Here is a 143,759-nt window from a genome sequence, read left to right as displayed (position 1 = left end):
CGAATGACATATGCAAGTTTTTAAGCAATTTTATGAAAACGTGGACATGAGCATGTTATGAAGCATTTGTTACCGTGGTGGAACGAAAAGGGTGCCACGGCAACGATAACGAAAATGGTTCCACGGCAACCTTCTGATGATCCGATAACTCATTGAGATACCGGTGCAAAAGAGCAAGTGTGCGGATGTGCGAAACATGCAAAAGATGGTGGGGTGATCCCGATTACCAGGTGTCCCACATGTCGATGGCATGGAAACAAGGAACGCGCAAGCAACAACTGGGACACGGTGCAAGCGCGAGCATCTCATACAACAAAGCATTCGCTCCACGGACGTCGTCTCGGGTTATACCTTCGAAGCGTGCCTTTTGAAACGGATCAAGTTCGTTGAGGGAAGTAGTGGAAGTAGTGGTTCACAAGTCGGAGAGGAAGTAGCCGTTCATGTTCCGTAGATGCTCGGGGTCACGACAAGGAACTTGACGCCCACGGGGTCTTCGCGGGTCGACGGTAGTGGTACACGTTTCGTAGTCGTTAGAGTCATCGGTAGAGGAACTTGGTGGTCCATGTACTCGAACTTGGCGCATCCGAGGGGTACTTGGTCAAATCACGTAGTCGTACATGGGTCGTAGAGGAACTTGATGCATCCGAGGTCTTCGGGTTCATAGTTGTACTTGGCGTTCGGTGCGGTAGTCGTTCGGGCGCCGTATGTCGTGGTACTTGGCGGTCTTGATGATTCCAAGGGTCTCGGTGGAGGCCATGGCACTCCCTGGTGGCACCGAGGTGGTCTAGCAGCAGCAGCAAGGGCGTCGGGGAGGTGATGGCCGTGGTGGGACTTGGCGCGTGGAGGAGGTTGGTTCCGAGCGGGACTAGCCTGTCCTGGCGGGCTGCTCGCTGGCGAGGTTCAGGTGAGGTCGCCGGCCGGTGGAGGTGCAGCAGAGGATGTCGCGGGGCCCTCGAGCAGAGGCGGGCTTCTCCTGCTGGCTTCTGGCGACGAGCGGCGCGGGAACGAGGACGAGGCAGGAGGTCGGCGAGGGAGCAGCCGATGGCGGCCGGACCAGGAGTCGAGGCGGCGGAGCTCCTGCTCGGCGACAGACGAAGCAGCAAGGAGGAGGCGCTCGGGGACGGCTCGGGCTCCAGGAGCTCGGGTGCGGGACGAGGAAGGGAGACGCAAGGAGGGCCATGGCGGCACGGGCGACGAAGCAGCAGCGGCACTGGCGCCGGGCCATGCGACGGAGAGACAAAGCAGAGGGAAACGGGATGAGGGCGCGATGACGGCTGCAGGCGCAGGGTCTCGCTCCTCTCTCTGGTGAAGCAAGGAAGAAGGAGGGGATCGGGCGCAGGGAGCTCCTAGCTCGATGCGTGTGTGTGTGTGTGGCGGCGGGCAGAGGGGACGAGAGGGAGAGGGGAGATGCTCGCTAGGGTTAAGAGTTGGGGCGAGCTGGGCCTTGGGCCATGGAGGAGCTGGGCTGCGGATGGGCCTAGATGGCCGGCTGGGGTGCGCTGGGGTTCTCTCTCTTCTCTCTCCCTAATTTTCTTTAACAGAAAAGAATTAGAGAGAAGAAAAGAAAGAGAGGGTTAGGGAAAGAAGTTGGACACGCGGGTAATTTCTCCGGACTCACAAAAATGTGCTTGTTCCGAGAAAATAGAAAAGGCCATGATTGGAAGATTTAAATTCAAACGCATTTGATTTAAATACAAATGATTTGAATAGGAAGGTGAGGGTTGGGAAAGTCCAAAAATGTTCGGATTTTTGGTGGAGCTCCGGAATATGATGAAAGAATATATGGCAATGTTGGAGACCAAGAATTAAGATAACAAAGGCATTGGGATAATTTGCAAGTGTGTTATGGTCAATTCCAAATTAATGGAATATTTACTATAGCTCCCTAATATTGGGAGGATGTGTTATAAAGAGAAGTCACCATGTGCATTTCCCTCGATTTAAATGGATCGAAGACCCATGCAATTTACTTAGTTGAATTTTAAAAATTAAATGACATGCTAGCATGATGACATGATGCAATGCAAAATAAATAGAGCAAGCAAAAGAAACACACGGCGATCACAAAAATATGAAAGTCTTCTGAAGTGTCGGTCTCGGGGCGTTACAAAACCAAAAGGCTCTAAAGGAATTTTTCCCATAAAAATCCTATCCTATGGTATTCCTATAAAATTCCTCCAAACCAAAGGAGGCCTAGCTAATATTGTTGTTGCCTTTCTTATCCTCTACTCTTACCGCCACAAGCCCCCACCTTCTCCATGTCCCGTCACTCCCTTCGTCGTTGCAGTCTCGCTTGCTCGTCGACCAACTGATCGTCTTCCTCTTCCTCCTAGGCAACAGGCCGGCAGCAATGCTAAACCGGCACCCCCTCACCCAATCCCTACATGATTGTGAGGTGATTGTCTTCTTCATCGCGAGTGTCCCCAACCCCACCTAACCCTAATCTTTCTCCATGTACCATACGCTTTTCTCTTCGTCGTCGCCAGCCACTATCGCCGCGTCACTAATGAGCTACACCTGGCATCTCCCTACCGCGGATTTGTCGCCGCCGCCACACCACCTGCGAGCTCCGGCTGTCACATCTAGAGGGGTCAAGGGAGGCGGGGCGTATGCGTGTGGGGCGGTAAATTAAAAAGGATTGCCATTGCTTAAACATATGCGCACCCAAAACGTTTTTGAACTGTTGGTTAAAACTCTTGATTATGGACAGACTCGATCATGTTATGTTGTACTAGTACGTTTGAGAGGCGATGGTGTAGAGTTTCAACATTTGTGCACCCAACAGCAGTACCATGTGGTGTGAACATTTGGGTCAGCTGCCCATGAAGCCGAGACAAGTACTACGTACGTGTCGGTCGGTCGACAGTCCTCGTGTACGGTGCGACGGTGTCCAGCAATAGCTAGAGTCGACAGCACCGTGCTGTAGACGGACGAACGTACGGTACGGCGCTGCGGAAGGAAGGAGACATGGATGTAGTGGCGACAAAGGGCTGCGTACGTACTCCACCACTGTACATAGATACAGCTAGCGGCCGACCAGCACAGAGAGCAAAGCAGCCGCCCGTAGCAGGCAGAGATTGCATGCATGCGTGTGTGGGCTCTCGCTCGTCATCGTACTCGTACCACCATCGAGGCTACGAGGCCGTTCTTCCGACTGCAGCACGCGCGATCGTGGAATGGATCGATGCAGATAGTGGATAGATAGGTAGCATCGATCGGAGCACGCGGACGGATCGATCGAGCGATAAGGAAATAAAGAGAAAGCGAGGGATGATTCGTGAGCAAGGCTGCGCCGTCTCGTCGATGGCACCAAAGCACGAAAAGGTAGAGTGGTGCGTGTATCAGGCCATCACAGCACAGGCAGCAGCAATAGCAGAAGGAAGCAGCTAGCTATTCGATCCTACCTAGGAGTAGTAGAGTGCTGCACTGTTGTTTTTTAACCGCGAGGTAAGGCAAATTTGACAATTTTAACCTTGGGACGAAATCAAATCACAGAATGAACTGCCCGCGAAACTATTTCACGCGCTGACTTTTTGTGTGGCGCCCGGCACGCAGGCGCCACACCCTACGGTGCAGCTCCTAACTCCTGGGGCGTTGCACGTCAGTCCATCGTGGCAGCCCCTGGGCCCGCACCCATCAGTGCAGCGGCTCCGAGCTAGGTGCCACACATTTAATATGCAGCGCCTAGCGCTCGGGCGCTGCACTGTGACTTATCCAGCCGCTTGGCTGGCCCCCCTCCCCCACTCCCCCCACCCCACACACCCCAACCCGAGCTTTGCCCCCTCTCCCCCTCTCTCCCCCTCTCAAATCCTCTCCCAAATCTTGCAAATTTGAAGAATTTGTCCGTGGATTTCGAAGTCAAACCCTTCCTCAAGGTAATCTTCTCCGATCCCCTTGTTTTGATCCAAGTAATGTTATCGAATTGTTCATTTGTTGCTAGTTTGAGGAAACCCTAGTTTTGTTTGGATCTAGAGATTTGCATGGAGATGTGAGATGTTTGTTTGCCAATTTCCTATGATTAGGCTTGTTAGTATGTTAGGGTTATTCTTATGGGTGTTCTTATGTTGGTGCTAGGGTTATGGTTAGGGTTAGGGTTGTTGTTTGATATATATTTTAGGGTTTGTATTCCATGTTAATCCTTGGATTAGTACCCATGGAAGCAATGTTACGTTGTGTTGTTTGAATGCTTATAGGGATGGGAAGAACATGTGTGTTTGTTCATCATGGGCACAAAGACGCCTTCTTGAAAAGCAATATTGAACCGGACCCGAATGAGCTTGACATGGTGTTTGATAGTAGTCCTAGCTATGCGGAGCTCTTGCAACAAGTGAGGAAAGATTTGAATTGGATGGACCCTAGTGATATCGTTGAGTTGGAGGGAAGGCATAATGTTGGTTTTGGAATGCACATCCGTTGGAAGACAATGCGTGTCCTCGGAGCAACGTTGGGTTGCATACAAGGAGATGGTGGCCGAATCACTAGACAAGGCTCTTGAGTTATTTGCAACGAAGAAGGTTGATTCAAGTTTGCATTTGGACTTGAACCGGAACCCCTCCCCTTTGGTTGCTAGTAGCCCCCCACCCTTGAAGCGAGATGAAATTGTTGAACCTCTTTTGACCCAAGAAGTGAGGCCAACATTGAGCCCGTTTACAAACAACCAAGATGAAGCTTTGCAAGAGGAGAATGATGAGTATGCGGACGATGACAATGAAGTTGATCTCCATGACAACAATGTGGGTGATCTCGACAAATATCATTTGCAAGAGACAATGGACCATTCCATCCCTTATTCCCGTGGCTATGCATCGGATTCGGATGACGAAGGTCCCGATGAACAAGTTGATGAGGAGGGGTTCACGGTGAAGGAGGCCGAAGCTTTCGAGAAGGTATTCGATCGGGATCATTGGACTACATTGTTCAAGGATGTTAGTCTCGCGGATGAAGCCGTGGTAGATGGTGGCCAAGGTATATCTCTTGGGGTTAGGCCAAGCTCTCACCGTGATTTGGAAGACGACAAGAACCGAATTGCTAAAGGGTCTAAGTTCGAAACCTTCTTGGAATTGAAGATGTGGCTCGACAACTACTCGGTTACGCATTATCGTCCACACAAGGTGGTGAACTCGGACGTCAATGTGCGCTACACGGTTGCATGTGCATGTGAAGATGAAATAAGTCCGTGGATTGTGCGTGCAAGACCATGGAAAGGAGGTCCCACTTGGCACGTAATGAGTTGTGTGCCAACTCACATGTGCCGAGGCAAAAGGGTGGATGGCAAGATTGTGTCCCAAGACCACAGACAACTCACGTCCGAGTTCATCGCTTACAGGCTCTCCAACTCATTATCCACACTTCCAACAATGAGCGTCCAACATGTCATTGACCTTGTGAAAGCCATCTTTCATTACAAGGTGAAGTACGGCAAGGCATGGAAGGCGAAGCAAGCCGCATTTAAGATGTTGTATGGTACTTGGGAGGAAGCATACAACCGAATCCCTAGGTTGTTGTTAGCCATGGCTGTCACAAACCCGGGCATGGTTCATGTGGTCGAGGCTCATGGGGAAAAACAACGGTTCATGAAGGAAGGAAAGTCCGAGTATTTGGCCGTGCATTTTGGGCGTTCGAGCAATGCGTGAGGGCTTTCGAACACTGTAGGCCGGTCATCGCCATTGACGGCACGTTCTTGACCGGACAATACAAGGGCACCTTGTTGGTTGCGATAGCAAGTGATGCCAATAACCGGGTGTTGCCATTGGCATTTGCTTTGGTTGAGGTGGAGAACAATGACAACTGGGAGTGGTTTTTGCGTCTTTTGAGGGCGAAGGTGTTACCCGCTCAAAGGGAAATTTGTGTCATATCGGATCGACATCCAGGAATTCTTAACGCGGTGGAGATTGACATTCCCGGGCATGCTCCGTTGCACCATCAATGGTGCATGAGGCACTTTTGTTCGAACTTCTATAGGGCATGTGGCCTTTAGGAGTTGGCCGATGATCTTCAAGATTGTTGTCTCGCTTTCTCCGACAAGCGGTTCGCCACTTTGTACAACAAATTGCTCGCATACAAAAAAATAGATCCCGGGGGTCAAGACTTTCTCAATAGGCACATTCAATACCGGAACAAGTGGGCACGTGCTTTTGATGAAGATGGCCGGAGATACGATCAAATGACAAGCAATATGGCCGAATGCTTCAATAGGGTGCTCAAAGGTGCACGTGGATTACCCGTGACGGCAATAGTTCAATACACATTTGACAAGATGAATGCGTACTTTCTAAAGTACTCGATGGAAACGGATGCACAGATAGCGGGTGAGAACCCGCGCAAGTACAAGTACAAGTTCCCACCCAAGGTTGATGAATGGTTGGAATTTCAATCACGGAAGGCGGACTCAGAAGAAGCTATATTATATGACAACGAAGAGTGGAAGTACGAAGTGAAAGAGCCAGGAGGAACCACAAACGATGGCCGCCAACATGGAGGTCGGGCTTTCAAGGTGTCGTTAACACAATGTGATTGCTCTTGCGGGAGGCCATTGTTGCTTCATCTCCCATGCTCACACTTGTATACCGCCGGTCGCGTGAGGAATGTGGACATCAATCACCCACGCACCATGAGGGAGTCGGAGTTCTCAATCATGACGGTCAAGAAAACATGGGTTCCCCACTTTCACCCATACTTTGACCAATCACAATGGCCGGAGTACCATGGAGTTCAACTATGGCCGGATCCGGAGTTGAAGGTTGTTAAACGGGGTAGACGTAAGACAAAGCGTCTTAGAGGCGACATGGACGGATGGGGCCATGGTGGCTGCCGCGAAGCAGGCAACGACCAATTCCAAGAGCCTCGTGAGAGCTCCCGTTGTGGGGAGTGCAAAGGTCATGGCCACAACAAAAGAAAATGTACGAAACCAAGGAAAAGGTCCAAGAAAAATGATGCAAGCACAAGCCAACAAGGAGCTACACAAGGGAGCCAACCAAGTGGTAGCCAACAATTGCCAAGCCAACCAAGAGGTAGCCAACAAGTGCGAAGGCAACCACGTGGTAGCCAACAAGTGCCAAGGCAACCAAGTGGTAGCCAACCTAGTAGTAGCCAACAAGTGCCAAGGCAACCAAGTGGTAGCCAACCTAGTGGTAGCCAACAAGTGCCAAGCCAACCAAGTGTTAGCCAAAGAGGATCTACGCAACAAAGAGGTCGGCAACTAGGACTTACAAGAGGCCGTGGTGGTGGTAGAGCTCGTGGTGGTGGTCTAGGTCGTGGTGGTGGTAGAGCTCGTGGTGGTGGTGTTGGCCGTGGTGATGGTCTTGGCCGTGGTGATGGTCTTGGCCTTGGTGATGGTCTTGGCCTTGGTGGTGGACTTGGCCGTGGTGATGGACAAGGGCAAGGTCGTTATAGAGGAATGTTTGGATACCTCGATGGACCATTTCCGTATGTTGCTCACTAACTATAATGTTTCATATGTTCTTGTTTTTCATATGTTCTTGTTGTACATGTTCTTCCATTTGTTCTTATTGTCTTTACTAACCATTATGTTTCACTCATTGTAGGTATGGCGGCTTCCCAACCCAACAAACCAACAATGAAGGAGGATGGCGAAAATGAGATGGCGGGATGGTGGGAGAAGGCTGCAAAGAAGCTGAGAGAGGAGGATGTAGCCGCACTAAAGAAGAAGAAGGAAGAGGGGCTTGAAGAGAAGAGGAAGGAAAAAGTGAGAGCGTCAAAAGAGTGTCGTGCTAGGGAGCAAGCGTTGGTGAGGAAATGTGAGGAGGCACAGAAGAAGCGTCAAAAGGATTTTGAAGAAAGAACCATGAAGCTTTGGGCAATTGCAGCTGAAAAAAGAGAGAGGGAGAATCAGATATTCATGGAGAGGGTGGTTAAGGAGGCTCACCTCATAAGGAAAAGGGAGGAGGAAGAGGAAGAAGAGAGGAAGAAGAAGAAGGGAAAGGGGCCTTGCTCTACGCAATAGAGCTATGTAATCTTCAACTTGCTTGTGGACGATGACCGTGTTATCCTCTAAACTATGCTCTTCGATTTGGTTGTGAACTACTATGTGTCATGAACTACTATGTCTCCTCCTCGATTTCGTTGTAAACTACTATGTGTCGTGAAGTACTATGTATTTCCTCCTCGATTTGGTTGTATGAACTACTCCTGAAGTTGAAGTACTATGTGTTATGAACTACTATGTGTCGTGAAGTACTTTGTGCATATGTTGTCTTCACAATTGTTTGCTTGCTATGTATCAATCCTACTTCACATCATCGTAGTATGTGTGCATATGCCAAAAATTCGGTAAGTCCAAGTGCAACGCCTAGCTCACAGGCTAGGCGTTGCACAAGTCTGTAACTTGCAAAGTTTCTGTTGCTCTATGGATAGCTCTTCCCAGGCGTGCAACGCCTCAGAGCTAGGCGCTGCACTGCTGCATGATATGCCTAGCTCTGAGGCGCTGCACTGCTGCGTGTGACGCCTATCTCGGAGGTGTTGCACACCTGTGTACAACTATCCAGAGAGCAACAGAAAGTTTGCCTCCAGTTTGGGGCCAAAAATTCGCTAAGTGTTGGTGTGGCGCCTAGCAGAGAGGCGCCGCACTGTATAGTGCAACGCCTGCGAGCTAGGCGCTGCACTGTACAGTGTGGCACCTCCCGCTAGGCGCCACACAAACACTTAGTGTTTTTTTGTCCCTCAAACTGGGTTATTTTCAGGCACAGTTCAACATTTCTAGAATAAACAGTAATGATCTTTAAGTTCAACAAAGACAACATTTCCTAGAGTGACCATCGCAACAAGTTCAATATTACTAAGACATACAATCACTTCAAGTTCAACATAGAGCTACCACCACTCCAAGTTCAACGACATAACAAGTTCAACATTACTAAGAGCTACCACCACTCCAAGTTCAACATTACAAATAGAGGACGACGACTAGTTCCTTGAGCGCTTTTTGGCTCCTCCCCCCTCCTGTTGGCTATCATCTTCGCCTTCCTAGGAAGAGCAACCCGCTCCGGCTCCGGTTCCTCCACGTCATCCACATAGTCATCCAAAGCCGCCATCCGCGAGGTGCCGACCGTCCTTTTGCCTCTTTGGGTGAGGTCCTCAGGTGTGTATTTATTGATTCCCTTCCTAGGCTTTAACTCGTATGCAGACCGAACTTGGTAGGTCCCCAAGGTCATATCATCAGCAACCTATTACAAAAACAAAAGATATGGAAAGACCGTGTGTCAGGATATAGTTAGCAATGCATCAACAATTGAATATATGCTCATTCCATACCTCTTGGGTGACCACACCCACATCCTCATCCTCCAAAGGATCAGCATGGCCAGAAGTGGGATCTGATGGTGTCGCCGACCTAGACCGTTCTGGTGATACATACTCGGGGTCACGGCAACCGAATAGGTTTGATAGCCGCCTTAACCTTTGGCCCTGGCGCTGCAACATGTACAAGTGAATGAGACATCGAATGTAGCAACACATGTTAAGTGCTAGTTTGAAGGAGATGTGAACCTAATGAATGCTCTAAGTGCACCTTCCCCATCGCTTTTCCCAACCGGGGTTGTTTCCAGAATAGTCTCGGTCTCATCAGCTGCTTTCTTGATCTGGGCATGCTATGAACAGAAACGGCATTAACGTGTTAGGCAAGCGAAGATGTGAGTAGTGCGAATGGAAAAGAAAAAGGGCAAATACCACAAAGTTCAACATTGGAGCTGAAGGGACTGAGTTGCCTTTCATGACTAATGCGTTGTACTCGTGTTGGGTTAGCTCATCGAAAACGGTGGATCTTCCAAAATATCCTCAGAATACGCCGGCTTGCATACCTCCACATGGGTACTTGCAAGAAACCATGTGAGATAGTTGTTGAACGCGATCGGGCAGTGCTCACGAAGCTGGGCTCATTTTCCAGCCTTAGCTTGCTCCACACTAAGCACGAACTGTACGACATACTTCCTGTGATGCTTGGCCCAATCCTTGATCTTTCGCTGCTTTTTCCTATCCAACCTGCAAGTTAGAAACAGAATATTAGCACCATCGAAACCGCCGAGAAGCTGCTAAGTGCTCAAGGTTAATTATATGTTACGCGTGTAGCAACTTGTCCGTGTCCTCCCACTCCGGCGGGTGTAGCTGGAACAAACCAAACTGGCGGTACACCCGATGTGGCAGGTGAAGCTCAACCGCCCAGTTGCATATGAGTGGGCACCGCATATGCCAGAGATCCCTATCCCTAGTGCACATGATTCAGCCTAAACTCTATAGGGTTACCAAAACTCTCCCCTCATCCATACGGCTCCCATTCCACCTGCAAAATAGCATAGAATGCAAAATTGATATCGAGTTACGATAGAAGCATGATAATCACTTATGCAATGTCGAGTCACCTGCTCAGTCGTGATCGTGTCCAGCTCGCTCTTGTACAACTTGTACATGACCGAGGGATCATCCGTCGTCTCATTTAACACATCCCACTTGTAAGCCCAAGTGGGGAGCCGTAGTGGGTCGTCTTTGTCGTCCCAATCCTCGTACTTCACGGTCTTCGGTCGTCCAACCGGCAAACGCTCCCAGCTCCATATGGAAAGTGCGATCATGCAACCACCAATACCTCCAGATGGCCTACAACAGGCTTCGTCCAACTGCACATAAAAGAGAACATGGTTGAATTAACAGCAAGATCACATTGATAATGTAGCAATGAAGTGAAAAAGAAACAACTTCATACCTGTCTATACAAGTAAGCCAGTGTCGCCAAACCCCAACTCCATTTGCTATCGAAGACGGTCAATGCCTTCAGCCACATCCATGGAGCATTCTTGCCTGTGCCATCAGCAAACATAGTCCTGGATATCACGTACCACATGTAGACACGAGCATATGTCTTGACCTCATCCTCATTAGCTTCCTCAGGACAAGTACCAAAGTGCCATGTAATCCACGTGAAAGGAGCACCGGCTGCGACTCTTTCCTTCTTCTTGTCTTCTGCTTCTGGTTCCCGAGGCTCCGGAGGAACCATACCGATAAGGTCATGCATCTGCGCGCGCCACCCATCAGAATCGGTGTTCATACATAGAGGATTCCCCTCGATAGGAAGACCGGTGATCATAGTGAAGGAAATATGCCCTAGAGGCAATAATAAAGTTATTATTTATTTCCTTATATCATGATAAATGTTTATTATTCATGCTAGAATTGTATTAACCGGAAACATAATACTTGTGTGATACATAGACAAACAGAGTGTCACTAGTACGCCTCTATCTGACTAGCTCGTTAATCAAAGATGGTTATGTTTCCTAACCATAGACATGAGTTGTCATTTGATTAAAGGGATCACATCATTAGGAGAATAATGTGATTGACTTGACCCATTCCGTTAGCTTACCACTCGATCGTTTAGTATTCTGCTATTGCTTTCTTCATGACTTATACATGTTCCTATGACTATGAGATTATGCAACTCCCGTTTACTGGAGGAACACTTTGTGTGCTACCAAACGTCACAATGTAATTGGGTGATTATAAAGGTTCTCTACAGGTGTCTCTGAAGGTACTTGTTGGGTTGGCGTATTTCGAGATTAGGATTTGTCACTCCGATTGTCAGAGAGGTATCTCTGGGCCCACTCGGTAATGCGCATCACTATAAGCCTTGCAAGCATTGCAACTAATGAGTTAGTTGCGGAATGATGTATTACAGAACGAGTAAAGAGACTTGCCGGTAACGAGATCGAACTAGGTATTGAGATACCGACGATCAAATCTCGGGCAAGTAACATACCGATGACAAAGGGAACAACGTATGTTGTTATGCGGTTTGACCGATAAAGATCTTCGTAGAATATGTGGGAGCCAATATGAGCATCCAGGTTCCGCTATTGGTTATTGACCGGAGACGTGTCTCGGTCATGTCTACATAGTTCTCAAACCCGTAGGGTCCGTACGCTTAAAGTTTGATGACGGTTATATTATGAGTTTATGTGTTTTGATGTACCGAAGATAGTTCAGAGTCCCGGATATGATCACGGACATGACGAGGAGTCTCGAAATGGTCGAGACATAAAGATTGATATATTAGAAGCCTATATTTGGATATCGGAAGTGTTCCAGGTGAAATCGGGATTTTACCGGAGAACCGGGGGTTACCGGAACCCCCTCGGGGGTTTAATGGGCCTACATGGGCCTTAGTGGAGAAGAGGAGGGGCGGCCAGGGCAGGCCGCGCGCCCCCTCCCCCTCTAGTCCGAATTGGACAAGGAAGGGGGTGGCGCCCCCCTTTCCTGTTGGAATCGTAGCATAATTTAAAAAATTTCTACGCTCACCAAGATGCATCTATGGAGTCTACTAGCAACGAGGGGAAAGGAGTGCATCTACATACCCTTGTAGATCGCGAGCGGAAGCGTTCCAATGAACGTGGATGACGGAGTCGTACTCGCCGTGATCCAAATCACCGATGACCGAGTGCCGAACGGACGGCACCTCCGCGTTCAACACACGTACGGTGCAGCGACGTCTCCTCCTTCTTGATCCAGCAAGGGGGAAGGAGAGGTTGATGGAGATCCAGCAGCACGACGGCATGGTGGTGGATGTAGCGGGTCTCGGCAGGGCTTTGCCAAGCTTCTGCGAGAGGGAGAGAGGTGTTGCTGGGGAGGAGGGAGGCGTCCAAGGCTGTGTGTTGCTGCCCTCCCTCCCCCCTCCCTTTATATAGGCCCCCTGGGGGGCGCCGGCCCAGGGAGATGGGATCTCCAAGGGGGGGCGGCGGCCAAAGGGGGGGAAGGGGTGCCTTGCCCCCCAAGGCAAGGGGGAAGCTCCCCCCTAGGGTTCCCAACCCTAGGCGCATGGGGGGAAGCCCAAGGGGGGCGCCCCAGCCCACTAAGGGCTGGTTCCCTTCCACTTTCAGCCCACGGGGCCCTCCGGGATAGGTGGCCCCACCCGGTGGACCCCCGGGACCCTTCCGGTGGTCCCGGTACAATACCGGTAACCCCCGAAACTTTCCCGGTGGCCGAAACTTGACTTCCTATATATAATTCTTCACCTCCGGAGAATTCCGGAACCTCTCGTGACGTCCGGGATCTCATCCGGGACTCCGAACAACTTTCGGGTTTCCGCATACATATATCTCTACAACCCTAGCGTCACCGAACCTTAAGTGTGTAGACCCTACGCGTTCGGGAGACATGCAGACATGACCGAGACGCCTCTCCGGTCAATAACCAACAGCGGGATCTGGATACCCATGTTGGCTCCCACATGTTCCAGGATGATCTCATCGGATGAACCACGGTGTCGAGGATTCAATCAATCCGTATGCAATTCCCTTTGTCAATCGGTATGTTACTTGCCCGAGATTCGATCGTCGGTATCCCAATACCTTGTTCAATCTCGTTACCGGCAAGTCTCTTTACTCGTACCGCAATGCATGATCCCGTGACTAACGCCTTAGTCACATTGAGCTCATTATGATGATGCATTACCGAGTGGGCCCAGAGATACCTCTCCGTCACACGGAGTGACAAATCCCAGTCTCGATCCGTGCCAACCCAACAGACACTTTCGGAGATACCCGTAGTGCACCTTTATAGTCACCCAGTTACGTTGTGACGTTTGGCACACCCAAAGCACTCCTACGGTATCCGGGAGTTGCACGATCTCATGGTCTAAGGAAAAGATACTTGACATTGGAAAAGCTCTAGCAAACGAAACTACACGATCTTTTATGCTATGCTTAGGATTGGGTCTTGTCCATCACATCATTCTCCTAATGATGTGATCCCGTTATCAATGACATCCAATGTCCATACTTAGGAAACCATGACTATCTGTTGATCAACGAGCTAGTCAACTAGAGGCTTACTAGGGACACGTTGTGGTCTATGTATTCACACATGTATTACGATTTTCGGACAATACAATTATAGCATGAATAATAGACAATTACCATGAACAAAGATATATAATAATAACCATTTATTATTGCCTCTAGGGCATATTTCCAACAGTCTCCCACTTGCACTAGAGTCAATAATCTAGTTACATTGTGATGAATCGAACACCCATTGCGTCCTGGTGTTGATCATGTTTTGCCCTAGGGAGAGGTTTAGTCAACGGATCTGCTACATTCAGGTCCGTATGTACTTTACAAATATCTATGTCTCCATTTTGAACACTTTCACGAATGGAGTTGAAGCGACGCTTGATATGCCTTGTCTTCCTGTGAAACCTGGGCTCCTTCGCAAGGGCAATAGCTCCAGTGTTGTCACAGAAGAGAGTCATCGGGCCCGACGCATTGGGAATCACCCCTAGGTCGGTAATGAACTCCTTCATCCAGACTGCTTCCTGTGCTGCCTCCGAGGCTGCCATGTACTCCGCTTCACATGTAGATCCCGCCACGACGCTTTGCTTGCAACTGCACCAGCTTACTGCTCCTCCATTCAAAATATACACGTATCCGGTTTGTGACTTCGAGTCATCCAGATCTGTGTCGAAGCTAGCGTCGACGTAACCCTTTACGACGAGCTCTTCGTCACCTCCATAAACGAGAAACATATCCTTAGTCCTCTTCAGGTACTTCAGGATATTCTTGACCGCTGTCCAGTGTTCCATGCCGGGATTACTTTGGTACCTTCTACCAAACTTACGGCAAGTTTTACATCAGGTCTGGTACACAGCTTGGCATACATAATAGACCCTATGGCCGAGGCATAGGGGATGACACTCATCTTTTCTATATCTTCTGTCGTGGTCGGGCATTGAGCCTTGCTCAATTGCACACCTTGCAATGCAGTCAAGAACCCCTTCTTGGACTGATCCATACTGAACTTCTTCAATATCTTGTCAAGGTATGTACTCTGTGAAAGACCAATGAGGCGTCTTGATATATCTCTATAGATCTTGATGCCTAATATATAAGCAGCTTCTCCAAGGTCCTTCATTGAAAAACACTTATTCAAATAGGCCTTTATACTTTCCAAGAATTCTATATCATTTCCCATCAACAGTATGTCATCCACATATAATATGAGAAATGCTACAGAGCTCCCACTCACTTTCTTGTAAACACAGGCTTCTCCATAAGTCTGTGTGAACCCAAACGCTTTGATCATCTCATCAAAGCGAATGTTCCAACTCCGAGATGCTTGCACCAGCCCATAGATTGAGCGTTGGAGCTTGCATACTTTGTTAGCATTCTTAGGATTCACAAAACCTTCCGGTTGCATCATATACAACTCTTCCTTAAGGAAGCTGTTAAGGAATGCCGTTTTGACGTCCATCTGCCATATCTCATAGTCATAGTATGCGGCAATTGCTAACATGATTCGGACGGACTTCAGCTTCGCTACGGGTGAGAAAGTCTCATCGTAGTCAACCCCTTGAACTTGTCGATAACCCTTAGCGACAAGTCGAGCTTTGTAGCTGGTCACATTACCATCTGCGTCCGTCTTCTTCTTAAAGATCCATTTGTTTTCTATGGCTCGCCGCTCATCGGGCAAGTCTATCAAAGTCCATACTTTGTTTTCATACATGGATTCTATCTTGGATTTCATGGCTTCTAGCCATTTGTCGGAATCTGGGCCCGCCATCGCTTCTTCATAGTTCGAAGGTTCACCGTTGTCTAACAACATGATTTCCAGGACAGGGTTGCCGTACCACTCTGGTGTGGAACGTGTCCTTGTGGACCTACGAAGTTCAGTAACTTGATCCGAAGCTTCATGATCATCATCATTAACTTTCTCCTCAGTCGGTGTAGGCACCAATGGAACATTTTCCCGCGCTGCGCTACTTTCCGTTTCGGAAGGGATGACTATCACCTCATCAAGTTCCACTTTCCTCGCACTCAATTCTTCCGAGAGAAACTCCTTCTCTAGAAAGGACCCGTTCTTGGCAACGAAGATCTTGCCCTCGGATCTGAGGTAGAAGTTATACCCAATAGTTTCCTTAGGGTATCCTATGAAGACGCATTTTTCCGACTTGGGTTCGAGCTTTTCAGGTTGAAGTTTCTTGACATAAGCATCGCATCCCCAAACTTTTAGAAACGACAGCTTAGGTTTCTTCCCAAACCATAATTCATACGGTGTCGTCTCAACGGATTTCGACGGAGCCCTATTTAAAGTGAATGCGGCAGTCTCTAAAGCATAGCCCCAAAATGAGAGCGGTAAATCGGTAAGAGACATCATAGATCGCACCATATCCAATAGAGTGCGATTACGACGTTCGGACACACCGTTTCTCTGAGGTGTTCCAGGCGGCGTGAGTTGTGAAACTATTCCACATTTCCTTAAGTGTGTACCAAATTCGTGACTTAAATATTCTCCACCACGATCTGATCGTAAGAATTTTATTTTCCTGTCACGTTGATTCTCGACTTCACTCTGAAATTCCTTGAACTTTTCAAAGGTTTCAGACTTGTGTTTCATTAGGTAGACATACCCATATCTACTTAAATCATCAGTGAGAGTGAGAACATAACGATATCCTCCGCGAGCCTCAACACTCATTGGACCGCACACATCGGTATGTATGATTTCCAATAAGTTGGTTGCTCGCTCCATTGTTCCGGAGAACGGAGTCTTGGTCATCTTACCCATGAGGCATGGTTCGCACGTGTCAAATGATTCGTAATCAAGAGACTCCAAAAGTCCATCTGCATGGAGCTTCTTCATGCGCTTGACACCAATGTGACCAAGGCGGCAGTGCCACAAGTATGTGGGACTATCGTTATCAACTTAACATCTTTTGGTATTCACACTATGAACATGTGTAACATCACGTTCGAGATTCATCAAAAAATAAACCATTGACCAGCGGGGCATGACCATAAAACATATCTCTCAAATAAATAGAACAACCATTATTCTCGGATTTAAATGAGTAGCCATCTCGAATTAAACGAGATCCAGATACAATGTTCATGCTCAAAGCTGGCACTAAATAACAATTATTGAGGTTTAAAACTAATCCCGTAGGTAGATGCAGAGGTAGCGTGCCGACGGCGATCACATCGACCTTGGAACCATTCCCGACGCGCATCGTCACCTCATCCTTCGCCAGTCTCCGTTTATTCCGTAGTTCCTGTTTTGAGTTACAAATATGAGCAACCGCACCGGTATCAAATACCCAGGAGCTACTACGAGTACTGGTAAGGTACACATCAATTACATGTATATCACATATACCTTTGGTGTTGCCGGCCTTCTTCTTGTCCGCTAAGTATTTGGGGCAGTTCCGCTTCCAGTGACCACTTCCCTTGCAATAAAAGCACTCAGTCTCGGGCTTGGGTCCATTCTTTGACTTCTTCCCGGTAACTGGTTTGCCGGGCGCGGCAACTCCCTTTCCGTCCTTCTTGAAGTTCTTCTTACCCTTGCCCTTCTTGAACTTAGTGGTTTTATTCACCATCAACACTTGATGTTCTTTTCTGATCTCCCCTTCCGCTGATTTCAGCATTGAATATACCTCGGGAATGGTCTTTTCCATCCCCTGCATATTGTAGTTCATCACAAAGCTCTTATAGCTTGGTGGAAGCGACTGGAGGATTCTGTCAATGACCGCGTCATCCGGGAGATTAACTCCCAGCTGAGACAAGCGGTTGTGCAACCCAGACATTCTGAGTATGTGCTCACTAACAGAACAATTCTCCTCCATTTTACAGCTGAAGAACTTGTCGGAGACATCATATCTCTCGACCCGGGCATGAGCTTGAAAAACCAGTTTCAGCTCCTCGAACATCTCATATGCTCCATGTTTCTCAAAACGCTTTTGGAGACCCGGCTCTAAGCTGTAAAGCATGCCGCACTGAACGAGGGAGTAATCATCAGCACGCTGCTGCCAAGCGTTCATAACGTCTTGGTTCTCTGGGATTGGTGCTTCACCTAGCGGTGCTTCTAAGACATAATCTTTCTTGGCTACTATGAGGATGAGCCTCAGGTTCCGGACCCAGTCCGTATAGTTGCTGCCATCATCTTTCAGCTTGGTTTTCTCTAGGAACGCGTTGAAATTGAGGACAACGTTGGCCATTTGATCTACAATACATAGTGTAAAGATTTTAGACTAAGTTCATGATAATTGAGTTCATCTAATCAAATTATTTAATGAACTCCCACTCAGATAGACATCCCTCTAGTCATCTAAGTGATACATGATCCGACTTTAACTAGGCCGTGTCCGATCATCACGTGAGACGGACTAGTCAAGATCGGTGAACATCTCCATGTTGATCGTATCTTCTATACGACTCATGCTCGACCTTTCGGTCCTCCGTGTTCCGAGGCCATGTCTGTACATGCTAGGCTCGTCAAGTCAACCTAAGTGTATTGCGTGTGTTCCGAGGCCATGTCTGTACATGCTAGGCTCGTCAACACCCGTTGTATTCGAATGTTAGAATCTATCACACCCGATCATCACGTGGTGCTTCGAAACAACGAACCTTCGCAACGGTGCACAGTTAGGGTGAACACTTTCTTGAAATTATTATAAGGGATCATCTTACTTACTACCGTCGTTCTAAGCAAATAAGATGCAAAAACATGATAAACATCACATGCAATCAAATAGTGACATGATATGGCCAATATCATTATGCTCCTTTGATCTCCATCCTCGGGGCACCATGATCATCTTCGTCACTGGCATGACACCATGATCTCCATCATTGTGTCTTCATGAAGTCGGCACGCCAACGATTACTTCTACTTCTATGGCTAACGCGTTTAGCAACAAAGTAAAGTAATTTACATGGCGTTATTCAATGACACGCAGGTCATGCAAAATAATAAAGACAACTCCTATGGCTCCTGCCGGTTGTCATACTCATCGACATGCAAGTCGTGATTCCTATTACAAGAATATGATCAATCTCATACATCACATATATCATTCATCACATCTTCTGGCCATATCACATCACATAGCACTTGCTGCAAAAACAAGTTAGACGTCCTCTAATTGTTGTTGCAAGTTTTTACGTGGTTTGTAGGTTTCTAGCAAGAACGTTTTCTTACCTACGTATGACCACAACATGATTTGCCAATTTCTATTTACCCTTCATAAGGACCCTTTTCATCGAATCCATTCCGACTAAAGTAGGAGAGACAGACACCCGCTAGCCACCTTATGCAACTAGTGCATGTCAGTCGGTGGAACCTGTCTCACGTAAGCGTACGTGTAACGTCGGTCCGGGCCGCTTCATCCTACAATGCCGCCGAAACAAGAAACGACTAGTAGCGGCAAGAAGAATTGGCAAACTCAACGCCCACAACTGCTTTGTGTTCTACTCGTGCATAGTAACTATGCATAGGCCTGGCTCATGATGCCACTGTTGGAATCGTAGCATAATTTAAAAAAATTCTACGCTCACCAAGATGCATCTATGGAGTCTACTAGCAACGAGGGGAAGGAGTGCATCTACATACCCTTGTAGATCGCGAGCGGAAGCGTTCCAATGAACGTGGATGACGGAGTCGTACTCGCCGTGATCCAAATCACCGATGACCGAGTGCCGAACGGACGGCACCTCCGCGTTCAACACACGTACGGTGCAGCGACGTCTCCTCCTTCTTGATCCAGCAAGGGGGGAGGAGAGGTTGATGGAGATCCAGCAGCACGACGGCGTGGTGGTGGATGTAGCGGGTCTCGGCAGGGCTTTGCCAAGCTTCTGCGAGAGAGAGAGAGGTGTTGCTGGGGAGGAGGGAGGCGCCCAAGGCTGTGTGTTGCTGCCCTCCCTCCCCCCCCCTTTTATATAGGCCCCCTGGGGGGGGCGCCGGCCCAGGGAGATGGGATCTCCAAGGGGGGGGGCGGCGGCCAAAGGGGGGGAAGGGATGCCTTGCCCCCCAAGGCAAGGGGGAAGCTCCCCCCCCTAGGGTTCCCAACCCTAGGCGCATGGGGGGAGGCCCAAGGGGGGCGCCCCAGCCCACTAAGGGCTGGTTCCCTTCCACTTTCAGCCCACGGGGCCCTCCGGGATAGGTGGCCCCACCCGGTGGACCCCCGGGACCCTTCCGGTGGTCCCGGTACAATACCGGTAACCCCCGAAACTTTCCCGCTGGCCGAAACTTGACTTCCTATATATAATTCTTCACCTCCGGACCATTACGGAACCTCTCGTGACGTCCGGGATCTCATCTGGGACTCCGAACAACTTTCGGGTTTCCGCATACATATATCTCTACAACCCTAGCGTCACCGAACCTTAAGTGTGTAGACCCTACTGGTTCGGGAGACATGCAGACATGACCGAGATGCCTCTCCGGTCAATAACCAACAGCGGGATCTGGATACCCATGTTGGCTCCCACATGTTCCACGATGATCTCATCGGATGAACCACGGTGTCGAGGATTCAATCAATCCGTATGCAATTCCCTTTGTCAATTTGTATGTTACTTGCCCGAGATTCGATCGTCGGTATCCCAATACCTTGTTCAATCTCGTTACCGGCAAGTCTCTTTACTCGTACCGCAATGCATGATCCCGTGACTAACGCCTTAGTCACATTGAGCTCATTATGATGATGCATTACCGAGTGGGCCTAGAGATACCTCTCCGTCACACGGAGTGACAAATCCCAGTCTCGATCCGTGCCAACCCAACAGACACTTTCGGAGATACCCGTAGTGCACCTTTATAGTCACCCAGTTACGTTGTGACGTTTGGCACACCCAAAGCACTCCTACGGTATCCGGGAGTTGCACGATCTCATGGTCTAAGGAAAAGATACTTGACATTGGAAAAGCTCTAGCAAACGAAACTACACGATCTGTTATGCTATGCTTAGGATTGGGTCTTGTCCATCACATCATTCTCCTAATGATGTGATCCCGTTATCAATGACATCCAATGTCCATAGTCAGGAAACCATGACTATCTGTTGATCAATGAGCTATTCAACTAGAGGCTTACTAGGCACACGTTGTGGTCTATGTATTCACACATGTATTACGATTTCCGGACAATACAATTATAGCATGAATAATAGACAATTACCATGAACAAAGAAATATTAGAATAACCATTTATTATTGCCTCTAGGGCATATTTCCAACATTTCCTTCCTCTCTCCCTCCTCCTTCCCCCTTCTCCTACTCCAACTAGGAAGGGAGGGAGTCCTACTCCCGGTGGGAGTAGGACTCCTCCTGGCGTGCCTCCTCCTGGCCGGCCACCTCTCCCCCCTTTGCTCCTTTATATATGGGGCAAGGGGGCACCCAAAAGACACAACAATTGATCTCTTGATCTCTTAGCCGTGCGGTGCCCCCCTCCACCATAATCCACCTCGATAATATCGTAGCGGTGCTTAGGCGAAGCCCTGCGTCGGTAGAACATCATCATCGTCACCACGCTGTCGTGCTGACGGAACTCTCCTTCAAAGCTCGGCTGGATCGGAGTTCGAGGGACGTCATCGAGCTGAACGTGTGCTGAACTCGGAGGTGACGTACGTCCGGTACTTGATCGGTCGGATCGTGAAGACGTACGACTACATCAACCGCGTTGTGCTAACGCTTCCGCTTTCGGTCAACGAGGGTACGTGGACACACTCTCCCCTCTCGTTGCTATGCATCACCATGATCTTGCGTGTGCGTAGGAAAATTTTGAAATTACTACGTTCCCCAACAGTGGTATCCGAGCCTGGTTTTATGCATTGATGTTATTTGCACGAGTAGAACACAAGTGAGTTGTGGGCGATACAAGTCATACTGCTTACCAGCATGTCATACTTTGGTTCGGCGGTATTGTTGGATGAAGCGGCCCGGACCGACATTACGCGTACGCTTACGCGAGACTGGTTCTACCGACGTGCTTGATACGTCTCCAACGTATCTATAATTTTTGATTGCTCCATGCTATATTATCTTCTGTTTTGGACATTATTGGGCTTTATTATTCACTTTTATATTATTTTTGGGACTAACCTATTAACCGGAGGCCCAGCCCAGAATTGTTGTTTTTTGCCTATTTCAGAGTTTCGCAGAAAAAGAATATCAGACGGAGTCCAAACGGAATGAAACCTTCGGGAGCGTGATTTTTGGAACGAACAAGATCCAGGAGACTTGGACCCTACGTAAGAGAAGCTTCCAGGAGGCCACGAGGTAGGGGGGCGCGCCTACCCCCCCCCCCCCCAGGGCGCGCCCTCCACCCTCCACCCTCGTGGGCCCCCCAAACGATCAGAACAGGAGCCAAAAAACCTAATTCCACCGCCGCAACCTTCTGTACCCACGAGATCCCATCTTCGGGCCTGTTCCGGAGCTCCGCCGGAGGGGGCATCCATCACGGAGGGCTTCTACATCAACACCATAGCCTCTCCGATGAAGTGTGAGTAGTTTACCTCAGACCTTCGGGTCCATAGTTAGTAGCTAGATGGCTTCTTCTCTCTTTTTGGATCTCAATACAATGTTCTCCCCCTCTCTCGTGGAGATCTATTCGATGTAATCTTGTTTTTGCGGTGTGTTTGTTGAGACCGATGAATTGTGGGTTTATGATCAAGATTATCTATGAACAATATTTGAATCTTCTCTGAATTCTTTTATGTATGATTGGTTATCTTTGCAAGTCTCTTCGAATTATCAGTTTGGTTTGGCCTACTAGATTGATCTTTCTTGCAATGGGAGAAGTACTTAGCTTTGGGTTCAATCTTGCGGTGTCCTTTCCCAGTGACAGTAGGGGCAGCAAGGCACGTATTGTATTGTTGCCATCGAGGATAACAAGATGGGGGTTTTATCATATTGCATGAATTTATCCCTCTACATCATGTCATCTTGCTTAAGGCGTTACTCTGTTTTCATGAACTTAATACTCTAGATGCATGCTGGATAGCGGTCGATGAGTGGAGTAATAGTAGTAGATGCAGGCAGGAGTCGGTCTACTTGTCTCGGACGTGATGCCTATATACATGATCATACCTAGATATTCTCATAACTATGCTCAATTCTGTCAATTGCTCAACAGTAATTCGTTCACCCACCGTAAAATACTTATGCTCTTGAGAGAAGCCACTAGTGAAACCTATGGCCCCCGGGTCTATCTTTATCATATTAATCTTCCACCACTTATTTATTTCCTTTGCTTTTTACTTTGCTCTTACTTTACTTTGCATCTTATCATAAAAATACCAAAAATATTATCATATCATATCTATCAGATCTCACTCTCGTAAGTGACCGTGAAGGGATTGACAACCCCTTATCGCGGTGGTTGCGAGGATTTATTTGTTTTGTGAAGGTACGAGGGACTTGCGCGTAGCCTCCTACTGGATTGATACCTTGGTTCTCAAAAACTAAGGGAAATACTTACGCTACTTTGCTGCATCACCCTTTCCTCTTCAAGGGAAAAAAAAAAACCAACGCAGTGCTCAAGAGGTAGCAGTGCTTTGCACACAGGTGGCTGGAGGGTGTCAGTTTATCCAACTTTAGTTGAACCGAGTGTGGCTACGCCCGGTCCTTGAGAAGGTTAAAACAGCACTAACTTGACAAACTATCGTTGTGGTTTTGATGCGTAGGTAAGAATGGTTCTTGCTCAGCCCGTAGCAGCCATGTAAAACTTGCAACAACAAAGTAGAGGACGTCTAACTTGTTTTTGCAGGGCATGTTGTGATGTGATATGGTCAAGGCATGATGCTATATTTTATTGTATGAGATTATCATGTTTTGTAACCGAGTTATCGGCAACTGGCAGGAGCCATATGGTTGTCGCTTTATTGTATGCAATGCAAACGCCCTATAATGCTTTACTTTATCACTAAGTGGTAGCGATAGTCGTAGAAGCATAAGTTGGCGAGACGACAACGATGCTACGATGGAGATCAAGGTGTCGCGCCGGTGACGATGGTGATCATCACGGTGCTTCGGAGATGGAGATCACAAGCACAAGATGATGATGGCCATATCATATCACTTATATTGATTGCATGTGATGTTTATCTTTTATGCATCTTATCTTGCTTTGATTGACGGTAGCATTATAAGATGATCTCTCACTAAATTATCAAGGTATAAGTGTTCCCCCTGAGTATGCACCATTGCGAAAGTTCTTTGTGCTGAGACACCACGTGATGATCGGGTGTGATAGGCTCTACGTTCAAATACAACGGGTGCAAAACAGTTGCACACGCGGAATACTCAGATTAAACTTGACGAGCCTAGCATATGCAGATATGGCCTCGGAACACTGAGACCGAAAGGTCAAGCGTGAATCATATAGTAGATATGATCAACATAGTGATGTTCACCATTGAAATTACTCCATCTCACGTGATGATCGGACATGGTTTAGTTGATTTGGATCACGTGATCACTTAGAGGATTAGAGGGATGTCTATCTAAGTGGGATTTCTTAAGTAATATGATTAATTGAACTTAAATTTATCATGAACTTAGTACCTGATAGTATTTTGCTTGTCTATGTTGATTGTAGATAGATGGCCCGTGCTGTTGTTCCGTTGAATTTTAATGCGTTCCTTGAGAAAGCAAAGTTGAAAGATGATGGTAGCAATTACACGGACTGGGTCCATAACTTGAGGATTATCCTCATTGCTGCACAAAAGAATTACGTCCTGGAAGCACCGCTAGGTGCCAGACCTGCTGCAGGAGCAACACCAGATGTTATGAATGTCTGGCAGAGCAAAGCTGATGACTACTCGATAGTTCAGTGTGCCATGCTTTACGGCTTAGAACCGGGACTTCAACAACGTTTTGAACGTCATGGAGCATATGAGATGTTCCAGGAGTTGAAGTTAATATTTCAAGCAAATGCCCGGATTGAGAGATATGAAGTCTTCAATAAGTTCTACAGCTGTAAGATGGAGGATAATAGTTCTGTCAGTGAGCATATACTCAGAATGTCTGGGTATAACAATCACTTGATTCAACTGGGATTTAATCTTCCGGATGATAGCGTCATTGACAGAATTCTTCAATCACTGCCAGCAAGCTACAAGAGCTTCGTGATGAACTATAACATGCAAGGGATGGATAAGACGATTCCTGAGCTCTTCGCAATGCTAAAAGCTGCGGAGGTAGAAATCAAGAAGGAGCATCAAGTGTTGATGGTCAACAAGACCACCAGTTTCAAGAAAAAGGGCAAAGGTAAGAAGAAGGGGAACTTCAAGAAGAACAGCAAACAAGTTGCTGCTCAGGAGAAGAAACCCAAGTCTGGACCTAAGCCTGAGACTGAGTGCTTCTACTGCAAACAGACTGGTCACTGGAAGCGGAACTGCCCCAAGTATTTGGCGGATAAGAAGGATGGCAAGGTGAACAAAGGTATATGTGATATACATGTTATTGATGTGTACCTTACTAATGCTCGCAGTAGCACCTGGGTATTTGATACTGGTTCTGTTGCTAATATTTGCAACTCGAAACAGGGACTACGGATTAAGCAAAGATTGGCTAAGGACGAGGTGACGATGCGCGTGGGAAATGGTTCCAAAGTCGATGTGATCGCCGTCGGCACGCTACCTCTACATCTACCTTCGGGATTAGTTTTAGACCTGAATAATTGTTATTTGGTGCCAGCATTGAGCATGAACATTATATCTGGATCTTGTTTGATGCGAGACGGTTATTCATTTAAATCAGAGAATAATGGTTGTTCTATTTATATGAGTAATATCTTTTATGGTCATGCACCCTTGAAGAGTGGTCTATTTTTGTTGAATCTCGATAGTAGTGATACACATATTCATAATATTGAAGCCAAAAGATGCAGAGTTGATAATGATAGTGCAACTTATTTGTGGCACTGCCGTTTAGGTCATTTGGTGTAAAGCGCATGAAGAAACTCCATACTGATGGACTTTTGGAACCACTTGATTATGAATCAGTTGGTACTTGCGAACCGTGCCTCATGGGCAAGATGACTAAAACGCCGTTCTCCGGAACTACGGAGCGAGCAACAGATTTGTTGGAAATCATACATACAGATGTATGTGGTCCGATGAATGTTGAGGCTCGCGGCGGGTATCGTTATTTTCTCACCTTCACAGATGATTTAAGCAGATACGGGTATATCTACTTAATGAAACATAAGTCTGAAACATTTGAAAAGTTCAAAGAATTTCAGAGTGAAGTTGAAAATCATTGTAACAAGAAAATAAAGTTTCTACGATCTGATCGTGGAGGAGAATATTTGAGTTACGAGTTTGGTCTTCATTTGAAACAATGCGGAATAGTTTCGCAACTCACGCCACCCGGAACACCACAGCGTAATGGTGTGTCCGAACGTCGTAATCGTACTTTACTAGATACGGTGCGATCTATGATGTCTCTTACTGATTTACCGCTATCATTTTGGGGTTATGCTTTAGAGACGGCTGCATTCACGTTAAATAGGGCACCATCAAAATCCGTTGAGACGACGCCTTATGAACTGTGGTTTGACAAGAAACCAAAGTTGTAGTTTCTTAAAGTTTGGGGTTGTGATGCTTATGTGAAAAAGCTTCAACCTAATAAGCTCGAACCCAAATCGGAGAAATGTGTTTTCATAGGATACCCAAAGGAAACTGTTGGGTACACCTTCTATCACAGATCTGAAGGCAAGACTTTTGTTGCTAAATTTGGATCCTTTCTAGAGAAGGAGTTTCTCTCGAAAGAAGTGAGTGGGAGGAAAGTAGAACTTGATGAGGTAACTGTACCTGCTCCCTTATTAAAAAGTAGTTCATCACAGAAACCGGTTCCTGTGACACCTACACCAATTAGTGAGGAAGTTAATGATGATGATCATGAAACTTCAGATCAAGTTGTTACTGAACCTCGTAGGTCAACCAGAGTAAGATCCACACCAGAGTGGTACGGTAATCCTGTTCTGGAGGTTATGTTACTAGACCATGACGAACCTACGAACTATGAAGAAGCGATGGTGAGCCCAGATTCCGCAAAATGGCTTGAGGCCATGAAATCTGAGATGGGATCCATGTATGAGAACAAAGTGTGGACTTTGGTTGACTTGCCCGATGATCGGCAAGCCATTGAGAATAAATGGATCTTCAAGAAGAAGACTGACGCTGACGATAATGTTACTGTCTATAAAGCTCGACTTGTTGCAAAAGGTTTTCGACAAGTTCGAGGGATTGACTACGATGAGACTTTCTCACCCGTAGCGATGCTTAAGTCTGTCCGAATCATGTTAGCAATTGCCGCATTTTATGATTATGAAATTTGGCAAATGGATGTCAAAACTGCATTCCTGAATGGATTTCTGGAAGAAGAGTTGTATATGATGCAGCCGGAAGGTTTTGTCGATCCAAAGGGAGCTAACAAAGTGTGCAAGCTCCAGCGATCCATTTATGGACTGGTGCAAGCCTCTCGGAGTTGGAATAAACGCTTTGATAGTGTGATCAAAGCATTTGGTTTTATACAGACTTTTGGAGAAGCCTGTATTTACAAGAAAGTGAGTGGGAGCTCTGTAGCATTTCTGATATTATATGTGGATGACATATTGCTGATTAGAAATGATATAGAATTTCTGGATAGCATAAAGGGATACTTGTGTTGGAAATATGCCCTAGAGGCAATAATAAATGGTTATTATTATATTTCTTTGTTCATGATAATTGTCTATTGTTCATGCTATAATTGTATTATCCGGAAATCGTAATACATGTGTGAATGCATAGACCACAACGTGTCCCTAGTAAGCCTCTAGTTGACTAGCTCGTTGATCAACAGATAGTCATGGGTTTCCTGACTATGGACATTGGATGTCATTGATAACGGGATCACATCATTAGGAGAATGATGTGATGGACAAGACCCAAACCTAAGCATAACACAAAAGATCGTGTAGTTCGTTTGCTAGAGCTTTTCCAATGTCAAGTATCTTTTCCTTAGACCATGAGATCGTGTAACTCCCGGATGCCGTAGGAGTGCTTTGGGTGTACCAAACGTCACAACGTAACTGGGTGACTATAAAGGTGCACTACGGGTATCTCCGAAAGTGTCTGTTGGGTTGGCACGGATCGAGACTGGGATTTGTCACTCCGTGTGACGGAGAGGTATCTCTGGGCCCACTCGGTAGTGCATCATCATAATGAGCTCAATGTGACTAAGGAGTTAGTCACAGGATCATGCATTACGGTACGAGTAAAGAGACTTGCCGGTCATGAGATTGAACAAGGTATTGGGATACCGACGATCGAATCTCGGGCAAGTAACATACCGATTGACAAAGGGAATTGCATACGGGATTGATTGAATCCTCGACATCGTGGTTCATCCGATGAGATCATCGTGGAACATGTGGGAGCCAACATGGGTATCCAGATCCTGCTGTTGGTTATTGACCGAAGAGGCGTCTCGGTCATGTCTGCATGTCCCCCGAACCCGTAGGGTCTACACACTTAAGGTTCGGTGACGCTAGGGTTGTAGAGATATGAGTATGCGGAAACCCGAAAGTTGTTCGGAGTCCCGGAGGAGATCCCGGACGTCACGAGGAGTTCCGGAATGGTCCGGAGGTGAAGAATTATATATAGGAAGTCCAGTTTCGGCCACCGGGAAAGTTTCGGGGGTTATCGGTATTGTACCGGGACCACCGGAAGGGTCCCGGGGGTCCACCGGGTGGGGCCACCTATCCCGGGGGGGCCCATGGGCTGAAGTGGGAAGGGCACCAGCCCTTAGTGGGCTGGGGCGCCCCCCTTGGGCCTCCCCCTGCGCCTAGGGTTGGAAACCCTAGGGGTGGGGGGCGCCCCACTTGGCTTGGGGGGGAAGCCAACCCCCCTTCCCCCTTGGCCGCCCCCCCCCCCCCCCCATAGATGGGATCCGCAGGGTCGGCGCCCCCCCCCCAAGGGGGCCTATATATAGTGGGGGGAGGGAGGGCAGCAAGAACACAGCCCCTGGCGCCTCCCTCTCCCCCTGCAACACCTCTCCCTCTCGCAGAAGCTTGGCGAAGCCCTGCCGAGATCCCGCTACATCCACCACCACGCCCTCGTGCTGCTGGATCTCCATCAACCTCTCCTTCCCCCTTGCTGGATCAAGAAGGAGGAGACGTCGCTGCTCCGTACGTGTGTTGAACACGGAGGTGCCATCCGTTCGGCACTAGGTCATCGGTGATTTGGATCACGGCGAGTACGACTCCATCAACCCCGTTCATTAGAACGCTTCCACTCGCGATCTACAAGGGTATGTAGATGCACTCCTTTCCCCTCGTTGCTAGTATACTCCATATATGGATCTTGGTGATGCGTAGGAAATTTTAAAATTCTGCTACGATCCCCAACAGTGGCATCATGAGCCAGGCCTATGCGTAGTTACTATGCACGAGTAGAACACAAAGCAGTTGTGGGCGTAGATGTTGTCAATTTTTCTTGCCACTACTAGTCTTATCTTGTTTCGGCGGTATTGTGGGATGAAGCAGCCCGGACCGACCTTACACGTACGCTTACGTGAGACAGGTTCCACCGACTGACATGCACTAGTTGCATAAGGTGGCTAGCGGGTGTCCGTCTCTCCCACTTTAGTCGGAACGGATTCGATGAAAAGGGTCCTTATGAAGGGTAAATAGAAATTGGCATATCACGTTGTGGTTTTACGTAGGTAAGAAACGTTCTTGCTAGAAACCTATAGAAGCCACGTAAAAAACTTGCAACAACAATTAGAGGACGTCTAACTTGTTTTTGCAGCATGTGCCTTGTGATGTGATATGGCCAGAAGATGTGATGAATGGTATATGTGATGTATGAGATTGATCATATTCTTGTAATAGGAATCACGACTTGCATGTCGATGAGTATGACAACCGGCAGGAGCCATAGGAGTTGTCTTTATTTTTTGTATGACCTGCGTGTCATTGAATAACGCCATGTAAATTACTTTACTTTATTGCTAAACGCGTTAGCCATAGAAGTAGAAGTAATCGTTGGCGTCACAACTTCATGAAGACACAATGATGGAGATCATGATGATGGAGATCATGGTGTCATGCCGGTGACGAAGATGATCATGGCGCCCCGAAGATGGAGATCAAAGGAGCAAAATGATATTGGCCATATCATGTCACTATTTGATTACATGTGATGTTTATCATGTTTTGCATCTTATTTGCTTAGAACGACGGTAGTAAGTAAGATGATCCCTTATAATAATTTCAAGAAAGTGTTCCCCCTAACTGTGCACCGTTGCGAAGGTTCGTTGTTTCGAAGCACCACGTGATGATCGGGTGTGATAGATTCTAACGTTCGCATACAACGGGTGTTGACGAGCCTAGCATGTACAGACATGGCCTCGGAACACACGCAATACACTTAGGTTGACTTGACGAGCCTAGCATGTACAGACATGGCCTCGGAACACGGAAGACCGAAAGGTCGAGCATGAGTCGTATAGAAGATACGATCAACATGGAGATGTTCACCGATCTTGACTAGTCTGTCTCACGTGATGATCGGACACGGCCTAGTTAACTCGGATCATGTTTCACTTAGATGACTAGAGGGATGTCTATCTGAGTGGGAGTTCATTGAATAATTTGTTTAGATGAACTTAATTATCATGAACTTAGTCTAAAATCTTTACAAATATGTCTTGTAGATCAAATGGCCCACGTTGCCCTCAACTTCAACGCGTTCCTAGAGAAAACCAAGCTGAAAGATGATGGCAGCAACTATACGGACTGGGTCCGGAACCTGAGGATCATCCTCATAGCTGCCAAGAAAGATTATGTCCTAGAAGCACCGCTAGGTGAAGCACTCATCCCAGAGAACCAAGACGTTATGAACGCTTGGCAATCACGTGCTAATGATTACTCCCTCGTTCAGTGCAGCATGCTTTACAGCTTAGAACCGGGGCTCCAAAAGCGTTTTGAGAAACATGGAGCATATGAGATGTTCGAAGAGCTGAAAATGGTTTTCCAAGCTCATGCCCGGGTCGAGAGATATGAAGTCTCCGACAAGTTCTTCAGCTGTAAAATGGAGGAAAATAGTTCTGTTAGTGAGCACATACTCAAAATGTCTGGGTTACACAACCGCTTGTCTCAGCTCGGAGTTAATCTCCCGGATGACGCGGTCATTGACAGAATCCTTCACTCGCTTCCACCGAGCTACAAGAGCTTTGTGATGAACTTCAATATGCAAGGGATGGAAAAGACCATTCCTGAGGTATATTCAATGCTGAAATCAGCGGAGGTGGAGATCAGAAAGGAACATCAAGTGTTGATGGTGAATAAAACCACTAAGTTCAAGAAAGGCAAGGGTAAGAAGAACTTCAAGAAGGACGGCAAGGGAGTTGCCACGCCCGGTAAGCCAGTTGCCGGGAGGAAGTCAAAGAATGGACCCAAGCCTGAGACTGAGTGCTTTTATTGCAAGGGAAGTGGTCACTGGAAGCGGAACTGCCCCAAATACTTAGCGGACAAGAAGGCCGGCAACACCAAAGGTATATGTGATATACATGTAATTGATGTGTACCTTACCAGTACTCGTAGTAGCTCCTGGGTATTTGATACCGGTGCGGTTGCTCATATTTGTAACTCAAAACAGGAGCTGCGGAATAAGCGGAGACTAGCGAAGGACGAGGTGACAATGCGCGTCGGGAATGGTTCCAAGGTCGATGTGATCGCCGTCGGCACGCTGCCTCTGCATTTACCTACGGGATTAGTTTTAAACCTCAATAATTGTTATTTAGTGCCAGCTTTGAGCATGAACATTGTATCTGGATCTCGTTTAATTCGAGATGGCTACTCATTTAAATCCGAGAATAATGGTTGTTCTATTTATATGAGAGATATGTTTTATGGTCATGCCCCGCTGGTCAATGGTTTATTCTTAATGAATCTCGAACGTGATGTTACACATATTCGTAGTGTGAATACCAAAAGATGTAAAGTTGATAACGATAGTCCCACATACTTGTGGCACTGCCGCCTTGGTCACATTGGTGTCAAGCGCATGAAGAAGCTCCATGCAGATGGACTTTTGGAGTCTCTTGATTACGAATCATTTGACACGTGCGAACCATGCCTCATGGGTAAGATGACCAAGACTCCGTTCTCCGGAACAATGGAGCGAGCAACCAACTTATTGGAAATCATATATACCGATGTGTGCGGTCCAATGAGTGTTGAGGCTCGCGGAGGCTATCGTTATGTTCTCACTCTCACTGATGATTTAAGTAGATATGGGTATGTCTACCTAATGAAACACAAGTCTGAGACCTTTGAAAAGTTCAAGGAATTTCAGAGTGAGGTTGAGAATCAACGTGACAGGAAAATAAAGTTCTTACGATCAGATCGTGGTGGAGAATATTTAAGTCATGAATTTGGTACGCACTTAAAGAAATGTGGAATCGTTTCACAACTCACGCCGCCTGGAACACCTCAGCGAAATGGTGTGTCCGAACGTCGTAATCGCACTCTATTGGATATGGTGCGATCTATGATGTCTCTTACCGATCTACCGCTCTCATTTTGGGGCTATGCTTTAGAGACTGCCGCATTCACTTTAAATAGGGCTCCGTCAAAATCCGTTGAGACGACACCGTATGAATTATGGTTTGGGAAGAAACCTAAGCTATCGTTTCTAAAAGTTTGGGGATGCGATGCTTATGTCAAGAAACTTCAACCTGAAAAGCTCGAACCCAAGTCGGAGAAATGCGTCTTCATAGGATACCCTAAGGAAACTATTGGGTATAACTTCTACCTCAGATCCAAAGGCAAGATCTTCGTTGCCAAGAATGGGTCCTTTCTGGAGAAAGAGTTTCTCTCGAAAGAATTAAGTGGGAGGAAAGTGGAACTTGATGAGGTGATAGTCACCCCTTCCAAACTGGAAAGTAGCGCAGCGCGGGAAGATGTTCCTGTGGTGCCTACACCGACTTGGGAGGAAGTTAATGATGATGATCATGAAGCTTCGGATCAAGTTACTGCTAAACTTCGTAGGTCCACAAGGACACGTTCCGCACCAGAGTGGTACGGCAACCCTATCCTGGAAATCATGTTGTTAGACAACGGTGAACCTACGAACTATGAAGAAGCGATGGCGGGCCCGGATTCCGACAAATGGCTAGAAGCCATGAAATCCGAGATAGGATCCATGTATGAAAACGAAGTATGGACTTTGACTGACTTGCCCGATGATCGGCGAGCCATAGAAAATAAATGGATCTTTAAGAAGAAGACAGACGCGGATGGTAATGTGACCATCTATAAGGCTCGACTTGTCGCTAAGGGTTATCGACAAGTTCAAGGGGTTGACTACGATGAGACTTTCTCACCCGTAGCGAAGCTGAAGTCCATCCGAATCATGTTAGCAATTGCCGCATTCTATGATTATGAGATATGGCAAATGGACGTCAAAACGGCATTCCTTAACGGCTTCCTTAAGGAAGAATTGTATATGATGCAGCCGGAAGGTTTTGTCGATCCTAAGAATGCTAACAAAGTATGCAAGCTCCAGCGCTCAATCTATGGGCTGGTGCAAGCATCTCGGAGTTGGAACATTCGCTTTGATGAGATGATCAAAGCGTTTGGGTTTACACAGACTTATGGAGAAGCCTGTGTTTACAAGAAAGTGAGTGGGAGCTCTGTAGCATTTCTCATATTATATGTGGATGACATACTATTGATGGGAAATGATATAGAATTCTTGGAAAGTATAAAGGCCTATTTGAATAAGTGTTTTTCAATGAAGGACCTTGGAGAAGCTGCTTATATATTAGGCATCAAGATCTATAGAGATAGATCAAGACGCCTCATTGGTCTTTCACAGAGTACGTACCTTGACAAGATATTGAAGAAGTTCAATATGGATCAGTCCAAGAAGGGGTTCTTGCCTGTATTGCAAGGTGTGCAATTGAGCACGGCTCAATGCCCGACCACGGCAGAAGATAGAGAAAAGATGAGTGTCATCCCCTATGCCTCGGCCATAGGGTCTATTATGTATGCCATGCTGTGTACCAGACCTGATGTAAACCTTGCCGTAAGTTTGGTAGGTAGGTACCAAAGTAATCTCGGCATGGAACACTGAACAGCGGTCAAGAATATCCTGAAGTACCTGAAGAGGACTAAGGATATGTTTCTCGTTTATGGAGGTGACGAAGAGCTCGTTGTAAAGGGTTACGTCGATGCTAGCTTCGACACAGATCTGGATGACTCTAAGTCACAAACCGGATACGTGTATATTTTGAATGGAGGGGCAGTAAGCTGGTGCAGTTGCAAGCAAAGCGTCGTGGCGGGATCTACATGTGAAGCGGAGTACATGGCAGCCTCAGAGGCAGCACAGGAAGCAATCTGGATAAAGGAGTTCATTACCGACCTAGGGGTGATTCCCAATGCGTCGGGCCCGATGACTCTCTTCTGTGACAACACTGGAGCTATTGCCCTTGCCAAGGAGCCCAGGTTTCACAGGAAGACCAGGCATATCAAGCGTCGCTTCAACTCCATTCGTGAAAGTGTTCAGAATGGAGACATAGATATTTGTAAAGTACATATGGACCTGAATGTAGCAGATCCGTTGGCTAAACCTCTCCCTAGAGCAAAACATGATCAACACCAGAACGCTATGGGTGTTCGATTCATCACAATGTAACTAGATTATTGACTCTAGTGCAAGTGGGAGACTGTTGGAAATATGCCCTAGAGGCAATAATAAATGGTTATTATTATATTTCTTTGTTCATGATAATTGTCTATTGTTCATGCTATAATTGTATTATCCGGAAATCGTAATACATGTGTGAATGCATAGACCACAACGTGTCCCTAGTAAGCCTCTAGTTGACTAGCTCGTTGATCAACAGATAGTCATGGGTTTCCTGACTATGGACATTGGATGTCATTGATAACGGGATCACATCATTAGGAGAATGATGTGATGGACAAGACCCAAACCTAAGCATAGCACAAAAGATCGTGTAGTTCGTTTGCTAGAGCTTTTCCAATGTCAAGTATCTTTTCCTTAGACCATGAGATCGTGTAACTCCCGGATGCCGTAGGAGTGCTTTGGGTGTACCAAACGTCACAACGTAACTGGGTGACTATAAAGGTGCACTACGGGTATCTCCGAAAGTGTCTGTTGGGTTGGCACGGATCGAGACTGGGATTTGTCACTCCGTGTGACGGAGAGGTATCTCTGGGCCCACTCGATAGTGCATCATCATAATGAGCTCAATGTGACTAAGGAGTTAGTCACGGGATCATGCATTACGGTACGAGTAAAGAGACTTGCCGGTAACGAGATTGAACAAGGTATTGGGATACCGACGATCGAATCTCGGGCAAGTAACATACCGATTGACAAAGGGAATTGCATACGGGATTGATTGAATCCTCGACATCGTGGTTCATCCGATGAGATCATCGTGGAACATGTGGGAGCCAACATGGGTATCCAGATCCCGCTGTTGGTTATTGACCGAAGAGGCGTCTCGGTCATGTCTGCATGTCCCCCGAACCCGTAGGGTCTACACACTTAAGGTTCGGTGACGCTAGGGTTGTAGAGATATGAGTATGCGGAAACCTGAAAGTTGTTCGGAGTCCCGGATGAGATCCCGGACGTCACGAGGAGTTCCGGAATGGTCCAGAGGTGAAGAATTATATATAGAAAGTCCAGTTTCGGCCACCGGGAAAGTTTCGGGGGTTATCGGTATTGTACCGGGACCACCGGAAGGGTCCCGGGGGTCCACCGGGTGGGGCCACCTATCCCGGGGGGCCCCATGGGCTGAAGTGGGAAGGGAACCAGCCCTTAGTGGGCTGGGGCGCCCCCCCTTGGGCCTCCCCCTGCGCCTAGGGTTGGAAACCCTAGGGGTGGGGGGCGCCCCACTTGGCTTGGGGGGGAAGCCAGCCCCCCTTCCCCCTTGGCCGCCCCCCCCATAGATGGGATCCCCAGGGCCAGCGCCCCCCCCCAGGGGGGCGTATATATAGTGGGGGGAGGGAGGGCAGCAAGAACACAGCCCCTGGCGCCTCCCTCTCCCCCTGCAACACCTCTCCCTCTCGCAGAAGCTTGGCGAAGCCCTGCCGAGATCCCGCTACATCCACCACCACGCCGTCGTGCTGCTGGATCTCCATCAACCTCTCCTTCCCCCTTGCTGGATCAAGAAGGAGGAGACGTCGCTGCTCCGTACGTGTGTTGAACGCGGAGGTGCCGTCCGTTCGGCACTAGGTCATCGGTGATTTGGATCACGGCGAGTACGACTCCATCAACCCCGTTCATTAGAACGCTTCCGCTCGCGATCTACAAGGGTATGTAGATGCACTCCTTTCCCCTCGTTGCTAGTATACTCCATAGATGGATCTTGGTGATGCGTAGGAAATTTTAAAATTCTGCTACGATCCCCAACAACTTGAATAAGAGTTTTTCAATGAAGGACCTCGGTGAAGCTGCTTACATATTGGCCGCCTCCCCCCCCCCCCTTTGCTCCTTTATATACGGGGGCAGGGGGCACCCCAAAGACACAACAATTGATCTCTTGATCTCTTAGCCGTGTGCGGTGCCCCCCTCCACCATAATCCACCTCGATAATATCGTAGCGGTGCTTAGGCGAAGCCCTGCGTCGGTAGAACATCATCATCGTCACCACGCCGTCGTGCTGACGGAACTCTCCCTCAAAGCTCGGCTGGATCGGAGTTCGAGGGACGTCATCGAGCTGAACGTGTGCTGAACTCGGAGGTGTCGTACGTTCGGTACTTGATCGGTCGGATCGTGAAGACGTACGACTACATCAACCGCGTTGTGCTAACGCTTCCGCTTTCGGTCTACGAGGGTATGTGGACACACTCTCCCCTCTCATTGCTATGCATCACCATGATCTTGCGTGTGCATAGGGAAAATTTGAAATTACTACGTTTCCCAACACATAGCAATATCCTGGAGCGTCACGATCATCTCCCCAGTCCAAAGATGGAAACTGTGTGTCTCCGGCCTCCAACGATCAATAAGCGCGGTGATTGTTGCAGCATTGTTGGGTGGCATCGACCGGCTGACCAACTGAATGAAAGGGAGAAGTCCTGTCTCCCTTACATACGGTGTGTATCGCTCATCATAGCGCATCCCCCCCAAGGTTGACCCCGTGAGACCGAAACTTCAGAGGTGCAAGCTCCTACAAACAAACAAATCATAAAATTACATATGGGGCATTTGTGTTTGAAATGAACATGAAATTCATAACACCGGCCACTTTCATTATTACCCGCTGCTCCACTGACATAGCGTACGACCGGTGTTGTTTATCCCAGTGATCATCGAGAAGCCAAACCATCCTAACAATTTGAAACAAAGCTTTCTTGTCAACACGATTATCTTTTGAATACAAATAAACTAAAGTATGCCTACTGTATGCAAAATTCAAAGCATATGTGTCCAAAGCATTCTTGTCAATACGAATATAATTTCAACACAAATAAACTAAACTAGGCCTACTTCATGCAAGATTCAATACAAATATCTTTTCCATAGAAATAACATGTCAACCTATGTATTCAAACCATATCTTTTCAATAAAATCAACTAAACTAGGGTTGCAAAATTAGGTATCTAATACATGCAACATTCTAATCTAATCAAATCAAACAAGGGTTCCCCAAGAACTTCAAAATAGCATACATTATATGGATAGAAAGAAGGGGATCGGAGGAGAGTACCTTCTAGGATGGATTGGTGAAGGAATCCACGGACCAAATCGTCAGATCTGAAGGATTTGGGAGAGGGGAGAGGAGAGGGCCGCCGCCGCGTGTTTCTGTAACTGGTGGTGCAATGGGGTGGGTGGGGGAGGAGAGGGCCGCCGCGGCTGGATAAGTCACAGTGCAGTGCCCGAGCGCTAGGCGCTGCACATTACATGTGTGGCGCCTAGCTCGAAGGCGCTGCACTGATGGGTGCGGGCCCAGGGGCTGCCACGGTGGACTGACGCGAGCTAGGCGCTGCACCGTAGGGTGTGGGGCCTGCGTGTCGGGCGCCACACAAAAAGGTCAGCGGCGTGAAATAGTTTCACGGGCAGTTCATTCTGTGATTTGATTTCGTCCCGACGTTAAAATTGTCAAATTTGCGGCGAGGTAACAGTCTCTGGCCTGGCCACCAGCACTATTAAAGTAGACACTGGTAGCTTAGCCGCGTCTGCTGCATTGCGCATTGCTCAGCTCAGTGGACGCTCAAAGCAGAGAGCAGAGCACGCCATCCTACCTTCTCTCCTTTCCTTGCTAGAGTAGAGTGAGCATATATAAAAGTGCAGCACTGCGCAGTAGAGTACTCCACTCCACAGCTCCATCTACTCAAGCTACAAGCGGATCCATCCATCTCAGTGAGGGAGCATATATATATATATAGCCAGCCCGCTGCGCCTGCGGTGCAGAGTGCAGAGTGGAGCGGGGTGTGGGGGTAGTATTTGAAAGTAGCGAGAAGAGGAGAGGCTGACCCAGCTGGTTGGAAGCGAAGGGAAGCCAAGAGAGGGAGGGGGAGAAGATGCTGGCCTGCATCGCGTGCGTCAACAAGGAAGAAGGCGGCGGCCGGGAGCGGGAGCGGGACGGCGCCGGCGGCGACAGAGACGGAGATACCCCGACATGCAGGGACCCCGTCAAGTCGCTCACCTCCCAGGTACGTCGTCCGTCCGTCGGCGGTCAGTTGTCGGTTTTGCTTGTTCCAGCGCCATGCCGATGCATCTAGGCATCTAGCTAGCTAGGCACGTACAGTACGTACGTACATCCTCCTTAATCTGCCGGTAAGATGCATGCATGCATTTTGGTTCAAGTTCATTGATTTCTTCAAAGGCGCAACCACTCTCTCCATCTCTCTCTTCCTTGATGTGAAGTGTTGTTGGATCCTTGCACTGCCTGTCTGTCGTCCCTAACTTGTTCAAGTAGTATACATAAGCGCAGCAGCGAGCGAGCTCCTCGATCCATCTCACAGACACTAGCAAGTTACTAGCTGCTACTACTACACTAGCACCAAACGAAGAAGTCGATCGCCGCGACACACACGTACGGTACGGTACGCACATGGAAGGGGTGCTGAAACACCCACGGCCATGGCCTATGGGAGGTGCAACCACTTCTTTTTTTACTAGTATTTCTGTATGTAATGGTTTTCGAATTTGGAACGGTGTCTGTCCTCTCCTCTCCTCTCCTCTCCACTCAAGGTCTCAAGCCAACATTCCGCAAAAAAAAAAAGGTCTCAAGCCAACATGCATGACAAGTAGTAGTAGGAGTAAACATGTAGCTAGCTTTAGTTTTTGTTAAAGTTGATAGCCACGGTTGTGGTTGATGATGATGTTGGTCTAGTGGTGCGGCGGTAGTGATTAGCTGCAATGCGCGCGTGGCGTCGCTTTCCTTTGGTTTGGCATATCATATCATATGCACAGAGAGACAGACATCCAGCAGGGACATGTCGTCGTCCTACCCCCACCCCTACGCGGCCGGCCGGCCGGCCGGTCTGTGCTTTCCGACCGTCTTGTCGTCGCGGCCCCCGATGCGGGCGGCCGCCCGGGGAGCAAGCAAGCTAGTATTCTATGCTAGTATGAGAGCTATAGCGATGAGGGGACCCCCCCACCTTGCATAGTGATGATCCAGAGGGAGGGAGAGACCGAATGAATCATGGCGTGCATGAGACTATCTTCTTCTCCGGTCCTGCCTATGCCTATGCCTATGCCTCTGCCTCTGCCTGGTTGGTCCTGCACTGGTGTGCATGAGACTGTGCGTGTAGGCCGCGATCCGATCCCGAGGCACGCACATGTCCGATCCATCCATCTGCGCACCTACACGGCTACACGGTCGGCCGCGGGCTCCATATATATGGACCATGCTTGTCCCTGTCTACAGAACTACTCCTACATGCATGCATGCAGGCATGCTGCTATGGCATTACAGTTACAGTTACATATGGATACAGCTGGGTGGGGTGGGTGCACTGCAGCCTCTCTCAAGGTAGGGCTGCAATCTATCTACCCTGTCCTGCAGGTGCTGCTGTCCGGGTTGGTTTTTCTTCAACCTTGTAGTATTCCATTTCTGCTTTCTTTAGCTTGTAATAAGCGTTACGTACCTTTAATCGGATCAGCTGCAGCTGCTCATCCACGGCTTTAATCGATCGCCACTCATCAGCGAGCGCCAAAAGGAAAAGAAAAGAAACGATCAGAATACCAGCAAGGACATGTCTTTTCTCTTTTTTCTTTGGGTAAAGCGCAAGCATATATGCCATGCACGGCATACGCCAACGCTAATGCCAATGCCAAGGAACAGCAGCGCAGCGCACTGCATGCCAAAGTTTCTGCCTCCTCCTCTGCTCCCTCAGCCTCTTTATTCTCCGCCCTTCTCTTTTTGTTAATATATGACCACTATAGTACACTACTACCGTACCATACCGCCAGACGAATATCTCTTCGTGCCTCTACATTCAAAGCCCACATTCATACGTACGTACATACTACGTACATGTATGGCGCCACTTTTCCTTTTCTAACCGGCCAACGTCCACTTCACTTCAACTTGGAGGCATTTCCAGCCGTCCATATGCTTCATTCTTCATCATCGCTGCCGGTCAAACCTTCAGTCCACGCATGTTTCTAGATACATCCATTTCCGAGACAAGTAATTCCGAACGGAGGGAGTAGTATACTTCTTAACTCTTGTCAACAGTCCACACTTTGGATTGTTGCCTTTTTCTTCTTCTGAATCCTTGACCCCAGCCAGCCAAGGTGAATCCAAGCTCTGGCTTCACTGCTTAATTAACTACTTGCTCTTTAAGCTAACTCTTTACTGAACCGCAGCAAGATGTTCGGAAAGGAATTCAAACTATACTACACAACAAGTTAATCAAAGATGGCCTGGTCAAAATAAAGTTAGGGGACAGACAGATAGAGACAGTGTAGGCCATGGCATCATGCCTGCACTGCTGCTGCAACCATACACGCATACACAGTTATATGGTTTAGATACAACCACCTTTCACTTTGTGCCATCTCCTTGTGGAGGGTTTCCTGGAACAAAGCAAAAGCCGGCACATACAAATATCATCCATTTCCATACTAGTATATATCTATGCTTCTTTCTAAAATGTGTGTGTGTTGAGATGCTTCTTTCTAAAATATATGTGTGTGTTCAGATGCATGCAGCAAAGTGTTCATTCCCCTCTTCTTTTGTGTGGCAAAGAAGCTTTGATCAACTTCAAACCGTCTCGCACACAACACCCACACGCCTTTCTTTTATGTTCTTTTTGGACCCAAAAAAAAAAGAGTTCATGTAGATGTCCCATCCCCATATGAGATGGACGGATAGATCGATGTGGAAGGATGTATCCATGGTTTCATATATAAATGTGCGCAGAGGGATTCCTGCAACAAAGCACAAGCGTAAAGCAAATACGAATGATCAACCATGCATTTATCTATTCATACACGTCTTCAGATGCTTCTTTCTAAACGATCAAAGAGTGGCCATGGACTATTCCTCCCCCTCTTCTGTTGTCACAAAGAAGCTTTGATCAACTTCAAAACTTCCTCCAATATCTGGCTCCTCCTTTGTTCTTTCCTTTTCTTTTTCTTTTAATCTCTTCTCTTTTTGAATGGAAAAAGAAAGTGGATGTAGATGACTCATCCCCATACAAGATAGTACATAGTTGGGTAGATTGATGTACAAGGATGCATGCTTTCTCAAAAGGAGAGAATGTGAAAGAGATCCCCTGGCCTGGATGGATGGATGGATGGACAGATAGACAGGGATGTGCCAAGCATATTGCTGCTGCAACCTCCAGCAGCAAGGCAAGAATCCAATCCCCAGCTCTGTGCTGTGCTGGGCTGTGTGGGGATCTTCAATTTTTAAATTTTATCTTTTGCCTGATAAAAGAGGTCAGGGAGAGAGATGCATCAAAAGATGGGTGGTATCATGAAAGGGGGGTAAATCTGACTGTAGATGAAACATGCAGGAGACTGAAAAACACCATGGGCAGACAGAGGTATATATCTGCAGTATGTTTGTGGTTAAAGAGAACAAAAAGAAAAGCAAACGGGTCAGAGAATCCATCCTTGTTTGCTTGCTTCAACTGGCCCTAGCTAGCTAGTTTGCAGATACCAAAAACATTGTACTAGTGTAGTGACCATGTAGCAGTTTACTTAATTACCTTGCTTAGGGTAAGAATTTACCACATACAGCTATGAATTGTAAAAACTAAGTGTAAAACAGCTAGCCAGCACTTAGTTTCTTGACCACTGTACCAGTGGCAAGTATAGCATTCTTGTGTGAGTGAAAGCAACAAACATGTCATTGTGCTGTCTGAACTGAATAAAGAGTGTTTACCAGTGGAGGGATTGGGCATGAGGTCAAAGCAGAGGAGTGAAACATAACCTTTGAACATGTCATTTCTCTGACCCCTAAAGGCGCAGCAGCAGGAGCCGGCATCATCTAGCATTCACATTTGACCGGAGACCCCCGCATTATATAAATAAAATGGCCATGTGGAATGCAGCTTGTCTGAACTTCACACTAGATGGCACAGTAAAAGATCAAGATTGATAGGTTGCTTGGAGACTGTTTCTGTTTGGTTGCTAATTGTAGTTTTAGAGTATTTTATAATCACCGAAAGAGAGATGCAGTCCTGCAGTTGCTACAATCTGGGAGTAAGTAGTATGCATCTCTGAATTTTTTATCTGGAGCTAGCTGTGGACTCTGTTCCATTTGATGCATGGATATCAATGGTGTTTTGTATAGTTGGTAGCAATGGATTCATATGTTTGATTCTGACCCCTTGAATTTTGCTGGACGGTGCAGCTCAAGGACATGGTGCTGAAGCTGTCGGGCACGCAGAGGCAGGGGGTGCCCAAGCGCGGGGGCTCGCCGCCGCCGAGGGGCCGGACGACGTCCCTGTACCGGAGCGGCTACTACCGGCCGGGCGTGGTGCAGGACGACATGGCGGTGCCGCCGGCCACGTACCTGGGCCACGGCGCCGGGGGCGGGGGCGGCACGGCGGCGTCGAGCGCGAACTCCACGCCGGCGTGGGAGCGGCCGCCCAACGGAGGCCAGGGCGGCGGGGGCGAGGCGGCGGTGCGGGAGTGGGTGGCGCAGGTGGAGCCCGGGGTGCAGATCACGTTCGTGTCGCTGGCGGGCGGCGCCGGCAACGACCTGAAGCGCATCCGGTTCAGCCGGGAGATGTACGACAAGTGGCAGGCGCAGCGGTGGTGGGGCGACAACAACGAGCGCATCATGGAGCTCTACAACGTCCGCCGCTTCACCCGCCAGGTGCTCCCCGACCCGCCCCGCGGCGACGACGACGGCGAGGTCAGTCTCCGTCTGTCCGGCGACGGCGCCATCGTCGTGCATCGTTGCTTAAGGCTCAAGCAGCTCTTTGTTTGCAGCAGAGGGAGTCGTTCTACTCGCAGTCGCAGGTGGGCTCGACGATGGGCAGCCCGGCGGCGACGCCGGAGAGCATCGCGTGGGGCGCGGCCTTCGCCCGCGCGCAGCCCTCCGCAGCGGCCGCCGGCCCAGGCGGCGCCGGCGCCGGCGCGGCACGGCAGCACAGCTTCCGCGGGCCGCTGTCCCCGCCGCCGCCGTCGTCGTCCAACCCGTCGGAGCGCGCCTGGCAGCAGCAGCAGCAACACCAGCAGCGCCCGAACGGCGGTCCGGAACCCGACCTCCCGGAGCCGGCGCGGACGACCACCTCGTCCATGCCGGACGACGTGTCCATCAGCAACGCCAGCGAGCTGGAGGTGACGGAGTGGGTGATCCAGGACGAGCCCGGCGTGTACATCACCGTCCGCGAGCTCGCCGACGGCGCCCGCGAGCTCCGCCGCGTCCGCTTCAGGTCCATCACCATTCTCTGAATCCAGCACATGACCAGATGATGATTCTTTGGTGTTGTTGAATCTTATTATCATCTTGTTGCATGCAGCCGTGAGAAATTTGCGGAGCTGAACGCCAAGCTGTGGTGGGAGGAGAACAAGGAGAGGATACACGCGCAGTACCTCTGATCTAGTCCGAATCTCCATTGGTAAAACTTAAAACTGGGATACTTTCACTCTGAAGCTTCAAGCTTTGTGCTTCCTCTCCTTGTGGTGCTGCTGCTGCTTAATTACAAGTAAATATAGAGTTTAATTTGTGTTTGGGGTTGGAGCTGGGAAAGAGAGAGAGAGAGGGATAGGAGGGGGAGAGGGGAAAGAGAAATGTTTATTTAGTAGGGTTTAATTAGGGCCCAGCCCAGGTGATCCTGTGACTCTCACTGCATCCATGCAGGTGTACCATGTTCACTGTCACAATGCTTGACTTGAGTATGTTTAATCCTCATTTTCTATGCATGCAAGACATCTTACTATTTTAGTACCAGTGCTCTTTTATTTATCTGTACATTTGTTTATTTATGCAGTGCTAACAGGCATACAACTAACATGGCAATATCCATCAGTAATAATCTTATAGACTAATAACAAAGGCTGGTACAATTCTGTGCATCAAAGAAATGTGCTACATACAGGCATACAGTAATATGATGAATCCACCAGAAATCATAAGCACATACCACATGTATACAACTGCTACCCAAATCAACTACGGCAAGGGACATAAACACCACGAGCCCGCAAACTGGATGCACCCTCGTCCCGCGGTGTTCTTGACACTAGTAATCTTGATAAAATGTGAAGAGAAGTGATCTAAAACATGACCGGAATCCGTGTCAAACCTTGATACTGAGAGGAGACAGAGATGGGATTGTGGAGGGTTGGATCAACATGTGAGATCTGAGGTTTGACATGGTCTTAGATCACCCCTCTTCACATTTACCAAGGGTTGATTTGCATCCCATAAAACACAGGGAGCCTGATGGCCTCACATGCTGAATCTGCATTCCGTAACTTACCTGACGACGGTGCCTCAATGTAGTGCACACATCGATGAATGAAGTCAGAAACGCTCCATAGCAGCCCGGCTCATCGAACAGCAGAAGCGTAGGGAGACAGAATGCACTCTCTTATCCGGGATGCCCCGTCCCTCGCCAGCATGCCCTCGAGGTCTCCGAGGATCCTCGCCAGCCAAATCTCCAGGCTTCGCTGGATTTCCTTGAAGTTGTTCCTGACTGAACTTAGTGCTCTTCTTGTGCTCACTTTGGCTTCTGCTGGCAGCTCATCGCCGAAGCTGCTTTTCGCGGTCTCTGCTTGCACTGTGCCGAGCTTCTGCCTTGTTTCAGCTGCTCGGTGCTGAAGGTGGAATGCCTCCAGCAAGTACTCTGTTTGCCGCTGTGTTCTGAACTCCGAGTTGAGTGTCGAATCACAAGGGTCGTTCGCTTGCTGCACAAATACATAATAGGTTAGTTTTTCTTATTGCAACCGGTTAAATAGCAATAGGAAGGAGTCAGACTATACTGCCTCAAGAGTCATGCAATAGAGCCAGGAAACAATTGCCCCAATATGAAACTATCCCCTACTACCATGAACTAGTGTAACAGTTAGCTTACAAGCTAGTATCACACTGAGGTCATTGCTGTGTTTACCTTTAGCAATGCATAAATAGTCAGGTAACAAAGATGTTAATCACATCATATGTTGGATTATGCGTTTATATAACAGGTATGCGGTACTACCAAGCTAGGCTATATAGACTGCATGTGCTACGGAGAGCAGTAAGCATATGCCATGTCAGATGATAAAAGTAAAACCTACCATTCGCTTGCAAAGATCCTCAATCTTCCCAGCAAGAGTTTGGTATCTCTTTACTTGCTTCCTCAGCACCAACGGGATCTTGGATAGATCTCCATTTCCAACCTTCTCCAGATTAATTAACTCCTGCTCAAGCTGCCGAAGCTTTGCAGGAACTCCTGACGATTCCACATCCACCTTCCATGGTGATTCTCTCCTGGCGAAAAAAAGATGATTTGTAAACAACAAAGAACAAGTAGTGTTTATTCAGCTGCTTCTTTACAAAACGACGTGCCTCAGTTAAATACTTACCGTGGTACGGCATGCTTTGTGTTGTACACTGACTCAACCGATTCGTACTTCATGTCCTGCAAGACGCAAGTTAAAATGAGTGATTAAAGGGGCAAAACAGGTCACAGTCCAACAATGCTCTATTAGCCTAACTGAGCCACCGCTTTCTCCAAATCTTAATGTTAGGCGTCGTCAATGGCACGAGCTGATACACATAATTACAAGAAAATATAAAATGGAATGTGCCTTTTGTTTTATGTATCACTGTTTATGCAAAGACATATTTTGTTCAATACGAGCAAGGAAGATTTTTTTTTTTAATATGTAGAACAGTTGAGATAAGAAACCTCACAATCAAGTTTAGTTATTGAGTGTACTTTAGCTGAGTCTGAACCAGGAAAACAAGTAGCTTGCCAGCCATAGCCCTATCTAAAATGAAGAATGAAATTGCTGAGAACCAGATACTCCTTGGCTGATGCTGTTTCAGTTCAAGTGACTATCTTGAACCAGATTGTGAATCATCCTTAACTGAGTTGATTAACTATATCCAAGAAAGTTGCTGATTTTATTCACTCTTTTTTTGCATTTTTGGCACTGCATACTTGAGAACAGAGGTAAATGTTGAGCAACGAATAGCGAGGTGACTCTTAATGTTTATTTGGGACAAGTGGAACGGAGCATAGGGAAGGAAAGGTCAAGAAAAGAGTTCGCAGTTTACACAAAGGAAAGAAAAGAATATGACAGCAAAGAACAAACACCATAGGAGCTTACAGGCTGTAAGACCTAATAAGGTTTTATGTATGGATCATTACAAAGTTAATCTAGCGAAATTTGTAACTTGGAAGTCCAACAAATAACTCTGTATCTCTATCAATACAAGCTTATGGAATACATATAAGGTCTATATATCATCATTGCTAATGAACCTACAGAGCAGAAAACCAAATTCGTCCTGTGTGAAGAAACGCAAGATTACCATTATTCTGTCACTGTAGATATATGTAATACTCCCTCCGTCCCAAAATAAGTGTCTCAACCTTAGTACAATTTTGTACTAAAGTTAGTACAAAGTTGAGACACTTATTTTGGGACAGAGGGAGTATTTTGACAAACATGAGAGAAATTGCAAACAGGGAGAGCATACATGCACATCTGTGTTGCCATACTAGATTTTATAGGAACATTGAGCAATTTGCACTTTACACAAGTACAGAACCAACAGTAGCATATTTTTTAACCTTCAGTTCTCCAAGCACCACTGGTTCTCGTAGATCACATTTGAACTATGGCATCGCAACACGTTTGGACAAATTCACAATTTGGTCGATAGCCTTAATGGCAGAAAGAGCAACCAAATGACAGTGTGGGTCCAAAACAACAGTTTCTAATGCTTTAGTTCAAATCTTTGTCTAAATATTTGGGCAGCCCGGTGCATGTAGCTCCCGCTTGCGCAGGGTCCGGGGAAGGGTCCGACGAAGAATGAACTACTGTTTATTCTTGCACACACAATCGGTGGAAGCAGAAATGTTGCGTGAACATCTAATGAGTACTCAATAAAACAACAGAATCAAATAAAAAACTTCTAGTAAAGGGCAGATCGGTTGTAGTCAGGGTCTTTTCCGCTGGATATGGGCGTGAAATTTTTTCTTTGATAAATGCATGTGCAGTCATAAAAGGCAACAACAACAAAGCCTTTAGTCCCAAACAAGGCATGAACTGCTGTGTGGCAGTGGTTTATCTATATTTCAACAAGGCACCAAAACTAGTTCGTAAGAAATAGACTGAAGGAATACATGACATGGCATTATGCTGAGAAAAGGCAGAGCAAAAAAAAATATGGGTTTTCTTCCTGTACAGTAACTAAGGTCAGCAGCCCTATGATGATCTTGGTGCAGTGCTCAACTACTCATCTTACAATACAGGGCACTGTTAACATGAGCAAACACCAGGATGCCTGTGAGTCTGTGACCACCATACAGGTCTAGAAAAGGGCCAGATGAGATTCTTTCAGGTAGCTTTGTTGGATGTAGATGCAAGGGTGCCCCCACTCCACAGAAACAGTGACAGGATCCTAATTGATCCAAGGGGCTGCTGTCAAAGTTGTCAAAACTGATAAGTTGAGATATCATGGAGCATAGGAAAAATCTGCAATTAGTTGAGTTATTTCTACAAATTTTGTCTCTATCCTCCTAGTCTGATAGGCTTATAGCCCACCACGTACTCCATACAAAGCAAAGTCAAGTTAGAGTGTCCACTCATAACTCTTATTCTTTGGATACCTCGAGATACCGCTAGTATGTGTCCACTTGATCTCCCCATGTCATCACATATTCTTAACCGCATCACTGGTTCTTGTAGATCACGTTTGAGCTATGTCACTGCAACTCGTTTGGACAAATTCACAATATGGTTGGTAGCCTTAATGGCAGCTTTGCAGGCTATGTACTATAGAAAGAGCAACTGAACGACAGTGTGGGTTCAAAACAACAGTTTTTCAAAACTATTTTCTTCCAATTATTTCGAAACAAAGAGTAAATTGCAGTGACAGCTATCACTGCTAAACATTATGTCACGCAACATCCTGGGCACAACAAATCAGTGGAAATAGAAATGATGCGCACACATCAAGTGAGTACCCAATGAAACAAAAAAATCAAATATGAAACTGCGTACGGGCATGAACTTTTTTCTTCGGTAGAAGGCATCAACTGATGTTTGGCAGTAGTTTATCTATGTTTTCAACAAGGCCCCCCAAACTTGTACATGGATTTAGGCTGAACGAATACATGACATGGTATTATACCAAGAAGAGATGGAGCTAAAAACCATGGCCAGCAGCCTATGATGATCTTGGTGCAGTACTGGACTAATCATCTTACAGGGCACTGTTACCATGGGCAGGTCAAGAAATGAGCCAGATGAGAGTCTGTGTTGGATGCAGATGCAAGGGTGCCCCCACCCCACAGAAACAGTGCCCAAGATGGATCCTAATTGATCCAAGGGGCTGCTGTCAAAGTGGTCATTTGTCTGTTGTATCATGGATACGACATGCATGTCACTTTGCTCATGGAGATTCAGGGGTATCACTATCACTATCACTATCGCTCCTGGAAAAATGTGTGTGCAGACCTACCAGTGCAGGATAGTAGTGTGTTTAGCATGGAGCATCAACCAAACATAACTGATAGGAGCAGGGCCAAAATCTGCAATTAATCCAGGTGTTTCTACTACAAATTTCTACCAGGATGATGTAGGAGGAGCAGTTTTCAAAATGATTTTATGATGTTTAAAAGCAGCACCGGATTCGATGGAGTATCCATTGGTTGACATTACTAATACGTTTGCCTTCTTCAGAGTTTAATTCTACTACTAAAGAAGACGCGCACTTCCATGGTGGAATCATGGCAGAAGAGAGGTCAATGGGGGAACTTTTTGTCGGCTTACCTGCCACCCTTTGGAGCGCGAGTCCATCCAGGGCGGCATTCCCGACGCCGCCGCCGCGGAGGACGAGGAGGAGGTGTAGAAGTCGTCGCCGCCGCCGAAGCCGTCCTGCTGCTGCCGCTGCTGGGCGTAGAGCGCGGCGGCCGCGGCCAGGGCCTCCGCGTCGGTGTCGCCGTAACCCTCGGCCGGATCCAACTGACGCTGCCGCTGCTCCCGCGCAGCGGGCTCGTCCTGCCCGGCGCCGTTGCCGGTGGCGGCGAGGAGCGCGCTGAGCAGCCCGTCGCGGTCGGCGGCGTCGCGCTCGAGGCGGTCGGCGCGGGCCCGGAGCGCGGCGGCCTGGGCCTCGGCGTCGGCGAGGCGCGCGCGGAGGTTGGCGGCCTCGTCGCTGGCGGCCGCGGCGCGGGCCAGCAGGCGGCGCTCGGCCTCGGCCCACGACGCGCGGTGGCCCGCGAAGATCTCGGCGGCGCGCGCGTTGGCCCGGGCGTCCTCGCGCCGGCGGGCCCGCAGCTGGCGCAGCTGGTCCTCGGCGGCCAGCAGGCGCGTGGCCAGGACCCGGCCCCGCGACTGCAGCGACGCGACGTGGCGCGCGCCGGCGGCGCCGCCCGGGAGCGAGGCGAGGAAGAGCGCGAAGGCCACGCCCAGGTAGGCCGCCAGGGCCTCGGCGCCGGCGGCTGTGTCCTGCGGCGGTGGAGGGGGCTTGGCCGGCGGCGCGTCGGCGGCGTCGTCGGCCGCCATTGTTTAGGGGGGGCGCGTGGACTGGTGGAGAGCGATGGGTCGGAGATGGAGAGGAGTGGCGATGGCGACTGTGTGGGTGGAAGGAGATAGATTTGGGTGACGGAAATGCCCCTGCCCGTGTGTGAGTGTGAGTGTGGGCCCGCACGTGATTCGGTGGAAAGTCGTGATGATGATTGACGATTAGGATAGCGTGGTTTGGCCGCTCCTTGTCGCCCCGCCCCGCCGGTCGTGTGCGACGCTTAACTCTTTCTTTTTCTTTGGAGAAGAATGTGCGACGGTTAACTATGGGATGCCACACAACACAAAGCATTCATACACGGGCATGCAGAAATGCACTAGCATTTGTTCGAATCTATATATAGATGATTCTGTTTAGTACCAACGGGGCCCCAGTGCCATATCTCGCCTATCGTCGTCGGCGCAGGGTTTTTTTCTGGGCGTTTTCTCTCGAAATAGGCTTTCGCCCCGCTTTATAAATAAAGCAACAAACCAGAGTACATGACCGAACGATACAGTATGGTGGGGAGGCCCCCTTACACAGCAGATCAACAGATAAAACATAAGCCTAGAACAAGCCTGACACCTCGCCGAGGCACGGACAGGGACCCCTGAGCTCAAAGACAACGCCCCCAGGAGGGTTACGGCGCGAAGCGTCGCCGTTGCCGAGTCTGAGAACAAACAACGATTTTTCCGTGAGCCATGGCACTGGTATGGGGTCCACGACGCCGTCTTCAAAAAGCAAGAGCACCCACAGGCGTCGCCGTCGTCGGTGCCAGAAGCGTGGAGCTTTCACTCGGTCACTCGCCTGCACCACCACGAGGAGACCCCGCCACTACCACAACGAGGGTCAAACTTGCCCACCCCAAATCTGGGCACTGCCAGAGCAGTCCTGGGCCTCCCGCCACTACATCCCTAGTCGCCCTCACGACCTAAAGATGGAGCCACCACCGCCACCATGAAGCCTGCCAGAAAAGCCAACCATGAGGCCCGCCGTTCGGGGCCGCCGGCCCGGCATGCATGCCCCTAGGAACCGCCGACCATCTTCGTCACGAGCACCCGACCACAGTAGTAAGAGTGAAAGGGACCATCTTTCACTCCTAGTCCGGCATCAGCCATCGGGTTTGGGTCGGCACCTCCACAGTAGGAAGCACCCACGCCTGTATCCCCATCCGGTCCCGGTTGACCAGGGGGGAGACAACCCGGTGACTACCGACGGCCACCGCGAGCACGCTCGAACAACGCCATGTCCGTGGTCAATGGTGCCGATCTGTATGACGGCACGGCGACGCCCGACGAGCAACCTTGGATCAACGCTACCACAACGCAACAAGGGAGAAGAGCACTAACGCATAAGCTTGCACTCGTGCGGACCAAGTCGGCTCCCTACACCTGCGCTCCGTCGAACGACATCCACCACCGCCTACCGGATCCGCACCGTCACGACAAGCCGGAGAGACAAACGCCAGCACCGACCTCCTGAAGCATGAACCACCACTGCCCAAGAGCAACAGGCCGCCGCTGCCGCCCGAGGGATCCCGAGCAGCCCACCTCGCCGGACCCGCGCCGCCCCTGCCAGATCCAGGCCGCCGGCATTTAAAAACATTTACACTATTTTAAAAGATATGGTAACAAAGCATTTACACTATGTTTAACATTTTTCAACTTTGTGGTGAACATTTTAAAAATTAATTAAATTGAGTTTTTTATATTCAAAATGTTTTGCGATAACTTGGCATTGGTTTTTAGCTATAAAGTATTCACGGCAAACTTTTTGATGTTTTTGCCATTGCATTTTTTATGTTTTGCGATAATCTGTAGAATGGTATATTTATTTTTTTAAATGGCATGGCAGATTTAATTTTTTAATCACAGTAACTTGTTTTGTGTGGTTTTTTGTTTTGACAACAAAAATACACAGTATGGGTATTTTAATTTTTGTTTTCATCAAAATTTTATTATTAAGAGCATGGCATTTTTATTTTTTATATTAATTGCATGGCATTTTTACTATCAGGAGCATGACATTATTAATATTAAGAGTCTATGGCAAAAATAAAGAAAAAATGTTCATGGCAATAACTCACGACTATTTGCAATTTGCTCCCCTATGGGGCGGGGGGTCGCGCTGGTTTGCTCCCCCAGCGAACCAATTTGTTCGCTCGCTTCGCCCAATCGGAGGAATGAGTCAGTTCACTGTGGAGAGGCTTCCCTGGAAATAGTTGTCAGTTATTGCTTAATATCAGGAAGTATACTATATAGGGTGGAATCAAAATTTCCTAGAGTTATTAGGTACTTTAAATCCAAAGCTAGTTTCCTAAAAATCTGCAAAAAGTAAATCAACAAGAAATTAATTATTTATAAATCCCATGTAATTAGTCTTAAGAATCAGTATAAATTTTAGAATAGTTGCTACAAGGAAGCACTCAATTAGTTATCGGACTGGCTAGAGGTAAGGTGAATGAATTTAAAATTTGAGTAAGTCACTCACTAATGGAAAAATGGCTAGCTGCAACTTTCGTTAGTGGCGTGCCATTTTCAACCAAAGCCAACAATACTTTTTCCAAATAGTGGTTGTGTTGGCTTATTTAGTACATCAACTTTATATGGTTAGTGTTGGCGTTGGATTTTGTTAACATGTCAAAAAAATGTTGGCCCAGCTGTACTCACCCGTTGGAAGATACCGGTGACATCGGGGTGGTATACACGCCGTAGTTAATTAGCAATTGCTGGCGTGCCAACTGATGTTGCGCTAGAAACATTTTTTTTTCATTTTATCAAGTGTTTTAAGTATTTAATGAACCTTTTATATTACATTTTAGTCTTTATTATTAGTAGTATTTTTATCATTTTGGGTCTTTTATTTCTTTACTACCAATTATCATTTTGTTTTTTTAATTATTTTGAGTTTTTTATTAGTATGGAATTAAAATGCTACACCTACATAGATATTGCAACAGATCATCTTTACAGTGAGACATAGCTTTCTTCCAACCACAAAACTCCTCCTATTTCCTAAGCATTCTTTCCATGCTTTCAATTGAGTTTTCTATACAAACAATTTTATAATTGAAAATTTAATCAAATAATGACAAAATTTGCACGCAATTTACACAAAAATTGCGCTTTCGGGTAAAATGCAAGAGTGAGGATATAATAGTGAAAGTTGCGCAATAAATAGGTTTACTGAGAAGGAATGAATTAGTGGCATTTGTATTACCACTAAAGAAGAAAGGAAATAAAATATAAAATATAAAATAAAACAAATCAAAGAACTAAAATTTTCTAGGAAAGAATGAATTAGTGGCTTTCGTATTACCCTTCAAGAAAAAAGAAAATGAAAAAAGAAGCAAGATCAAAATTATGAGGTAATCTAAGAAAGAATCAATTTGTGGCACTAATATTACCATTAAATAAAAACTAAAACATAATCAAAATAATGAAGATTTACTAAGAAAGAATGAAAAAAACAATTCAAAATAATATAGTTTTCTAAGGAAGAATGAATTAGTGGCATTGGTACTATCCTTTAGAAAGAAAACAAAATCGAAACAACTAATGACAAAATTCGCATAAAGTTTACTTAGAAATTGCTTTTTTATATAATATGCAAGAATACGTAGATAATCGTGAAGTTTTGCAAAAGAGAAGTTTCTTATTAAGGAATGAATTAGTTGTGTTGGTATTACCCTTAAAGAAGAAATAAAATGAAATGAAAACTTAACGAAATCAAATACTGAAGTTTTCCAAGAAAGAATGAATTAGTGGCATTCGTATGACCATTATTACCATTTAAGAAGAAGGAAAATAAAATAAAAGCTGAAACAAAATAAATATAATGAGGTTTTCTTAGGAAGAATGAGTTAGTGGCATTGATAGTACCCTTAAGAAAAAAAATCAATAACAAAAAATGACACAATTTTCACACAATATACACAAAAAATTCGCTTTTTCAGATATACAAGAATAAACATATACCAGTGAGAGTTTTGCAAAACAAGTATTCTAAAGAGGAAAAAACCAGTGGCATTGGTATTACCCTTGAAGAAGAAATAAGTAAAAATAACTAAAAATAAATAAATAATGGGGTTTTATAAGGAACAATGATTTGGTGACATTGGTATTACCCTTTCGAAAGAAAGAAAATGAAAAACACCTTTCACACAACTTTGCAGGAGATTGCACCTTTTTTAAGTATGCAAAGAGTAATCATATAATAGTGCAATTTTTTGCATTTTTATAGTACATGTGTGTATGCATTTATACTTACCTAAAATCCCAAAAAAACCCAAAAAATAAAAAAAATAGATCAATAAAGAACAAACAAACATAAATAAAATAAAAAAAAACAAAGGGAGAGAGGGGAGGGATGGGTCGCATAGGTAATGACTTCAGCCCTTTAAGAAATTGACTGACCAACAATATGTGGTCAGTCACAAAACCCAATCCAAAACAACTCACGAAACATAAGAGAAAAAGAAGCATGAATCTCAAAGCAAAAATCAACAGCCAAAAAATCGACTAGCTGAAAATATGTTTTTAGGTGATTTACATTTAACTAAAATGAGGATAAAAATATCCATGTAAAAAAAGAAAAAAAACATAATGAAAAGTAATATAAAAATAATGCAAAAAACATGCAATGTGTAATGGGCTTCGAGCGCAATAGAAATGGCGACTTACCCCACAGAGGGGCATGTAAAAAATCCATCCAAAGAAAAAAAATGACTTACATCAAACAGGGGCAAGTCAAAATTCCAACCTAAGGAAAAAGCGACGTACCCCAAAAATGGGCAAGTCAAAAATCCAGCCAAAGGAAAAATTGACCTACCCCAAAAATGGGCAAGTCAAAAATCCAAGAAAAAAGCGACTTACTCCAAAGAGGGGCATGTCAAAAATCCAGCCAAAGGAAAAATTGACTTATCCTAAACAGTGGCAAGTCAAAAATCAGGCTTAGAAGTCATGAAACAACACAAGCAAAAACAACAAGACAAATCATGACAAAAGAATCAATGAAATCAGGTGAACTGGGATAGCTAATATGGCATGAGCTTAGGGCATCTTGAACGCTATCCCCAAACCGGACACTGCATCCGTCCATGGACCGATGTGGAGCAATCCGTGGACACTGATGCGGAAGTTGTGCATTCAACCATGTCTTGAAATGTCCATCTCTATTAACTTCAAAATATTAACCAAGCCGGCCAAAGCTACTTTCGGCCAATGGAATCCGTCCACCTTCCGCCAAATCCGATGGTTAGTTAGCATTTAAATAACAATTATACAACCTTGGTCAACTAACAACTTGGCATAGAATGGTCTTTCGCCAACACCATGCTATTAACAACCCATTAATCTGCTCGTTTGGTACCCATCATTTGGGTCAGATTTGATGGATTTCATTTGCGAATTTCGAAATCTACTCGTTTGGTTGCCACAGAATTAGAATTAGGGATGGATTTCATTCAATGATTCCAGAGGATGTAAACTTTGCCTATCCCCAAATCCATTTCACTACCGGACTCGCGCCCTATGCCTACAGCCCAGGGCCGTCGGCATAGGTCATTTGCCGTCGGCATAGTCCCGTCGGCGTAGATCACGTCAGCGTAGTCTTGTCAGACCGTCGGCGTAGTATAGCCGTCGGCATAGGGGCCTATGCCGACGGCCGGGCGTCAGCCGTCGGCAGTGTTTTTCGCCTGACGGCAACGGACGGCGCCGTCAAAAGAGCTAACGATCCACGGAATGCCATGTGGCAGAGGTATGCCGACGGCTTGGCCGTCGGCATACCTCTGCCACGTGGCACTCCCTGGTGCCTCCTGGTGGCAGGGCTATGCCGACGGCTTTGCCGTAGGCATAGTTTTTTTTTTTGGTTTTTTATTTTCCCTGTTTTCTCTTTTTCAATTCATTTGACAGCATTTCAAAGCAGAATAATATGGGATTATGCAGAAATATGACAGTTCATCATCTAAACATACTCAAGTTCATCATCATCATTTAAACATACTCAAGTTCATCATCTAAAGATCATCACCGGCGAAAGTTCATGAACATAAAAGTAGTGCAAGACATGGAACATCATAAAAGTAGGAACATGAAAGGTATGGCATGACGGCCACATGCACGGAATCATCATCGACATCAAGCAAGACCACCTCCGCCAAAACCACCACCACCAAGACCACCTCCGCCAAAACCACCAAGACCACCACCGCCAAGACCACCTCCGCCAAAATCGCCACCGCCAAAACCGCCACCGCGACCACCATCACTCTGGAAGATCGGAGCGACTGGGGTCGATGGAGCAGGAGTCGAGCCACTGGTCCCCTACATGTTTGAGAGAAGATTCTAACGGTAAATATGATATGATAGTGTTGAATGAATGAGAACTAGTTTGTCAGTAGTTAGGCAAATGTACTAACCGGACTATCACTGCCTAGTGCCACCCATTCATCGAACGTGGGCACGTGTGGGGGTTCTCCCGCAGGTGGTGGTGGGGGTCCCATTTGTGGTGGATCCGTGCGGTTACTCCAAGACGCCAACATAGCCTGGATGTTAGTTAAACAAGCGAACTAGAAGGTCAGAAGGAATGAAAGTGCAAAAGTTTAGCTTGGTTTTAAGAGGGCAAAACTAACCGCCATCATCTGACGGTTGTAATCATCGTTTGCCTTCGCTCGTTGCAAGTACTCTCGCACCTCGAGATTCCTATGCTCGACAATGGCCTTATATGCCTACATCTGGGAGCAACATCCGGGCCAAACCCACAGCTACATCCCCTCCGTGTAGACCCGACGCGTCCGTTTCCCCCCTCCAGGTGCCGGCGACGGCACCGTCCGTGAGCTGGGAGGCCACGCCCTGGAGACGCGTGCCGGGCGTTTGCAACCGCCACAGCACCTTCAAACTTGTGAGAAGCCGCGTACGCAAGATTGGCGGCATGCTAGCCCACGGAGGCCGCCGGCCACAGTCGTAGACATGCGAAGGGCAATCCGCGTAGAGGGAATTGTTCAGATACTTCTCCATCACCAAAAATTATGAAAAATTACCCTCGTTCCTATAGCACATGTTCCCACGTCGTGTAAAAAACTCATGATTTTATCGCGATCCGAATATTTAATAATATTCACGCCGCACCGTTACCGCAGAACGTCTACTACCGTGTCATCGCCGTCCGTGAGGGGGGGCACCCCCCGGAGACGCGTGCCGCCTCTTCGGACATGCCACAACACCACCCCCCATGTATGAGGGGCCGGTGCGACGCTCCGGTGGCATTGCTACCCCCCAGGCCCCCCGTCCCGCCTAACCCTGGAGCGGTTGACCACGAGATCTAGCCCTTTGACTTCCCACGGGCAGGCTTTGACCAGTGGACCTCTCCACACGGTTGTGTCAAGTCAGCACAGAGGAACACCTGGGAGCAACATCCAGGCCAAACCCACAGCTACATCCCCTCCGTGTAGACCCGACGCGTCCGTTTCCCCCTCCAGGTGCCGGCGACGGCGCCGTCCGTTAGGGGGGCCACGCCCCGGAGACGCGTGCCGGGCGTTTGCAACCGCCACAACACCTTCAGACTTGTGAGAAGCCGCGTACGCAAGATTGGCGGCATGCTAGCCCACGGAGGCCGCCGGCCACAGTCGTAGACATGCGAAGGGCAATCCGCGTAGAGGGAATTGTTCAGATACTTCTCCATCACCAAAAAATATGAAAAATTACCATCGTTCCTATAGCACATGTGCCCACGTCGTGTAAAAAACTCATGATTTTATCGCGATCCGAATATTTAATAATATTCACGCCGCACCGTTACCGCAGAACGACTACTACTGTGTCATCGCCGTCCGTGAGGGGGGCCACACCCCGGAGACGCGTGCCGCCTCTTCGGACATGCCACAACACCACCCCCCATGTATGAGGGGCCGGTGCGACGCTCCGGTGGCATTGCTACCCCCCCAGGGCCCCCGTCCCGCCTAACCCTGGAACCGTTGACCACGAGATCTAGCCCTTTGACTTCCCACGGGCGGGCTTTGACCAGTGGACCTCTCCACCCGGTTGTGTCAGGTCAGCACAGAGGGACATCTGGGAGCAACATCCGGGCCAAACCCACAGCTACATCCCCTCCGTGTAGACCCGACGCGCCCGTTTCCCCCCTCCAGGTGCCGGCGACGGCACCGTCCGTGAGCTGGGAGGCCACGCCCCGGAGACGCGTGCCGGGCGTTTGCAACCGCCACAACACCTTCAGACTTGTGAGAAGCCGCGTACGCAAGATTGGCGGCATGCTAGCCCACGGAGGCCGCCGGCCACAGTCGTAGACATGCGAAGGGCAATCCGCGTAGAGGGAATTGCTCGGATACTTCTCCATCACCAAAATTTATGAAAAATTACCCTCGTTCCTATAGCACATGTTCCCACGTCGTGTAAAAAACTCATGATTTTATCACGATCCGAATATTTAATAATATTCACGCCGCACCGTTACCGCAGAACGTCTACTACTGTGTCATCGCCGTCCGTGAGGGGGGCCACACCCCGGAGACGCGTGCCGCCTCTTCGGACATGCCACAACACCACCCCCCATGTATGAGGGGCCGGTGCGACGCTCTGGTGGCATTGCTACCCCCCAGGGCCCCCGTCCCGCCTAACCCTGGAGCGGTTGACCACGAGATCTAGCCCTTTGACTTCCCACGGGCGGGCTTTGACCAGTGGACCTCTCCACCCGGTTGTGTCAGGTCAGCACAGAGGGACACCTGGGAGCAACATCCGGGCCAAACCGACACCTACATCCCCTCCGTGTAGACCCGGTGCGTCCGTTTTCCCCCTCCAGGTGCCGGCGACGACGCCGTCCGTTAGGGGGGCCACGCCCCGGAGATGAGTGCCGCCTCTTCGGACATGCCACAACACCACCCGATTGTGGTAGGTCATCCCATGGAAACACTTGGGAGCAACGTCCCCTCCGTATAGACCCGATGCGGCTGTTTCCGCCCTCCAGATGTCGGCGGCGGCGCCGTCCGTGAGGGGGGCACACCGCGGACGTGAGGGGGTCACACTCCGGAGACGGGTGCCGGGCGTTTGCAACCGCCACAAAACTTCTGTCGGCATAGCTGTTTTTTATTTTACTAAAATATAAGGACCTATATTCAAAAACACATGACGGCACATTATTAATGTGCTCGAAAAAAATACAAACTATATATATATATTCATAATCTATGGAAAAAAATTACAAACTACATATATATTCATATAATACATAAAAAAAGCATAAAAACATATGTAAAAAAAGCAGAAAAACAAATGTAAAAAAACACATATAAAAAAATGCCGTCGGCATAGAGACGACAGGGTTTAGGTGGGCTCCGTGCCGCGGATCGGTGACGTGGCTCCTATGCCGACGGCTGCCGTCGGCATATCTAGGCCGCGGATCGATGACGTGGCGTGCAGAGATATGCCGACGGCCGCCCGTCCCGACCGTCGGCATAGGTTTGACGGCGTTAGCCGCTGGTCCTGGGCGGGGTCGCCGGGCCCATAGGTATGCCGACGGCTGGCTTATGCCGACGGCTGCTGTCGGCGTGTCTGCATCTAGGTCGACGACCGTTCTCTGCCGTCGGCGTAGATCGGGTAGCCCGACGGCCAGGATAAGCCGACGGCCAGGACTAGGCTGTCGGCATAGCTCCAAGTAGGCCGACGGCTGCTGTCGGCATAGTTTTGGCCGTCGGCATAGGACCGTTTTCCGGTAGTGTTTGGGTCATTCTCGCTGATTTCACTCGCTCCCTTTCCCCCGACGCCCTCGTCTCTCGTCCCCTCCCCCGCAACCCACCATCACCGCCGCCGCCAAATCTCTGATCCACCACCACCGCCGCCTCCTTCTCGGACGCCGGTGAATAGCTTCCCCCCGAGTCCCCTCGCCGGTAACTCGCCAAGCTTTCTGCATGATGGCGTGCTGCCTCCGGTGACTGCAGCGCCGCCGTTGAGTTCTCAAATCCTGCTAGGTTCTCCCTCCACCTCTCTTCTCCCCCTCCCTCTCTCTCATGCGTTTTTCTTCTTGAACCCTAACCCTAACCTGAACCCATTGTACAGCGGCGCGCCTCACTTCAGCCACCCGATCTGCGACTTCTTGACGATTCCTCCGCCTGCCCTCGGTCAGTCAGCTCCGCCTGCCCTGCGGAGGACTAAGGAGCTCTTGGTCTGGGAGCAAGCAGGGTATGTTTCGCCTCTTCCAATCAGAGTGCTTCTTCAGTTGGTCTCAACTACTGATGCTAATGTTAGATAGCGCCTCACCTGCAGCAATTGTTGCATCATCTGTTTGTTTACTTCACAACTATCAAGAGTGCAAAGTAGATGTTGATTCATAAATATATTCATAGTCACAAATAAGTTATACTCATCTCTTGATGATGATTAACTGCCAGCCCAACTGGAATCATAAAATGGACTGCACATATAAAGTAGTATTGGGCAGTCAGATTCAAAGAAGAAATTGCAAAGTTCTTTTGGATTTTTGTTTATAAGATAACAATGGTCAACCATTAGTCCTAGTCTCTTTCTTCTGTCCTGCCTTGTACCAAATGCTCAGGGATCCTATCGTGTATGTATTGTTGTGGTGCTTTGAGCATCATTCATACACGAGGAGTAACTAATTATAGATTCGTTCATCTATCTAGTCTCTTATCGACTTAGTTTCGGTCCTACTTAATCTACTCGGTTGTTGATGGTTTGTTTGTCGCCATTACCTTTCGATTCATGATATTGTGCAAATGAAGTGCAAGTTAACCTTTGAGCAACTTCTATATCAAGTTGAGTTTTTTTTACCCTTCGTAAAGATTGTTGCAAGCTAAAGCTTATCGTGTGACACTTTGATTTGTCTTCTTGGCTGTCCACATCTTTCGCTTTGAGCAATTTCTACAACCATTGTGCCCTATGAGACCATATGTCACCATTTCTCATCATATTTTGCAGGAAATATTGGGTCAAGTGTCATGTTGAACGAACAGAACGAAGAAAAGAAGATCCTTGAGCAATGAAAATCTTTCTTGGGTGGTGCTAATAATGTAAAGCTTCAGTTTTTATGTAAGCTTGCCTAGACTGTGATCATTTGATGTTGTTGTCAACCTTTGTCGTATTGCAAAGATTTACTTTTTACAAAGTCTCATGTTGAAGTTCTATGTGTTGGCATGGTTCAGCTTAATGCAAAACATTGCTATGTGTGAACAAACAAGCTGTTAATGTTGGTGCTGGTAGAGATTTATTCATCCTATTTATTCCTAGCACAAAGGCTAGTTCGTTGGTGCTGGTACAGTTTGGTTCTGGTATAGATTTGTTTACAGATGCTCATTTTGGTTCTCATATAGATTTGACCTCAAAATCCTAGTGGCAGCCAAACATGAAATTTGGATTTGGAATCTAGATTCAGCCAAATGAAATCAAGATTTCATTTCAGCCAAATGAAATGAAATCAGGGGAGCCAAACGAGCTGTAATTTCTTTTGGTTTCCTCCTGCCTAACATTTCTTTATCTTGGTTATTACAGATCAGATCTAACCCTCCTGCCTCGCCCTCAACATCCTCACCAAGGAATGGCCACCGAGGGACAGAGCGGCGGCGGCGGCGCTAACTCCGGCGAGGGCAGGAGCTTCGTCGACGCCAACCGTCTCCGGGACCTGCAAGCTTTCGACGACATCAGGGCCGGCGCCAAGGGCCTCGCCGACGCCGGCGTCCGCCACGTCCCCGCCATCTTCCACCACCACCCCGCACGCCGTCTCCACCCGCGTCGCCATCCCCGTCATCGACCTCTCCGGCCGCCGGGCGGAGGTGGTGGCCGCGGTGAAGGAGGCAGCAGAGACGGTGGGCCTCTTCCAGGTGGTGGCGCACGGCGTGCCGGAGGCGGCCATGGCGGGGATGCTGGCGGCGGTGCGGCAGTTCCACGAGGAGCCGGTGGAGGCCAAGGCGCGCTACTACACGCGGGACGCGGGCAGGAGCGTCCGCTACAACTGCAACACGGACCTCTTCCAGGCGCCCGCGGCCCGGTGGCGCGACACCCTCTACCTGGACGACCCGGACAAGCTGGCTGCGGAGGAGCCTCTCCCTCCGGCGTGCAGCGGCATCGTGCCGCGCTACACCCTGCTGATGCGGCAGCTGGGGCGGTCCCTCTTCGGGCTGCTGTCGGAGGCCCTGGGGGTGCGGCGCGGCCACCTGGAGGAGCAGGCCGGGTGCATGGAGGCGGTCACCATGTTCGCCCACTACTACCCGGCGTGCCCGCAGCCGGAGCTCACGCTGGGCGCCGGCCGGCACTCGGACCCCAGCTTCGCCACCGTGCTGCTCCAGGACAGCGTCGGCGGCCTGCAGGTGCTCGTGGAGGAGGAGGAGGGCGGGAGTGGCCCGGCGTGGGTGGACGTGCCGGTGGTGCCGGGGGCGCTGGTGGTGAACGTGGGCGACTTCCTCCAGCTCGTGTCCAACGGCCGGTTCCACAACGTGCTGCACCGCTTCAGAAGATTGTATAGGTTGTGAAGAGGGGAGGAAACAGAAGAGAAGAGAGTAGCCTCAGAGACTGGTTGTGGCCTCCATGTATGTTTCTGCTTGCTTACTGATATTGGAGATATATAGATGGTGTGGCCCAACTTGATGAATTTTCTTCGGTTCAGGTTTATTTGTCAAGAGGGGAGTGACGGTAATTTTGGTTCATTCAGTTTTTTGGGTTTTTTTAGCATCGAACTGTATGTGTGCAAGAAATACACCTGCAGCTCGGACCATGTCGCTGAAATCTCCCTTGAGGACCACACATAAGATAAGATTTGAGCAAGACACGGAAGTAATGACATACTAGATCACCATGAACAAAAGTAATGTTGAATTACACAAGTAAAAATGGACCAAACAAGGGGAAAAAGGGAGCAACAACTACACAAGAACTGAAAACTACACAACCTACAAAGAAACCAATAATTGGACCACAAGCTGAGGCTCCCTGAAATCCAGAAGAACTGATGTTGGCCATTACCAAGGAAGACAACGATTCCTGAAATCCAGAAGCACCATGAAAATTGCACCACCATGCATGCAAGATTGGACTAGGTACTCATGATCATTTGATGTACAGAGATAATTAGACATTACAACATTCCCGTGAACCAAAAGGATATCCAACCTGCTTGCCGCCTTCAAACAAAAATGCAATTCTTGTTCTATGTCAAGGGAAAACCTAGCTAGAGAGCTTCTCTGATTTGGAAGGTCTTCAAAATATTTCTAGCCTTATCGTACTCGTTCAGCGCCACCAATATGTTCTTCAAACGGCGAGCCAGCCCACGTATCTCTTCCTCACTAACGCCTGAAATGTGTCTACTCTTGAGCTTGTTTGATAGTTCCAACACCAAATCTGTGAAAGGCTGCAGCTTCTTGTTTGGTGAAGACCAGACCCCTGAAAGTGATGCAGCTATCCGTTCGGCCCTTGTGATCGCATCATGGACTTCCAGAATGATACTTTTCATATGAGGAAGAATCTTTCCTATCAATAGTTCATCCAGAGCAAGTTTCTCCAGGGCATCTACTGCAAGGACCTTTTTCCACAGACACACATTTTTAAGCAGCCGTGTGGCCACTCCGAATCTGTATGCAGCATACTCAGCAGCACCTGGCACAGCCCTTGTCAGCATTGATCCCCAGGCTGGTACTGACACATCAGCAATTGCCTCAGTGAGACGACTACACACCGTCGCCAGCAGTTGATGCAAAGCCTTGCTTGTTACCGGCACATAGTTAATCACCATAAAAGTTGCATCTACAGCATGTTGTGTTCTTTGCGTGCTCAAAATGTCCCAGCAGTGCTTAATACGGTGGTGCAGGACAGGAAGGGCTACCTTTTCCGCTAGAACTTGAATCAGGTTCAGATCTAGATCATTAGGGTCAGCACTGTCTTCATCTTGCACTCCATAACCCACAAGAACATTAGTCCACTGCATGTCAAAGAAACTAGTTGTTTCATGGAGAGGATCCCAATTCAGAAGCTCCAGCCTCACATACGGGGTAAACACAGATGGCACACTTAGTGACACATGAGCATCTCGGTAGGCCAAAGGATATTGTGTTTTCCAGCCTTCAAACTTGTCCTTGACAATTGTAAGGCTCGAGTATTCCTCTGCAGCATCACTGAATACAGCATCAGCAGTCTTGAGCAACTCATCACGGCTGGACAGATAAGCACTGGTGTCGGTGTCACTCTCATCAGTGCTTAGCTCACCTTCAATGTGCTCAGTAGCACTCTTTCGTGCAGAAGACAATCTTTTGGATTCGGACCGAGCTTTTCTTTGCCTCCTGTTCTCTTCCCTGCGCTTAAGATCCATACGCTTCTGGAGATTGATATCTCTGCCAAACTCATCCAGCTCCGGTGGTAGGTTAGCGCTTTCCCTGGCAGCAGTTGCTGCTGCTTGTGCAGCATGCGATGCAGCAGACAGATTAGCTGAGCTCGGTCCTTTGCTAAGAACAGATATTGCTGCACTCACCGCAGCTTCAATCACACCTGATTCATCAGCAAAGTCGGCAGCCCGCCTCTCAGAAACAGCCAGTGCCCGATTTTCATGCAATTTCTGCATGTGCTCCTCCAGCTCCTCTATAAAGAATGCCTTATCATTCAAGAAATCACACATGACAGAAATATAGTTGCGGAGCTCCTGCATATACACAAACTTCTTCTCTGCATCCTGCAAGCCACCCTCCAGGCTGGAAATCTCTGAAAGGGCTTCATTAAGATGTGTGTCGGTCCTCGCTAAAGAATCAACTGTTGTCTTGTGGCTTTCCTTGAGCTTTCTGATGTTCTCCTGCAGGGCTTTGCTTGCTACATCAGCTTGTTGAGAGATGGACAAGAACTCTGCACTACCCGATGCAAAAACAGATGCCCCAGGCACAACCCCGCTAAAGGAGGGCTGATAATGAGGACCCCCCGAGTACCCAGACGGCTGCGGCTGAACCTGCTGCCTCGAAGCCGGAACCCCGTTGGTTGCTCTCTGAGCAGAAGAATCGTCCATCCTATTACCAAGCGCCTTTTTAACCTGCGCCTCCTCCCACTTCCTTTCTTCCTCCTCTTCATCATCAACCTCATCATCCTCAACCTCCATAAACCTATCTTTCATAGCACCCAAACTGGCAGCAGGGCCCCTATTGTTGATCCCCTGAAACACTCCTTTTGAGCTCCTCTGGCCATCACTCGTCTTCTGAGAGTACATTGCAATCCTACCCTCCATCTCGTTGTCGTCTTCATCACTGGACCCGCCAGCCGCATCCCTCCTGCTGCTGAGCACACCGCCACCATCAAGGGAGATGAAATCGGGCGCCGCATGCCTCGGCTGTTGCAGCTGCTGCCGCTTTGCCCGGATGGCCTCAATCGTCGCCTTATCAGGTATCAGTGGCCCTTTCTCCTCATCTTCTCCGTCATCCTCCGCCTCCTCTTCAGAATCATTATCTTGAACCTCGTTCGGCAACGGTCTTGGTGATGGTCCTATGCTGGCCTGTGCCATAGGTTTCACCAGACCTTTGAGAACAACCACGGGCTCCGCTGGAACTGCTTTACCGGCAGCGGCAGGAGCAGACGAGGTGCTGGCCGCAGCTCCAGCAGGCCGCTGGTGCCGGGACTCGGCTGCAGGAGGAGGGGGAGGCGGCGGCGCGGGAGCACGCATGAGGCTCCCAGGGAGCGGGCGGGCGTTCTTCTGGAGCTCCCGGAGGCGCTCGGGGGTGTACTCGCCAGCATGGCTCTGGAAGTTGGACGGCTTGGGCGCGGGAGCGGCGACGGCCGGCGAGCTCCTCACCCGGTCCCTGGCGGGCGTGACGCGGTGGAGGGCCGCGGTGGCCGGGGAGGCCGTGCGCGCCTGGCGCACCGAGGCGGACGGGCGGCGGCTCCGTTGCTGCTGCGCGAAGGGCCCCTCCTCGGCGTCGTCCTCGTCCTCGTCGTCGGCGAAGCTGAGGCGGCTCGCGCCCTGCGGCCTGGGCTTGGGAGGGGGCTGGGCCTTGGCGGCGGGCCTGGTCGCGGGGCCGGCGTCCTCGGCCTTGCCCCCGTCGTCGCCGTCGTCCGCGCGGCGGCGGAAGTTCTTGCGGTGGCTGCTCATCCCGGCCGCTCGGCTCGGCCCGGCCCTGCGAGGCGGAACCTGGCAAGCGAGCAGGGTTAGGAAGGGGGAGCGGCTGGAGAAGGCTTGGATTTGAAGTTGGTAGCTAGGCTGAGGACGCGGGATCTCACCGGCGGCGGCTAGGGTTCCGGCGCGGCGCGGCGAGGAGATCCGGGTGGGTGCGAGAGATAGAGGCGGCGAGCGGAAGAAAACGAAAGTCCAACTAGGTAAGGAACCGGCTTCTTGTCGTGCTAGGCCTTCTCTCAGACTTGGCCTGCTATCGGCCCAGTTCACAGCCCATAGTTATGCTCAGTTAAGCCCAGGCCCGGCCGGAGCATCGTCATTCTCATTCTCCTTCCCCTGCTGCTCCTCCCCACCACTCTTCTCGCCCGCCCCGAAAACCCTAGCTAATTCTCCCCATGGCGACGGCGAGGCTGCGATCCGCGTCGGCGTCCTCCCTCCGGGGGATCCTCCTCCGCCACTGCTCCGCGGGACCCGCCGCCTCCGGTGCGCCCCCGCGCGCCTTCTCAGGTTCCTCCTTTCTCCTGTCCCCATGGCCGTCCCCGGTGTAGCAATGGCTAGATTTGATCCGCGCGGTGCCGTGTAGCTTCGAGCTGAGACGATTTGGTGAGGCATGTGATGCGATTCTGCTGCCTAGTGGTTAGTCCCCTAGTTTGATTAGGTGTTACAATTAGTGATTCTCACCAGTGGGCGCTGAGCTGCTCGTGTTATCTGGCCAATTGATTGATGACAAATTGTTATTTGTTGGTGTTGGTCTGAAATGGTTAGGAGCCTTCCCCCTGGTTCATCATTTTAGCCAGAGCTGCGCCTTGTCCCCCCACATTGATGTTGTTCTGCTTAATCTGGTTTCGTGCTCTTAACTTCGTAAGGAAATTTGTAATCTACTAGTACTCCCATCGCCCCATAGTATAAGATCATTTGCAAGCTAATAATAGTATCCTACTATTCTTTACAAATTGTGTGCACAAGCAGAACCACCTATTTGCTCGCATCGTGTGATAGTGTTTTGACAAAATCAGATGGTGAACAAGAGCACCATTTGTATGTGAATGCTGCAGTTATGTGTCTGAATGTGCCCCGAATCGCGGCGCATGGATAACGTGCAGTTTCCCCTTTTGACTGGTCTATCATCATGACATGTATGGCGTTGTCTTTGACTGTGCTGACGGAATATAATGAGGGTTTCAGAGCAGATGATATGGTTCTGCTGTGTGGTAATAGATTTCCTTGTTAGATTAGGTAGTAGGAGCACTGTTTCTCAACTGCTGATGTTATCTCACTGATTGCTGCATTATGTGACACAGTGTTGTGTATAACCTGAGAATTTGAGAGGTACTCCCTCTATATCAAAATATAAGATGTTTTTTATGCTAGTTTAACCTAAAAAAAACGTCTTATATTTTGGCATAGAGGTAGTAGCAAATTGTTAAGGACTGTCCATTGCCATCCGTTGTAGATAGAGTTGCACTTTTTTTACATTGTATTATCTTTCTGTAGAGTAATGCTCCACTTTCACATATTTTTTATTATCTTCCAGTAGTATTCCAAATTGAGGCCCTCACCAGCAGCGCCTCTTGTCTTGTTTCATTATTACATAGTTGCATTTTGGCAACAGCTAGTAAATGTTCTACTGTTTTCAAGTGCTTGTTTCCTTGTTGGAATGTGTGTGTGTGTGTGTGTGTGAATGTCTTGAAATTCCGGCATGCGCCATTTCCCCTTATGCATTGCGTTGAAATGTGTAGCGTCCTGAATTGAAGATAAAAACTGTGTAGCTATGACAGGTTTTCTGTGTCAACGTGTATCTGTTGGATAACCAAAGTAAATCTTGTACTGTCTTGCACGTATCGCTGGAACCATACATAAATAGCTCATTGCCCTTTGCTTTGCCAGATTTTCAGGTTCCTGGATCTGCAACATGGAGGCATTTCTCAACATGCAAGCCTAATCCTCTTGCAAAAGGGAACAGTTTTGGCTCAATGGCTTCTCTGTACAGCCAGACAAGATGGGCTTCTCAAGCCACCGCTGTTAAAGAAACTGACCCCAGTGGCGGCAAGATAAGCATTGGGCCCAAATCCAAGCAGATCAGGGAGGAGGACAAAGATGATGATCTGGTTTATCAGGGACCGATATCATCAACCATCAAGAAAGTGAAGCTTCTGTCCCTGTCCACCTGCTGCCTCTCCGTGTCGCTAGGCCCTGTCATAACATTCATGACTTCACCCGACATGAATGTGATCCTCAAGGGAGGTGTCGCATCCACCGTGATCTTCCTCAGTGCCACCACAACCGCAGCCCTGCACTGGTTCGTGAGCCCGTACATCCACAAACTGAGGTGGCGACAGGGTTCAGACAGCTTCGAGGCAGAGATAATGTCGTGGCTGGCTACACCCCTGAAGAAGACGATCAAGTTTGCTGACATCAGGCCTGCGGAGACCAACCGACCTTTCGTCACCTTCAGGGCTAATGGGAGCTTCTACTTCGTCGACGCCGATCACTTCTCCAACAAGGCCTTGCTGGAGAGGCTCACGCCTAAGCTCCCTAACGAGTCCGCGTTCAAGAACTTGTGATGGAAGCAACTGTTTTGACAGCATTCGTGCTCTTGAACCTAGCTGAGCTATCGTCCTTTTTTTTCCTGTAGTTAATACTTGTGAGAATTTAATATGTGGTATTACGGTATTGCTGTTATTTCCACTCCATACGGAGGTTTGAGAATCACTGGTGTGGAATATTTTTAACTCGTGGACGATTTTGAATAAGTAGCAGCAACATGCCCCTCTGTGTGATTGACAGTTTAGAATCCCAGTGGTATCTGTTTGCGATTTCTCTTAAAGATGTGTAAAACATTGTTCTACTATTTGGTATCTGTTGTGGCTAGATACTCATGATCGGTTAGCATGATTGCCACAACTTTCTCTACTTGCATTTGAGTTTGATATCACGAGATTGAGCCCTTCATTCATGTAAGATCGAGCCCTTCATCTCTACAGATTCATGCATGGTGTCTGCTTCGTCTTGCAACTTCCGAAACAAAGCTATCCAGAGCTATATTACACACAAAAAAGAAAAGAAAAGGAATAGTCATCCTGGGCAGTATGCTATGTGATGAGTGCTTCTGAATAGTCTCTGGATTGCTGCACGTTTAAACTGCTTCAAACTGAGTCCGACGCGCTCTCCTTCGTCACCTGGTACTTCAGCCCCTTGTTGTCGTTGTCGGCATCAATGGAGATCGTCGAGCCTTCATCGGCTTCCCCACTGACCAGCATCTTGCAGATGACCGTGATTGCATTCTTCTCGACCCACCTCTTTATAGGCCTCGCACCGTACATCTGCATGACACAAAGTATATATGGTTAGATATATATTACCACCCAATATGTACATGAAACATGTTCGTTATTTCAAAGAGTGAGACGCATGGTACAATTCACTGGAAGAAGATGCAATATACTTACTGGGTCATATGATTCCGACAAAATAACATCCAATGCAGCATCCCTTAAAACTAGAGAGATGCCCTTGCTGGCTACTCTAGCAATGGCGTCCTTCATCTGGATATTCACTATCTCCTTCAGCTGCTGGTGCGAAAGCAGCTCGAATATCACAACCTCGCTCAGTCTGTTGAGGAGTTCCGGCTTGAAGTATTTCCGAACCTACACCAACAAACACATATGACACGGGATCAGTAAATGGCTTAATTTTACAGGGCTATTTATGTTTCACATACCTGTTTCATGAGAAGGTCATGTGCAACTTTCATCGTGCTTCCTTCTGTTAGGTGTTGTGCCCCAAGATTCGACGTCATGATGATGACTGTATTTTTGAAATCTACGTTCTGGCCTTTACCATCAGTCAACACACCATCATCAAGTAGTTGAAGGAAAACATTCAGCACCGAGTAATCCGCCTTCTCCACCTCATCGAAAAGAATAACACTGTATGGGCGTCTTCTGACTTTCTCCGTCAGTTGTCCACCGTCATGGTAACCATGATAGCTTTGCGATGCCGTGAAAGGAACACTCCTGTTAGTAAAACTAAATAGAAAGTATATATAATGTAATGTATGAGAGCTCATGTATTATGATTAAACCTTGGCGGTGCTCCAATGAGACGCGTCACGGAAGAAGGGCAACTATATTCTGACATGTCGAAGCGAACCAACATCTTCTCGCTGCCAAATAACTGCTCGGCGAGAGCTTTCGCAAGTTCTGTCTTTCCAACACCAGTTGAGCCTAGAAAGAGGAAGGAGCCTACCGGTTGGCCACCTCGAGCAAGACCAACCCTAGAACGCAACACGGCATCTGCAACCAAATCGACCGCCTCATTCTGCCCAACTACTCTCTCATGCAATTTGTCTGCTAGGTGCATTAACTTGACCTTCTCATCTTGATCAAGCTGAGTTAAAGGGATCCCGGTCCACCGGCTTACCACCTTCAAATAACAACATGAGATTAACGGCTTAACTCCTATCTTCAATAAAATTAGTTGAAAATGGCATGACAAGCACATCCCCCTTACCTGTGCGATAAGATCCGGGCCAACAATTGCTTTTGCTTTTCTCTCGACGGAGGTGCAAGCCTCGTCTATTAGATCAATTGCCTTATCAGGAAATTGACGACCTACGGCATGAATGAAATCCATCAGTTTTTCTCAAAGGTAAATCTTACGCCGAAAAACCAAGCTTGTAAAATTCTATAAGCTTGTCCCACCAGTGATATAGCGGTCAGCAAGGTGCACGGCGGCGTCAACAGCAGCATCCTGGATTTCCAGGCCATAGTGCTTCTGATACCGCCGCCTGATCCCCTGCAGGATGGCGACGGTGGCCTGTGTGGTCAGCTGCTCGACGTGCACCTTCTGGAACCGCCGCTCGAGCGCGGTGTCCTTCTCAATGTGCTTGCGGTACTCGTCGAACGTGGTGGCGCCGATGCAGCGGATGCGGCCACGGGCCAACGCCGGCTTGAGCATGTTGGCGGCGTCGTTTCGGCGCTGGTAGTCGCCGGCGCCGACGAGCGTGTGCATCTCGTCGATGAACAGTATGATCTTGCCGCGGGAGGCCTCGGTCCGCCTGATGACGGCCTTCATGCGCTCCTCGAACATGCCGCGCCACTGCGTCCCGGCCACCATGGCCCCGAGGTCGAGCTCCACAAGGCGCGTGCCCTTGAGCTGCTTGGGCACCTTCCCCGCGGCGATGCGCTGCGCGAGGCCCTCGGCGATGGCCGTCTTGCCGACCCCCGCGGCGCCGACGAGGGCCACGCAGTTCTTGCTCCGGCGGCAGAGGATGCGGATGACGCGGTCGATCTCGTCGTCGCGTCCCACCACCGGGTCGCCCTTGCCGGCGGCGGCCGTCATGTCCCGGCCGTAGGTGCCCAGGCAGGTGTGGTACGTGTAGTACCTCCACGCCCCGAAGCACACGGCCGCCGCCGCTCCGACGGCGATCATGCCCTTCATCTCCGCGAGTATCTGGCTACACATCGTGCTCACCTCGTCGGCGAGGACGGTGGAGGTGGAGGTGGAGGAGCTGGACGGCGGCGACATGTTGGTCCCCAGCAGTGGATCGTAAGCTTGCGCGGTACTCGTCCGGGACGAGGACGCCATTGTTGAGAGGATCTTGTGATTTCCAGCGTGAATTTGGTGGATGTTTAGGTCAAGCCGTCAAGGCCGGCTTGGTTAAATGGGCTGACGTGGGAGAGGGGACACGGACAACGTGCATGTCTCTCTCAAAAAAAAAATTTGTTTTCTACGCTCGTGCGTTTTTTTTTTTGAAATTCAAAAAAAAAAAAAAACGCACGAGCGAACTACTTGGAATGGAAGAAAATGACATGCCAATGTTTGCTTCGTGGCTTCATGCCATAGCATGCTCTACCAAAATTTGGCAACCATTGCCTACTCAAAATATTTGGCTACAGATTTCCTGACTCTTTGTTAGCCTTTTTTTGGGGGGCTAAGATTTGTGAAGAGAATGTGAGGAAAGCTTGCAAGATTTCATAGACAAACAAAAATTTGGCAACCAACCAAGTAAAGATCAAAGTATGACAAGATGCAAAAAATTTGGTAGGGTAAATCATGGCACCAACCAAACATTTGAAATAGAATAAATATCTGGTTTGCTATACTCAGTTAACTGAGATTTAACCAAGTATCAGACGACTGAGTAGCCATTGGGTTTATGTGTGGAGATTCGTGCTGCGATGAGCACGGTCCAATGGCCCTCTTGGCATTTCCCCGCCGTTTGCAACACGTCTTCCTATTGGTTGTATCATCCATCATTGTTGGTTGTAGCATGTCGTCCCATCGGACACAACATCAACCCTCGCCGTTTGTAGCACGCCGTCCCACCGGTGGGAACATTCTCCTTTGATGCTTGCACCATGTAGCAGTTACCGTGTGTGTTGCCATTGCTTGCAAAAAATTTGGTCATCGTTCGCAACAATTTCCCCCACCGTTTGCAGCATCCCGCAATGTTACTTACACCAGAACAACGCTGAGGTCACTCGACGGAGACTTCGTTAGGTCTCAATCGATTGAGCTCAGCCACACCCGATAAATACTTTGTTTGTCGTCAACGCGCTAATCTCATCACTCCCCTACTAGAGCCGCCCTAACCTTGACGATGAAACTAGGGAAGTCATCGCGCCTGTGCCTGATGTCTACTACATACTTATTCATGTAGACCTTGTTGGGCCTTCAAGCGCAGAGGATTATAGGACAAAAACAAATTTCCCTCAAGTGGATGACCTAAAATTTATCAATCCGTGAGAGGTGTTGGATAAATGTATTCTCCTCTAAAGCACCCCCGCAATATGATAAATGTAGTCTTTTGTGTTCCAAACACACCTAATACAGTTGTTTATTGTATAGCACTAGTTCAGCGAAGAGATTGGTAATTCAGATGATAGATAGATAATATGAATGGTAACAATAGTTTTGCACTTTTGGAATAAATAAAAATGGCATGGCAATAATGTGTAAAAGTGGCTGAAATGAGGTTGTAATAATCGGAAACAAGGCGTAGGGTTCATAGGTTCACTAGTGTCAACTCAACATCAAAAACTTTATTAAAATACATGATATAAGCTCACAAATTAAAAGACGTGCATGTCTATGACCCAATATTGTTTTTTACGGATCCTCAAAAAAATATTGTTTTCTACGCTTGTGCATCCAAATAGGTTTTGAACTAGGAAGAAAATGACATGTCAATTTTTGGTTCATGGCTTCATGCCATAGCATGCTCTACCAAAATTTGGCAACCATTGCCTATTGGCTAGAGATTTCCTCATTCTTTTTTAGCCAACTAAAAAAAGGTAACATTTGTGAATATAATGTGAGGAGAGCTGGAAATATTCCATAGACAATCAACATTTCGGCAACCAACCTAGTAATTAAGAATAAAAGTATCATAAGATGCCAAAAAATTGGTAGGGTAAATTATGGCACCAATCAAACATTCGAAATAGAATAAATATTATGGTTGTCGCTTAACTATTAGAGTTATCTAGTTTTGGTGCTCTAAAAAACATGACACAATCAATTTCAAAGCCAGACATAGATGCCTCGCTACATTTTGCGAAAAGAAGCCGGATATATTGTAGAAGTTCATCAGAATACAAAATATACGAAACGTCATAAAGTCCCTTGACCAACAACGACCACTATCGCCAAAAGAACAAGTCGTCGATGTTCCAATGTCATCGCTCCCCTATGGGAGCTGGCCTAACCTTGATGATGACACACGAGAAATCTTTGGGCATGTGCCTGGTGTCTACTACATGCGTCTTGATACGTCTCCGTTGTATCTACTTTTTCTAACGCTTTTGCTTTTGTTTTGGACTCTAATTTGCATGATTCGAATGAAACTAACCCGGACTGACGTTGTTTTCAGCAGAATTATCATGGTGTTGTTTTTGTGCAGAAATAAAAGTTATCGGAATTGGACGAAACTTTTTGAAGAATTATTTTGAAATAAAAGAAAAATATTGGAACAACTATTCTCGCAACGATATAGTTCTTCTCTTTTGATAAGGGATAAAGATGGCGCATCCTTCCAATCTTTAATTAGTGATCAACGTTGCAAATTCTTTTGTGGCCCAATGAAGTCAAACATAAACAACAGAATTTGCTGCATGAAATTGAGCAATTACTACTACAGATTATGACAAGGTACTGAAAAGAGCGCCACTCTGCTCTCCAGTGCATATCACTACTGGAATCAGCTAATTTGCCATCTGTCAGCTCTTTGCCGTCTGCTAGCTGACGGCAAAGAAGCTCTTTGCCATCAGCTACCCAAAAGCAGACGGCAAAGAAACGGCAGACGACAAAACAGGCCTTTGCCATCTGCCGGCTCTTTGCCGTCAGCCAGCAGACGGCAAAGAATCTTTGCCGTCCGCTGGCTGACGGCAAAGAGAGAGGTGGCCCCCACCCCCCCGCCCGTTTAGAAAAACTTAACGCCCCACCTCTTTGCCGTCTGCAAAGAGAGATAAAGGTGGATGGCAAAGATTGGCGGACGGCAAAGAGCAGACTAACTAACGGCCCCCACCCCCCGCCCGTTACACTCTCTTCTCTACCTCTCTCCTCCCCGACGCGCCCCGCCACCAGATCCCACGTCCACCGCCGCCGCCCAGCGCCGCCCCCGCCCCCCGTCGCCCGGCGCCGCCCTCGCCCCCGCACCCGCTTGGCACGTCGCCCCACCACCCCTCCGCCCCACCCCACCCGCCGACGCCCCGTCGCCCCGCCACCCGCCGCCCGGCGCCTCCCCCGGCGCCGCCCCCGGCACCGCCCCCGCCGCCCGGCGCCCCCCGCCACCGCCCACGCCGACCGTCCCATTGCTCCGGTGAGGGACTACTTCTTTTTTTTTTTTCCTTTTTTTCCTTTTTTTTCTGTTTAATTGTTAGTGCTAGATTGTGTTAGTGTTAGTGTTAGAAAAGAATGAGAAGAAGTAGAAGTAGTAGAAGAAGTAGAAGAAGAAGAAAAGAGAAGAAGTAGAGAAAAGATGAAAAAAGAAAAAGAAGAAAGGAAGAAAAGAAAAGAAGTACAAAAAAGATGTAAAAAGAAGAAGAAGTAGAAGAAGAAGAAAGGAAGAAACGAAAAGAAGTAAAAAAGTAGAAAAAAGATGAAAGAAGAACAAGAAGAAGAGAAAGAAAGAAGAAGAAGGATAGAAGGAAACACCCCGACCCCTTGACCCCTTGACCCCGACCCCCTGACCCCTGACCCCGACACCTCGACCCCGACACCACACCCCGACCCTGACACGACACCCCGACCCCCCGACTCCCTGACCCGACACCCCGACTCCGACACCACACCCCGACACCCCGACCCCGACACGACACCCCGACACCCAACCCCCCGACCCCCTGACCCCCTGACCCCGACACCCCGACTCCGACACCACACCCCGACACCCCGACCCCGACACGACACCCCGACACCCGACCCCCCAACCCCGACACCACACCCCGACTCCACCCCGACACCCGACCCCCTAACCCCCTGACCCCGACACGACCCCCCGACCCCGAAACAGCACCCCGACCCCGACACGGCACCCCGACACCGACACGACACCCCGACCCCCGACACCTCCCGAAAAGGTGTTCTTTGGCCTTGCAGAGGCCGATGGGGTCATATATTTGTGAATTATTATTTAGGTCATATATTTTTCGATTTTGTTATGAAAACATCATATATAATTGTGTTGATCGGGTAGATTTAAATGTGCAGTTGTTTCATCGCTGCGAGGTTTGGTGGTCGACGACCTCGCCGTGCGTTTGACGAGCTCTGCCCCTTCGTTCGTGGGTGAGCACAAATGACATGTCCTCCTCCCCCGTTAATTATTTGCTCTGTTCCGGTGTTCGTGCCGATGAAACTTGATAGCTAGCTATATATGTGTCTTGAATCATCAGTATGTGTAACCAATATGTGTCTCCCGTTCGAAAGCGTCATAGTTATAAATATGCATGCATTTGCATATTTATAACCTTGATTCTTTCGAATTGTCCAACGCTATCCATGGACAGCCCGAGTATGTTTAGATTGGGTTCGTTTTCCCATATGCTTTGCTCCGGATCTGACGCATAAGTTTCGTCAGTGCCTCCCCTGTTGTTCTCCGGGTACACATCCTCTCTGTTTATTGCAGAGACGTGTATCAGGAGAACAGCGGGGAGGTGCTGCCGAAATTTTGCGTAGGATCCGGAGCATAGCATGGGAAAATGAACCCAATCTAAACATACTCGGGTGGGATTAGGACCTATCATTACCTATTAGAGTGTAGGTTGCATGGACGTAATAAAATTGACAAAGTAGATCAACTGATGAATATATACATGGTGAATTATATATATATTTGTTGTGTGTCTAGTAGCTCTGAAAGTCAAGATGAGTGATCGTGCGTGGATGTACACCGGTCACACTGGTCAGAACAAATGGAGCACTGAATGGTTCACAAAAACCAAGGGGTTTGTGCAAGCCGCATTTGCAAATGGCTAGAGGAAAACCTGGTGCCCCTGTTTACGGTGCGGCAATTGGGAAAAGAGGACAGAGGCTGAAATGGGCAAACACCTGCAGAAGAGTGGTTTTACGCCCGATTATACGGTGTGGACATTTCATGGTGAGTCTGCCCAACGTGACCGAGCTGAGGTGGATCGTCGTCGCACCGACGAGCATGGTACCGGGATGGAAAACATGGTGCAAGACTTCGATGATGCTCGGGATTCGGACGAGGAGATGGAGGAATCTGTAAAGGCCTTCAATGAAATGTTGGAGTCTTCAAAACGTCCACTCCATGAGCACACTGAGCTTTGTCAGTTGGATGCCATCTCACAAGTAATGGCTCTGAAGGCTCAGTTCAACTTGGGCAGAGAATGCTACGATGCAATGATGACAGTATTTGGACGCTTTCTACCCAAAGGCCATGTAATGCTTGCAAACCTGTACCAGTCGGACAAAATCCTCCGTGCACTGAAGATGCCCTATGAGAAGATACATGCCTGTGAGAAAGGATGTGTCTTGTTTAGGCTTGACTATGCGGACTTGAACTATTGTCCCATTTGCAAGTCTTCCAGGTATGTTGTGGTAGACAACGGTATGGGTGAGAAGACACAGACCAAAATCCCCGTTAGTGTTCTTCGGTATATGCCAATCGTACCAAGACTTCAACGTCTTTTCATGGTCGAAGAGACGGCCAGACAGATGACATGGCACAAAACGGGCAAAAGAACCGAACTAGATGCAGATGGGAATCTGATGATCATACACACATCGGATGGTGTTGCGTGGAAAAAGTTTGATGAATTACATGCTGACAAAGCGGCAGATCCGAGGCATCCTTGAGTCGGCATCAGCACGGATGGGTTCAGTGTGTTTGGTATGACGGCAGCCCAATACAATTGTTGGCCCGTATTTGTCTTTCCACTCAATCTCCCCCCGGACAGATTATGCAAAGAAAGAACATTTTCCTGACGTTGATAATTCCAGGGCCCAACTATCCGGGGAAAAATATGAATGTGTACATGCAACCGCTTAAGGACGAATTGCAACAAGCCTGGGATAATGGGTTCAAGACATACAACGCCTATAGCAAACGGAACTTCATAATGCGTGTCTGGTACATGTACTCGACGCATGACTTGCTGGCGTATGCGCTATTCGTTGGCTGGTGTGTGCATGGAAGGTTCCCGTGCCCCACATGCAAGGGAGCTCTTGAGTTTCGTTGGCTTCAGGCCGGTCGCAAGTTTTCTTGCTTCGACATGCATAGACAGTTCCTGAATCCTCGCCATAAGTTCAGGAAAGACAAGAAGAACTTCATCAGAGGTAGAGTTGTCAAAAACTCTGCACCACCTGCATTGACAGGCCAACAGACCCTAGATCAGTTAAACGCTCTCGAGCCAGATCCAGAGCGTCCAGGGTACTTCAAGGGGTATAATTCTAAGCACGCCTGGACTCACAAAACATGCTTATGGGATCTGCCTTACTTCAAAGACCTCCTTTGCCCACACAACATCGACGTGATGCACACTGAGAAGAATATCGCCGAGGCACTTTTTGGTACATTGTTCGGCATAGATGGGAAGTCAAAGGATAATACTAAGGCTAGAGTCGATCTGGAGGCGCTATGTGATAGGCCGTTACAAAACATGAAAGAACCGAAAGGAAAGCAGAACTGGACGAAGCCAAAGGCATGGTTCAATCTTGGAAGGCCAGCTATGAGGGAAATTATCTTCTGGGTGAAAATGCAGTTGATGTTCCCCGATGGGTATGCAGCGAATCTAAAGAGGGGAGCCAGTCTTGATAAATTGAAGATATTTGGTCTCAAGAGTCATGATTGGCACATATGGATTGAGCGGGTAATGCCGGTGATGTTGCGTGGCTTCATCCCTGAGGATGAATGGCTAGTACTGGCAGAACTCAGCTATTTCTTCCGTGTTCTTTGTGCGAAAGAACTATCGCCTGGCGTGCTAGAAGAAATGGAAGAGTTGGCGCCGGAGTTGATCTGCAAGTTAGAGAAGATCTTTCCACCGGGCTTCTTTAATCCAATGCAGCATTTGATTTTGCATCTCCCGACCGAGGCAAGATTGGGGGGGCCCGTGCAAAATCGTTGGTGCTACCCAACTAAGAGGATGCAGAAGACGCTTCGATAAAAATGTAAAAAAAAACGTAGAATTGAAGCATCGATGGCTGAGGCATTCATCACTGAGGAGGCGGCAAACTTCGTGACAGCACACTACGAAGCCAAAAATCGTCATTTGCATAATCCGAAGCCTCGGTACAATGCTGACGACCCTAAAAAGGGTGGATCCAACCTCAGCCTATTCAAAGGGAATCTCGCACCAGCCAGTGTTTCAAATCCAGTATCTTTGGATAACGAAGAATGGCGGACCATTTCGTTGTATATCTTCAACAACCTGATAGAAGTGTTTCAAATCCAGTATCTTTGGATAACGAAGAATGGCGGACCATTTCGTTGTATATCTTCAACAACCTGATAGAAGTGCGGCCGTACATCGAGTAAGTTCTCGGTACATTGTTTCGCAACTTCTATTTCCTTTGAACTGCTCTTATTCCTGGATATTTCATACAGTCGATACGTCGCCTTATTCTCGTATGGAGCGGTGATCCAAAAGGATTCTGTCGAAGAGTATGAGCTTCTCGCAAAGCAAGGAGGCGGCTATCCCGGTTTCATCTCTTGGTTCAAACAAACGGTAATTTCTATTAGACAATTTCATTTCATTCGCTAATTTGTGCGTAATGCAACAATCCTTTCATATTAAACTTTTAGGCTAATTCAGAGTCTATGGACGCCGAATTGAGACAAGTCGCTAATGGTTTTGACTATAAGGTCCGTTCATTTGACAAATACGACATCAACGGGTATCGCTTTCGTACATATGGCAAAGAGCTATCTATGGCCGATCGAAAGTCTACAAATTGTTGTGTATCTGCTATCGGCGAAGGAGGTACCGAGTATTATGGGAGAGTTGAAGCAATTTATGAACTTCTATTCTATGGTGAAAACCCACCGAATGTCGTAGTCTTCAAATGTTATTGGTTTCAGCGGAAGGAGACTAGAAGGAATCATGAACATATAGGGCTAGTTGAAATCAACCAAAGCACCCATTTAGATGTTCCTGATGTCTATATTACGGCTCAACAGGCGACCCAAGTATTCTATCTACCGTGCGCCTGCCAAACTAATCCAAATCTGAAAGGTTGGGATGTCGTTTATGAAGTGCCGCCACGTGCTAGACTATCTCCCCCAAAGGAAGAGGATTATGAACCTCACATTAACCCAGACACATATGAAGGAGAATTCTTCCAAGAGACACGTCTTTCCAAAAAGCGTTTCAAGAACCGCTATACTTCACCCCAAAACATTGAAGTAGACAGCGACAGTGAATCCGACATCACCCCAGAGGAGGAACAAGAAGAGCCGGCACAAGAAGAGGTTACTGCTGCGGATGACATGTCATTCTTTATCGATTACGTCAAGGTGGCCTTCCACATGTTGATGCCACTGAACCCTATGAGCCCGTCATTGATTATAGTGATGATGATGATTATGCATTTATTGATGATACTGATCGAGATTATTAGTAGTGTCAGGTATTAATTTTTTTTATGTTGTACTTGATGATGATACACTTAAGTGATACACATATTATTATTATTCATGTCGGTCTTTTTTTTATGTTGTACTAATTTCGTTTACTGTTTGTCATGGCAGGTGTTGAAAGATGGTGGGCGCTGGTCGGGAGCGCGCCAAGGCCCCTTCTTCGTCGGCGCGTGGTGTGAGGTCTTCCATTCCACACGCACCTCTCCGCCGAGCATTGCTGGACAGTATGGCGACACCGCTGGGCCCTTCTTCGTCGACCGCGGTGCCCAGCAGGGGACGAGGTAGGAAGAGAGGAGGTGGGGCACGTGGTCACGGGAGAGGAGGTAGGGTGACTGCTACGGCGCCTTCCTCGCCGCCACCCCCAGCTGTTTCACCCGAGCACGTGACTGCTAGGGTGGACTCGTCCGAGGAGGAGGCTACACGAACTCCGGTCCACGAGCCTCCGGTCCACGGGTCTTGGGCCCACGAGCCCCGGGTCGACGGGCCTTCGGCCCACGAGAGTTCGGCCCACGAGACCCCGGAGGAGCACACGTCTGGATGGGGTACCTGGCCGAATCAGCCCGAGGAGCTGAGTGTCCATGCTGATGATGGCGGGGAGCCGACTGATATTGAGGAGGAGGGGGGCACCGCCTACCAGCGTGGTGCTACACGGCTCCCGTCCGTGCCGGCGACCCGCGAGCAGAGGTGGTTGATTTTCCCTGATGGGGAGAGGTAAGTGCATTTAATATTTTTGTACCTTCTGCATTCACGTTTCTTCAAATAACTAATGTGTTGGCCTTGTCATGCTGCAGGGGTTGGGACCACCATCATAGTGTCCGCCGGCCCAACTCCGTCCTTGGAGTTCTTTGCCGGCAAAACTTCCCGGGGTTTGTCACGTTGCCTGGTGAGGGTCGGCTTCCAGAGCTTGGATTGAGCTGGGAGCACTACTTGGCTGCCCCGGCCCCGCCGGATGAGATTATCGACGGTGTCTTGTGCGACACGAGGGCAGACATGGTGATCAGAAAGTTCTGGGTAATTTCTCCTTTACACATTTAAAAATCTTCAACTAGCTAGTTATTAATTGTACTAATCAATATTGTCTCATTTGATTGCAGACATTCTACAGGTGTGAGGAGGGATACGAGGAGGACGCGGCAAATGTTATCGAGAACGTCTGCAAGCGCCTACTACAGAACTTACGACACGAGGCTCGGGTGCAGGCTGTTCGAGACTACTACGCCTTGCGTGGTATCAAGAAGACCAAGCCGGCGTGCCGCGATAAGTTCCTGAGTAAGGAGCAGTACATGAAGGTAATTCTTAAGGCCTTCTACTTAAGTTCCTTCATTTAGTAATTCTTAGCCGTAGCGCTCAAGTTTCTATTTGCTAACTTAGGCGCCTCCGAGATGGTGTGTGGATCGGATGGATTGTTGGGAGGTGTTGGTCAATGAGTGGTGCTCAAAAGAATGGCTAGCCCTGCACAACGAGGCCAAGGACAAACGTGCCCAAATGGAAGGTGTGCCACACCATCAAGGCAGCTCCAACTTATATCAGTTCGGGCGGACTGGGTATGTGGTTTGCTTCATGATTCATGCAATTCATTCATCATGCTAGCTTGAGCCCTTTAATTACTAATTTACATTGTTTCTCTCTTTCAGGCACGCTACAATAAGGTGGATAAGGTGCCAGAGGTGTACGACCTGTATGCCATGGCCCACACTGCCTCTTTCAAGAAAGTCAAGGCATTCTCTCCGTCTGACCTCGATGATGCAAACAACTTCACCAACATCTCCTCCCACAACAAGATCGTGAGATATAGAAATGAGGGGAAGGCGAGGAAAGGGGAGGACTTTAACCCGAGCCAGGGTCCCATTGATCCAGAGCTGGTGATGATATCTGGTGGCGGGAGGTCCCATGGCTCCATAGCCATTGGAGATGGACTTATCCGTTGTCCTAGCACTCTCCCGGAGATCAAGGCGCGCCAGTCGAGCTCCGCTCCTGACATAAGGCCTCGTGAACGGCCAGTCCAACTCGCCATCAAGGTTAGTGATACGTACTCAGCTATCTTTCTCCATTACATTGTGTGCGCTTCCATCAATGATTACAAATGGTCATGTGAGTGGTGTTGCAGGCTGCTATACAGAGTGAGAGAGATAGAACGGAGAAACTTCTGGCGGAGGCGGCGGAGAGGCAGCGGGAGTTGGAGGAGAGGACGACAAAGATGTTGGAGGAGGAGAGGGCACGGAATGACATGCAGGCAAGGGCCATGTACGAGCTCCTTGTGGTAAGTTTCTTCTGCAGATTAGCCAAAACATTCATGTAGTGTTTGTCTCATTACTAACTAGTATGACTGAGTCGTCAAAACCAAATGTGCAGTCTGTGTGCGAGAAGACCGGTCAGACCGCTCCGCCAATGCCAGTGATTGCTCCTGGGACCACGGTGTTTAATTTGAATGGACATTACTTGCTAGTCTTAACATTTGAGTGTCATCATGCTAACAAGACATTGGAAATGATCTTTGGTGCAGCGTAACTCCAGACAAGCATCGCACGATCCTTCTCCAGCTACCGACACGAGCCAGCCCGCTCCTACACCTCCTGGATCATGGTAAGTTTATCTAGTGTTTCGCTTAACACATGCATAAAGACCTAGACTTAGCTTTATTTCCTCCAATGCTTACCATAATGACCTAGACTTAGCTTCTTCTCCTCCAAAATGACTTAATAAGCTTACTGACCTCCAAAACCATCCATTTTACCTAAGTTAGCTCTAAAACGATCTGTACTTAGCTTACTTATGTCAAAAATTGCATTATTAGCTTAGTTAGCTCATAAACGATCCATTTTACCTAAGTTAGCTCTAAAATGACCCATTTTACCTTGGTTAGCTTATAAATGATCCAGTTTATCCAAGTTAGCTCAAAAATGACCCATTTTACCTAGATTAGCTCCTAAATGATCCATTTTACCTACGTTAGCTTTAAAATGACCCATTTCACCTAGGTTAGCTCCAAAATGACCCATCTTACCTAGGTTATCTCATAAACGATCCATTTCAACTAATTTAGCTCATAAACGATCCATTTCACCAAGTTAGCTCAAAAACGATCCATTTCACCTAAATTAGCTCTTAAATGATCCATTTCACCTAAGTTAGCTCAAAAAGATCCATTTCAACTAAATTAGCTCATAAATGATCCATTTCACCTAAGTTAGCTAAAAAACGATCCATTTCAACTAAGTTAGCTCATAAATGATCCATTTCACCTAAGTTAGCTAAAAACGATCCATTTCACCTTAGTTACCTCAAAAAGATCCATTTGACCTTAGTTAGCTCATAAACGACCCATTTCAACTAAGTTAGCTCATAAATGATCCATTTCACCTTAGCTAGCTCATAAACGACCCATTTCAACTTAGTTAGCTCATATATGATCCATTTCACGTAAGCCAGCTCATAAATGGCATATACTTCTTGTTCTAGTCTTCTTCTTGTTCTACTCTTCTTGTTCTAGTCTTCTTATTCTAGTCACCTATTTCTAACTTTCTTATTTTGCCATTTTGCAGATTTCATTCACTTCATGGAAGCTAGCTTGCTATGGAGTGCTTGTTTATGTATGGATGGAACTTGCTTATGTATGAATGGATGGATGGCACTTGCTTATGTAATATGTATGGATGGAACTTGCTTATGTATGAATGGATGGAACTTGCTTATGTATGAATGGATGGAACTTATGTGCTGGATATATGTGATATGTTTGCTGTTAAATAGGCCTGTGAAATATATCTATATATGTCATATATATTTGCTGTGAAAATTGTTGGATTTAATAAAAACAGAAAAAAGAGCCAATATGCAGGCTCTTTGCCGTCTGCCACCGACGACAACGGCCTCTTTGCCGTCAGCCGCAGACGGCAAAGAAGCCACGTGGCAGCCAACTGTGCTTCATGGGAGCTGACCCATTTGGTCAGTTTGCCTACAGTGGCAGACGACAAAGACACTAGAAAGTTTGCCTACAGTGGCAGACGGCAAAGACACTAGAAAGTTTGCCATCAGTGGCAGACGGCAAAGACACTAGAAAGTTTGCCATCAGTGGCAGACGGCAAAGACTTGCCGTCAGCGGCGGACGGCAAAGGCCTGCCGTTAGCCACTTAACGGACTGACAGCGCAATTATTGCCGTCTGCTCTCTTTGCCGTCCGCTGCAGACGGCAAAGGCCCTTTGCCGTCAGCCGCCCGGAAGCAGACGACAAAGTAGCTCTTTGCCGGACCTTACTTTGCCGGAGCCTTTTGCCGTCCGCGGCTGACGGCAAAGGCCTTTGCCGTCCGCCGTTCATGCCTTTGCCGTCCGCCGTGGCAGACGGCAAAATAGCTGATTCCTGTAGTGTATGGAGAGCCAGTCATGGCCATGTCACAGTTGATCTATTCAATACACTTCCGATGACGACCGAAAAATAAATGGCAAGTTATTGTGCTTATCCTTGTAAAATATTTTCTTTAGCGCTTCATAAGCACAACTCGCGAGGATGTAATGACATGAACTGAGCATGCAATCTCATTAGTGCATAATCTATGCAACTCATTCCTGCCTTGCATATTCACTACCAAATCTTCAGACTCTATTTCCTATCATCCAACCAAATGAACTTAAATACTTCTGTTTCCTATGTTCCAGCCAAATGAACTTAGAAACAAAGAACAAAAACAAGCGTAGGAAAACATTCGTCAAAGTGAAAATATGAAATTTTTTAGAATGCATATAAATTATTTGTGAGGATTCTCTATTTCCATGGTTTTGCGTAAGTACTTTTGACTTTTTTTTCCTAAGTTCTTAATTTTCTATTTGTCACACATACAAAAAAAATCAGCAACTTATTCAGAATATTCTTCTATATTTCACAATTTCCTTTTTGCCAACTTTTCCCTGATTTTAGAACATATTTTAACAAAAAACCAGATTGGTTAGGATTAGAAATTATTGATTTTAGAATAATCTACTTTTTTTGTTTAAATCCTCAAATTGCACTAAACATATTTTTTCTACATTAACTTATTTACTTTGATCAACTTAACCGGCCCGTGTCATCAGAGAAATCACGCTTTGAGCGGAGCGATAGACCAAACTAGCATATACCCGCGCGGCGGCATGCTGCGCCTGCTTGTAGATAATACTATATATTGATGTATAATGCACAACTATTCTCGCAACGATATAGTTCTTCCCTTTTGATAAGGGATAAAGATGGCGCATCCTTCCAATCTTTAATTAATGATCACCGTTGCAAATTCTTTTGTGGCCCAATGAAGTCAAACATAAAAAACAGAATTTGCTGCATGAAATTGAGCAATTACTACTACAGATTATGACAAGGTACAGAAAAGAGCGCCACTCTGCTCTCCAGTGCATATGGAGAGCCAGTCATGGCCATGTCACAGTTGATCTATTCAATACACTTCTGATGACGACCGAAAATTAAATGGCAAGTTATTGTGCTTATCCTTGTAAAATATTTTCTTTGGCGCTTCATAAGCACAACTCGCCAGGATGTAATGACATGAACTGAGCATGCAATCACTAGTAGGAAAAGGGGCTTTTACCCCGGTTCATAAGGGCCTTTAGTCCCGGTTCTGGAACCGGGACTAAAGGGTCGTTACTAATGCCCTAGACCTTTAGTCCCGGTTCTTACACGAACCGGGACTAAAGGCCGTCCACGTGGCCGGTGCGGGGAGCCCAGGCAGGAGGGCCTTTGGTCCCGGTTGGTGCCACCAACCGGGACCAATAGGCATCCACGCGTCAGCAGCTGGCAGGAGCTGAGGTTTTTGTTTTTTTTGAAAGAGGGTGGTTTAGGGGTTTTGGGGGGTTAATTTAGGTGTTTCATATATTGTGTTAGCTAGCTAATTAATAGAGAGAAGTGTCCTCTCTTATCTCCGTGCTTGGTCGACGCTACGTACTATATACGTATGAAGAGGAGTAGACACGCTAGCTAGTAATCAAATGAAGGAAACAGAAGATCGTCATGAACATATGCATACAGAGAGAAGTGATATCGACCACCTCTCCTTCTCCGAGATATTGGTCGAACAACAAGTTCTCGTATATCTATCCGACACTACCGGCTACGTATATACAATAATTATCTCTTACAATACAATCTCCTAATTAAATTGTAGGAACACAGGGTCCACATAGTATTCTCCGTTTTCAGCGATCACGTGGTCAAGGAAGAATGCTGCCAATTCCTCTTGAATTCCTCGCATACGATCTTCTGCTAGGAGTTCATCCCGCTTCCGAAACATCTAATTTGAAGAAGGGGGTCAATACATATATATATATATGAATAAATGAAACTCAACACAAATGATGGTAATAAAATAAAATTGTGAATATTATTGCTTACGCACTTCATATTGTTCTTCAGTGTAGCCCCGCTCACAGGTCGTGTAGCGGATGGACTCGCAAACGTAGTATCCACAGTAATTATTCCCGGGTTCCTGCCACAACCACTTTACAAGAAATAGAGGTCAATCAAACTGATAAGCAAGCATGCTAAATGGTATTGATGAAACTAGCGCTTGAATCACTAGGAGATGCGCGGAACATGCTACTATAGTACTTACTTTCGGGTGATTAAATTGCAGCTTCTTCGGCAGTCCCGGAGCTTTTGAGGTGAATTTTCTCCAAACCCTGCCAGACAAAGAAAACAATTACTTGATATTAGGAAATGAACAAAGTTGCTGATATGGTGGATAATGATCGATTTAACTTACTTCTCGAGCATTTGAGTCATGTTCGCATAGTCCTGGGGATCTTTTCGTCTCGAGTCTAAGACGGTTACTACTCCCTGCTCAAGCTTAATCTCTAGGAGAATATAGTGGAAGCTGCGCATGCATGCATAAGTCATCAATTACATTACCATAACCTGGACTAATAAGGGAAACCGAATATGCACAAGACAGTAATACTCACTTGAAGTTGTAAGGAAAGAGTATTATATCTTTGTTTTGATTTAATACCAACGATTGTAGCAAGTTGGCCTCGGCTTCTTTGGGATGTTTTTCAACCGTATATGCATCTATGAGATTTGTGTTAATGAACCCAATATCACCGATTTGTCTTTTCTTCAATTCGGCGATCTTCAATCTGCATAATATAGTGAGGATAAGTATAAATACATGCAATGAAAGAGCTGACCTATATAGAGAGACTTAATGACAGAAGTAGTACTACTTACAGACAGTAGCAAGTGATCGTTGTTTTATCGAGGGCCTTTTGATTGTAAAACTAGAAGAAATCCTCAAATGGAACACTCAGCAGATCAATTCCAACGAGGTCATGCTCCGGTTTAACTCTCAGCGTCAAAGTATCCATCCCATCAGACTCTCTGCAGGTTTTCATGTACCAATCATGTAGTCTTCACATCATCGTGCTTAGAGATCTTTCATCTTTGACGAGAGGCTTCCCGTAATGGTATTTGTGTTTGTCCACCTCCATGATTTCATAATGTACATCGTCGGGCAGGTAATCTCCAAGATTGCTATAACCGGGCACCATACTCGGATCATTAGCGATGATGTCTTTTGACACCTTGAGCGGGGGGCACGATTGGTTCGCTTGTTCGCCGAGCTGGGCAATTTTTTTCCCAGCTCGTCGTTCTTTCATCCTTTTATCACTGACAGTACTTTCCGACCGCTCCGCTTCGGCATATGTCTTTGCAAGAACGCGCTCATAGTTGCCTCTCGGCAGAGACTTTGGTGGTTTTGTCAGGGCAGCCAGAGTGCGCTTTGCTTTCACCGGATCTACCTTCTCCTCCGGAGGTGGATGTTTCTTTGCTTTCACCCCTTCAAAGAAGTTCTTCACTTCGGCTCGCACGATCTTCGCGTTCTCCTCCTCGGTCCTCTCGTATGGTAACTTCTCTGGAGTCTTCAGAGAAGGACCGAATCTGTATTGCCTCCCGCCTCTAGCAGCTGTACTGCTAGACGCCGGCAGAGCAGACGGAGCGGCTGCGGCTGTCTTCTTTCCTTGCTTACGAGGCGGAGGAGAAGGACTACGACGCGCCGGAGCAGCCGCAGCGGCGGCGGGTCTCTTCCGCCCTTGCTGACGAGGTGGAGAAGGAGGAGGCTGGCTGCTCTGGCGCGCCGGCGCTGGCGGAGAAGGAGGCGGAGTGCCGCCACGCGCCGGAGAAGGAGGCTGAGTGCCCTGATCACTCACCGGAGGAGGAGGCGGAGTGCCCTTACTCGCCGGAGCCGTCCAGTTCGGAAGCTTGATGAGCTCCTTCCGCCATAGGCACAGAGTCTTCAGAGCTAAACCCAGCCGAGTCTCCCCTTCACCGGTAGGGTGGTCAAGCTGGAGGTCCTCAAATCCCTCCGTTATTTCATCCACCATCACCCTAGCATATCCTTCTGGAATCGGCCGGCAGTGGTAGGTTGCGCCGGGTTCAGTAGGTAAAACAGAGCCAACAGCCGCCTTGACTTTGAAGTTCTGCCATTCCGCCATAAGGTGGCAATGTTGAGACTCCGTGATAGCATCCACGGGGTAGCTAGCAGGAGCCGCATGCTCTAGCTGAAGCTGCTCGGTGGAAGCCACGCTGCTTCTCCGCTGAGATGGCGGTGTAGCTTCGGGGGCAGTTTCGGCATCTCGATTGCCGTCTCGTTCCTCTAGCGCTTGAACCCTTTCGTGCAGCTTCTGAATTTGGATCTGCTCCACTTTTTTCCTCCTCTCCTGGGTTTTGTAACCGCCCGCGTCCGGAAAACCAGCCTTCCACGGAACGGAGCCTGGCGTGCCTCGTGTCCGTCCAGGGTGCTCAGGATTCCCGAGGGCCATTGTGAGCTCGTCGTTCTCTCTGTCTGGAACGAACGTCCCTTGCTGCGCTGCATCGATATAGTGCTTAAGCTTCTTGACGGGTATTGCAAGTTGCTCGTCCGTCCAACGACACCTCCCTGATACAGGGTCCAAGGTTCCGCCAGCCCCGAAGAACCAAGTCCGGCAACGGTCTGGCCAGTTCATTGTCTCTGGTTCGATCCCTTTATCAAGCAGATCCCTCTCAGACTTGGCCCACTTAGGCCGGGCTTTGAGGTAGCCACCTGACCCCGTGCGATGGTGAAGCTTCTTCTTCGCAGCATTCTTCTTGTTTGTCGCTGACATCTTCTTACTCTTTTCCGATGTCTTGTGGGCCACAAATGCGGGCCAGTGATCTCTGATCTTCTCATACCGGCCGACGAATTCTGGTGTCTCTTCTTTGTCGACAAACGTTTTCAGCTCATTCTTCCACCTCCTGAATAGGTCTGCCCTCTTCTTAAGAGCATGAGACTTGATTAATTGCTCTATAACTGGCTTCTCCGGATCCTCCTCTGGCGGTAGGGTGAAATTTTCCTTCAGCTCAGTCCAAAGATCATCTTTCTGCATATCATTAACATAAGACACCTCAGGGTCTTCCTTCTTAGGCTTATACCATTGGTGGATGCTGATCGGGATCTTGTCCCTAACTAGAACCCCGCATTGAGCAGCAAAAGCATCCTTTGTCCAGAGGGGTTCAATCGGTTGGCCGTCGCGCGCGATTGCTGTGATCTCAAACCTTTCATCCGAGCGCAACTTTCTCTTCGGGCCTCGTCTCTTTACCGAAGTTGTGCTCGATCCGGAGGGCTAGAAAAAAGAAGAAAGACGAGTGTTAATTAATATGTGTACATACCAAAACAATGAATGCATCAATTAGCTAGTCAGCACAGGCTTAACTAATATATTTACCTGGCCGGACTCTGTTCGGTCACCGGAGCCGTCACCACGGGCTCCTTCTTGCACCAGCATTGGGTCACCGGAGCCATCATAATCATGTCTTTCCTCCTCCACTCTTCGATCACCGTAGCCTGCTTCTTCACCCTGTTCTTCCAGACCATCATTGTCGTTAAGATACGACAAGATATCACCTCCGGCTAAGATTATGTCCCCCAACACCTCTTCTGCTTGCTCATCTCGTCCGTGCTCCATTGTTTCTGCAAATATTACAACATGGCAATTATTACACAAACATGACAGCAGGTGCATATATTAGTGCAAACGTAGACCTAGCTTATTCCGGGTTTGGGGTGGCCTAGGCAACGCTTCAAGGGTAGGGGCGCGGCGGGAGGGGGTAGGAGACCGACATCGTTTTTTTCTAGGGTTTGGGTGTCCTCGAGAGTTTTGGTCGAGCGAGAGGGCCGGGGGGTGCTCCCGTGGTATAAGTTATCACGGTCGAGAGGGGGTATACATATCGACCGTCCATCATGTCGAAGTTATCTGGGAGGGAGTTATATATATCGACAATGACGACATATATACACGGGAAAATAATGTTATCAGGGAGGGGGTATATCGACCCCCCCACGTGTTGAAGTTATCGGGAGGGGGTTATATCGACAACGACGACATACATACACGGGAAAATAATGTTATTGAGGAGGGGGTATATCGACCCCCCCTCGTGTTGAAGTTATCGGGAGGGGGTAATATCGGCAACGACGACATACATACACGGGAAAATAATGTTATCGGGGAGGGGGTATATCGACCCCCCCACGTGTTGAAGTTATCAGGAGGGGGTTATATCGACAACGACGACATATATACACGGGAAAATAATGTTATCGGGGAGGGGGTATATCGACCCCCCTCGTGTTGAAGTTATCCCCCTCGTGTTGAAGTTATCGGGAGGGGTATATATCGACGACGACAGACCCGATAAAACATAAGAAAACGAAGAAGAAATAAAAAGAGGAGAAGAAGAAAGGAATAGAGGAGAGGATTGAAGAAAAAAAAAGAAGAAAAAAAAGAGGAGAAGAAGAAAGGAATAGAGGAGAAGAAGAAAAAATAGAATATTTTCTATTTTTTCTTCTTCTCCTCTATTCCTTTCTTCTTCTCCTCTTCTTTTTCTTCTTTTTTCCTCTTCTTATTTATTTCTCCTCTTCTTCCTCTCCTCTTCTTCTTTCTTTCCTCTTCTTATTTTCTTCTTTCCTATCCTTCTTTTTCTTCTTCTTCCCTTCCTAGCTAGATATATAAAACTTTTCTAAAATTGTAACTTTTGCATATATAAAACTTTTCCATGGATCATCATTTCTCATATATATCGAATATATATCCATTGTCATATATAAAAACTTTCTATATATGAACAAAAAACTTTCTATGAACAAAAAAACATTTTTGACATATATATTCATACATTTTGAACATCTACATACATACAATTTTTTTTTGTTCACATATACATTATAGCCACATACACATATACATCACATATGAACAAAAAAATTAAACTAATAAAAATAAAAAAACATATAGCCACATATGAACAAAAACATATAGCCACATACATACACATATACATTATATATATATATATATATATGATCAAAAAACAATTAAACTAATAAAAAAACAGAGCCGGGGCAGCGGCTCTCACAGCGGGGGCGGCTAGGACGATGGCGACGGCGGGGGCGGCGAGGGCGCCGGCGCGCGGGGGCGGGACGGGGCGGGGGCGGCGAGGGCGCCGGCGAGCACGCGCGGGCCGGGCAGGGGGCTCGGGGCGCCGAGGCGGCGCGCGCGAGCAGCGGAGCACGAGGCGGGGCGGCGCGTGGGGGCAGGGCGACGACGACGAGCACCGGGCGGCGACCCGTCGAGGCAAGGGCGCGGGGCGACGGCGACCAGGAGCGGGCGGCGACGGCGAGCACGGGCAGCCTGGCGGCGTCGGGGGCAACTGGCGAGGGATCTGAAAATTTCCCAAGTGTTGGCTTATATAGGCACACCTTTGGTCCCGGTTGGTGGCACCAACCGGGACCAATGCCACCCTTTAGTCCCGGTTGGTGCCACCAACCGGGACCAAAGGTCCCTTTTCAGCAGCGCAAAGGGCGGGAAGCGGCGGCCTTTGGTCCCGGTTGGTGGCACCAACCGGGACTAAAGGGGGGGCATTGGTCCCGGTTGGTGCCACCAACCGGGACCAAAGGCCTTGCGCTGCCCGCGGCCAAAAGTTTAGTCCCACCTCGCTAGTTGAGAGGGGCTCGGAGTGGTTTATAAGCCCCACTGCGGCTGCCCTCTCGAGCTCCTCTCAAATGCAGGCTTACGGGCCTAATGTCACACTGTGCTGTCTGTGGGCCTATTAGGCCTTCTGCGGTCCTGAATCCTGGCCCAGGTTGGGTTTCTAGTCGTATTCAGGCCGTGGTGGCCCAATAGGTGGCAGTTTTTTAAATTTTTTTCCAGTTTTTTGGTTCTGTTTTTTGCATTATTTATTTTATTTTGTTTTTTGCTTTATTTTTTAATTCTTTTTGCTCGCCGCCGGCCTCCCACTCGCACGCACGCAGCCGCCACCCTCCCGCTCGCTCGCCGCCGCCGTCGTCACCAGTCCCGGCCATGGTGCCGCCGCTGCCGTCGTGCCCCTGAAGACCTATTTATCTTGCCTGAAGGTGATCCTGTGTCAGATCCTCCACTTAACCCGCGTGGACCGGCTCGTGGGTCACTGACAGTGGGTCCCTTGGGCCCACTGGTCAGGTTTGACCAGTCTCCCCCGCCTCCTTCCTCCTCTGGCCGAACAGAGGCGGGGCTCTGGCGATCAACGCCGGCGAACGGCGGCTCCTCGCGGGGTCCTGAGGGCGGGGATGGATCCGCCAGGCCGGGGCGGTCCTCCCGGTGGTCGAGGAGGTGGCGGGGATCGAGGAAGTCGCCGGCGGCGAGCTCCGCGACGGACGGCAGCTTCGGGAGGTTTGGGGCTTTGGCCTACGGTGGTTCCCCGACGCAGCTGAGGGTTTGGGCGGCTCCGCACGGTCGAGGGGAGGAGGATGGTGGTGCTATACGGACGGGGGGGGGGGGGCTCTGGTTGTGACTGAATGGACCGGAGGGCGGCGGCGGCTGTACTGGCCGGAGATGGGGAAGAAGACCCTCCCTGGTCGATTGCCTGCTATGGGGGTGCTAGGTGGGGTGGCTTGAGGTCGCCTGAGGGACTGGACGGACTCGGGGGCTCCTTATATAGGCGGCCGGAGTCGGTTCCAACGGCGGCCGTGGATAAGAACGGCGAACCGCCGTTCTCTAGCCTGCAGGACGTCGTGGCGGCGACGGGCACTAGTGGACGAGCTCGCGGATAAGCTTGGACTGCTCCAGAGGCGAGCTGGCGAGCGGCTGTGGCTCGGGCGGCGCCGTCCATGGCAGGGGCCTGCTGTGGCCGGCCGTCGTGCCCCTGAAGACCTATTCATCTTGCCTGAAGGTGATCCTGTGTCAGATCCTGCACGATACCTCATCACTACAACACGTCGGCGGCGGTGTATGAGGCGTCCATGGCCCTGGTGGCGCCTTCAAGGGAGGACGCATGATCTTCAAGGGAGGACATGCCATCAGATTCATCCACTTGGTAGCGTCTTTGTTCATCCAGGTTTGACGATTCATCTTTTTATTATCTAGTCTCTCAGGGATGTCAAACGTACCCTCAACAACTAACGTCAGCATTTATTTTGTTCTGTAGTGAACCCCCTCGATGAATGCATGTTTGTTGCCGTGGCTAGAGAAAATTCTACATATCTACATCTTGATAACCAACAAGATAAGTAGCAGCTTTGATATGGAGGTATTTTCCTTCACTGCGTGCTTTTTCTTTGTGCCCTTTACTGTACTGTAGTACCATTTGCGAATAGGACGGCACAACAAGCTAGGGCTTCAAGAAAACCAACCAAATTCCTGTTTTTTGGGGATCAACCAACCAAATTGCTGTAATAGCACGATCCGCAAGACCTAGAAGGGATCTACACATGACATCGGTGGCTTCTCCTCCGCCTGCTATTTGCCGCTTTGACACTGTTGACAGATCCGAGTTCCACCTGCTAGGCTCGAATGGTAGATGTTACGGGCAACTGTATGTGAATCCCACTCCAAGGGATCGCCCTTCTCTATCCCAGATATGGCGGTTATGGAGTTGATGGCTCGTGTTTTTTTTTTCTCTTTTGCTTTATTTTTTTGTTTTGTTTCTACTTACAACAAAAAACTTATTTATTTTATATCTAATTACTTATGTATTTTACTTTAATTATTTTATTTTTATTTATTTTACTGCTACTATTTTTATTTATTTTACTGCTGCTATTTTTACTTAATTTATTAAGGTTTATTTATTGTAGTTACTATAGTTTATTTTATTTTATTTTATTAAGGTTTATTTAATTTTATTTATTTATTAAGGTTTATTTATTTTATAAATATAAAAAAATAACATAGATGCGCTTATAGAGAAAATTAAACCTAAATTCACAGTAAATTTCAATTTACTGTGAATTTAGGTGAAATTCCCTGTATAAGGGCATCTATTTTCACTTTAAGAGAAGCTCAACAAGGCATAGAGGGACGGGCTTATAAACTGGTGTGAGCACCCTTCGGTTGGCGAGGTGGGACTAAACACTGGCCGCAACTAGGACCAGCCCTTTAGTCCCGGTTTGTGGTATGAACCGGGACTAAAGGGTGGTGGGCCAGGAGCGTGGCCCATTGGTCCCGGTTTGTCCCACCAACCGGGACCAAAGGGTCCGGACGAACCGGGACCAATGCCCCCACGAGGCCCGGCAGGCCCCTGGCCGCACGAACCGGGACCAATGCTCACATTAGTCCCGGTTCGTGACTGAACCGGGGCTAATGTGAAAACTGCCCTGTGACCCAAGCCCTGTTTTCTACTAGTGAATCTCATTAGTGCATAATCTATGCAACTCATTCCTGCCTTGCATATTCACTACCAAATCTTCAGACTCTATTTCCTATCATCCAACCAAATGAACTTAAATACTTCTGTTTCCTATGTTCCAGCCAAATGAACTTAGAAACAAAGAACAAAAACAAGCGTAGGAAAATATTCGTCAAAGTGAAAATATGACAATTTTTAGAATGCATATAAATTATTTGTGAGGATTCTGTATTTCCATGGTTTTGCGTAAGTACTTTTGACTTTTTTCCCCTAAGTTCTTAATTTTCTATTTGTCACACATACAAAAAAAATCAGCAACTTATTCAGAATATTCTTCTATATTTCACAATTTCCTTTTTGCCAACTTTTCCCTGATTTTAAAACATATTTTAACAAAAAACCAGATTGGTTAGGATTAGAAATTATTGATTTTAGAATAATCTACTTTTTTTTGTTTAAATCCTCAAATTGCACTAAACATATTTTTTTGTACATTAACTTATTTACTTTGATCAACTTAACCGGCCCGTGTCATCAGAGAAATCACGCTTTGAGCGGAGCGATAGACCAAACTAGCATATACCCGCGCGGCGGCACGCCGCGCCTGCTTGTAGATAATACTATATATTGATGTATAATGCACAACTATTCTCGCATCGATATAGTTCTTCCCTTTTGATAAGGGATAAAGATGGCGCATCCTTCCAATCTTTAATTAATGATCAACGTTGCAAATTCTTTTGTGGCCCAATGAAGTCAAACATAAAAAACAGAATTTGCTGCATGAAATTGAGCAATTACTACTACAGATTATGACAAGGTACAGAAAAGAGCGCCACTCTGCTCTCCAGTGCATATGGAGAGCCAGTCATGGCCATGTCACAGTTGATCTATTCAAATACACTTTTGATGACGACCGAAAATTAAATGGCAAGTTATTGTGCTTATCCTTGTAAAATATTTTCTTTGGCGCTTCATAAGCACAACTCGCCAGGATGTAATGACATGAACTGAGCATGCAATCTCATTAGTGCATAATCTATGCAACTCATTCCTGCCTTGCATATTCACTACCAAATCTTCGGACTCTGTTTCCTATCATCCAACCAAATGAACTTAAATACTTCTGTTTCCTATGTTCCAGCCAAATGAATTGATAAACAACAGCAAAACTCGAGTCTCTCAAGCAAATTGCACATTGCACAAATGCGACAGTGTAACCTGGCTTTTTCCTAGATAAACAAAATTAAACCATTTGTGATCGAGATTTGATGGTCCCCTGCAGTGCAAACCAGACTGATTGTTCCATTAGAAGATCGACATATGTGCACGGAAAAAGTAAGCACATACCAATCTGTGTCTTTCTTCCCAAGGGCCTCTTCAGAGCAGGAAAAATCACAGGATCAACTATGTGGACGCCATTAAAAATAAAATAAACATGTCTTTCTTTACCTTACTGTACTCCAAGAACTATTAAACGGCACCTTTAATTCGTTGCCCCCATAGACAAATACCCAGCCTTCACCTCTTGTATATAATACTAACAAAACTCTCAGTGATCTTGAATGGATAGATAACCTAACTGCTTCAAAGTTGTGAAAACCTCAAAACAGGATCTTAGTTGAATTATAATGAAAGAAATCAAAGCCTAAGAAGAAGACAATCAGTTTCAATGCCGCTGATGTAATCACTGTATCCACTCAGATATAAAAATTGTATAGAGCCAACCAAAATATAATCTTGAATGCAACCTATTAACTGAACAACAGAAATATGGCTAAAATGGAAAAAGATAATTCCTTGCAACATTCTGAACATGTTTTTTCAGCACTAAGTTAATCCAAAAAACAAATTATACAGCTCAAGCATGCATATGCCCATCTTACTCCTACACAACTCGTGCTTCATTTGTATCATGGATTCTTCCAAGTTGCAAGAAAATATTGCACACCATGTTTTGTGAAAAAGATATACATGTATTCCACAAAAAAAAGATAAACATTAGTAAGGACAATTGTGTTCCATTTTCATGTGCTCAAACTAATTAATCATGTCCATTATCCCACTACATAGGTTTCAAGTAATATTACTAGTAAAAGTGTAATGATTTAGTTTACATCCCGAAGGACTCGTTCAGTGTGTGTAATCCCAGCTAGCTTAATGTTGTAAAAATTATCTAGGTTTATACAAATAGTAATAGTAGTTGGAAATCACATATATAGATTTATAGATTTAGTTGTTCACCATCAGGATTCACATCGCAGACAACAACAGAAGCAACAAAGATAGAAATTACAGCCGACGCCCGCAAAACACACACACACACAGCTGACGCTTACCTGTGTCTACTATATTCCAGCGGTTATCTCGTCCACGGGCTCTTGCTTTGTCAACACACAGAGTTGCTTCGACTGATAGATAAAGGAATAATGTCAAAAGTTTATGGCAAGCATATATGATACAAGTTTTTGCCTTTAACTTGACCGGCAAAGCTTATTTCCTTCTCCTCTGAAACTCTTTTCTCTCTCTTTTATCTGTAAGTAACACATGTGTTCTGCTCTCTTCATAGAGCAAAATAAAAAGATGAATGATCAATATCGGCAGAAACTGGATAACGCATCATCACCATCGACGACAGACGTGTATGTGCTCTCGGCGAAGAGCATGGCGTACAGTGAAATTCCAGTAGTGTTGGATCATATATGATTATATGAATAGACGGGCCATCTAAACTATATACAGGCCGAAACAAAAAGCAAAAGGCACAACAGGCACTGTCTGAAAATATGCATGGCTATCTAATCCTTAACAAAAGCAATGCCACCGCCGGGCTCCTGTGCGAGCACCACAGAAGTGATTGTGCTCCGCCGATGGTGACGCCGTTATAGGGGTTGCTGCTGCTGCATCCGTGCTCCCCGAACATGGCGTCCTACTACATCCCGAGCAGAGATCGTCCGGTGCAGCCCGCAACCCAATGGTACCGGAGCTGAAGCTGCAACTGATGCTCACCAGGCCCACGGCTGACGCCGCACCACAGAGAAGTTCAGCCGGGAGGAGGAGGCCTCGGGAAGCGGAGCCCGCCGCCGACGGCTAGGGAGTGGCGGCACGGTGGCGGCTACAACCTACACGTGAAGCCGTTTGGTAGGCTGAAGAGGAGGATGCCTACCGCAAACTCCGGCGGCGACCACCGTGCCGTAGAGGCGACACGCCGGCTGCAGGAGAGCCTCGTCGTGGTAAAGGAGTCGGGGGACCCGGACTTCCCGGCGAGCATGGCGGAGATGATCGCGGCGGACGACGACGTCCGGGCATCGGCGAGGGGCCTCGAGGAGCCGCTCGCGTGCTACCTCACCTTCAACGACGCCGAGCACAACCACGCCATCGTCGCCGCGTTCCGAGCCACGGTGCTGTGAGATGAAGAAGGAAAGCAACCTATTTATAGGCTCGCAGCAAACGGAAGGAAGCACAGAAGTAAAAGGAAATATCTCCCGAAGACGCGAGAGAGGCGGCACCGATCAGAAGGGATGGCAGGCTCGCGAAGCAACGTGGAAAGCGGCTGCGCCAGCGCCATCTAGACGAAGCGATAGATAGATGTAAGGCGGCAAGACTCTGTCAGAGAGGACGACGCCACCGCGTAGGGCGCACAAGACTCAATGGACAACAGAAAGCGACGCCACAGCTACACTACTAGGGAAAAGCCTAGCACCAGCGCGGGTTTTAGGCCTATCAGTAGCGCGGGACGATGCGCTACTGATAAGGCGCTACAGCTAACGTGTAGCAGTAGCGCCTGTCGTCCCACGCTACTGCTATACATGGATAGCAGTAGCGCGCTTTGGTGAAGAGCGCTGCTGGTATTATCTGCAGCGCTTTTTACAGGGAAGCGCTGCTGGTAAGGCGGCGCTACTGCTAACTTTGCTCCCCTCGCTACTACTAGTTCTATTAGTTTTTTTCTGCATATTTGTTTTGTATTTGAATAGGCTTTATACAATAATCTTTAGCATATCATACACATACAAATGTAATCATAGCATATACATACAACCAGTCTCATCAAATCATGTCATCATCATAATCATCATCCAACACAAAGTGGTCTCTCGTCATCATCTCGAAAATAGCGATACAAGTCTCGATTACTTGCAACTACATCGTCATCCATCTAAACAATGATATACGCGAAAAGAGCTATCACTTTGAGTGAGAGCGGAACTATGTAGTACATGAGTTCGTATCCCTCTCTCGCATTAGCGTGAACCTGAACTAACTACTGCCTGTCGCTCGGAAACCGGAAACCGGTACACCTGGGCCTGACACTCCGGCCACTCGTCGTATATATACTCCTGGCGTAGCACTTCTTCGCCATCGATGATCTATGCACCTGCATCGTCACATGAGTCGATGATATGCAACATATATAGTTGAGCAACAGAAAGAGACAGACTTGGCAAAAATAGAAGCAACATATCATAAGCATAATTAAGAAAGTTGATCGTACCCAAAATGCCCTAACTAGAGTGATCGTCGCTAGTCGAGGAGGACGGTTTAATTACATCACAAATAAAGTTTCGTCGTGCATAACTCAAAGTTTTGTCATACAGAAAGTATGGACTAAACGGACACATTGTCATATATCGACAATCACTCCAACATGTCGTGCCATCCATCCAAGTCAGGGAGATAGTCCCTGAGCCTAGTGAAAGGCTTCAGGTCGAGACGCTGAGAGGCTACCCGTGTTCGGACGTCTTCCCGCGACATTTGTCCTTCTTCGTAGAACATCCCTGTTTTTTCGACGACCTCCTTCATGATGATTTGGGCAAGTTCGCGCTGGATGTGATAGAACTCAGCTCAAAGTCGATGATCCTCGATGTCTCCTACGTTCTTTGCCCATTGCAGAATATGGGCATCGCCGGATGTAGCTGACATGCAAAGGTTCTGGTGATCCCGTCTGTACTCCAGCATGTGGTGTAGGACATAGAATCCATCATTAAGAGAATCACTCGGTTGCTGGATGCAGCAGAAGTCGGTCTTATGGCCGAAGGCAAGCCTGCCGCCCCTTCTCTTCTTGTCCTTGACCTCTCCACCCCGTGCTTCATAGTAAAACATAGCACTGTCGAGAACATCCTTGATGTGGGTGTAATCTTTTTTGTTAATGTTCTTCGACGAGTCCAAGTAAAGAGCATGGGAGTATTGGGGGTAGAGGATGATGAGGACGGCGCGCCCGCCGCTGTGCAAAATAAGTACACCTCAAATTAATTAGCCTCCACCATGCAAATGAATGATTGAAATCGAAAGAAGGATATCCGTGCGGATGACTTACAGGGGATGATAAGGCACGAGAATCGCCTCCTTGTCCTTATTGGCGAGCATGAAATTGACGATGTATTCCCTCGCGTATTCACGGTGCTTTGCGCAGACTCCCAAGAAGCCCTCGTGCATGAAGTACGGGTCAGCGACACAGATATGAGGTATCTGCTCAACCCCGATGATGTAGTTCATGTGCAAGGCATAAAGGCGGACAAACGTAAAATCCAGCTTCTTCACGTGAAACATGTCGAATATGTAATCGAATCGAAGGAAGAACTTATCCGCGGGGAAGAAGTCGACGTACGGCAATTGCCGCGGAACGTTAACCACGTAGAGTGGGTATCCTGGATCTTTCGAGGCGATGAGGCCTTTCTCTATCCGCAGCACATCGTCATGAAGTCTCCTTAGATCGCCGAATCTGGCCCCTAGCGCTGCTGCAGGTAGGATTGGTTGACTGGGGATATGCAATTTATCCGCATCGGGGATATCTATACGGTCTTGAACCCGAGGCTGCTGAGGCGGCTGGATCATAGAATCAGCTTTCTTGCCTTTCCTCGGTCTCTTCATAGGCTTCTTTGCCTGAAGGTCGTCTATAATACATTGAGCCTCCGGAGGCGGCAATTCAGGCACCGACTCATGACGCTCAAACCCTGAGTAGGCGCCAGTATAGACATACTGTTGAGTGCCATCGTCATCCTCATCCTTATCCATGGCGACGTCATCAGCGACTAATGGAGCCTCTTCCTTACCCCGTCCGCTATCACCCAACCTGACACCCGACGCTAATTGGGTAGGTGGGGTGTTGATGTTCATACCTTGCTGAGGCTGCGTGCTCGTGGGTGTGCTCCCGGCCGCCTCCAGACGAAGCAGACTCTTTGACCCTAGTACCAGAGGAGGCAAATTCTCATGGCCCGGTTTGACACTGGCCACGGAAACCTTGAAGACGTTCGGGGGGATCGGCCAGCTGTGGAACAATGGTTCCTTCGGCTTCATTATCGTCGCCTTCCCCACGTCCACCTTCTGGTCACTGATGGTGTACAATATGGTACACGGGGTTTTGTCGGCCTGGAAAGAAAAGTCTGCGACGTGAGACATCCGAAAGGCAACGAAAACGGGAGATTATACATTTATTGAGGGGGGCCGGTGTGACAGATACCGTGAGGGCGTCGAGCTCAGCCAAAGACGAAGCACCACCGAGCACGTCCGGTGCGGGAGCCGGTGCGGGAGCCGGTGCAGCTGCAGGTGCTGGTGCAATGCTAGTCGAGCTGCTCCCCAAGAAGTCAGCAAGGGGAAAGTCCGCTGCATTTTTTTTCTGGATTTTGCCTGGTCCAATTGAAAATGGGCGGAACCAAGGAAGTAGACATATCTACAACCATCTGTTTTGCGGCAGCTACCGCTGTTGCGACTGTCTGAGATGATTTCTTCTCAACCGCAATCTCAACCTTCTTGTCGATGTTTTCTTCGGTTAACCTCCGTCTTTCCTTTCTCTCCTCCGTGGTCTCACTGTAGTACTTCTTCCACGTGGCGCCGTCTCCGACACCGTGCACACGTCCATACGATGGTCGAGTATCCACTGGGAGTCGTTTCAATGTGTTCAACGCCCGGTTGAATGGAGTGTCCCACTTGGGCCTCGCCAACGCCTCAGACGGCGAGTCACTTTCGGCCGCAATCCTGTGTTGCTCTCTCTGCAAAAGGCACAAGTATCGTTTACAAATATGCATGACTAACGTGTAGTCGAATTGATCAGAAACTAAAATTACCAGCAGTCTCATGAACCCCGTTGTGAGTGCGTTCGTCTCGAAAACCTTCTTCACTGGGTCCCAACGGTGCCGGGACCTGAGGACGTCACGCTCCTGCGGGATGGTGAACTCCGCAAAGGGGTCTGGGATGCCCAGACTCGCGGCTTCCGCGTCCTCCTTGGCCCATATGGACCTCTTCCCATCGTAACCACGGCTTCCGAGGTGGTGGCACCCAATGTTCCTCTGTTGAAGCCCCTTCATGTACTTCGACTTTTTTGGCATCTTCGGCCTCGCAAGCCGCCTTGAATATTTCAAATTGCTCTGCCGTGATTGTCGGATTATCCTTTACAATCTCGGAGTAGGGTTCCTTTTTGTCGATCTTTGCTTTCACCCTTGTTTTCCAGGCGGCCAACGCGTCGCTAAACTTGGACATGGCGTGTTTGTTTATCTTCTTCATTGCCGGGTCCTTACCTGGATCTTTAAAATCCTTTTCATTCCGGCCCGGGAACAAGAATATCTGGTGCAACTTCTTTAGGAGGGAGGGCCTCATATTATCTATCTTCTGTAGTTTCTCATCGTTGATGGTGGCGGTTGTCCGGACGATGCAGCCTATTTGATTGCCGTAGCACGCGCGCGCTTCCTCGGGCGCGGTTGGCTCAAAATTGCCGTCGTCCACCGACGTGACCACCAGTCTAGTAGTCCTGAGTTTGTTAGGAAGCAGTTGCCTCTTTGCTTTCGGTTCTACACCGGCTCCGCTCCCCGAGGCAGCGCCGGCCTCAGTCTCAGCGCCGGTCTCGATGCCGGTCTGAGTCTCAGCGCCGGTCTCAGTCTCAGCACCGGTCTGCGTGTCGGTCTCAGTCCCCGATGCGACCGGTGGGCCCAGCAACAACATCGGTTGATCGCCGGCAAGGCTCAAAAATTTGTCTGCCGCCAGGTAGACATCGTCGCAATAACCAGAACCCTGCCCTTCATCGTTGCTAGCCATGTTTCCTACGATTAAATCTAGTCAATTAATTCTAGACCTAATAAAATGAATAATGACATAAAAGGCCTATGTTTTGTAGGAACATTGACTCCTTCCCGGTGCGGCAAATCCCGGGCACTCGATATGTCCTAGTTTGTAGCACAAGTCATGCCGAAATTCACGGAAAATTTCGGCATGACCTTTGCTAAAAAGTGGACAAATCGAGAACCTGAAATTTTGCGGAACGGAAATGAATCAACATTCCGGCAAAACATAGGCCACTCAGCTTCATTCCCTGGAAACAACAAAAGGCCACTTGGGCACAATCAAAACATGGGCAAACAGAATTGAGGAATTTGCATATATCCTGACCACTTCAAATTTGCATGTCCTAGCGTTTGACACTTCAACGAAATCTACACAAATCTCATGCTCTCTCAAACTCAATTCAAAACCAAATATAGATTATATTTAGTTAACTACTGAACTAAACTTCACTCTAAACTAAACCCTACTGACCTAATTAACATCTAGTTAAACAAACTCAATTCAAAAACTAAACCCTACTGAACTAATTAACATCTACATTATCTACTACTTAACATCTATTATTACCCTAACTAAAAAACATCAACATTATCTACTACTTAACATTAACATGTATTAACTAAAAAGGATGGGTGGGGGGGGGGGCTTACAGAGAGGGGAGAGATGGTGGCGGGGAGGTGCTCGGCGACGGAGGTAGGGGCGGCGAGGGCGGGCTCAGGATCGGGACGCGGCGGTCCTGGCGGGCTCGGGGGCGGTGAGGTCGAGGGCGGCGGCGGTGAGGTCGAGGGCGGCCCGAGAGGCGGCGGCGGTGAGGCTGGGCGGCCTCGGGCGGCGGCCGTGAGGATGAGCGCGGCGTCGACGCCGGCAGGAGACGACGGCGAAGTGGGGGCGACGGCGAAGTGGGGGAGACGGCGGCGAAGTGGGGCGAGGGATCGATTTGGGGGGAGAAGTGGTGGCCGGGGGGGAACCGTTTTTGGTTAAGTCAAAAGTAACGGTAGCGCGTTACAGAAAACGTGCTATAGCTAAGTTAGCTATAGCGCGTTTCAGAGAACACGCTACTGCTACGTTTTCATCATTTTTCCCTTTTTCATTTATTTTTCTTTACATTATATATATTTCCTTTCTCCTTTTTCTATTTCGTTCATTTTCATTTACTTTTCTATTCGTTTTTCATTTTATTTTCTTTTCGTTAGCAGTAGCGCTTTACGCATAAACGCACTGCTATAAGTATATTAGCGGTAGCGCGGTTTTTGGAAGATCGCTATTACTATGTGTAGCCCATCGGCTAAGTGATTGGAATTTTAGTAGTAGCGAGTTTTCGGTGAGACGCGCTACTGATATATGTCCATCTGCAGCGCGCTTATTTTGCACGCGCTACTGCTGTCTAGCAGTAGCGTGCTTTTTTAACAAGCGCTATTGCTAAAGTTCTGTGTATAACGTTTTCCCTAGTAGTGCTAGACCAACAGCGGCACGACCAGATCGGCCGACAGCGACGTAAGCGAAACTCAATGCCGAATAGAAAACAAAGAAAGCGACGCAAGGACTGAACCAACAGCGGCCCGACCAGACCGGTCGACAGCGATAGAAGCAGAACTCAACAGCGAATAGAAATCAAATGAAGCATGTAAGCAGAACGACCACGCTAGCCCGATGCACAGCCAACAAAAAATGCTAAACCAACCAAAACAACCGTCGCACCAGTTCAAAAAATTTGAAACGAAACCCTGCATACACAACGCATTTGTACACCGCCATGTACCAAAAAAATACACGTGCCGTGTTCAAATTTAACCATAGGTCATTTCCATCCAAGTGGATGAATATTGGAGCGAAAACGCCCCCGGATATAGAGGCTTGGGTATTTGTTTGGCTTAATTTTTTTTGACAAAAAACCGTAGGGAAGTTCCCTAGCTATCATTGTTCATTCATAAAAGAGGATTAGTAAGAGTACAGATGTGGTCACGTGTCAGTTAGCTAGGAATTAAGTGCAGGCTTCTTCTGTCTTTAGCTGAAATTCTGAGATCAGCACTATATTTCACCATGTTTTTGTTCCAACATGAATGTCCTTCACCTTTTCCCGCCGTGAAGAAACCATCGGCTCTGGATTCTCCGGTCGTAGCTTACATTATCAAAGCAGCACATGCATCAACATGTCCCTCTGTGTGCTTGCCAGTTTAGAAACTGATGGCCATGGACAATCGTTGCCACTGTTTTGCCTTGAAATGTAGTGGGGTCTATTTACATTTGTCACGAAGCTATGTAAAAAGTTCACAATTTTTGAAGCTACGTGATAAATAAGGCTAGATTATGGTGCTCGTACTCCATTCTCCCTCCATACAAAGAGGGATACATCCAACGTTTTTTCTCCTTCAAACCAAGTCCGCCGCGCTTACATTTTTCGCCACTTGGAACTTCAACCCCTTCTTGTCCATGGCAGCATCAATGGTGATCATCGAGCCTTCATCAGCTTCCCCGTTCACCAGCATCTTGCAGATAATTGTGATTATATTCTTTTCAACCCACCTCTTTATAGGCCTTGCACCGTACATCTGCATGCGACAAAGTATGGTTAGTTGGTCGTTTGAGAAAGTGAACCTAATGGACGATCAATTTGGAAGAAGATGCAATGCTTACTGGGTTGTATGACTCTGACAAAATCACATCCAATGCTGCGTCCTTTAAAATTACATCCACTCTAACAATGATCTCCTTCATCTGGATATTCACGATCTCCTTCAGTTGGTGGTGGGAAAGCGGCTCGAATATCACAATCTCGCTCAGTCTGTTGAGGAGTTCTGGCTTGAAGTATTTCCTCACCTATGTCACACACATATATGACGGTGAATTAACATGTTGCTTAAATTTGCGAGGGCTTTTCATATGTCACATACCTGTTTCATGAGAAGGTCATGCGCAACTTTCAGTGTGTTTCCCGCTGTTAGATGGTTCGCTCCCAGATTTGACGTCATAATGATGATTGTATTCTTGAAATCTACGTTCCAGCCTTGACCATCGGTCAGCACACCATCATCAAGCAGCTGAAGGAAAACATTCATCACCGAGTAATCTGCCTTCTCCGCCTCATCGAAAAGAATAACACTATATGGGCGTCTCCTGATTTTCTCGGTTAGTTGTCCGCCATCGTGGTAACCATGGTAGCTTTATGATGCCACGAAAGGAACACCGGTATAAGTAAAGCCAGATATAAAGTATAGCCTGGTAATTTTAATGTAAGAAACAAGTTCATATTGAAATCATAAACCTTGGGGGTGCTCCAATGAGACGCATCACCGAAGAAGGACAACTATATTCTGACATGTCGAAGCGAACCAGCATCTTCTCGCTGCCAAATAATTGCTCAGCGAGAGCCTTTGCAAGTTCCGTCTTTCCAACACCAGTTGAGCCGAGAAAGAGGAAGGAGCCCACCGGCTCGCCACCTCGAGCAAGGCCAACCCTAGAACACAACACCGCTTCTGCAACCAAGTCGACCGCCTCGTTCTGGCCAACTACTCTCTCATGCAGTCGGTCGGCTAAGTGCACTAACTTGACCTTCTCGTCTCGATCAAGCTCAGTTATAGGGATTCCGGTCCACCGGCTTACGACCTTCAAATCAAATTATAAGTATAAGAAAAGTATTTGAATGGCTTAACTACATCCTTATAAGCAACAAAATCAGTTGAAGATGGCGTGACAAGCGCACCCACCTGCGCTACAAGATCCGGGCCAACAATTGCTTCTTTTGCTTTCCGTTGACGGAGGTGCAAGCCTCGTCTATCAGATCAATTGCCTTATCGGGGAATTGACGGCCTGCGACATGAATGACAAGTAAGTAGTAAATTTTATGTACGCCAAAATAATTAGTAAAGTAATAATACAGAAAAAAAAACTTTTAACATGCATGCATGCATGCTAGTAGTTTCATGAGAGAGACTCACCGGTGATATAGCGGTCAGCAAGGTGCACGGCGGCATCAACGGCAGCATCCAGGATTTCCAGGCGGTAGTGGTCCTGGTAGCGCTGCTTGAGCCCATGGAGGATGGCGACGGTGGCCTGCGTGGTCGGCTGCTCGACATGCACCTTCTGGAACCGCCGCTCGAGCGCCGTGTCCTTCTCGATGTGCTTGCGGTACTCGTCGAAGGTGGTGGCGCCGACGCAGCGGATGCGGCCGCGGGCCAGCGCCGGCTTGAGCATGCTGGCGGCGTCGGCGACCCCGTCGCTGTCGCCGGCACGAGGAAGCGTGTGCATCTCGTCGATGAAGAGGATGATCTTGCCCTTGGACGCCTCGGCGTGGCTGATCACCTTCCTCATGCGCTCCTCGAACATACATGCCTCGCCACTGCGTCCCGGCCACCATGGCCGCGAGATCAACCTCCACGAGGCGCGCGCCGGCGAGCTGCCTGGGCACCTTCCCGGCGGCGATGCGCTGCGCGAGGCCCTCAGCGATGGCCGTCTTGCCCACCCCCGCGGCGCCGACGAGGGCGGCGCAGTTCTTGGTCCGGCGGCAGAGGATGCGGACGAGGCGGTCGATCTCGTCGTCGCGGTCCACCACGGGGTCGGCCCTGCTGGCGGCGGCCGTCAAGTCCTTGCCGTAGGTGTCCAGGGACAGGGAGGTCCAGTAGTTGTATAAGCTCCACGCCCCGCAGCACACGGCCGTCGCTACTCCGCCGACGACCATGGCCCTTATGTCGATGTGCATTAGCCATTAGGCTAGACATGTTTCTCTCGCCAGCCGCTGAGGAGAGGAGGGTGGAGGAGCTGGACGACGGCAAGCGGGATAGATAGGAGACTTGATTAATTTGGGCTGACGTGGGAGAGGGGCTACGAATGGTGCATGTCTACCATCCAATATTTGTTTCGTGTACTACTATATGGAGGAGTATTTGGAAGGAAGTAATATGTCGATGTGATTGGAGTACATTCCAAACAGGAAAATGTCTATTTCTTACTCCTATCTCTCAACTATTGGAGTATTTTAGTTTTGGTACTCTAAAACCAGACAAACCTGACACCCACAATTTTCATAGTTCTAGTGTATTTTGGTTTGATAGATAAATGGAGGTTTTCCAAATCAGATTGGGAACTCCCATAATTTTTCCCCACAAAAAAAAACTCCCATAATCTTTCAAATGAGAAGAGGACAAAAATAAGCAAAGCATATAAACATTAAAAAAAACATAGCAATTGTTTTCGGTATGCAAGTAATGTGTTTGTTAGTATTCTCGAGTAGAGCATTTTGGAGGACGAGCTCCATGAAACTCCCTTAAAAAAATATCACTACTCGACGTTTCGACAAATTCTGAAAAATCATATACGTTCATATGGATGTATTTTACATGTGTGTAAAGTATGACGATGCAACACAGTATGAGGAGAGCTACACAAAAAGTATTTTTTATAGTGAATAGGGCATATATTGGTCACCATTTTGAAAATCATGATTTCGTCTTTTTTGTGTAGCTCTCAGCAATTTATATAATATTCAAATTTTACACACATGTAGTATACATCTGTATGAACGCGTGTGTTTTATTATATATTTAGATTCTATAAAAAATTATATGCTTACGGTTTTTGTGTCATTTGGTGCTAACTGTACCTCCTCCTATGGCAAATAGTTGTCATGTCATCGGTAAAACCACTTTGGTGGATCGAGGGACCAAAACTATTTTGTTTTAATGTTAAGAGTCAACTTAGTCTTGTATACTCGAAAGAAAGGCTCCAAACCGTCTAGGGTTTGTTCGCCTTCCGCCAGTGTTGTCACCGATCTGCCTCGTCTTCTATGGCCTTAGGACCATGGAGGCGTGGTTGATACCGGCCATTGCCAGCGGGAGGGCCCATGCTTAGTTTTTAGGTTTTTTTAAGTTTGTTTAGGGTTTGTGTCTTGCTCAAGAATGCGAGGCGGTGGCGGCGGCTCTCTAAAGATGGAATAAGATTCTCCACGCCTAGTCCTTGTCCCGGCGGTGCGTCTCGCATCGTCGGAGGGCATGCGAACGTGTGTCTCCATCGGATCTCATGCGATTCGATTGGTGTTTGTCTTCACTGGATTTGCATGGATCCAATCTTCATTCGTATGTGTCCTTGTATCTACAGCTTGGATCCGTTTGATCTACGATTCGCTTCATCAATGACGGTTGTTGTTCTGGTGTGCTGGTCCTTTGGTATCTTAGCATAACGATTCCCCGACATCTACTACAACAAGGTTTTCCCGTCTCCGGTGAGGGAGGGGGCAATGAAGACGGCACACCTTCTGCTCGCTTATGTGCATGTAGTCGTCGGAGGTTTTATGGATAGGGATGTAATTTTTATTACTTCTCATATTCTTTGTACCCCCAGGATGTATGAAGAATAGATCAGAAGTTATTCCGACAAAAATAACTTAGTCTTATACAATACTTAGAATGTTGGGGTCAAACATTAAATGATATTAATTTTATTTCACATATTAGTTTTGCCGCCACCACCGGCCACCCCTCCATATTGCGCTACAAGATATAGTTGACCGTATCCCGCAAAAAAAGAAGACTTAGTTGATCCTTATATCTCTAGCTAATAATAAAGGGGCTATTGTTTCTGGCCGTAAGTTATTATAATTGCCCCTAAAGTTGCAAAATATTACCCACTGATGCCAGCTAAGTGAAGAAAACGTTTCACATAGGGGAATCCCCGCCTGGGCCGGCCTAGTAGGAACCTTCTATACTGCGCTCCGCGTGCTGGGAGAAGAAACAACGCACCTGTTTTTTAAAATTCGTATTTTATTGCACATTTTTATTTTCGTCTTCTTTTTTTAATTTAAATAATTTGGGAACTAAAAAAATCAAAATTTTGAAATATTTTTTAATAATTCATAAATCTTAGTGGACCTGGAAAATGTTCACGATTTTATTAAAGAATGTTTGCTTATCAAAAAAATGTTTGAAATTTTGAAAACCAATGTACGGGAAATAAAAAATGTTCATGTTTTTAAAAAAGTTCATGTATTACAAAATCTTAATGAATTAGAAAAATCATTTACCAATTCAAAAATCTCCATGACTGAAAATATATACTAAAAATACAAAAACTGTTCGTGACTTACAAAATATTTTACTCATTCATAAAATTATCATTGATTCAAAATGTTCGCTAAATAAAATAATATTCTTAAATTTCAAAAATTGTTCTACCAATTTACGAAAAAATGTTTCACGATTCTGGAAATGTTCGCCGATTCAAAAATATTGTTTAAAAAAATGTTCACAATTTTAAAGAATTGTTCGCAAGTACTGTAAAATGGTCATGCATTCATAAAAATCTTGATTTTAGAAAATGTTCGGAAATTTGTAAATGTGTTCAGTTGAAAAATGTTCATGATTTCAACACGTGTTTAAAAAAATGTTATGATTTACAGAAATTAATAGTGATAGTGTATCTCGGTGATGCAGCAAAATGTGGTCATGGGCATTGGAGATTATGATTTTTTTATCCCGTTGCAACGCACGGGTCCTTTTGCTAGTAACATCTAAAGCAAATAGTTTTTGTCCTGGTCTACCCACCTCTTCGCCCGGCCAACTCACCCCATGTCCTGATCGACGTTGATGCGGGCATGACCACATGACCAACCTAGGTCTCCAAAACTTAATTTACTTAAATGTTTTAAAAACAATTAGTTTGGAAACTATTAACAGCAGTATAAAAAAGTTATTGCAATTAAAAAAGTTGGTAGCTTCTAAAAATGATGTTGGTGACAATGAAAAACTGTTCTTGTTTTTCAAAAAATTGTATGTGAAATTTTGGACAAATATGTATACAATGTAAAATAATGTTTGTGAAGTACATTTTTTCGTACCATTAAATAAAACTTACATTACATTTTAAAGAAATATTATCTCCTTTCTAATTATGTTTTTGACATTAAAAAATGTTTATACAATAAAAAAAAGTTTGCATAAGTTAAAAAATATATTTTTGGTTAAAAAATGTACGTCAATTTCAAGAAATATTCATGTTCTGAAAAATGTCCTTGTAATTTTAAAAATATTTATACAGTGTAAAAATTGTTCTCTTAGTTCTAAGTAACTATTTATTACCATTAAAAAATACTCAAGGCATATTTAAAAATATTGACTATGTATTCAAAATAGTGTTCAAAACATGTATTTAATAAAAATATGGATTGTGTTTAAAAAAAATATTTGGTCAAAATTGAGAAAGAAACAAGGAAAAACTAAGAAAAATAAAATAAAAAACAAGTGAAAACCAAGAAGGAAGCAAAGAAAACCAAGAAGGAAGCAAAGAAAACCAAGAAGGAAAAAGAATATGAAGGTGCGTCTGCTCTCAAACTTTGCTCAAAATAGCATGATATTTAACACTTTTTTTTAGGGATGATATTTAACACTTGGTGGACCACATATGATATTGTGGCTAATTTTCTCCTCACTTAAATAGCTTCCATGTTTGGTATTAGGTAAAATGAAGAAAAATCATACGCAACATATATGGTAGTAATTGTTTTTACTATCTAGTACCCCCTCCGTTTTTATTTACTCCGCATATTAGAGTTGACTGAAGTCAAACTTCCTAAAGTTTGACCAAGTTTATAAAAAAGAATATAAATATTTACCATAACAAATCTATATGATGTGGAAGTACATTTGATAATGAGTCTAATGGTGTTGATTTGTTATTGTATATGTTAATATTTTTTTCTATAAACTTTGTCAAAGTTTATAAAGTTTGACTTTCACCAAGGCTAATATGCGGAGTAAATAAAAACGGAGGGAGTATACTCCCTCCGTTCGAAAATATAATGCTTCCTCTATTCCCGTGCTTCAACTTTGACCATAAATTTAACCAACGAGACCGACTGCGACGGGAGCAAAAGTTATACCAATGAATTTGTATTCAAAATAAGTTTTAAATTATATATTTTTTTCTCCCGCCGCAGTCGGTCTTGTTGGTTAAATTTATGGTCAAAGTTGGACCTCGGGAAGCATGGACGCACTATATTTTGAAATGGAGGGAGTATTAAATTATCCAATTTATTTTTAATACATATGCAAATTATGTAGTATAATTATATGATATCGAGCTGTCGAGCCAAAATCGAGCGAGTTAGTGTTGGCTCACGATCAGCTTATTTCTCCATTGAGCCACATAAAGAGTTTATACTCAGCTCATTTCTTTTTGAGTCGAGTCAAAAAATGAGTCGATTTTGAGCGACTCATGAGTCTCGAGCTTTTTTTGCAGCCCTACTGAGGAGCAATGGCGTGGTGAGAAAAAATGGGCAGCCCAGTTACGACACAGATGCGAATTTCCTTGAGGCGAGCGTACATTACACCTCGTTATAAGCGAGAAACAGTCTTTGCAGGCAGCGTGTGCGTGTGTTCGATACAGCGAGCCTTCGAGCGCCTGCCAGGCTTCGGTCCTTCAGGCCTTGGGCGGCTACTGAAATGTGAAATCTGTGTAACTACTGTAACTACGGCATCATGGGTTGAAAACACAGAATCACGATCGAAGAATTGGTTCTTTGAACTAAATGAGACCCTCGAGCACAACACGTTTACGAGGATGGTGGTGGCCCTTTGGTCGGTCTGGTATGTGAGGGGACAAGCAATACATGATGGTATTTTTCAGTCACCACAGCAAACATCCTCTTTTGTGGGTTCATACCTTAGCGATCAGGACCATAAAATGAATGTTGACGGAGCAGTGGCGCACAATAGACATGGTGGTGCAGTGGCAGCCCTATGTCGAGATCATGCTGCTGGCACTAGCGGAAGGCCTACATGTACAAAGATTGAAGGTGGCTTCTGACTGCCTAGGAATGGTGAATGATATAAACCATGGGACAAGAGGTCCTCACTCGGCTATTGTATATGAAATAACGAATCGTAGAACTAGTTTTACTTTGTGTTCTTTTGTCCATGAGCGTAGAAACCACAACTTTGAGGCTCATAATCTCGACAAATTTGCCTGTAATTTAGGTGTAGAAGACATGTTTGGTTGAGCAATCCTCATGACCTAATACTTGTACCTATGAACATTGTTATCAATCAATAAAGTGGCGAGATTTCTCAAAAAAAGAGTATAACTATTGTAACTGCAACTTTCTTCGGAAGGAAGTTGCACTGGTCATAGTGTTCCATTTTCACTGAAAGAAATCCCAGATCCGCAGAGCATTTGAAACATACGACAAACCTATACGAGAGTCGAGTTGAATTCATCAATGTGAAAATGGGGCTATAAGGATGAATTATACAAAGATGTTATGTGTTGACATTCATAGAGAACAGAACAATGCATGCAACAACAGCACCCATAAGCAAAGGCAATGCAGCAACGGTGCCATGCATCAATTCGAAAGAACACAACCTGTTACAGACTTGCACAAATGCATGGTCCAGGCGGAATTAAACGAAACTCTGCAAGATATACACGCAAAATCATTCAAATCAAGTTGTGCTTACATCGTTCTTCTTCAAAGCGTGAATCAATCATAGGTGTTCCTCTTGCCTCCTGCATCTACATTATTGTTCCTCTTCACCACTCGAAACTCCAATCCTTTCCAGTCAATGGCAGCGTCGATGAAGATCGTCGATCCTTTGTCAGCTTCTCCTTTGACCAACATCTTGGAGATACTTCGGTGGTGCTCCAACGAGACGCAGGACAGATCCGGGGCTAACATATTCAGACATGTCAAAGCGAATCAACATCTTCTCGTCATCGAATAGCTGCTCGGCGAGAGCTTTTGCAAGCTCGGTCTTTCCAACACCAGTCGGACCCACAAATAGGAAGGAGCCTATTGGTTGACCAGAATGATCAAGACCAGCCCTAGAACACAAGACTGCATCTGCAACCAAATTGACAGCCTCATATTGTCCAACTACTCGCTCATGCAATCTGTCCGCTAAATGGACTAACTTGACCTTCTCCTCTTGATCAAGTGTAGCTATAGGAATGCCTGTCCATCGGCTCACAACCTTGAATATATATAACAAAACAAATTGAAATACACATGACACAGGTACTGTATATAAATTTTAAGAAGTATGGCTACCTGTGCAATGTGATCCGGACCAACAATCATCTCACTCCCCTCTAGGCTGGTGCAAGCCTCGTCAATGAGATCAATTCCCTTGTCAGGAAATTGTCGGCCGGTGACATAGCGGCCAGCGAGCTGTGCAGCGGCAACGATTGCAGCATCCTGAATTTCCAGACTATGGTGCTCTTCGTATCGCTGCTTTAGACCCCGGAGGATGCCAATGGTGGCCTGCTCGCTCGGCTTGTCGACGTGCACCTTCTGGAACCTCCGCTCGAGGGCGGGGTCCTTCTCGATGTGCTTGCGGTACTCATCGAACGTGGTGGCGCCGACGCAGCGGATGCGGCCACGGGCCAACGCCGGCTTCAGCATGTTGGCGGCGTCGTTTCGGCGCTGGTAGTCGCCGGCGCCGATGAGCGTGTGCATCTCGTCGATGAAGAGGATGATCTTGCCGTTGGACGCCTCGGCGGAGCTGATCACGTTCTTCATGCGCTCCTCGAACATGCCGCGCCACCTGGTCCCTGCCACCATGGCCGCGAGATCGAGCTCCACCAGGCGCGCGCCGGCGAGCTGCTTGGGCACCTTCCCCTCGGCGATGGCCGTCTTGCCGACCCCCGCGGCGCCGACGAGCGCGGCGCAGTTCTTGGTCCGGCGGCAGAGGATGCGGACGACGCGGTCGACCCGTCGTCGCGGCCGACCACCGGGTCAGCCTCGCCGGCCGTGACCGCCTTGTGACTCATGTCCCGGTAGTAGGCGGCGTTCTGGCCCGAATTTCGTTCGTCATCGCGGCGCACCACCGGCACCGGGTCGACCTTGTCATCGCGGCGCACGGGCACCACCGGGTCGCGCTGCTTGCTGGCCAAGGCCGTCATGTCCCGGCCGTAGGTGCGCAGGCAGGTCTTGTACCTGTAGTACCTCCACGCCCCGTAGCACACGGCCGCCGTGGCTCCGACGCAGGCCATGACTTTGATCTCCTCCAGCGCTAAGCCGAGGAAGGTGCAGCTGCTGGACGATGCGCGCGGCACGTAGGTTCCCAGTACTGGATCGTAAACTTGATATGCACCCGCACGAGACATTGGCCGCGGCCAGGAGGAGGAAGAAGACATTGTTTCGTTCGGCCGATGATGCACCTATTTATACAAGTTCGACATACAAGAAAGCTAGCTTGACTTCACGAGCAAGATCATTGCTCCCTCCGGTTAATGCAAGTTCTCAACGAACCTATTCACATGGAATTTTTTTCCAAGTGGGCTGCTAGCTACAAGGTCTTTTTTATGGAAACACTGTCTGGCTTGTGTTCGCTAGGAGCCAACCCTGGAGAATGCTGTCTCCACCGTTGCACGGATCTTGGCGCAGGCCCTGTCCACGTACGATTGCTAAGGTCGTTCGCTGTCAGCTGTCGCCTGGCGAAAGCACTCTGTTTCTTTTTCAACAAATTAGAAGCGCCATGATGGGTTTTTGGCTATTCTTTTTAAATAATACTTTTTATATTAATTTACAGAAATAATGCAGGGTTTAGATATATTACACAAATAATACGGCGTCATCTTGGGGCAAGACGATTGGAACTAATCGTCCTCCTGTAAGATGATTAGTCCTAGTCGTCCTCCCTCAAGATGATTACCACTAGTCGTCCTCCATCAAGATGATTGGAACTAGTCGTCTTCCCTCAAGATAATTGGAACTAGTCATCATCCTTCAAGATGATTGGTTCTGCTGCAATCCTTAAGAAAGTTGCACTCTTATGCTGTTGCTTCTTCCACCTTTGATCCAACCTGAGAAATTCTTTCCGTATCTCCTCGAAGGTCCTTGTAGGCCACCCACGCCACCTCCTTCGTAGGTGGGCTATGGGCTTACCACTCGATGAGTAGGGGGGTTGCGAACATTTTTCGACCGAAATTGTTTATATGTTTCCCAAGCTAAATTTGTCCACAAATTCGATGGTTCAATTAGAAAATTCCAAAAATTCAGATTTTGTACATTAAAAAAACCATTTGAAAGGGATTTTTTTCGAACTTGCCATGTGCATTTTTTATTTACAGGTAGTATGACAATTTATTTATTGTTATTGTAGGTACCATGGCACTTTTAATATAGGTCAGATGACAGATTTTATTATCAATAAGAGATTGATATTTTAATAAGTAAAACCATGGCATTTTTTGTCGTTAAGAGGAGACAATTTATTATCAAGAGCATGTCATTTTTATTTTCAATAACATGGATTTTTATTATTTGAAAGATGGCAGTTTTATTATTAACTAGATGGTATTTTATTATTGGGGAAATGGTATTTTCATTGTTTGTTGATATGGCATTTTTATTATTAGGAGGATGATAGTTTAATTATAACAGGATGACAATTTTATTATATAGAGCGTGGCATTTTCGTTATTATTGACATGTGATTTTTATTATTTGGAGGATGGCTCTTATTATATAGAGTATGTCATTTTTCTTATTAATGTTGTCATGACATATTTAGCTCTGTATGATCATGCAAAGCAAGAATGACGATGAAACTCAAGTCATGTAAATAATAGTAACAATGTATGTTGCATGACAATATTTCTCAGGATGACTATGGAAATGCCATAATAGGTAGGTAAGGTGTCTGCTTTTAGGAAGATATATGATGTCTTACTATCTTATGTGTAGGAGAGTGAGTCATCCTACGGGGTTTTGGATGCACTAGCAAAGTCTTGCACCAGGTCTCAAGGTGAGAGTGGACAATGTACATACCAAAAAAGGTTAGTAAAATATGGATAGGTGGAAGTGTGCAAAAGACCAAAAGCTTACATTAGTCATAAAGAATTATAATATATATTGTGGGTGCCTAGTAAGCAAGCGCAACCTTATACCCCTAGGGACGGAGGTTGGAGGAGTTAACCATCGCGCACCGCCATTAGTACACAACATGAGTGTCACTTGGACAACAACTAGCCCTAAAAAAAACTTGGACAACAACTAAGGCGGGCGTAACTTGGTTACTGCACCAAAATTTCAACACAATAGTCTTGATTTTTTATTTTTTCCGCACGCATTTTCGGCTTTTTGAATGGGTTTTTTTTGAATTTTTGGTTTTTCACATGTCTTCCTTAACTTTTGGCCCAATTGTTTTTCTGAAAAATAATTGTTTTTGCGCGAAAAACATGATTTTTCCCTTCCGCGAGAGGAACGATTTTGCTTCCGCGAGAGGCACGGTTGTGCTTTCGCGAGAGGCATGGCCGTGCCTCTTGGAAATGAAAAAAAAAATCTATTTTCTGTTTTTTTCCTTCCACGAGAGGCACGGTTTTACTTCCGCGAGACGCACGGCCATGCCTCTCTGAAAGGAAAAAAAACACGTTTTTATGTTTTTTCCTTTCCGCGGGAGGCACGATTATACTTTCTCGAGAAGCACGACCGTGCCTCTCGGAAACGAAAAAAACATGTTTTCTGTTTTTTTCCTTCCGCCGGAGGCATGGTTTTGCTTCCATGAGAGGCACGGCCCTGCCTCTCGGAAACGGAAAACAAAACGCATTTTTTTCTTTTCTTTTCTTCCTCGAAAGGCAGGGTTGTGCTTTTGCGAAAGGCACGGCCTCTTTCCGAAAGGGAAAAGAAGTGCTCCCGGTTCGGTATTTTTGTCCCTTTTGTGAAAAAAAGTTCATCGAAACCTATCAACATGGAATCTAGTTTTGAAGATCTCGACGCGAAGAATTCAGTGGTGAAAATGGTTCAAGATTTGGAAGCACAATTTAAGAGGTAAAACGTTTTTAATAAACGAACGCACAAAAAAGGGAAAACTCCCGGGTTGCGACAAGTGGCGCGCATGCAGGGCGCCACTTGTCGCAGCATGAGGAGGTGGGAGTGATCATTGAAAGGAGTACCCCTTAATTAGTGATTTCAAAGACTTGGATCTTGAATCTATCTCGATTTATTCGTTCTTTTTTTACGTAGTAGGAACATACCCGGTCAGCTTTCATGTTAGAGAGTCGTTTCCTCTTTGGCAACCCTAGCCGCCTAGGAGAGTCCCTTCCTCTGCCTTCTTTCTGAGTCTTCCTTCCGTCGACGACCTCGGTTGTCTGTGGTGAGGCATAATAATTTTGTCACTCATAGGATCAACAAAGCTAATAAATTCCTCTGTTCAACAAAGCTAGTGGAATGGCATTGTCTAAAAAAATGGTTCACCATCGAATCTGCAGGCACAAACATAGATAGATAATCATGAATAATAATGGAGTGGTTTCCTTGGTCCATGCTCATTAGAGAGGGAGGTACATAAATAGGAGCGCAATACAATTGCAGGCTAAACGAAGTGGGGTGGGGGGGGGGGGGGGGTCATGGAAGGAGCCGTGCTATTAAGAGAGTCATGCCAGTCATCTAGCTAACCCCCCTCCACCCGCCCCTGCAGTGTCAACGGCAGGCTCAATTTCCGTTGAGACTGGATCATATGTCCATGTAGGCAGATCCAGGTAGCCCCTTGGTGAAGTTGTCCACAAAATGGGCGCTAGTAGGAAAATGAAGAACTTTGACCGCACCCAAAGAGACCTTCTCTTGTACAAAGTGTTTGTCGATCTGGATGCGCTTAGTTCTACGATGTTGTGCAGGATTACAAGACTTGTAGAAAACGGAAATATTGTCAAAATACACTATATATGGTGACCTGCCGAATAGGTCGATGAAGCTCGCCGAGAGGCTGACACATCCATACCATTTTTGCCACGTCATGGGCAACTGAGCGATACTCAGCTTCAACAGAAGACCTGAAAACTGTTAGCTACCGTTTGGATGACCAAGAAATCAAGTTATTATCCAAGTACACACAGTAACTAAAAGTAGATAGATGATTTTCCAGACAACCTGACAGTCCACATCAGAGTACATTGTTAGAGAATTTGGTGAAGGGGTAATGCAGAGATCATGATCAAGAGTGCCTTTGAGATAGAAGAGTACATATGCATGTTCATGTTTAAAACATACTCCTATTTTGTATTTGTTCCTAAGGAGTACACAAGTGTCTCAATGGATCATGTCAGACCTGCTTAACAAAAAATATTTCTAAATATCCTAGAAAAATATGATGTGCAATCAAATGTGTTGATCATTTGTCACAGATGTTTTGGTATCACCGTCCATTAATGATCAGAAAAACATCCGTAGTCTTTCCTCCTCAAGAAAAGTCTCCTTTCTCCTCCCGTTGGTGCTGGAGCCGATCTGCCCCACCTCCGATGGCCTTTGAACCATGGAGGTGCGGAGGATCTCAGCCCCCAGCCGGCGGGAGGACCCCGTTCTCGTTTTTCTTAGGTTCAACGTCTTGGTTGGGGCTGTGTGAGCGGTGGCGATGTCCCTCAGTAGGAATAATGCCTCCCACGTCCAATCCCCACCCCGACGGTGTGAATAGCCTCGTTGAAGGATGTGTGCAGGTGTGTTTTCATCGGATCTCGAGAGATTCGGTTGAGGCTGGTCTTCGGTGGATCTATTTGGATCCAAGTTTTGTTCGTCTTCATTTGTGTGGTTACAAGTTTGATTTTTTCGATCTACAACTTTCTTCATTGGCGATGGTTGCTGCTCTGGTGCGCTGGTCCTTTGGGCCTCAGCATGACGACTTTCCGACTGTCTACTACAGCAAGGTTTGCCTGGATCCAGTGAGGGAGGGACGAGGATGGTGGCGCGCCTTCGGCTCGGTGCAGTGCTTGTAGTCGTCGCTTGGTGGTCCATGGACCTTATTGCAAACTTTATTACTTCTTTGATGAATATATTAAAAATTTATGTTGCAATTTTTTTGATCGTTTATATATTTTTTATTCTGCTAAACGATGTAATTACTTACTCTATTCAACAAGGGAAACTCTTGTTTTAAACCGGCTGATTACTCGCACCAATCCACCGCCTTGGCAGCCAGCCACGTGTCCATGTGAACACGTGAGGACTGCCGCTCTTTCCCGCAGCGCGTGCACTGGCCCGGTCCCTCGCGTGACACGCGTCCCCATGGGACCCACGCACCGCCCGCCCACCTTATCCTTTCCTCTCGGTCTAGTCTTCTCCTTCCTTCGTTTTCCCATCCCACCTCCAGCGACGGGAGCCAGCCCACGAGATCGAGGCGCGGCTGCTGCCCGGCGGCTCACCGGCGTGCGAGATTAGCTTCGCTGCTTCCCAGCTAGATCATCGGTGCTGCAAGGCCGGCCGGGTTGCAATGGAGCGTGCCAGGGGGCTGCAATAGACCACGCCAGCTGCAATGGAGCCCCGCCGCGGCTGCAGTGGAGCGCAGCCGGGGATGCAATGGAGCTCCGCCGCGACTGCAGTGGAGCGCGGCCGGGGATGCAATGGAGCTTCGTCGGAACGCCGCGCGCCGGTGGCTGCAATGGAGCTCCGCGTTGGTTGCAATGGAGCACGGCGGGGGCGGCAATGGAGCTTCGTCACCGCCGCGTGATTCGTCGCAGCACCTCGCCGCGCGTCACGTTGTGCTGCAGTGAAGCGTCGCCGGCTCCCATCGGGTGCGGCGGGGCTGCAATGAAGCGCCAGCGGAGCTTCAGCGAAGTGCCGCGGCAGTCGTCGGAGCTCCGGCGAGGTTGCAATGAAGCGTCGTGGAAGCTGCAGTGAAGCGCTGCAGCGGTCGTCGGAGCTCCGGCGAGGTTGCAATGAAGCGCTGCGGCGGTCGTCGAAGCTCCGGTGAGGATGCAATCCATTCCCCACGTGGTCCAGCTGGTACAAGACGGACGGTTGTACAGCGCCTAATCCAACGGCTCACAAGGCGGTTTAGAATTCGTTGGAATCATCCGACCTACGCCTAGCACCGCCCATTCAACAAAGCTCTAGCGGAATGACATTCCCTAAAAAATGGTTCACCATCGAATCTGCAGGCAGATAGTCACAATATTTTTGTTTCTAAAATATACAGAAACAAATCGCCGGGTCGATCAGGTGCGTATCAAAGTCAAGACCCCATTATTCTCGTTCGCCTCTTTCTCGCAATCCAAACAAACCCCAACAACCAGCACAAAAAATGTGGCGATCCTTCCTGGCTCGACCTCAGCCCCTTCTCTCCCATGTCCGGCGCCCGACGGCATCCACCACCGGCGACATCGTTGTCGTCGCTGCCAATCGAAAGGTGATCCATTCGTCGCGAGCGTATGCATCGGGCACTGACGAGAGGACGTCTGCGGCGTCGTCGAATCCGCACCGCGAATGATGCTGCTGCTGCTATTGCTGTGGTCGTCGACCGCGGCGGCATCTGTACGTGGTGCTGGACGAGATTAACACGGGGCACAGCGTGTACAAGCTCGACGTCGACGACCTTGATGGCGGCGACGAGGATGCGGTCGCCCGGTGGGACATGGACAAGGCAACGCCGCCGCCTCCGCAGCGACTCCCCGAGGCAGCACTCCGGCTAGGCGTCTCACTGGTCGGTTCTGGCCCGCACTTCGAAGCCATGGGCAACAAGATCGTCATCATGGGTGTATCTAGGACTGTCGATATTAATACGAAGAGGAATGATGATGACGACTTCGACGATGATGATGGGCACAGTGATGATAACGATCATGATGATGACAAGATGATCACCCTGGTTTACAACACCAAGACAGCGAAGCTGGACATTGGGCGGCCTACCCTAGAAAGGCAAGCTTGTCTCTACAGCGCCACTTCTGCCGGCGACAAGTTGTACATGTTAGTGTCCGATGAGCCGCCGCTGTACCTCGCGGAGGAGTCGGTCATGCCCAATCTCCTCCGGTGCGGCAGCCATTGGAGCTACGAGTCGGCCTTGTCTAACTTGAAAGGGCAGATGAACGAATGGGCCTGGAAAAAGTCCCCCACGCCGCTTCCACTTGCTGCCGGGGCCGGCGGCCAAACAGTGAACTCTCATGCGGTGCATCCGGATGGTCGTACCATATTCGCCTCGGTTTCCTCCTCCTTAGCCTCGCCTTCATTCACCTTCTCCTTCGACACCAGCAAGGGCGGGGAGCCAACGCGCCACCATAACTGGTGTCTGCCTTTCCATGGCTGTGCATACTACGATGGCGACCTTGACGCGTGGGTTGGGATACGAAAGGTCGTGGGCAGGAGAAGAGATGACCACTACCTCTGCTCCTGTGATGTCCCGGACCTTGGCAATGACCCCGCCACACCGCTGTCAGAGCCGGCGTGGAGGATGTGCGAGGAAGAGCTCACATTCCTCCATGGAGCGATCACGAGCCCCACACTCATCCACACCGGCCGCGGCAGATTCTGCCTCGTAGAGGTCATGTTGGCTCCCTCTGGTAGTCACTGCACATGCTTGCAGGACGGCGGCGAGCACCTGCTACGTCTTACCATGTTCCGTGCCAAGCATGCTAAGGATGGCAAGCTTGTGGTCGCGCCGTGCCGACCTGGCCGCTCCTATCTCGTACCCAATTATTGTTACGACCGTCTAGGTCCGCCTCCTGCATTTTGGATGTGATGTGTTGTGTAGTCGACTATTTCACACTGTTCGGTGGTGCCTCAAAAATAAACACTAGCTAGTAGGAGTAGGATATGTGCTCGCGAACATAGTCTAGCTCGTCTGTCTTTACTTACTTTGTTATGAGCAAGAGCAAGTGAGTTGATTGGTCAAAATAAATTTTAAACGTTCCCAAACTTTTGGTTTGGTGGCATTTCAGTGGTTTCAGTAACCTTGTTATTAAGATTCATGTGGTTTACGAAATTTTCTGTGTACTTTGTAAAAAATGCAACCTGAAGAAGCTTAGTCATCTGAGTATTGAGCTCCTTCTATATATGTTCCCTGTCGACCCTGCTGCTTCGTCTTCCTCGTCTCATCAGTCCAACGTTATCCTCTCCCAAAGCTTCGTCCCGTTGTTTAGGCCTCTGTATAAGATACCTTGAGCATCCACACAAACCTCTTTCATCTAGATTAGCTTCGTTCCAAAAACAATTAAACCTAGCTATGTTTGAACCTTTCAGGGCACATCGGCTTCTTTATGGAATAACAGATGGCTCTATTGTGACTCCTGTTTAATTATGCCTGATGTATTTATCATGGCAAGGAGAAGAATCTCTCGGTGTGAGATGAATGTGGAAATGGGTGCTGGATGAAGGGTTTGCAGTTCCTTGTGAGGGTCTCGCAGCAAGACAGGGAAAGTGCGTCTTTTCACCTGGTTGTTGCTGCAGAATCGTAATTGAACGGCTGATCGAGGGCAAGAGGATGGCTTGGAATGTCTATATATGTTTTGCCTAATATGTGATCAGGAGCCTGAAGCTGCAGGACATCTGGCGCTCCGATGTTGTTAGATGAAAGAAGTTTGGCACTGGTTCCATGACCTTTATCCTAGGATTTCCAATAAGACATCTATGACCATTTGTTGATGGTGGAGAGAAACCTGCAGAGGAAAGAGGATGGAGCGCCACAAAGAAGAAAACGCTTTGGCCATTTATATGGTTTGGAACTTGTGGAAGGTGAGAAATAGGCACAATTTTTTGAAAGAAGGCGACTCTGGTTGTTTTGGCTGCCAGGATCGCATCACAGATGGCATTAGATAGTTAGGTCTTGTACAATGTAAGATGCTTAAAAAATCAGTTCGTCTAAAGCACCGATGCTTATTCGTATAAGATAGATGCTTAATTAGGCATCCCTCCTATTGAGATAATAAGCACCGTGCTTGAGATTTTTAGGAATATCCCCAAAGAACAGCCGAGTAAAGCTTAGCGGAGTGTTTTTATTCCACTAAATTTTGGTCGTTTCTAGTCGATCATCTAAACTTAACCGAGTAAAAAAAGAATTGGGTGCAAACGAACAAACATTCAAGTCAATCAAAACACACTAATGAAATTCGGTGCTAATTCATAATGTTTAACATTGACATTTACCGAAATATAGTCTAAACTTACTAAATTAACTGAAACTAAGTCTACTTACTAAATTTATTCGCTAGTTGTCTCCTCGTGGCCGCTTTCCGCTCGGTTCTAGATAGGCCACCGATCATGGGGTCTGGCCCTGGTCATCGTCCGGGTCGTCGAAGATGCTGCCGCCATCGAAGATGTTGTTGATACGTTTCTACCGCTATCGTTGCTGCCTCAGTTGCCTCTGTTGCGGCAGCTATTTTCGCCGTCGCTGGACAGGACGATGACCTGCGCCCCCTTGTCGCTAGCTGCTCATACAAGCGGCGCTCCGTTTCGACGTGCTCCATGTAGCGGCGGCGGAGCTCCGCCATGTATGCCTCATCGGAGGCCTCTACCGCGATGCGCTCCCAACGCCTCCTGGTCCTCCCTCCTCTCCCGCTCGGAGACCACCCGCTGGTCAACAACATCGACACGCAACATATCTCCGAACTCGAAGTTCCGGTGTCCGTTGGTGCCGTTTAGGCGCACAGACCAGATGTCGTACTCCCAGGTGGCCTACTCGGCGGAGTGAAGGCTCTCAAGCCAGATTCTCTTGTCTTTGTGCCAGTCCGTAATCTGGCCACCTACATTCCCCAGGCCTACTGCCGCACGCCGATGTACGGCTTATGTGGCGGTGGTAGCGGAGGGAGCTCGAGGAAGCCAGGTAGGCAGCTGGGGGAGGAAGATGAGGCGACATGGCTGGAGGAAGAAGCGGTGGCGCAGCGCCCATGGCAGCCCAGATCCGTGCCGCGGATGGGCGGCGAGGAGCGTGGTGGTGGGATCCAGCCATGTGGGCGGCGGGGCATTGGGTTGGCGAGAGGCGTGCGAGATATTTATTCGCGGTCGAGCGGACGAGTAATTTTAAGGGCTAAGCTCCTCTCGAAGTAATTCTTTTACTCATGTAACACTTTTAGGCTTTCGGCTATGTGCCGATTAGAGGAGGAAAACCAAAAGATTTACTCGTCTAACCGGTTTTAGGGAATCGGCTAGAGATGCCCTAAACACCTTGTATTGTACAAGGCCTTAAAAGAAACAGTGAGTTAGTTTAGTGTTCCATCTGATGGGAGGAAGTCTTTGTAAAGAACTTTGTTGTTTTTCCACCTACTATAATGCAAATGCAGAGCTAAACTTGACAATTAATTTCTTTTACTCCTATGTTAAAACAAGAAAATTATAAGAGTACCGAAATACTTTTGGAGACAAAGCTATACTTATATTGTTTTAAATAACGAATCTGACGATTACAATGAAATTCTTAGAGAAAGTTTTAAAAGTTCAGCTCAATTACATATTCAAAACATTGCTTATTTCTCCAACCGAGTTATTCGTCCAGTATTAATTCAAACCATCTAAAAAGATAAGGATATTTGAGAGAGATTTCAACTGGGTTCACCGCGGGGGGGGGGGGGGGGGGGGGGGGGGGGGGGATTTCCCCAGCTGAATTGTATTCATTTGATTTGCCTACATGGGTTCGGTGTAACCTAACGAATCATCTCCTTTCTCGCGGACTCGCGATTTAAATTCCTTGCAACGATGTGGCGATCGTTCATCGATCTCAGCCCCTTGTCTCCCATCTCCGGCGGCGAGCAGCGGCCGCTCCGGCCGCTGCCAAGCGAAGGATCATTCCGTCACGTGTGTACGCCACTGAATACGTCACGGCACGGCGCAAAGCAGCTGATGGTAGGACGGCGGCGGCGCCCAATCTGTACGTGGTGCTCGAGGAGATTAACAAAGGGTTGCTCAAGAATAACACCGGGTTTGGTATCTACAAACTCGACATCGACAGCGAGGATGCGGGCTGAGGCGCCGTGCCGCCTCCCTGAACCAGCCCTCCGCCTGGCCGTCTCGCTGATCGGTCCAAGTCCGTGCTTCGAAGCCCTCCGCAGCAAGATCATCGTCACCGGTGACTTTGACACCATCTCTGAACATGACGACGTTTCTTCCTTCACCACCTTGGTCTACGATACCAAGACGAAGGAGCTGCACGGTGGGAGTTCCCCAAAGTTATGGTGGCCCAAGCTGGGTACCACGCTGCGGCTGTCGGCGACAAGCTGTGTGCGTTAGCGACCTGCAGCAGCAATACGCCAGCCTACCTGTGCCTACGGGATCCTGTGCTTGAGGTTGTCTTGTATCACGAGGAGTGGACCTGGGAGTAGGGCATGTCGCCGCTGCCCATCGATGCCACCGGTGACAATAGTTGCATCAAGTCTGCACGCGGTGCACCCAGACGGCCGCACCATCTTCGGATCGTCCGCCTCCACCTTCTCGCTCAACACCGATCATGGCAAGTCGGCGCGCCTCAGTGACTGGAACCTGCCATCCCATTGTCGGGCCTACTACGATGGCGACCTAAACGCGTGGATTGGGATCCGAGAGTCCGATGGTACTGATGGCGGGAGGCAGGGAAATGCCTACCTCTGTTCCTGCAACGTGCCGGACCTTAACGATGTCGATGGCCTCATGCAGGTAGCCGCATCGAAGATATGCAAGGAGGAGCTCACTTTTGTCAAGAGTCAAGACGCCGGCAAACATCTCGGGCCGCACACTCGTCCACATTGGCATGGGCGGCTCTGCCTCGCCGAGATCATGCCGGCACCGGTGGCCGAGGAAGGGGAAGTTAGCTTTCTGGACTTTAACGGCATAGAGTGCCTGTTCCATGTGACCATGTTCTGTGCTAAGCATGGCAAGAATGGCGAGCTCGTTGTCACGCCGTGCCAATCTGGTCGCTCCTACGTCGTTCCCAATTGCGCCGGGTGTTTGCTCTGTGCGCTCTGGATGTGAAGATGTTTAGTTCATCGTTTAGCATATACTATACATCTTCTGGAGTATAATGGAACCTTAATTTTAGTGTCGCCACATCTTATTTTTATTTCATAATATTGCACATGAAGCGAGTTATAATGGAGTTGGGTTGTGAATTTATTTTTTGCTCTGCATAAAATAATTCTGGTCAGGTTTCGGCCGGCTACAGCTAAAATTAACAGTAATCTTTTCACAAATTGTTTGACGAACTTTTCACAATCTATAAAGTTCCCCAAAACTTTTGGTTTCAGCTTTTTTGAGGAGTATCTTAAAACTACCAACGCAAACAAAGCATGCATATATATTGCTATTCAAGCTCGATCTTCTATATGGTAAAGAACATAGATTAATTAACATTTTTGCTAATTTTCAGTCGATTGATTTTAATTTGGCTTTAAGTTAAATTTTGAGCAGTCTGATTAAGTTAAATTTGCTATTCCCCCCCTCTGTTGTTTGCCATCATTTAGGCTAAAACACAATGGGGGATCGCGATTTAGTCGTGGGATATTTTCCAACGTCGTGCTCCATGTTTGTGTGTTTTCATTTTGAACACGGTGGCATAGTAGAATTCATGCAGGCAGCTGATACTAAGCGGGAACCAAGGTTCCGCGGGGGGGGGGGGGGGGGGGGGGGGGCATCTCAGTGCTTGGTGTGTTTTTGTCGGTGTTAGTCTGCCAGACCACATGTTTTTCAGCAGGACGTTGAGAGCTATGCATATAGCCACTCTTTTCCATTTTTAGTCCAGACACGATAATCAGCTTTATTGTAGTTTCTCTTTTTAGGGGTTTCAATGGGAAATTCAGTGTTGATCATGTTCAATAACATAGTTCAGATATAACATTTGCAGTTAACAATTATGTGTATATCAGTTTTGGTGTATGTTGAACATCCCAGTTTATGTTTTCCCTGAACAATTCATTTCCTATCAAATATCCTCCCACGCCAGTTTCTTCTCTTCTTTTGACTAGTTTGCTTGTTTTACTATATTTTTGGGGACAAAGACATGCATACACTACCGATTTCATTCAGATACTTCAAGTCATCGTGTAGCATGCTCAGATGTCCCTGTCTATTAGTCAATATTCAGTTTACTTGCTGAGTTTTCATGGGTCTCTTTCTATCATGTGCTTTTCCTTAGCTTATGTTCAACTCCTCTTCAGTATTATCTTTTTAAAGCAGGAGGAGGGGGTGCCTGACGCATGTTTCTTAGTTCATGTTCAGATCTTTCCAGTATTATCCTTTTGAACTGGGGGTGGGGGTGCCTATGTTCAGCTATTTTCAATATTATCTCTTTTAATGTAGGTTTACACACGGTCATCCAGCAAATACGAAGAGAAGTTGTTTCTAGCCCTGACATCCAGGAGGACGGGCTTGTGGGTCCATGGATGTGGAATGGGAGCTATAGCATGGTTCTGTATGACACTACCCCTGACGGACACAATGTCTTCAAGAGTGGATGGAAAGAGTTGCGCTAGCGAGAACTGATCACTTTCAGGATCTGTGTCCATGAGGATTTTGGAGATGGTAGTCGTTTTCAATGTCCTTACGGCGGGTGCCTGAGTCTACCAACTCACAAGGTTCCACCGAATTAGATCTCATTTTGTTGGGCCTTGTACTATATGCAACCTATATAATGTGTGCTTTGTGCTTTGGGTATTCTTCTCAGTGGTCATCTCTGTATTTGGGTATTCTTCATCATCTGCCATCTCTCTTTTTTTTCCCGTACTCTATGATCTCTCTTTTTCTCTTGCTGCTTCGAACACTCTCTTGTATCAGAGTTTAGTGCTGGCATGCTGCTGGTATGGTATGATCTCTTTATGAAATACCCCCTCCGCTCCTAAATATTTGTCTTTCTAGAGATTTTAACAAGTGACTACATACGGAGCAAAGTGAGTGAATCTACTCTCTAAAATATGTCTATATACATTGAAATCTCTAACAGACAAATATTTAGGAACGGAGGGAGTAGTTGTTATATTTGAACCTCCAATGAGGTCGACTTTCGGTTGACTTCTGTAAAACCCTGGTTGAGTTTTTAAAGGTTTCGAAATGATTAGTAACACAGGAATGTAATCAGATCCGGCACTTGAAATTTTGGACAAATGTCGGTTGAGTTTTAGTGAAATCTAGACAACAAAAAAAAACGGTTACTGGAATTTCAGTTATTTTGGCACTGTCCAATCAAAGTCTAACATGAAAAAAAAACCCACATAATTCTAATCAACTGTAACCTGCTCCTCGCATAATGCTAGAAAACAAAGCTAAAATTTGGAGGTCCTGCGAAATAAGCAAAACACAATCACAACCAAAATGCACTTGGTGATCCCACGGAACGATTGGGCAGGAGATAAGTGTGTCCAGGTCGGCACGGCGTCACGATGAGCTCCCCATTCTTCCCATGCTTTGCACGGAACATGGTCACAAGGAGCAGGCATTTTCCTATCTTCTTGTCTGGCGTAGGCATGACCTCAACGAGGCAAAACCGCCCGCGTCCAGTGTGGACAAGCGCGTGGCACTTGTAGCTATCCAGTGTCTCGAGGAACATGAGCTCCTCCTTGCACATCTTCCATGCTGGTGCCTCCACCGGCCCCTCGGCGCCGCTGAGGTCTGGGACGTCACATGAGCAAAAATAGAGATTTCCCAATCTCCCACCATCCGTGCCGTCGGCTTTCCGGAGCCCGACCCATGAGTCAAGGTCGGGGTCGTAGTGAGCCTGGCCATCGAACGGCATGCTCCAGTCGCCACGGTGTGCTGACGCGTGCCCCTCGGTGTCGATAGAAAAGGTGAAGTGGCGCTTGGGCTTCGAATCCGTGGGGTAGCCGAAGCACGAGACGAAGATAGTGCGGCCGTCCGGATGTACGGCGTATGACCCAACGAAACTACGGTCGTAGTGGCGGCTGTTGGGGTTGGGGAGCCGCGTCGGGGCAGTCTTCCAGGCCCACTTCATGGTCTGCCCTCTCATCGAGAACACCATCATGTCATGGCCGCTGTCGTATCCATCGTACTCACCCAGCGCCGATTGCTGGCAGAGGTAGTGCGGTTTGCTGCCATCGGAGTCGAAAGTGTAGAGCTTGTTCCCGGTTGCTGCCGCATGGTAGTGCCAGCAGTTTAGTCTTTTCGGCGGGGTCTTCCCAATGTACAGCCTCCCCGTCTTTGTGTCGTAGACGAAAGTAATTCTGCCATTATGTGAGTACCCCGTGGCAACGATTTTGCTGCCGAGGGATTGAAACTGCGCGCGCGCGCCGATCGACAAGTAGCCCAGGCGAAGAACCGGCTCGGGGAGGCGACGCGGCGGAGCCTTCGTCTGGATCGGCGCTGGCGCGGTCCTGTGCATGCCGGTGACCGCGTCCTCATCACCGCCGTCCAGGTCGTCGACGTTGAGCCTGTAGACACTGTGCCCCGTGTTCATCTCATCTAGTACCACGTACAGATGCCGCCGCGGTCTAGGGCATGATTGTGCGCCGTCGACCCCAGCAGCGTCCGAGGCGCATGCACGACGAAGGATTCTTCCATCTGCGCCGCCTAGAGCGGCAGCGGCGACGACGGTGTCGCCATAGCTGCAGCCTACAGGGCGCCGGAGACGCCCTGTGGTCTGGCGAGGAACGATCGCCACATTGTGTCTTGATTTGTTTTCGTAGATCGTGAATCGTGAATCCAGTAGAGATCAGAGCTCCTGTATTCTTTTTTTTTTAGGGGTAAAACTTGCCGCTGCTTTATTGACTAAGTAAAATTTGAAATATCATCCGAGATTACAGATAAAATAAAATCAGGAGGAGTATGAAACCAAGACTCTGATCTGTCCTCTCCTACCCCTACTCTAGCAAGCTTGTGTGCAGCGACATTGGCTGATCTCTTAACCCAAAAAACCTTGAACTCTGTAAACGAGTTGAGCATGTCCTTGATTTCCTGAATCCAGTAGAAATCAGAGCTCCTGTATTCTGGCAGGTGGAAGTTACAATATACTAGTAAAATATTTGTGCTTATCTATCCGGTCCTTGGGTGGACATTTTTCTTAGCCGTGCATAGGAAATAAATTATTCTGGCAGGTGGAAGTTACGATATACTAAAATATTTGTGCTTATCTATCGGGTGATTGGTGGACATTTTTCTTAGCGGTGCATAGGAAAGAAAATATTAATTTCTTTTAGGGGAAGGAAAGAAAATATTTTCATTGGTTGGATGGTTAGAGGGACTGTGGTATCCCCAGCCCACCAGGGTTCAAATCCTGGTGCTTGCATTTACTCCTGAATTTATTTCAGAATTTCCGGCGATGCGCATTCAGTGAGAGGAGATATTCCCGTCGATGACGAGGTGCCTATGGTGACTTCGTAAATTTCAAGATGATAAGCCGGCTCAGTCTTTCGGAGGTGCTCATATGGGTAGGATGTGCGTGTGTACGTTCATAGGGATGACTGTATGCGTGTGTATATGAACACTTGCGTCTGTACTGTGTTGAAAAAAAGTCAATACAGTACATGTTTGGTCCTTCTCAACTGGAAAAACCTTCAAATCAACCGACTGATCCGATGTCCGTGTCCGGCGCGCGCGGCCGTCAGCTCATGTCCCATGGGGCCATTGGATCGCGAGGGGCGCGGCTCACATGCAGACTTAATTAGGTGCGTGGAACACTACCCGTCCAACGGCTAAATGTTCATTAGATTTTTCTGCTAGTACTTGTGTATCACATCCTTTATCAGGGTTACTTTCATTTTCAAGTTGCAGCTTGGCAGCAATAACCTTACCAACACTATTGAGCGCATCATCTAGTAAAACACAACATTCTTCAGATCTAGACGCTGGAGTGGCCAAATTTACCAACTTGTGCGAGAGATATTTGTAGCGAAGAACAGCAGCCAACATTGGATTCTCAACAACATTTCGTCCACTTCTATCTTGAACAGTTCCAGACCGTGCTTCTCGAGTCCATCGCTTGAAAATATAATGCGCTGGTAGTAACTTAATGTTCATCAAATCAAGAATTCGGAGAGCATGCGCACATAATATCCCTATTCTCTCAAATTGTCCACAACTACAAAGAGCTGTTTGCTCCAATGGATTAGCAATGACTTTGCATTCCTATTCAAAGGTTGGCGCTTCAAAAGGAGTACTAATAGTTACTGCAAATTCATACTCCACATTCAACTGTTTAGTGCAGGCTGCAATGGACCTCTCATATTCTTTTTGGAAACATTCGAATATTACCGGAGTGTAAACTTGGCTTGCTTGGACCAGCATGGTCGTTCTCATTTTGACCCTAGGTATTAGCTCCCTTGACTCGTACTCCGAACTCAACTCAATGTCTCGTTTCCCTTGCACAACCCTTTCAAAATGCTTGAAAAAACGGATCACATCAAGATCTGATTTCAAATGGTGCTTGAGGTCATTGTTCAAACTTTCACTTAGTTGTGTACTTCGCATCCCCAAGGTGAATGCATCCTTCATATAACATGCAGCCCACTTCTCTTTTACCTTATAAATGCTATCAAACCAAGTTTGTTTCTCTACTTTAGTTCTCATGGTGTGAAAAGCTTCCTCAAAATTTTCCAGCTCTTCGTACTCGAACATGCAAGCACTAAAGTCTGCAAGAATATTTGATTCTTCCTTTTCCTTGTCCTCTTCATTTTCTTTGTCCTTGTCCTTGTCCTTGTCCTTGCGACAAGATAAATGTTTAACGGCATTTTGCATTATGTGAAAAGTGCATAGCCCATGTTGTGCTGCTGAAAACACACTCTCCACTGCATTTCCCATTGCAGTGTCTTGATCGGTATATATGGTCTTGGGCTGCTTCTGATTGTGTATTGACAGAAAAGTTTCAAAAAGCCATCTAAAAGATTCAAATGTTTCATCATACAGAAGACAAGCACCAAAAATAACAGTTTCTCTGAAATGATTGAACCCAACAAATACGCCAAACGGCCGATGCTCCTTGTTTGTTCCAAATGTGGTGTCAAAAGTTACAACGTCACCGAAATGAGCATAGTCAATTATCATTCTTGCATCAGCCTAGAATATATTTGTGATCTGTTCTTCACAATCATGTTGTATGTCATATTGAAATGATGGATTTTCTCAGATTTTATCCTGGAAATATTTCAAGATACTTCCTGCTTCACCATATTTTAGTTCCCTTTGGCGCTTAGTACGCAAGTAATTTTTGTGATCCCGTTGAATGTAGCCAAGGATGGATGATCCGCCAACTCGCCGGCAAGCTGATTCATGTGCAGCTTTTGGTCCAATACCCGAATCATCAGCAATTTCTATCTCAAACGCTTGAATTTCAGTTATCTTTCGCTGTGAGGGCATGAGGTGGCATGTTTCTTGCAACTGCAACATGTGATTGTATTCAAGAACAAGATAAAAAACTTCATAATTACCTTTTACCCGATCTATTGTGAGACCCATACGAGCTTGGCAACCAGTCATAATTTCTGCTCGAGGTTGCTTAATATGCTTATCTCTTTTGTCTTTTCCTCGACGACCCTCTTTACGACACACAAATCTGCATGAAGTAATTGTTCCATCAAATTTGCTCGGATTTGAGTGCCTTTTCCTAACACCAAACCCAACTCTGCCACCATAATGCTCCCAAAAAATCCAAGCCTCATCCAAACTGCTAAACTTCATGCCAATTTGTGGTATCCAGCTTGGTACATCATTTCTGTAAAATAGCCAACACCAGACAATGGTTAGGAGATTGGACACAATTGTTTCGTCTAAAACATAAAGAGGATTATGTTGCTGTTGTTGTAATGCTTCTCACTTACCCAATTGAAGCAGAGGTCTGGTTTTCCTCGTTGATTTGTTGGTTCTCCATGCTACAGAAGCTCACTTGGGTGGATTGCACAAAATCAACAACGATTAAACAGACTTCAGAGTGATGTAGAAAAGATAAGAAGATGAGGGTGAAGGTGAGCTGTGGCCGACGGCAAACAAGATCGTGGATTGTGTTTTACCTTCAAGAATATGGAGAGCGTGAGGGTTAAAGGAGGGAGGCAGCGGCGTTCGGATGCCGTCGGCCACGGCAGCCCGCCGTCTTCCGAGTTGATCGCCGTCTGTATCGACGACCCGCCGTCTTCAGCGATGATTGCCGGCGGCCACAGCGGCGCGCCAGTGGATGATCGTCTTCGTCTCTCCGCGCCCAGCCGAGACCTGACTTTTGGCCCCAGATAACAAGCCGGCGGCTGCTTTTTGGCGCCAGCGAAAGAAAGGAAGGAGAGATTTGGCGCGCGCCCTGCGTGCGTACGTGGACGGGGCTGTTTTGCTGTTCGTTGGATCAGCTTGATGAGATAAGAACGGCTGAGATTATGCTCCACGATAGTTCTGCCGTGCCTTCTTCACGGCAGACGAGCCACGTCCCCAGCTGACTAGCACAAAGTTCGTTTTTCTTTTTACTTCAACGCCGTACAGCAATTTGGCTGGCATGCTCCCTAAAAAAAGGATATTTGCTACACCAGAGATGTAAGCCATGTACCCATTGTCTTCCAGCCAATAATACGTGCTTTTCTTTCATGCATCATCTTGTGTTTTTCGCACATCGATGTCTTTTTTTTTCTTTCTGAATCATGTTGCGACCCGTTCTTTTGCAATGGAGTTAGCTTTGGGCGCTGTGTGGGGTTGCTACAACAAAATAGGAGTAGCCTAGTGTTGTTGCATGTAACATACGGTACATTAGTACTCCCTCCGTTCTCAAATATAAGTCTTTCTAGATATTCCAACAAGTGACTACATACAGAGAAAAATGAGTGAATCTACACTTTAAAATATGTCTACATACATCTATATGTTGTAGTCCATTTGAAATGTCTAAAAAGACTTGTATTTAGGAACGGAAGAAGTACTTATGAGGCCCGACGACCACGTGATTTGTGAAGCCGGTGCCCCGCAGGAGCAAACAAGTGAACGAGCTCACGTCGGAAAAAAAAAGTGAACAAGCTGACAGATCATTCGGCTGACGGGTCTAGCGACCCGGTGGGGATCAGTCAATTGACACGTAGCATCCATCTTCTCAACTCCAATATTTGGGGTCTGTCTATATAATGCAATATTGTTTTTTGAAAACTTACTAGACACTCTTGATCCATTCCACACAAAAAAAAGCCAGTACTAGGCGCCAGCGCGCCGGCCCAAGTCTGCCCCAACCATTCGATCTGACCTTGATAAGTCGTCCGATCTGGTTCTCTCCCCCATCCTTGACTCGTCTTCTACGTCCTAGCATCTCAAAAAAAATGCCCACCTCCCCACGTGCCTTTGCCTCCGTGTCCAGCTCCGCGAGGGCAAACAGCCGCCGGACCTTGGCAATCCAACACCTTGAAGCCCTCCACTGCTCACCGAAAAACCTTCCCGCTCATCAATTTCGGTTGCAGCTTCGCCCCGACCGGTTGCAACTCCGCCGATATCGATTGCAACTCCACTGATATCGGTTGCAACTCCAGCCGTCGATGCTCCATTGATACAACACCACGAGGCCCTGCCACGGCCACTCGCCGTTGACACTCACTGCATGGGATTGCTGACAACCACCAGTAAACGACATTGAATGGGTGTAGCAAAATATATCACCAGTAGTAGCAAAATACAACGACGGTTGCAACAAAAAGGTCGTCACCGTCGCGGAGTTGCAGCTCCGCCATGATGGATGTAGCAAAATCCTTCGTCGGTGGTAGCAAAATCCGACGACCATTGTAGCAAAAAGTCGCCGCCATTGCGGGGTTGCAGCTCTACCATGATGGATGTAGGAAGAACCTTCTCCGGTTGTAGCAAAATCCAACTACTGTTGCATCAAAAATAGTCGCCACCTTCACGGGGTCGCAGCCCTGCCGTGATGGATGTAGCAAAAAACATCACATGTAATAGCAAAAAACAGTGGTGGTTGTAGCAAAAAAGCCACCGCCGTGGCCGTCGTAGTTCTGGAAGAACATAGTTCCAGCAAAAATAAATGTCGCTTCTAGCAAAACCGATCATCGTCGCAACATGTCGTCGCTGGTTGAAGCTCCCTGCAGGCTCGTTGTAGCAGCGTCGGCGGGGTCGCAACAAAAAAACCGTGATTGCTGCCGGTTTCCATCGCTGGTTGTCGTCGTCCTCGAGCAATTCCCTAGCAGCAGTGCCCTCCATGACGAGAGGCGCGTGAGGAATCCTGCGAAGGAGAGGGGGGGGGGAGTGAGTGGTGGAGCTCACCATGAAGGGATAAGGCATGACGCGCTGGCGGTGTGTCGGCCCAGCTATGTGGCCACAACACATGTGTGGCGTTTTGAACACACGATCGCAAGAGATCAGAATCCCCGCGCGTGTCCGGTGCAAAGTTCGGCCGGGGCGCCGGATCCAAACATTTTCCCAAAAATAAATAAATATACTAGACATTCTTCATCCCACAAATGTCAAAACCGTTTACATTTGGTCGCTTCCTCAACTAATAGCAGTTTTTACCCACAAATGTCAAAGAAGGTGCGGCGCGCAATCGACTGATGCAAGGTCGGCAACTAACATATAGTCCGGTCCTATATTTTCCTATCAGGTTACAATTTTTGTTATTCTCTATAATCTCTGTAAAATAGTATTCTTTGAAGAGTTTTTAATGCAAGATTCGACGAAAAGTCCATAATCTCCATTGATGCTACTAGAACCGATCGATGGGATGAGCTTGACATTTCAAGTGGTGAAGGAGATAAATCGATCCACGAGACAACGAGGATCACAATCACAAGCATGACTCATGAGGACACGGACTATTTCGCTATTGTTACCCCATGATATCTACAACAATTCCAAAACTTCTCAAGAATTTTTGATCATGTAGTACGTTTTTTAGTGAAATAATTAATAGCGGCCTTCTCGTATCTTACATATAGTTTTCCAAGGCACGACAATATATGCATATATGTATGTCCATATATCTGCCACGGTATTGACTGAAATATTTTGGGACCTAGGTACGAACTATATATCCATCATAGTCAAGCGCCTACTGGTGGACTTTGAGGCTACGCATATTTCTTAACGCCTTGACGCGATGTCCCATTTTTAGAGAAATGCTTGGTCCTACAGATGCCAAAACTATCTTAATTTGGTCATCTGCTCCACCAAACGAGGTTTTGGCTTGAATGCTATCGAAACCCATTGGATTAATCAAAGCTTTAGATAAATTGGGAATTCACTTATATTTTAATTCATTTTATCCAGTTTATATTTTCTGTAAATCCCCATTAAACTACTTCCTCTGCCCCATATTATGAAATTGGTTTGCATGCTAAAATCAATGAAGTGTCAATTGCCTCGAGTGATTTTACCATCGACAGCAAGACCTAGTTACACAGAAATTTTCAAATCGGAAGTGCTGTGCACACGATATGTGCACGCACGAACTGCAGACGACATGATTTGAAGCCACACAAGTTGATAGAACGAGGCAATCCAATGGATAGGTCACCTGTCGTCTGTTCATCGTGCATGAATCTGTCGTGTGCATAGCAGTGCTCTTTTCAAATGTGCAGACTACTTTATTTACGTTAAATGAACATTCAAAATTCAAGATCATTGACTATAATTAAGTTCATCTGGAAACAGCAAGTAAAACAAAATAGATCGAGATCGCTATACAAAACTAATAAGAGGAGAGCTCATAATGCAAAATTATTGGGACTATATATGCATTACATCCAGAATGCAATAAGTGGATCTGCGAAGCAAGGGGGCAGGAAGTATGAGCGGCCATGTCGGCATGGCGCGACCAGGAGCTCGCCATTCTTACCATGCTTAGCACAGAACGTGGTCACACGGAGAAGGTCCTCATCACAGTCGTCCATGGCCTCAATTTCCCGAGCCCGCGTTACCTCGAGGAGGCAGAACCTACCACGACCAGTGTGGACAAATGCACGGCTTAGGGCACCCTTGAAGAATGTGAGCTCCTCCTTGCACATCTTCCACTCGGGCGCCGGCAGTGGCTCGGGTGGCTGATCGCCGTTGACATCGGGGAGGTCCGGGACATCGCAAGGGCAGAGGTAGGGACTTCCTTGGTTCTCGCATTCAGTACCATCACCCTCAGCCTCTCGGATCCCGACCCACGCGTCCAGGTGGCCATCGTAGTAGGCCCTGCCTTGGAAGGGCAGGGTCCAATCGCCTCGGCGCGTCCACCCGCCGTGCTCGGTGTCCAGTGAGAAGGTGAAGGGGAGAATGGGGTTGCCATAGAAGATGGAGTGCGAGACGAAGATGGCGCGGCCATCCGGATGCACCGCGTAAGACTTAACGTAACTGGCGCCGCTTCCCGGGAGCGGCGAGGGTCCCGTCTTCCAGGCCCACTCCATGATCTGCCCTCTCATCGTGAACATCACCTCTTGGTCGCCGCTGTCATATCCGCCGTCGTAGTTTAAAGCCGGCTGCTCGCAGAGATAGTGCGGCGGTCTGCCATTGGAGTCGAAGGTGTACAGCTTGTTCCCGACGGGAGCAGCGTGGTAGTGCCAGCTATTGAAACCGTCCGGCGGAGGCTGCTCGGCATCCAGCCTTGCCGTTTTGGTGTCGTAAACGAAGGTGAGTACGCCGCTGTGGCGTGTTCGCCCCGTGATGACGATCTTACTGCCCACAGCTTCGAAGTGCGCATCCGTACCAACGGACGAGAAGCCCAGGCGGAGGACCGGATCGGGCAGCCACCGCGGCCGCGATGCCCTCTGGTGTGGCGGCCGCTTGTCCTTGTCCATGTGGGTGACGGCATCCTCGTCGCCGCCGTCGAGGCCGTCCAAGTCGAGCTTGTAGATACTGTGCCCCGTGTGCATCTCCTCCATCACCACATAGAGATGCCGCCGCAGCCGAGGTGCATAGTAGAGCTCATCACTATCCGAGGTGTACGCACGAGCACGGAAGAGGGTTATGTCGCCATAGCTGCGGCCTGCAGCTCGCCGGAGATGTGAGAGAAGGGGCTGTGGTCGGGCGAGAAACGACCGCAGCATCCCGTCCAGATCACAGCCCACCTAAAATGTGATAATTCTGTTCGGTAGTTTCTATATTTTAGCAAGTGAAAGTTAGGAAATAAAATATTCGTGCTTATCTATCCGGTGATTGAACGGTGAATCGTCAGCATTTACTTCAAGCAAAAGAAACGATGAAAAATAAAAAAAAGCCAACTGGATGGTTGGGTGTGCATTTTTTCAGCCGTGCAACCGAAAGAAAATTCTCTGATCGATTATCAAAGTCCATGCACGTGTCTCTCCAAATCTCTGTGATCCCTCGATGTAATGCCCTGATATTCGGCACAGTTCTAGAAGCATAGCTTAGTTGGCCATGTTCCTCGTATAACCTGCCACTAGTAGAAAATAGAGCTTTGATTCAGGCATGAGAAGGGCAAGGATGAACTGATTTTAGTCACACTTTGTGGTGCATGCTGGATGGAGGGTAAAGTATCCTCAACCTCTCACGTGCAAATTTAAAATGACCCTAGGTCATAACCCTAATGGATAGTGGGTTTCTGCACCTCTTTGGGCTACCTAAAAGGCTTCAAATGGCCATCCCCTCACAACCCACATGAGGAGGATATCCCAACAGTTTCTAGCATCATCGGAGGGCGCGTGGTGGTTTGTCTCCAGCGAATCTCGTCGGATTCGGTCGGCGCTTGTCTTTGGTGGATCCACATGGATCCGGTCTTCGTTCGTCCATGTTCGTGTGTCTACAGGCTGGATCCTTTCAATCTACACTTCTCTTCATCGGCAGCGGTTCCAGTTCTGGTGCGCTAGCCCTATGGGATCTTAGCACGACGACTTCCCGACTGTCTACTACAACAAGGTTTGTCCGGCTCCAATGAGTGAGGGGCAATGACAGCCAGGCCCGAGCCCAAGGGGGTGCGACCTTTGCGCCCGCACAGGGCCCCCTGTTTTCAAGGGCCCCAAAAAATTTATGCACATGTACTACTCCTCTGTATAGATGGCCTTTTTAAGTGATCCAGCCTTCGATCTGCCCCACGTGAAGAAGCTCTGATCTGGCCATAGCTCGATTAGATCGAGACGAGCGAAGCGACGAGGGGTTCCTTCGTCTCTTCGTCTGGCGCTGGCGGCCATCACTCGACGCGGCAGGTTAGGGCTACTGACTGACTGCTCCATTCCTCTTTCCTTGGTGTTGAATCCATGGTCGAGCAGTTCAGTAATCAATACTACTTCAGTTCCAATCGAACATGGTAGATCCTTTTCAAGAGTCTGGAGACGGGACACAGGAGGGCAGGACCGACCGAACAACAGCCGGCAGGGAGGACCTAATTCATCTGAAGTCTGGAGGCAAGGAAAGTTTATGCCATCTTTAGATCTCCGGATTTTTAAGCGTCTTCGCGCCAATAACCGGCGATCTTGTGATCCCTAGACTTTCAGTTTTGCTTTCCGCCCGCTATTTAGTCATACTAAAATCATGAAGTTGATTTTATTCTTTTCATCTATTAGGCGTTTAGTATTGCAAGATAGGGCCCATTTTAGAGTTTTGCACGGGGCCTCCGATTTTGCCGGCTCGGCCTTGATGACGGCGGCGCACTTTCGGCTCGCTTCAGTGCTTGTAGTCGTCGCTAGGTAGTCTAAGGACCTAGATGTATTTTTTACTTCTGATGTTCTTTATACTATCTTGACATTTGACGAATATTTTAATAGTTTTCCTCGAAAAAAAAACAGATATATAATCACAATAATTTTCCTTCTAAAATGTAGAAACAAATCGCCCGGTCGATCAGGTGCGTATCAAAGTAAGTCGCCCTATTTTTTCTCGATCGCCTCTTTCTCGCAATCCAAACAAACCCCAATACCGACACAATGTGGCGATCGTTACTGGCCCGATCTCAGCGCATTCTCTCCAATCTCCGGCGCCGCCCCACGGCTTTTACCACCGGCGACATCATCGTCGTCGCTGCCAACCGAAACATTATCCATTCGTCGCGTGCGTATGCGTCAGACACCAGCTCGGTACCGGATCTGGTCGACACGGCAGCGCCATCAAAGTACAACGACGGGGCAGACGAGAGGAAGTCCGCAGCGTCGTCAAATCGGCACCGCCAAGGAGGCTGCTGCTGCTGTTGCTGTGGTCGTCGGCCGCGGCGGCATCTGTACGTGGTATTGGACGAGATTAACACGGGGCACAGCGTGTACAAGCTCGACGTCGACGACCTTGATGGCGGCGACGAGGACGCGGTCACCAGGCGGGACATTGACAAGCCGCCACGGCCGCCGCGTCTCCTACCCGAAGCAGCACTCCGCCTGGGCGTCTCACTGGTTGGTGCAGACCCGCACTTTGAGGCCATGGGGAACAAGATCGTTGTCACTGGTGTATCTAGGACGATTGCCAGGAAGAATGATGATGACGACGAGGAGGAAGAGGAGAAGGCGGTCACTACGACACCAAGAGGGCGAAGCTGGACATTGGGCGGCCTCTGCCTCAGCCAGAAGCGGTTGGTCGTCGTTACTTGTCTGCCGGTGACAAGCTGTACATGTTAGAGCCTGAAAACTCCGACGACGAGCTGCCTCTCTACCTCGGGGAGGAGTCGGTGGTGCCCCGGGACAGCCGATGCAGCAGCCGTGGGCACTACGAGACACTCCTGTCTAACTTGAGAGGGCAGCTGGACGAATGGGAATGGAAAAAGGCCCCCTCGCCGCTCCCTCTCCGCGCTGGCCGCATCGGTAACAGAGTGCACTCTTACGCGGTGCATCCAGATGGCCGCACCATCTTCGCCTCATCTTCCTTCACCTTCTCCTTCGACGCCAAGGGCGGTGAGCTGGCGGTTCGTGGCGACTGGAGCCTGCCGTTCCATGGCCGTGCGTATTACGATGGTGACCTAGATGCGTGGGTCGGGATCCGAAAGGCTAACGGCACGGAGGGCAGGAGAAGAGGCAGCCACTACTTATGCTCTTGTGATGTCCCGGGCCTTGACAATGCCGATGCCACCCCCCCCCCCCCCCCCCCCCCCCCCCCCCCAATCCGCTGCCGGAGCCGGCGTGGAAGATGTGTGAGAAAGAGCTCACGTTCCTCGATGAACCGGAATACAACTTTTTGGATGATGCGATCACAAGCCCCACACTCATCCACACCGGCCGCGGCAGGTTCTGCCTTGTCGAGGTCATGCTGGCTCCCTCAGGTAGTCACTGCACGTGCTTGCAGGACGGCATCAAGCACCTGCTACGTCTCACCATGTTCCGAGCCAAGCATGACAAGGACGGGAAGCTCGTCGTCGCTCCGTGCAGGTCTAGCCGCTCCTATCTCGTACCAAATTATTCTTACGATTGTCTAGGTCCGCCTCCTGCGTTCTAGATGTGATGTGCTGTGTACTAGACTACCTTGCACTCTGTGTTCGATGGTGCCTAAAAAATATACACCACTAGGAGTAGGATATATGCTCGCAAACATAGTCTAGTCTCTTTGCTTATACTTTGTTTTCCGCAAGAGCAAGTGAGTTGTTCCCAAATTTTTGGTTTCGTGGCATTTCAGTGGTTTCAGAAATCTTTTTGTTAAGATTCACGAGGTTTATGAAATTTTCTCTGGATTTGATAAAAAAAATGCAACCTTGAAGAAGCTTAGTCATCTGAGTGTTGAGCTCCTTCTATATATGTTCTGCATCGACCCAGCTGCTTCGTCTTCCTCGTCTCATCAGTCCAACATTATCCTCTCCCAACACTCTGTCCCGTTGTTTAGGCCTCTGTTTAAGCTACCTTTGAGCATTCACACAAACCTAGCTATGCTTCATCTAGATTAGCTTCGTTTCAGAAACAATTAAACATGATGATCTACTCAATATTTCAGGGCTAACTCTCCATTCGTGTACCATCTCATGTACATGCAGTTGTTTTTAGTTGTACTTGTACCTCCATCTCTATTGGCAATGGCGCATTGGTTGCTAATGGAAGAACAGATGGTTGGATGGTGAGGCTCCTGTTCAAGTGCCTCATGTATTTATCATGGCTAGGAGAAGAATCTCTCCGTGCAAGATTAATATCCAATTGGGCGCTGGATGAAGGGTTTGCATAGGATTAACAATGAGGTGCAGTTGGGTCAATTTGTCTAACTTCGGATGATGAATCAGTCTGTACAGCTTTCCGGCGGCAAACATCTGGGGCCGCACACTCGTCCACATTGGGCACGGGCAGTTCTGCCTCGCCGAGATCATGCCGGCACCAGTGAGGAAACGGAAGCTTGCTTTCCGGACCATGACAGCATAGAGTGCATGCTCCATGAGACCATGTTCCGTGCTATGCATGGCAAGAATGGCAAGCTCGTTGTGAGGCCGTGCCAATCTGGCTGCTCCTACCATGTGCCCAATTGTGCCGGGTGCATTCTGGATGTGAAGATCTTTAGTCGATCGTTTAGCATATAGAATGGATATTAATTTTAGTGTCACCACCTTTTTATTTTACTCCCTCCGTCCCAAAATTCTTGTCTTAGATTTGTCTATACGGATGTATCTAGTTACATTTTAGTGTTAGATACATCCGTATCTAGACAAATATAAGACAAGAATTTTGGGACGGAGGGAGTATTTTGTAGTAGTATTACACACGAAGTGGGTTGTAATAGATTTCGCTTATGAATTAATTTCCTGGTCTCCATAAAAATTTCTGGCCAGGTTTCCACCGGCCACAGCTAAAATAAACAGTAAACATTTGACGATTTGTGCGCGGAACTTTTCACAATATGTAAAGTTTCGCAAAACTTTTTGTTTCAGCTCTTTTGAGGAGTAAACTATACCAACCAACGCAAACAAAGCATGCATATACTCCCTCCGTTCCCAAATATATGTCTTTCTAGAGATTCGAACAAGTGACTACAGTCAGAGCAAAGTGAGTGAATCTACACTTTAAAATATGTCTACATACATCCGTATGTTGCAGTCCATTTGAAATGTACAAAAAGACTTATATTTAGGAATGGAGGGAGTATATGCTAGAAACAGAACTGGTCTATCTACCTATTGCTATATGTTCAGGCTCTATCTTCTAGTATATGGTAATGAACATAGATTATTTTAAAAAATTGCTAATTTTTAGGCGATTGATTTTAAGTTCAATTTTGACCCGATTGAGGGATTCAGTTGTGGTATATTTTCCAACGTCCTGCTCCATGTTTGTCTTTGTTTTTATTTGTACACGGTAGCATAGTTGAATTCATGCAGGCAGCTGATGCTTAAGGGGGGACCAGGTTGGGGGCGGCGAAAAGCATCCCTGTAGTCCAGACACGACAGACGATAGCTACAGGGGAATCAGTGCTTGGTGAGGCATGTCTTTTCGTCAGTGCTAGACCACAGGTTTTTCAGCCGGATGTCGA

The 143,759-nt window shown here is 47.6% G+C and overlaps 6 protein-coding genes and 3 pseudogenes across 8 annotated transcripts; 3 read left to right on the top strand and 6 right to left on the bottom strand.

Annotated features, from left to right (window-relative positions):
* Nucleotides 1-37,997: 37,997 nt before the first annotated feature.
* Nucleotides 37,998-44,135, top strand: LOC109759381 (protein Brevis radix-like 4). Of its 3 annotated transcripts, none has more exons than XM_020318207.4 (4): nucleotides 37,998-38,461; nucleotides 42,622-43,128; nucleotides 43,209-43,651; nucleotides 43,739-44,135. In XM_020318207.4, exons 1-4 carry the CDS (start codon nucleotides 38,330-38,332, stop codon nucleotides 43,815-43,817), a joined length of 1,161 nt encoding a protein of 386 aa, XP_020173796.1. In that variant the 5' UTR covers nucleotides 37,998-38,329; the 3' UTR covers nucleotides 43,818-44,135. The 3 variants fall into 3 exon arrangements, with proteins under 3 accessions (XP_020173796.1, XP_020173795.1, XP_020173797.1); XM_020318206.4 differs by having other exon boundaries at nucleotides 43,206-43,651; XM_020318208.4 differs by lacking the exon at nucleotides 37,998-38,461 and adding an exon at nucleotides 42,010-42,470 and having other exon boundaries at nucleotides 43,206-43,651.
* A 105-nt stretch (nucleotides 44,136-44,240) lies between these two features.
* On the bottom strand, nucleotides 44,241-50,211 carry LOC109759385 (uncharacterized). The gene is made up of 4 exons (XM_020318211.4): nucleotides 49,212-50,211; nucleotides 45,789-45,844; nucleotides 45,501-45,693; nucleotides 44,241-45,128 (listed from the first exon to the last, which is right to left on the bottom strand). Exons 1-4 carry the CDS (start codon nucleotides 49,941-49,943, stop codon nucleotides 44,772-44,774), a joined length of 1,338 nt encoding a protein of 445 aa, XP_020173800.1. The 5' UTR covers nucleotides 49,944-50,211; the 3' UTR covers nucleotides 44,241-44,771.
* Nucleotides 50,212-61,380: 11,169 nt separating this feature from the next.
* On the top strand, nucleotides 61,381-62,605 carry LOC109759383 (DIBOA-glucoside dioxygenase BX6-like; annotated as a pseudogene).
* Nucleotides 62,606-62,714: 109 nt separating this feature from the next.
* On the bottom strand, nucleotides 62,715-66,233 carry LOC109759379 (transcriptional repressor ILP1). Its single transcript, XM_040391343.3, has 2 exons — nucleotides 66,144-66,233; nucleotides 62,715-66,054 (listed from the first exon to the last, which is right to left on the bottom strand). Exon 2 carries the CDS (start codon nucleotides 66,013-66,015, stop codon nucleotides 63,127-63,129), a length of 2,889 nt encoding a protein of 962 aa, XP_040247277.1. The 5' UTR covers nucleotides 66,016-66,054; nucleotides 66,144-66,233; the 3' UTR covers nucleotides 62,715-63,126.
* A 104-nt stretch (nucleotides 66,234-66,337) lies between these two features.
* Nucleotides 66,338-68,830, top strand: LOC109759384 (uncharacterized). Its single transcript, XM_020318209.4, has 2 exons — nucleotides 66,338-66,543; nucleotides 67,924-68,830. The coding sequence occupies exons 1-2, from the start codon at nucleotides 66,432-66,434 to the stop codon at nucleotides 68,598-68,600; spliced, it is 789 nt and encodes a 262-aa protein (XP_020173798.1). The 5' UTR covers nucleotides 66,338-66,431; the 3' UTR covers nucleotides 68,601-68,830.
* A 352-nt stretch (nucleotides 68,831-69,182) lies between these two features.
* Nucleotides 69,183-71,625, bottom strand: LOC109759378 (chaperone protein ClpB1-like). Its single transcript, XM_020318203.2, has 6 exons — nucleotides 70,740-71,625; nucleotides 70,549-70,649; nucleotides 70,121-70,461; nucleotides 69,758-70,025; nucleotides 69,486-69,683; nucleotides 69,183-69,359 (listed from the first exon to the last, which is right to left on the bottom strand). Exons 1-6 carry the CDS (start codon nucleotides 71,623-71,625, stop codon nucleotides 69,183-69,185), a joined length of 1,971 nt encoding a protein of 656 aa, XP_020173792.2.
* Nucleotides 71,626-105,213: 33,588 nt separating this feature from the next.
* LOC109754876 (chaperone protein ClpB1-like) lies at nucleotides 105,214-109,659 on the bottom strand (annotated as a pseudogene).
* Nucleotides 109,660-113,427: 3,768 nt separating this feature from the next.
* On the bottom strand, nucleotides 113,428-114,937 carry LOC109773790 (chaperone protein ClpB1-like). The gene is made up of 3 exons (XM_073499586.1): nucleotides 114,587-114,937; nucleotides 113,880-114,545; nucleotides 113,428-113,802 (listed from the first exon to the last, which is right to left on the bottom strand). The coding sequence occupies exons 1-3, from the start codon at nucleotides 114,935-114,937 to the stop codon at nucleotides 113,428-113,430; spliced, it is 1,392 nt and encodes a 463-aa protein (XP_073355687.1).
* Nucleotides 114,938-130,201: 15,264 nt separating this feature from the next.
* Nucleotides 130,202-133,326, bottom strand: LOC141022794 (protein FAR1-RELATED SEQUENCE 5-like; annotated as a pseudogene).
* Between the last annotated feature and the right edge of the window lie 10,433 nt (nucleotides 133,327-143,759).

Source organism: Aegilops tauschii, chromosome 5 (genome assembly GCF_002575655.3).
Source record: "Aegilops tauschii subsp. strangulata cultivar AL8/78 chromosome 5, Aet v6.0, whole genome shotgun sequence".
NCBI classification, from domain to species: domain Eukaryota; kingdom Viridiplantae; phylum Streptophyta; class Magnoliopsida; order Poales; family Poaceae; genus Aegilops; species Aegilops tauschii.
Note: the sequence above shows the minus strand (reverse complement) of the source record. Positions and strands in the feature narration are given on the sequence as shown.

Coding starts and splice junctions, on each gene's coding strand:
- LOC109759381 (XM_020318206.4), top strand. CDS start 38,330: ATGCTGGCCTGCATCGCGTGCGTCAACAAGGAAGAAGGCGGCGGCCGG. Junction 38,462..42,621: donor TCAAGTCGCTCACCTCCCAG/GTACGTCGTCCG, acceptor TGGACGGTGCAG/CTCAAGGACATGGTGCTGAA. Junction 43,652..43,738: donor CTCCGCCGCGTCCGCTTCAG/GTCCATCACCAT, acceptor TGTTGCATGCAG/CCGTGAGAAATTTGCGGAGC.
- LOC109759385 (XM_020318211.4), bottom strand. CDS start 49,943: ATGGCGGCCGACGACGCCGCCGACGCGCCGCCGGCCAAGCCCCCTCCA. Junction 45,694..45,788: donor ACAAAGCATGCCGTACCACG/GTAAGTATTTAA, acceptor TTTTTTCGCCAG/GAGAGAATCACCATGGAAGG. Junction 45,129..45,500: donor AGGATCTTTGCAAGCGAATG/GTAGGTTTTACT, acceptor GTATTTGTGCAG/CAAGCGAACGACCCTTGTGA.
- LOC109759379 (XM_040391343.3), bottom strand. CDS start 66,015: ATGAGCAGCCACCGCAAGAACTTCCGCCGCCGCGCGGACGACGGCGAC.
- LOC109759384 (XM_020318209.4), top strand. CDS start 66,432: ATGGCGACGGCGAGGCTGCGATCCGCGTCGGCGTCCTCCCTCCGGGGG. Junction 66,544..67,923: donor GCCCCCGCGCGCCTTCTCAG/GTTCCTCCTTTC, acceptor TTGCTTTGCCAG/ATTTTCAGGTTCCTGGATCT.
- LOC109759378 (XM_020318203.2), bottom strand. CDS start 71,625: ATGGCGTCCTCGTCCCGGACGAGTACCGCGCAAGCTTACGATCCACTG. Junction 70,026..70,120: donor CTCATTGGAGCACCGCCAAG/GTTTAATCATAA, acceptor GGCATCGCAAAG/CTATCATGGTTACCATGACG. Junction 69,684..69,757: donor ATGACCTTCTCATGAAACAG/GTATGTGAAACA, acceptor TTGTTGGTGTAG/GTTCGGAAATACTTCAAGCC.
- LOC109773790 (XM_073499586.1), bottom strand. CDS start 114,937: ATGTCTCGTGCGGGTGCATATCAAGTTTACGATCCAGTACTGGGAACC. Junction 114,546..114,586: donor GGGACATGAGTCACAAGGCG/GTCACGGCCGGC, acceptor CGGCCGCGACGA/CGGGTCGACCGCGTCGTCCG. Junction 113,803..113,879: donor GTCCGGATCACATTGCACAG/GTAGCCATACTT, acceptor TATATATTCAAG/GTTGTGAGCCGATGGACAGG.